Source organism: Microtus oregoni, unplaced genomic scaffold, assembly GCF_018167655.1.
Source record: "Microtus oregoni isolate MIOR12 unplaced genomic scaffold, Mior012 000044F_ref0000062, whole genome shotgun sequence".
Taxonomy (NCBI): Eukaryota; Metazoa; Chordata; class Mammalia; order Rodentia; family Cricetidae; genus Microtus; species Microtus oregoni.
Window position 1 is genome coordinate 5,846,568 of NW_024543218.1, and position 144,179 is coordinate 5,990,746.

Below are 144,179 nucleotides of genomic sequence, written 5' to 3' on the forward strand. Positions count from 1 at the left end.
CTGATGATTCTTTGTATTTCCTCCATGTTTGTTCTTATGTCCTCCTTTTCATTTCTGATTTCATTAATTTGCATATTCTCTATTTGCCTTTTGGTTAAAATGGATAAAGGTTGGTCTATTTTGTTGATTTTTCTCAAAGAACCTACTCTTTGTTTCTTTGATTCTTTGTATTGTTCTCTTTGTTTCTATTTTGTTGATTTCAGCTCTCAATTTGATTATTTACTGCCATCTAGATCTCTTAGGTGAGTTTGCTTCTTTTTTTCCAGATTTTTCAAATGTTCTGTTAATTCCTTAGTATGGCATTTTTTTCAGCTTCCTTATGGAGACATTTACTGCTATGAAGTTTCCTCTTAACATTTCTTTCATTGTCTCCCATAAATTTGGATATGTTGTGTGGTCATTTTCATTGAATTTTAGGAAGTCTCCCTTTATTTCTTCCTTGACCCATTGATGATTCAGGTTGGCATTGCTTAATTTCCATCTGTTTGTGGGTTTTCTGGAATTAGTATTGTTGTTGACTTCTAGTTTTCTTTTTTCTTTTTTTTTTTTGACTTCTAGTTGGGGTATTTCAATTTTTTAATATTTGTTGAGGTTTGCTTTGTTACCACATATGTGGTCAATTTTTGAGTAGGTTCTATCTGGTGCTGAGAAAAATATATATTCTTTTCTGTTTGAATGGAATATTCTATAGATGTCTGTTAAGTCCATTTGAGTCATAATACCTCTGTTCATTTTTTTGTCTGACGGACCTGTCCAGTGGTCAGAGGGAAATGTTAAAGTTTTCCACTATTAGTGTGTGGGGTTCAATGTATGTTTTAAGCTTTAGAAGTGTTTCATTTACATATGAGGGTGCTCTTGTATTTGGGGCATAGATGTTCAGTAATGAGATTTCTCTTGATGGATTTTTCCTGTGAGTAACGTGAAATGACCTTCTTTGTCTCTTTTGATTGATTTTAGCTTGAAGTCCATTTTCTTAGATATTAGGATAGCTACACCCACTTGTTTCATAAGTTCATTTGATTGGAATACTTCTTCCCAACCTTTTACTCTGAGACAATGTCTGTCTTTGAGGTTGAGTTGTGTTTTGTGCATGCAGAAGAAGGATGGATTCTGTATTTGTATCCAATCTGTTAACCTGTGTCTTTTTATAGGTGAGTTGAGTTCATTTACATTAAGGGATATTAATAACCAGTGATTGCTATCTCCTGTTAATTTAGTCTTCATTGTTGGTAATGTTAAATTGTGCATTTTCCCTTCTTTGGGATTTACTGCTATGAGATCATCAATTGTCTATGTTTTTGTTAGTGAAGCCAACTTCCTTCGGTTGGAGTTTTCATTCTAGTATTTTGTGTAGGGCTGAGTTTGTGGCTAGGTACTGGTTAAATCTAGTTTTGTCATGGAATATCTTGTTTTGTCCTTCTGTGGTGATTGAAAGTTTTGTTGGGTATAGTAGTCTGGGCAGGCATCCGTGGTCTCTTAATGTCTGCAAAATGCTTGACCATGACCTTCTGGCTTTCATTGTCTCCAATGAGAAGTCAGGTGTAATTCTGATAGGTCTACCTTTATATGATACTTGAACTTTTTCCTTTGCTGCTCTTAATATTCTTTCTTTATTCTGTATGTTTAGTGTTTGGATTATTATGTGGTAAAGGGACTTTTTAATGGATCCAGTCTACTTGGTGTTCTATAAGCATCTTGTATCTTCACAGGCATATCTTTCTTTAGGTTGGGAAAGTTTTCTTCTATAATTTTATTAAATATATTTTCTGTGCTGTTGAGTTGAGCTTCCTCTTCTCCTTCTTCTATTCCTATTATTCCTAGATTTGGCCTTTTCATGGTGTCCCATGCTTTCTGGATATTTTGGGTTAACATTTTGTTACATTTAATGCTTTTTTTTAAACTGATGAATTTGTTTCCTCTATTGAATCTTCAATGCTTGAGATTCTCTCTTCCATATTTTATATTCTGTTGTTAATGATTGTGTTTGTGGTTCGTGATGATTTTCTCATAATTCCTTTTTCTTGGTTTTCTTTAAGCAATTTTATGATATTTTCCAATTTTTTGTTTATCATTTACTCCATTTCTTTGAGGGAAATTCTCATTTTTTCTTATGAGTTTCAAACATCCCCTTGAAGTTATTTTTAGATCATTTTCTTCTGCTTCATCTATATTTGGTTGTTCAAATCTTATTGTTCTTTAGGTTTTCTTAGTGTTTTATTGCTATTTGTGGTGTTGCTTGTGTTCTTATCTTTTCTACTCTTTTATTTCTCTAGTAGGTGTGGTTGGGGCTGTCTGAGATTCTGTTGATTAATCTTCTAGGTGACCATTAATACAAAGCTCAAATTGTTGTTCCTCATGGTACAGTCAGTACCACAGTTCTAGTTACCCCATTGGTTACCCTGTGTTCCTGGAGATAGCTCAGCATTCCTGGGCTTTGCTCTGCTCCCTTGGAGTTTGCTGTCTCAGGCCTACTTTGGCCTAGGTTACCAGCTTTAACCCATTTCTGTAAATTCTGGTCTGCATCCCATTCTGCAGAAGTTCCTGGCTTTGAGTTGGTCCTGCAAAGGTCTTTGGCTCCAGTCTACTGCCTCAGAGATCCCAGGCTCAGGTGCGCCCAGAACCACAGAGGACTTAACTCAGGCTTACTCCCTAAGACATCCCAGATTCATGCTAGGGCCTGCAGAAGTTTCAGTTTCCTGTCTGTTCCCCTTTGATGTCCCATACCAAAGCCTGGACCAACAGAGGTCCTGGGTCAGGATTTTTCCCTCTGAGGTCCCAGACTCATGCTCAGCCCCACAGCAATCTGTTTCCTGTCTACTCATTAGAGGCCCCAGATTAATTCTTAGATTGGCAGAGGTCTTGGCTCAGGCCTATTTCCTTGGGGGTCCTAGACTCATGCCAAGACCCATGGGGTTCCTGGCTTAGGTTTACTCCCTTGAAGGTCCCAGATTTATGTCTGGACACTCAGTGCTCTCTGGCTCTGGCTCACTCACTCAGTGGTTACTCTCCTGTACCTGATCCAGTGGAGTTTGCTGTCTTCATTCTACCCCTTGGTTTCTAATAGTATACCAAGACCAGAAAACAAAATCCTATTCTTCAAATATCTGGTCTGTCTCAATTCTGGAACTTGAATACCTTTATGTAGTACACATATGAACATGAATATGTAGAGACATTCATGATATCATTGTGTTTTCCCTAAATATGGACAGAGCTAGATGAATTTCTTACAGTTTAAACGAGACTAAGACCTCTGGGAGATGTTGGCAGAGGTTGAAGTTAGGTCTGTCAAAAAGCACAAGAACCGATATTTGTCTGGTTATAGGACAACAAACACCCTGAACAGCATTAAGCTGGGATTCATTTATAACCGTACCCAACAACAACTGCATCTTTCAGTATTCCTGACTCATCTGAGAAGGCTTGCTCTACCTGTCATCATGTTATCTTATGCTCTCCACATCTATCCTGAGTGGCTGTCCAACCTCCCTCCAGGGTCTCTTTCTGAGAGCTTATGAGCAGGCAGAGCTTCAGAGACACTGAGCATATGCACTCCCCACGCTCACAAGCCTCATTGATAGGCATCATTGATTTGGGATCCCCTTCTGTATGGTAGGAATATGCTTTATTACCACTGTTTAATAAAGAATCTTCTTTGGCTTATGGTAGGGCAGCATATAGCTAGTTAGGAAAACTAAATTGAATGGAGACAGAAAGTGGGCAGAGCCATGGAGATGCCATGTAGCCACCCAAGAGTCATGATGTGATGTGAAGAAACCATGAACCTTGTAGTAAAATATAAAATAACAGAAACGGGTTAATTTAAGATGTAGAAACTATATACCAATATGCCTGAGATGTTGACAAAATAGTGTTGTAATTAATATAGTTTTGTGTGGTTATTCAGCTCTGGGTGGTCAGGAAACAAATGTGCAGTCCCCATTTACACATCATCCACACCATATGGAGCGAGGTCTGACCTCCAACAGTGGTCTACTGCTGTGGAATATTATTGTCACTGTGTAAAGTTGTGTTACATTTTTTGATGCTTTTTTAATGATGCAAACAAGTTTTACATTTTTGAATAAATTAAATTAACCTGAGGTTCAACTGGCTGCATCAGCAACCATCTGACAGGAAGCTGTAGGGAGAAACTAAGTATAGTGATAGTTTTTATTGAAGGCTGAGTAGAAGGACACACCTTTTTTCATAAATGCAATCAAAAAGAACACATTAGGATTTCACTATTCAACCTCTCCAAGCTAGCAGGAATTTACCTAAATATTTAAATCCTGACTTCCATAGGATAGAGATTTAGATATAGATTTTCTTAGTGTCTTGATAGGATCCCCTATCTCATATCTCTGTGAGTCTGTGGCCAGTACCTGAGGGAAAAGAATTCCTTCATTGCTGTATCCCATAGCACAAATTGCTGCTGGTAAATGTGGAGTTGCAATTGCTGTTTGGACAAAAGCTGCTTGAGGTGCAGTCAGTGTATTGAATGCAAAACATCAGTGTGGCCCTCCTGCTAGCTGACTCCAGGCCACGAGAGCCCCTCAAAAGCACTATGTCTGCCCTTTTGGGTCTGCCCCTGTCCACTGGGACTCTCATTGAGGAAGGCTAGAAAGAGCAAAGAAATAAAGGAGCAGGGCAAAGGATAGAAGCTGCTCCCCCTGGGTCTAGTTGGTATATTTTCCTCACTAAGAATCAAGAAACTTCAACACATGGGATAAAACATGGATTTTCTGCAGATGTGGTATGCATCATTCTAAAGATATCACAAGGAGAAATTTCAAAATGATCAAGAACTCAAGATGGGCAATGGAGTTGTTTGCCTCCAATATCCGCATTAGGAGGGAGAGGAATGAGACTCTCTATGAGTTTGAGGCCAGACTGGTCTACAAAGAAAGTTTCAGGACAGCCAGAGTGGTTAAACAGAAAAAAACCTGTTGCGGGGGGGGGGGGGGGGGGGGAATAAATGAATAACAACCTAACCACAAAATCATCAACAACTGTCTTTAATTAGGGCCAGAAGTCTATGTCTTGTATTTAACTGTTTTAGCATACCATACTCACCTCTAAATCTAAATAATACACCTTACAATTTCATTTAAAAAGGAAATACTTGAGGATGAGGAATAAAACCTGGACGGATGACACAGCAGTTAAGAGCACTTACTGTTCTGCAGAGGATTCACACCCACATAGCGGATCACAACATAGATTCAGGTGACCCGATGCTCTGTTTTGGCCTCCATGGACACTGCATACATATGGTGCACATATAGATAAGCAGTCAAATATTAATATACATAAAATAAAATAAATAGTTTTTAAATTTATATTCTTCTACTTTCAATTTGTTCTAAATCTTTAAGTTTTATGAATTACATTATTTGATTTTATTTCGTATTTTTAAGACAATGTCTTATGTAGCTCTTCCTTAGTCTGGAACTATGTAGACCAGTGTCTGCCTGTCTTTGTGGGAAGTCTTTCTATATATTGTTGCTTTTATTGGTTAATGCATTAATATAGAAAGTGTTGACACCATCAGAGGAGAAGCCTCAAACTGCTGGGATTAAAGGCATATACCACTATACCCAACTATGTGACAAATATTTATGTATCTATTGTAAGGACACTTAAATACAGTGTTTCTCACTATTTAGTATCTATCTTAGTTATACACACTTTTTTCCTCTAAGTCTTTGAATTCTGCTGAAAATAGTTTTCTGTTGTGTAGCCAAGGATTTAAATTTACTCAAGCGGTGATTCCTAAGTAGAGATCTCCCCAAGGGATTGGTAGCAATGCTGGACTGAATGTCCCCACTGTAGTTGATACACACAGAGTCCCAAGGGGAAGTTACCATTGCTCATGGATAACTTCTGAACATGCATGATTTGGGGCAGGCAGCAGTCTGCCTATGCTGCTTTTTATTCAGTCTCCGACACATTTAGTGAATCAGCTTTTCTTGATCATGTGCCTATTGTTAACTAAGAAGTTGAAGGGGTAATATATTAATATAAACATCTCAAACAGTAACTGGGATATGAATAGAGGATTTTAAGATGTCAGAACTTTTAATCCTTCTCTGCCATCACTAGGAATCTAGTTTAAGAAAAAAATGAAGGAAATGTGTATAGCATGGTGGTGCATGGTGGTGCATAACTATAATTCTCATGCTTAGGAGATAGAGGTGGAAAGATTAGAAGTTAAAGAAACTCCGCAAGCACAAAGTAAGAATGAGATCAGCCTGTAATACATGAAATACATTTAGATACACACACATGCATGCACACGTGCACACATGCATACACACACACATAGAAAAAGGAAAAATATAGTTCAGTTAATGATTAATATGTGCAAGTATTACAGCATAAAATATGTTAATCCACATTACAAAAAATAATGAAAATTTGATGTGCAATTTGAAGAGAATGTTTAAATAACTTTCTGTGGCATTCAATGGTGATTTTCAACAGACTTGAGAAAATATTTTAATAGAAATACTAGATTATAGGTAATTATTATGATAATCAATGGAAGGGGAAAAGGGCAGATCATCAAACATTGCATTCACTTCTGTCCTAGTCTTATTTTATAAATTATTTCTCCCATTTATATATGATTAAATCTGTAGAAAATTCTGGAAAATTGTGGTGAGATGCTAACAGCTGCTTCCACTCTGCACAAAGATAACTACTCTTCTCCTTTTCAAAACAGTTAGATATTTTTAAAGAAATATGACCTTACACCCCAAAATAAATCATTTTTAAGAAGTCTGAGGACACCTTGCTCCAGAGTAGATAGGCTCTGGTAGAGCAGAAGTGATGAAGCTGGTGATGCAAGTCCAGCCACGTGAGAAGACAGAGGGAGATGGTTGGAAAGAAAATCAGGAAATGTTGACAGGGATGAGGAAAATAGCTGGGAGGACATATGTGGGATAATATATATGATTAACATATACTATTTGGCATCATATAAGTGGGTGAGCAAGAGGGAAGACTGAGCTTCAGGAGATATCTTGACTGGGTAGAAATGTTATCACCATCCACTGTGGTACCGAAACAAGTGTGTCAGGGGTAGCTTGTGTTGTGGGAACTCCTTCAGCTGATAGCCTTTTAGATACCAGCCCATCTCAGGCATGGTGTCATGTACCATAAATGCAGATGAAAAGCATTTTCAGGCCTCTTGGCTGCTGGATTCATTTCTAGTTCCCAGTACTCACAGAGGACTGTGGATTACTACTCTTTCTGTGAGTTTATTCACAGATAAATAAACGTTTGTTATACTCTATTCTAGACTATTGAGAAACTCTTTGTACAACCACAAATTGGCGACCATGTGTCCAGAGTCCAAGCCATTGCTGGGTCCTGTCCAGACCCTCGATGCAGTCTTCTTCCATCACATGCAGTTGAAGTACCCCTCTGCAAATAAACTATCACTTTGATGTGCAGCTGTGTACCATTTGGCTGACCTGCCATGTGGCAAAATGAGAATTTCCTTGTACCCATGCCCTCCCTACTAAGCAGCTGACTTTCTACTGCCTGTGGCTTTTTGCTGAAAGTCCTCTGTGGCTTCTCTAGCTTCTTCCAGTCCTGTGCTGATCAAGCTGAGCTCAGACTCTCAAAACAGGGGCTGCTCCAGATTCCATTCCAAGTTTGGATCTTTTAATGCCTAGCCTGAGCTTCAGCCAGTAACCTCGTAGCTTGTACCTGCCTGCCAGTTCTGTGTTCCTTGATATTATGCCCAACTCTAAACTCTGTATGGGGATGTGCTGTTCTAAAGTAAGTAACTAAATTTGTTAGTATTTCTAAGTCTTATGCAATTCAGGTACTGATCTAGGACCTGCTTTCTTGCTGCAACTTTGACACCTTCTGGTCAATCAAGATTATTACACCTATAAGAATTTTCTGTAAGTTATAATGGAGGTAAGTTAATTTGATTAATAAATAAATAAATTTGAAAATTGTAAACCAACTTCAAAGTAATGACAGACAATATCTCTATGCATGAATTTAACATTTTTTTCTATTATGGATTAAATTCTACAAGGGCTATATGAGCTACCTTCTACATATACTTTTGTGATCATAATGGCTAATAGTTTTGATCTTCTTATTATATTCTTAAGGAAATGGTTTGGTAATGGGGCCAAGCATGTGAAACCTTTAGAAAGGATACAGACTTTAGCTAAAAGCATTTATACAATTGAAAATGAAGACTTTAATTTGACAGGAAAAATTCAATCCATGACAGTGCATTATGAAACCTTCCAAAAGGTACTGAAAGGTTGCATAGTCTTGAAAGGGCAATCAAATTCTGTTATAATGTTATGATAATCTAGCAGATAAAACATCCCTTCAGGAAGGTAATCTACATACCACCTAAATAATATTTAAGGATGATAAGATATCATTAATTGAAAAATTTAAAATCTTGGAATCACACATGCAGAACAAGAACCAGAAATTAATTGATTCAATGAAATCATTAAAATTGTTCACAGGTCAAGAGATGCAAGCTATATAAAAGACAATGTTAAAAAAGACTAAGGAACTTATCAGAACAAGGAGAGGAGATACAGGCAGAGGATTTAGCACCACCAGTAATTCTCAGAGTCAGAAATGACTCACCAACTGTTTTGACTGCTTATCCTGTTATTGCCTCTGAAAAGTCAGCAAATACTCCATACCAAATGGATACAAAGAATGCACATGGAAACACATAAATATAAAAGATTTAAAAGAAATTTAGCAAGCAGTACTATCTTATGGCATACATTCAACAATTTGTTACAGATATGGTAAACACATGGCTTCAAATTAATTCAGTTGTCATTGAAGATGAGTTTTGGATACAGTGGAAGTGCTATTGGAAAGAGGAGGCTAAAGCCTTAGAACAGCAAAGTAGAGTCAAATGCTTTGCGGCTTCCCAAGTACAAATTCTAGACTAGGGCCATTATGCTGAACAACAGAGTCAAGCTATTTACAATTAACTCACTTTGTTCGTAAGTGATACAGCAGTCTTGAAAGCTTGGGACAGATTTTAAGAACCAGGAAAAAGATTTGCATCATATACTAATATCATAGAATGCCCAAGAAAACATTTTACAAAGATTAATTAAGCTGTACAAATAGGGTACCAGATCTAAAAGCTTGATGAGCACTCTGTCTCATCAAGAATCTCTGTCTTTTGAAAATGCCAGCTCAGAATGCCAAAAAAATTACTTGGGCCATTAGTGGTTTAAGTTTTCCACAATGAACGATAATTTTTTGCAGTAATCTTTGGAGTTTCCAGGAAGAAGATGGGACACCACAACAATGATTACAACTGTTTGATATGATTTCATTAAGCTGATAGCACCACTTTAAAGATAGGGTTTGGGGTTACAAACTGCTCAAGATCATTATAACTTGGTTATCTGAGATGGTGCAACTTATTACAATGTTCTGGTGAGAACTTCAATAAGAACTTCAGTAACACCCGACTGAACATTCAAAGATTATCTGTAATTAAACCAGACAGTAAACTTAAAATGTAACCATTATCTTTAGTTGTTACAGGATCACATGGAAATGACATTGCCTCCATGACAGCTAGAATTAATTCTAGAAAACTACATCTCCTATACCAACAAAGATTGTCCTTAGGGTTAGTGACATCAATTAGGAGTTGATAATAATTTGTACAGGGTTGGGGGGTGGAAATGATGTAATATTAGGGATCTCTTTTGATAAAAAAGGGGATTTTGTGCAGTGGGATAATAGAAAGATTAGATTATTAATTGTGAACTATTACTAATAGACAATTTATATTGGTATAGACTTAAATATATTGATACAAATTCAAATTATATTTGTTGTATTAAATATACTTCTATTTCTGCCTACAATATCTGTGCAACTATGCAATGTTATTTTTCACATTGTTTGCATGCATGTTTCTACCTCTGCTTAAGATATTTTGCATATTGACAAAACATTAAGATATTCTTATTATATTGTACTATACATTTCTGCCTTTGTTCCAGAAAGACATATATTGTTTACATTTTGAGCTCATTGTCCTCATTTGCCACACATTTGTTTAAATATTGTTTACTTTTTAAATATTAAGCTTTGTGTTTCAATTTATATAGGTATTAAAAATTGCAAGTCAATAGTCATCCATGTTTGTCATACTTATAGTTAGACTAATCAGAATCTTTAGATGCATAGAGATTGTATCCTGTGTAGATAGTTAATCTTCAAACACTTCAAAGAATTGTAGAATATGGCATTTAGATAATTTAGGATTCTGGTGGTGTGATACATGATTACTACTGGCAGCACTGATCTAGTCCCAGGAAAATGTTGGGCCCCAAAGACACTGCACTTGGAGCTTGTTGTCTTCTTGGCAAAACTGGGCATTGAGCAAAAAAAAAATGCCCCTGAATTGAGCACTAACAAAATTCATGTTTTCCCAACTGAACAAGCAGGACACAAGGAAAAAGGCTTCCAAACCTTGCTAAGACAGGGTAAGATGGTTTTTCAAAAATTTCCTGCCTCTGAAAATGGTCTGTCAGTAACTCCAAGCATTAGCCAAAGTTGTTTGCTCCAAGGTTGCAAATGGGACTTTGAGTGATTGCCCAGTTAGATGACTGTCTCTGACAGTTCTTCTTTTTAATCTTTTTAATTGATTTTATTGAGCTGTACGTTTTTCTCTGCTTCCCTCCCTTCTTCTCCACTACCCTTCAAGCCTATCTCATGGTGCCTGAGCTCCCAATTTATTCAGGAGATTTTGGCTTTTTCTACTCCAAATGTAGATTAAATCTATGTATGTCTCTCTTAGGGTCTTTTTTGTTGTCTAGGTTCTCTGAGACTGAATTCTTGGCTTCTTTGCTTTGCTTTATGTTATTTGTCTTTCTGCATCTGGGTTACCTCACTCAATATGATGGTTTCTATATCCATCCATTTGTTTTTTTTTTATTTTTAAATTATTATTACAAATTTTCACCTCCTCCCTTCTTCCCATTTCCCTCCCCCTTCCCCCCATACCACCTCCCCCTCCCTCTCCAGTGCCAAGAGCAATCAGGGTTCCCTTCCCCGTGGGAAGTCCAAGGTCCTCCCCCTCTCCATCCAGGTCTAGGAAGGTGAGCATTCAAACAGACTTGGTTCACACAAAGCCAGTACATGCAGTAAGATCAAAACCCAGTGCCATTGTCCTTGGCTTCTCAGTCAGCCCTCCTTGTCAGACATGTTCAGAGAGTCCAGTTTGATCACATGCTCCATCAGTCCCTATCCAGCTGGCCTTGGTGAGTTCCCATTAGATCGGACCCACCGTCACAGTGGGTGGGAGCACCCCTCATAGTCCTGAATTCCTTACTAATATTCTCTCTCGTTCTGCTCCTCATTTGGACCTTGGAAGCTCAGTCCAGTGCTCCAATATGGGTATTTGTCTCTATCTCCATCCATTGCCAGATGAAGGTTCTATGGTGATATGCAAGATTTTAATCAGGATCTCTCGGAGATCCCAGGAGAGCCAGCATTGGGGTGAGTTTCTGGCCCTGCGGCGCCAGCCTGGGAAGGGGAGCTCAGAGGTTCCTTGGCCCCCTATCCTTCTTGAGCTCTCTGCAGGGCCTCCACTCCCTGCATACCGCCTCTAACTTCCTAGCCCACCCAGCTTCCATCCAGAACCCTCCCCACTTTGGCCCCACCATCCTCTTTTGGCACATAACATCACCCAGCCCAGACTGTGGGCACTGGGTCCGAATCCTCGGGGTACCCAAGCAGGAGGGAGTTCCTTTGTTTCTATGGCCTGCCTGCACCAAGCAGGGTAGGCGCTTTGTTTGTGAGCTGGCCAACCAGCACGGAGACCAGATCTCTAGGCACCAGGAGAGACAACGTTGGGGAGAGCCAGCGTTGGGTAGGCAAGGAGACCTGATCCGGTAAAGAAGATCCATAAGGGAGCATTTGGAAGAAGAGATGGGCAGACGCCAAGGCAAGAATTCACCCAACAAGCTGAAAAGCAACATGAAGCCACCAGAAACCAGTGACCTCACAATGGGAGGACATGAACACCTTAATCAAGAAGAAGTAGAAAAGACTGACTTCATGAAAGTGATTGACGCCCTTAAACAGCATGTAAAAAACGCCCTTATAGAAATGGATGAGAAATATAACAGAAAGTTTGAAGAATTGAATAAATCAGTGAATCATACCCTAGAAAACCAAGGAAAAACAATCAAACAGATAATGGAAACAGTGCAAGACTTGAAAACTGAAATTGAGGCAAAGAAGAAAACACAAACAGAGGGCTGGCTGGACATGGAAAATTTAAGTAAACAAAGAGAGTCTACAGAAACAAGCATAACCAACAGAATACAAGAGTTAGAAGAAAGAATCTCAGATTCTGATGATACCATAGAGAAAATAAACACACTGATCAAAGAAAACAGCAAGTCCAACAAACTCTCAACACAAAATATTCAGGAAATATGGGACACAATAAAAAGACCAAACCTAAGAATAATAGGAGTAGAAGAAGGAGAAGTGCAGCTCAATGGACCAGAAAATATATTTAATAAAATTATAGAAGAAAACTTTCCCAACCTAAAGAAAGATATAACTATGAAGGTTCAAGAAGCATACAGAACACCGAATAGGCTGGATAAAAAAAAAAAAACATCCCCTCGCCATATAATTATCAAAACACAAGGCATACAGAATAAGGAAAGAATATTAAGAGCTGCAAAGGAAAAAGGCCAAATTACTTATAAAGGTAAACCTGACTTACACCTGACTTCTCCATGGAAACCATGAAAGCCAGAAGGTCCTGGATAGATGTACTGCAGAAACTGAGAGACCATGGATGCAAGCCCAGATTACTATATCCAGCCAAGCTTTCGTTCACTATAAATGGAGAAAATGAAATTTTCCAGGATAAAAACAAATTTGAACAATACGCAGCCACAAATCCAGCCTTACAGAAAGTAATAGAAGGAAAATCACTAACCAAGGAGTCCAACAATGACCACAATAACTCAGACATCTAGAGACCCTTCACCAACACAAATCAAAGAAGGGAAACACACAAACTCTACGACTAAAAAAATGGCCGGAGTTAACAACCACTGGTCATTAATATCACTTAGTGTCAATGGACTCAACTCACCTATTAAAAGGCACAGGCTAAGAGATTGGATACAAAAACAGGATCCAACATTCTGCTGTTTACAAGAAACACACCTCAACCACAAAGACAGGCACCTACTCAGAGTAAAGGGCTGGGAAAAGGCTTATCAAGCAAATGGACCTAAGAAACAAGCAGGTGTGGCCATACTAATCTCTAACAAAGTAGACTTCAAACTTAAATCAATAAGAAGAGATGGAGAGGGGCATTTTATACTCATAACGGGGACAGTTCATCAGGATGAAGTCTCAATCCTGAATATCTATGCCCCTAATATAAAAGCACCCACGTACATAAAAGAAACATTGCTAAAACTCAAGGCAGCCATCAAACCGCACACGCTAATAGTAGGAGACTTCAACACTCCTCTCTCACCAATGAACAGGACAATCAGACAGAAACCTAACAGAGAAATAAGAGAATTAATGGAGAATCAAATGGACTTAACAGACATCTATAGAACATTCCACCCAAATAGGAAAGAATATACCTTCTTCTCTGCAGCTCATAGAACCTTCTCGAAAATTGACCACATACTCGGTAGCAAAGCTAACTTACACAGTTACAAATAATATTAGTAATCACCTGTGTCTTATCAGATCACCATGGATTAAAGTTAGAATTCAACAACAATGCCACCCCCAGAAAGCCTACAAACTCATGGAAACTGAACAGTCAACTACTGAACCATACCTGGATTAAGGAAGAAATAAAGAAAGAAATTAAAGTCTTCCTGGAATTCAATGAAAATAAAGAAACAACATACTTAAACTTATGGGACACTATGAAAGCAGTCCTAAGAGGAAAGTTCATAGCACTAAGTGCCCACTTAAAGAAAACAGAGAAAGCTCACATTGGAGACTTAACAGCCCACCTGAAAGCTCTAGAAAAAAAAGAAGCAGACTAACCTAGGAGGAGTAGAAGACTGGAAATAATCAAACTGAGGGCTGAAATCAACAAAATAGAAACACAGAAAACAATCCAAAGAATCAATGAAACAAAAAGCTGGTTCCTGGAGAAAATCAACAAGATTGACAAACCCCTATCCAAACTAATGAAACGGCAGAGAGAGAATTTGCAAATTAATAAGATCAGAAATGAAAAGAGGGACATAACCACAGACACAGAGGAAATACAGAGAATCATTAGATCTTACTACAAAAGCCTATATGCCACAAAACTGGAAAATGTAAAGGAAATGGACACTTTTTTATATAAATACCATATACCAGAGTTAAACCAGGACCAGGTGAACAATCTAAATAGACCTGTTAGTCGCGAAGAATTAGAAGAGGTTATCAAAAACCTCCCTACAAAAAAAGCCCAGGACCAGTTGGTTTCAATGCGGAATTCGACCAGAACTTCCTAGAAGACCTAATACCTATACTCCTTAATGATAGAGGAAGGTCATTGGCTAGTAAAGGAACTGCCTTGGCCCATTTTATTGGTTAGAGGATAGGTGGGAGGAGTAAACAGAACAGAATGCTGGGAGGAAGAGGAAGTGAGCAGAGTCTCGACCTCTCTGCTCTCGGGAGCAGATGCCTGAGAGAGACGCCATGTCCCGCTCCCAGGATGAAGCTCCGACCCAGGATGGACTAGGATAGAATCTCCCCGGTAAGCGCACCTTGGGGTGCTACACACAGATGATTAGAAATGGGCTAAATTAATATGTGAGAATTAGCCTAGAAGAGAATGGGCCAAGCAGTGTTTAAAAGAATACAGTGTCCGTGTAATTATTTCGGGGCATAAGCTAGCCGGGCAGGCGGCTGGGGTGTTGGGGACGCAGCCCGGCCGCCCCTATTACTACACCTTAATGTATTTCACAATATAGAAACAGAAGAGGCATTGCCAAATTCCTTTTATGAAGCTACAGTTACTCTGATACCAAAACCGCACAAAGACTCAACCAAGAAAGAAAATTATAGACCAATCTCACTCATGAACATCGATGCAAAAATCCTCAACAAAATACTGGCAAACCGAATCCAAGAACACATTAGGAAAATTATCCATTATGATCAAGTAGGCTTCATCCCAGGGATGCAGGGCTGGTTCAACATATGAAAATCTATCAATGTAATCCACCATGTAAATAAACTGAAAGAAAAAACACATATGATTATTTTATTAGATGCTGAAAAAGCATTTGACAAAATTCAACATCCCTTTATGATAAAAGTATTGGAGAGATTAGGGATACAAGGGTCATACCTAAATATAATAAAAGCTATATACAGCAAGCCGACAGCTAACATCAAATTAAATGGAGAGAAACTTGAAGCCATCCCACTAAACTAAGGAACAGGACGAGGCTGTCCACTCTCGCCATACCTCTTCAATATAGTGCTTGAAGTTCTAGCAATAGCAATAAGACAACATAAGGGGATCAAGGGGATTCGAATTGGAAAGGAAGAAGTGAAACTTTCGTTATTTGCAGATGATATGATAGTGTACATAAGTGACCCCCAAAACTCCACCAAAGAACTTTTACAGCTGATAAACATCTTTAGTAATGTGGCAGGATACATGATCAACTCCAAAAATCAGTCGCCCTCTTATACACAAAGGATATGGAAGCAGAGAGGGAAATCAGAGAAGCTTCACTTTTCACGATAGCCACAAACAGCATAAAATATCTTGGGGTAACTCTAACCAAGGAAGTGAAAGATCTATTTGACAAGAACTTTAAGGCATTGAAGAAAGAAACTGAGGAGTAAACCAGAAAATGGAAGGACCACCCTTGCTATTGGATTGGGAGGATCAACATAGTAACAAAGGCAATTCTACCAAAGGCAATTTATGGATTCAATGCAATCCCCATCAAGGTCCCATCAAAATTCTTCACAGATCTTGAGAGGACAATAATCAACTTTATATGGAAAAATAAAAAACCCAGGATAGCCAAAACAATCGTATACAATAAAGGATTGTCTGGAGGCATTACCATCCCTGACTTCAAACTCTATTACAGAGATACAGTGATGAAAACAGTGTGGTACTGGCATAAAAACAGAGAAGTCGACCAATGGAATTGTATAGAAGACCCGAATTTTAACCCACAAACCTATGAACACCTCATTTTTGATAAAGGAGCCAAAAGTATACAATGGAAGAAAGAAAGCATCTTCAACAAATGGTGCTGGCATAACTGGATGTCAACCTGTAGAAGAATGAAAATAGACCCATATCTATCACCATGCACAAAACTCAAGTCCAAATGGATTAAAGACCTCAATATCAGTCCGAACACACTGAACCTGATAGAAGAGAAAGTGGGAAGTACCCTACAGGAGATGGGCACAGGAGATTGCTTCCTATGTGTAACCACAACAGCACAGACATTAAGGGCAACATTGAATAAATGGGACCTACTAAAACTGAGAAGCTTCTGTAAAGCGAAGGACACTGTCACCAAGACAAAAAGGCAACTTACTGACTGGGAGAAGATCTTCACCAACCCCGCAACAGACAAAGGTCTGATATCCAAAATATATAGAGAACTCAGGACTTTAAAATGCTAATTAACCCAATTAAAAAATGGGGCACTGAACTGAACAGAGAATTCTCAGCCGAGGAAGTTCAAATGGCCAAAAGACACTTAAGGTCATGCTCAACCCCCTTAGCGATCAGGGAAATGCAAATCAAAACAACTTTGAGATATCATCTTACACCTGTCAGAATGGCTAAAATAAAAAACTCCAATGATAGCCTTTGCTGGAGAGGCTGTGGAGGAAGGGGTACCCTCATCCCTTGCTGGTGGGAATGCAATCTTGTGCAACCACTTTGGAAATCGGTGTGGTGGTTTCTCAGGAAATTCGGGATCAACCTACCCCTGGACCCAGCAATACCACTCTTGGGAATATACCCAAGAGATGCCCTATCATATGACAAGAGCATTTGTTCAACTATGTTCATAGCAGTATTATTTGTAATACCCAGAACCTGGAAACAACCTAGATGCCCTTCAATGGAAGAATGGATGAAGAAAGTATGGAATATATACACATTAGAGTACTACGCTGTGGTAAAAAACAGTGACTTCTCAAATTTTGCATGCAAATGGATGGAAATAGAAAACACTATCCTGAGTGAGGTAACCCAGACCCAAAAAGATGAATATGGGATGTACTCACTCATAATTGGTTTCTGGCCATAAACAAGGGTCATGGAGTCTACAATTGGTGATCCCAAAGAAGCTAAGTAAGAAGGTGTACCAAAGGAAAAACATATAGTTGTCCTCTTGGATATGGGAAGTAGACAAAATTGCCGGGGAGAAAATTGAGATCTTGGGGGTGGGGTGGGATGGGGGTAAGGGATGGGGAGAGAAAAGGGAGAAGGGGAGAATGGGGGGAACTTGGGGAAAAAGGAGGATTGGGATAAAGGAAGGTTGGATATGGGAGCACGGAAGCACAATTCTTTTTTTTTTAAATATTTTTATTTATTTATTATGTATACAATATTCTTTCTGCGTGTATGCCTGCAGGCCAGAAGAGGGCACCAGACCTCAGTACAGATGGTTGTGAGCAACCATGTGGTTGCTGGGAATTGAACTCAGGGCCTTTGGAAGAGCAGGCAATGCTCTTACCCTCTGAGCCATTTCTCCAGCCCCCCGGAAGCACAATTCTTAGTTAAGGTTGCCTTAACTAAGTTAGTTAGTTAAGGTTGCCAACGTAGTTAAGGTTGCCAACCTTAGGGTTGGCAAGAGACTTGAACCTAGGGTGGCTCCCAGATGCCCAATCCGAGGTCCCCAGTTAGTTCCTTCGGCAGCTGAGGATAGGGAACCTGAAATGACCCTATCCTATAGCAATACTGACGAATATCTTGCATATCATCATAGAACCTTCATCTGGTGATGGATGGAGACAGAGACAGAGACCCACACTGGAGCACTGGACTGAGCTCCCAAGGTCCCAATGAGGAGCAGAAGGAGGGAGAACATGAGCAAAGAAGTCGGGACCACGAGGGGAGCACCCCCCCACTGAGACAGTGGAGCTGATCTATTGGGAGCTCACCAAGGCCAGCTGGACTGTGACTGAAAAAGCATGGGATAAAACTGGACTCTCTGCGCATGGCGAACAATGAGGGCTGATGAGAACCCAAGGACAATGGCATGGGGTTTTGAACCTATATAATGTGCTGGCTTTGTGGGAGCCTAGCCAGGTTGGATGTTCACCTTCCTAGATATGGACGGAGGGGGGAGGACCTAGGACTTAACACAGGGCAGGGAACCCTGACTGCTCATTGGACTGCAGAGGGAGGGGGAGAGTTGTGGGGGGAGGGAATGAAGGGTGGGAGGAGGGGGAGAAGGGTGGGAGGAGGGGGAGGGAAATGGGAAGAGGAGGAAACTTTTTTTTTCTCCTTTTCTCAATAAAAAAAAAAGTTAAAAAAAAGATTTTCATCAGTGTGGCTATAGGATAGGGCCAGTTCCAGCGCCCTCGGCTGCTCAATGAAAAAGCTGGGGACATCTCCTTGGAAACCTGGAAACCCTTCTAGAGTCAAATTTCTTGGCAACTGTAAAATCGCTCCCTAAAGATATATACTTCCCTGCTCCCTTATCCATTCCTCCTCCATCCCAAAAGTTCCATTCCCCAAAGCTCTCCCCATCCTCCCCTTCTCACTTCTCTCTCCCCATCTCCCCTTACATCCACCTGACCCCTACCCCCAAAGCTTTCAATTTTTGCCTGGCAATCTTTTCTACTTCCAATATCCAGGAGGATAACTACATGTTTTTGTTTGGGTTCACCTTCCTATTTAGCTTCTCCAGGATCACGAATTATAGGTTCAAAGTGCTTTATATATGGCTAGAATCCACTAATGAGTGAGTACATACCATATTCATCTTTTTGGGTCTGGGTTACCTCACTCAGGATAGTGTTTTTTATTTCCATCCATTTGCATGCAAAATTCGAGAAGTCATTGTTTTTTTACTGCTGAGTAGTACTCTAATGCGTATATATTCCACACTTTCTTTAGCCATTCTTCCATTGAGGGGCATCTAGGTTGTTTCCAGGTTCTGGCTATTACAAATAATGCTGCTATGAACATAGTTGACCAGATGCTTTTGTCATATGATAGAGCATCTCTTGGGTATATTCCCAGAAGTGGTATTGCTGGAACCTGGGGTAGGTTGATCCTGAATTTCCTGAGAAACTGCAACACTGATTTCCAAAGTAGTTGCACAAGTTTGCATTCCCACCAGCAATGGATGTGTGCTTCCCTTACCCCATATCCTCTCCAGTAAAGACTATCATTGGTGTTTTTGATTTTAGCCATTCTGACAGGTCTAAGATGGTATCTCAAAGTTGTTTTGATTTGCATTTCTCTGATCGCTAAGGAGGTTCAGCACAACCTTAAGTGTCTTTTGGCCATTTGAAATTTTTCAGTTGAGTATTCTCTGTTCAATTCAGCACCCCATTTTTAATTGGGTTAATTAACATTTGAAAACCTAGCTTCTTGAGGTCTTTATATATTTTGAAGATCAGACCTTTGTCTGTTGTGGGGTTGGTGAGGATCTTCTCACTATCAGTAGGATGCCTTTTTGCCTTAATGACAGTGTTCTTTGCTTTACAGAAGCTTCTCAGTTTTAGTAGGTCCCATTTATTCAATGTTCCCCTTATTGTCTGTGCTACTGGGGTTATACGTAGGAAGTAGTCTCCTGTGCCCTTATGTTGTAGACTACTTCCCACATTCTCTTCTATCAGGTTCAGTGTGTTCATATGGATATTGAGGTCTTTAATCCATTTGGACTTGAGTTTTGTGCATGGTAATAGATATGGATCTATTTTCATTCTTCTACAGGTTGACAACCAGTTATGCCAGCACCATTTATTGAAGATGCTTTCTTTCTTCCATTGTATACTTTTAGCTCTTTGTTCAAAATCAGGTGTTCATAAGTTTGTGGGTTAATATCCGGGTCTTCTATACGATTCCATTGGTCGACTTCTCTGTTTTCATGCCAGTACCAAGCTGTTTTCATTACTGTAGCTCTGTAATAGAGTTTGAAGTCAGGGATGGTAATGCCTCCAGAAGATCCTTTATTGTTTAAGATTGTTTTGGCTATCCTGGGTCTTTTGTTTTTCCATATAAAGTTGATTATTGTTCTCTCAAGGTCTGTGAAGAATTTTGTTGGGATTTTAATGGGGATTGCATTGAATATATAGATTGCCTTTGGTAGAATTGCCATTTTTGCCATCCAAGAGTATGAGAGGTCTTTCCATTTTCTGGTGTCCTCTTCAATTTCTTCCTTCAAAGACTTAAAGTTCTTATCAAGTGCATCTTTTCACTTCCTTTGCTAGAGTTACCCATAGATACTTTATGCAGTTTGAGGCTATCATAAAAGGTGAAGTTTCTCTGAATTTCCTCTCTGCTTTTCTATCCTTTATGTATAGGAGAGCTACTGATTTTTTTTGAGTTGATCATGTAACCTGCAACTTCACTGAAGCTATTTATCACCTACAGAAGTTCTTTGTTAGAGGTTTGGGGGTCACTAATGTACACTATCATATCATCTGCAAATGGCGAAAGTTTTACTTCTTCCTTTCCAATTCGAATCCCCTTGATCTCCTTATGTTATCTTATTGCTATTGCTAGAACTTCAAGAACTATGTTGAAGTGATATGGTGAGAGTGGGCAGCCTTGTCTTGTTCCTGCTTTTAGTGGACTCACTTTGAGTTTCTCTCCATTTTATGTGATATTAGCTGTTGGCATGCTATATATTGCTTTTATTATATTTTAGGTATGATCTTTGTATCCCTAACCTCTCCAAAACCTTCATCATAAAGAGGTGTTGAATTTTGTCAAATGCTTTTTCTGCATCTAATAAAATGATCATAAGGTTTTTTTTTCTTTCAGTTTATTTATATGATAATTTATTTATTTATTAAAGATTTCTGCCTCCTCCCTGCAACCGCCTCCCATTTCCCTCCCCCTCCACCAATCAAGTCCCCCTCCCTCATCAGCCCAAAGAGCAATCAGGGTTCCCTGCCCCGTGGGAAGTCCAAGGACTTCCCACCTCAATCCAGGTCTAGTAAGGTGAGCATCCAAACTGCCTAGGCTCCCACAAAGCCAGTACGTGCAGTAAGATCAAAAGCCCATTGCCATTGTTCTTGAGTTCTCAGTAGACTTCATTGTCCACTAAGTTCAGCAAGTCCGGTTTTATCACAAGCCTTTTAACCTGGTCTTGGTTGAGCTTTGGTACATGGTACTTATCTAAAAAAATGTCCATTTCTTTTGCATTTTCCAGTTTTGTGGCATACAGGCTTTTGTAGTAAGATCTAATGATTCTCTGAATTTCCTGTATCTATGGTTATGTCCCTCTTTTCATTTCTGATATTATTTATTTGTGTGTTCTCTCTCTGTCGTTTAATTAGTTTGGATAGGGGTTTGTCAATCTTCTTGATTTTCTCCAAGAACCAACTTTTTGTTTCATTGATTCTTTGGACTGTTTTCTGTGTTTCTATTTTGTTGATTTCTGCCCTCAGTTTTATTATTTCCAGTCTTCTACTCCTCCTGGGTGCGTCTGCTTCTTTTTTTTCTAAAGCTTTCAGGTGTGCTGTTAAGTCTCCGATGTATGCTTTCTCTGTTTTCTTTAAGTGGGCACTTAGTGCTATGAACTTTCCTCTTAACACTGCTTTCATCTCGTCCCATAGGTTTGAGAATGTTGTCTCTTTATTTTCATTAAATTCAAGGAAGACTTTAATTTCTTTCTTAATTTCTTCCTTGACCCAGCTGTGGTTCAGTAGTTGACTGTTCAGTTTCCATGAGTTAGTCAGCTTTCTGGGGGTAGCATTATTGTTGCCTTCTAACTTTAGTCCGTGGTGATCTGATAAGACACAGGTAGACACTGATATTTTTTTGTATCTGTGGGGGTTTTCTTTGTTTCCGGGTATGTGGTCAATTTTTGAGAAGGTTCCATGAGCTGCAGAGAAGAAGGTATATTCTTTCCTATTCGGGTGGAGTGTTCTATAGATGTCTGTTAAGTTCATTTGCTTCATTACCTCCAACAATTCTCTTAATTCTCTATTAGGATTCTGATTGACCTGTCCACTGGTGAGAGAGGTGTGTTGAAGTCTCCTACTACTAGTGTGTGTGGTTTGACGTCTGCCTTGAGTTTTAGTAATATTTCTTTTACATAAGTGGGTGCTTTTATATTAGGGGTGTAGATATTCAGGATTGAGACTTCATCCTGATGAACTGCTCCTGTTATGAGTGTAAAGTGTCCATCTCGATCTCTTCTGATTGATTTTAGTTTGAAGTCAGTTTTGTTAGAAATTAATATGGCCACTCCTGCTTTTTTCTTAGGACCATTTGCTTGAAAAACCTTTTCCCAACCCTTTACTCTGAGTAGATGCCTGTCTTTGGGGTGAGATGTGTTTCTTGCAAACAGCAGAATGTTGGCTCCTGTTTTCTTATCCAATCTCATAGCTTGTGCCTTTTTATAGGTGAATTGAGACCATTAATATTCAGTGATATTAAACCAGAGGTTGTTTAGTCCAGTTATTCTTATTGTTTTTGGTAGTTGAGTTTGTGTGTCTCCCTTCTTTGAGTTGTGCTGGTGAAGGGTCGCTAGATGCCTGAGTTATTGTAGGCAGTACTGGAAATGTTGGATTCCTTGGGTTGTGATTTTTCTTCTATTACTTTCTGTAGGGCTGGATTTGTGGCTACATATTGTTTAAATTTGTTCTTATCCTGGAATGTCTTGTTTTCTCCATTGATAGTGAACAATAGCTTAGCTGGGTATAGTAGTTTGGGTTTGCATCCATGGTCCCTTAGTTTCTGCAGTACCTCTATCCAGGACCTTCTGGCTTTCATGGTTTCCATAGAAGTCAGGTGTAAGTCTGATTGATTTACCTTTATAAGTTACTAACCCTTTTTCCTTTGCAGCTCTTAATATTCTTTCCTTAATCTGTATATTTTGTGTTTTGATTATTATATGGCAAGGGGATTTTTTTTTGAATCCAGTCTGTTTGGTGTTCTATATGCTTCTTGAATATTCAAAGGAATATCTTTCTTTATTTTGGGAAAATTTTCTTCCATAATTTTGAGATCCTTTCTTCTATCTCTTGTACTCTATTGATTATGCTTGTTTCTGTATTCTCTGCTCGTTTACCTGGATTTTTCATATCCAGCTGGTCCTCAGTTTGTTTTCTTCCTTGCTTCCATTTCAGTTTTCAATTCTTGTACTATTTGCATTACCTGTTTGATCATTTTTTCTTGGTTTCCCAGGGTATCATTTACATATTTACTCATTTATTCAAACTTTTTGTTATACTTCTCATCCATTTCTATAAGGGCATTTTTTTACATGTTGTTTAAGGGACTCTATTGCTATCATAAAGTCAATTTTTTCCTCTTCTGTGTTAGGGTGTTCAAGTCCTTCTGTTGTAAGATCATTGGATTCTGGTCTTTTCATGTTGTTTTTCAGATTGTTGGGTGAATTTTTGCCTTGGCGCCTGTACATTTCCTCCTATCGATGCTATCTAATGGGTCTTTTAAAACAGGATCAGGTTTCCCTGCTGGCCACCCCCCCCCCCCCCCCCCCCCCCCCCGCTTACAAAATGCCCTCACTCCGTTTCTTGGCTCCCGCCATGGGCAAAGATCCCTCTCACCACTCAGAAGAGTCTTGAGGAACAGGACCAGGCTCCCTGTTCGCCAGGGACCTCGCCAACCAAAGGCCTACCACTCTGTAGGCCAGCCACCAAAACAGAGAAACTCCCGCTGCCCTCTACCCCGAGCTCCCGACCCAGCACCCAAACAGGCTAAACTGGGTGATCCTGCGGCCCTGCAGAAGCGAGGGGGAGTGAAGGAGGCCCCTGGGTGCAAGCTGTGACAGGTCAGGGAGAGAGAGTTTGCAGCAGAGGAGCAGCCCCAGCAGAGGGTACCAGCCCTCGCAGACTAACGGGGAGGGGGGTTAAGGGGGTCGGAGAATGCCCCGCTCCATTTCCTGTGTCCCGCTGCAGGCCAAGAACACTAGCCCCAGTCAGGAGGGTCCTCAGAGACAGGACCAGGCTCCCCATTCGCCCCTGGACCTCGCCAGTAAAAGGACTACCCCTCTGCAGGCTAGGCCCCAAAAAACCTACTTGATTTAATTGTAGTTGGACGATCTGCTCTCAGTGTGGGCTTCACTGTTTCATGTTTGGACTATCCCGCATCTGCAGCTTGGGCCTGCGCACCGGTCTCTCTCCGCCACTTGGGCCTGCGCTCTGGTCTCATTCCGCATCTTGGGCCTGCGCACCGGTCTCTCTCCCTGGCTGGGTTTTAAGATAAGTTGTTTCCTAATTTTCTTTCATTCTTTTTTTTTTTAATTTTTGGTTCTCCAAGACACTGTTTCTCTTTAGCTTTGGAGCCTGTCCTGGAACTAGCGCTTGTAGACCAGGTTGGCCATGAAGTCCCAGAGATCTCTCTGCCTCCCAAGTGCAGAGATTAAAGCCATGCCTCACAACCAGGCAGGTGGCTTTTTAATTTTCTATGGAATACCCATACTGATATTCAAAGTAGCTGACTCAGATTATAACCCCATCAGCAATGGAAGAGTGTCCCCTTAACTCCACATCCTCTCCAGATTAAGTTGTCATCAGTGTTTTGATCTTGCCTATTGTTACAGATGTAACAGGGGATCTCAGATTTGTTTTGATTTTCATTTCTCTAATGATTAAAGAGTTTGGAAATTTCCTTAAGTGCCTCTCAGTCATTTTAGATTCATATGTTAAACCTTTTTTATTTAGGTCTGTACTCCATTTTTTCTTGGATTATTTGTTCTTTTGATGACCAATTAAGTTTTTTCTATGTTTTGAAGATCAGTCTTCTGTCCAATGTGGGTAGGTGAATATCTTTTCCCATACTACAGGCTGGCTTTTTTGTATTGTTGATACTGTCCTTTGGTTTACAGAAACTTTTGCTTCAGGAGATCTCATTCATTATTTTTCTCAGTGTCTGTGATGCCTGGGGTTATAATTTGAAAGTGTTCCTCTTTTCCAATGTGTTCAAGTGTACTTCCAATATTCTGTTTTATGTAGTTCAGTGTGTTTGTCTTTATGTTGTAGCCTTTAATCCACTGAGACTTTAGTTTTGGTCATGATGATAGATATGGATCTACTTTTATTCTTCCCCACATAGATATTCAGCATTGCCAGCACCATTTGTTAAATGTTTAATCCATTTTATATTTTTTGGTGCTTTGTCAAAAATCAGGTGCAGTAAACAAGTGGGTTGATATCTGGGTCTTAGAATCAGTTCCATTAGTCCTCCTATCTGTTTTTGTGCAAACACCAGGCTCTCTTCAGTACTCTAGCTCTGCAGTCGTCTGAAGAAGTCAGGGAATGTGATACCTCAAGAAATTATTTTTTATATAGGATTGTTTTGACTATCTTGCATTCTTTTGGCTTTTCTATATGAAGTTGTTTTTATTTTGAGATCTGTGAAGATTTTTCTGATATTTACATGGGAATGTTATTGAGCCTGTAGATTGCTTTTGGAAAGGTTTTCACTTTTACTATGTTGCTTTCTACCTAACAAGGGCAAGGGACATCTTCCCATTCTCTGCTGTCTTCTTCAAAGATTCCTCAGGTCTAAAAGATTATGATAATATGCACAAGCTTTCTCAGATGACTACACACAAAGTCTTACTCCTATATGAAGCACAAAACATTATGACACTGAATTTATTTACAGAGTTTCACTACAGTATGATTTTTTTTCTCCTGTTTGTGAAAAATACACAAATTAACTTCAGGGTTTCTCGACAAAAGGGCTCATATTATGTATTTGAAGATGATTGTGAAAAAGAATTTACCACATTCCTTTCACTGGTATCTCTAGAGTGTGTTACATTTTAAGGCTTTTAAGAGTACAGGGGTCTGCAAAGGCCTTATCACACAGATATCATTAATATGGTTTCTCTCAATTATGTGTTCTTCTATGCATTTGAAGAGCACCATGTTGAGCAAAGGCCTTACCACACTGATTACATTCATAGGGTTTCTCTCCAGTATGTGTTCTTTTATGATTTTGAAGACTTCTCTGAGCTGCAAAGGCCTTACCACACTGATAACATTCATAGGGTTTCTCTCCAGTATGTGTTCTTTTATGCAATTGAAGATGATCATGACGTGCAAAGGCCTTACCACACTGATTACATTCATAGGGTTTCTCTCCAGTATGTCTTCTTTTATGATTTTGAAGACTGCTCTGAGCTGCAAAGGCCTTACCACACTGATAACATTCATAGGGATTCTCTCCAGTATGTGTTCTTTTATGCAATTGAAGATGATCATGACGTGCAAAGGCCTTACCACACTGATTACATTCATAAGGTTTCTCTCCAGTATGTGTTCTTTTATGCACTTGAAGATGACTGTGTTGTACAAAGGCCTTACCACACTGATTACATTCATGGGGTTTCTCTCCAGTATGTGTTCTTTTATGTATTTGAAGATGACTGTGTTGTGCAAAGGCCTTACCACACTGATTACATTCATGGGGTTTCTCTCCAGTATGTGTTCTTTTATGATTTTGAAGAGCAATGTTTTGTGCAAAGGCCTTACCACACTGATTACATTCATAAGGTTTCTCTCCAGTATGTGTTCTTTTATGCAATTGAAGATGATCATGACGTGCAAAGGCCTTACCACACTGAGTACATTCATGGGGTTTCTCTCCAGTATGTGTTCTTTTATGGTATTGAAGAGCAATGTTCTGTGCAAAGGCCTTACCACACTGATTGCATTCATAGGGTTTCTCTCCAGTATGTGTTCTTTTATGTATTTGAAGATGACTGTGTTGTGCAAAGGCCTTACCACACTGAGTACATTCATGGGGTTTCTCTCCAGTATGTGTTCTTTTATGGTATTGAAGAGAAATGTTCTGTGCAAAGGCCTTACCACACTGATTACATTCATAAGGTTTCTCTCCAGTATGTGTTCTTTTATGGTTTTGAAGAGCAATGTTCTGTGCAAAGGCCTTACCACACTGAGTACATTCATGGGGTTTCTCTCCAGTATGTGTTCTTTTATGCAATTGAAGATGATCATGACGTGCAAAGGCCTTACCACACTGATTACATTCATAAGGTTTCTCTCCAGTATGTGTTCTTTTATGCAATTGAAGATGATCATGACGTGCAAAGGCCTTACCACACTGATTACATTCATAGGGTTTTTCTCCAGTTTGTATTCTCTTATGTGTTTGAAAAACAGTACATTGAGCAATGGCTTTACCACACTGATTATATTCATAGGGTGTCTCTCTAGTATATATTCTTTTAATCTTTTGAAGAAGACTGTGATCAGCAAAAAGCTTACCATGCAGATTGCATTCATATGATTTCTCTCCAGTATGTGTTAGTTTATGACTTTGATGAGTTTCATGAACAAGAAATTCTTTGTCATCTTGACCATATTCATAGGGTTTCTCTCCAGTGTGTGTTCTTTTATGCATTTCAAGATGATTGTGATAAGAAAAGACTTCATCAAATTGCTTAATTTCACAGCATTTTTCTCCGCTATGTGTTTTTTCATTCCTTAGAAGATGAGTGTTATAAGACAAGACTTTACCACAGTGAGAATATACTGAAAACTTTTCTCCAGTTTGATTTCTTTCAATCCTGCAAGGATAATTTACACATGTAAAAGCTTTACCACATTCAATGCAGTTGAACCTCATACCTATGAATTAATTTCATATTTTTTCAAATTGTTAAAAGGAATCAAATATCAAGGTTTTATAGCTTTGTTTAAAATCATGTTTTGTTCTCTTGTTAGGGGTCATTTTACATCTAGAAAAATATTTGTGATGATAAATTCCATTGTGTCATGGTTTATCTTTTTTCATCTATAACTATACCTATATTTTTCTAGGATATTTTTTATATTTTTGAAGACAACTGCATATACTGAGTGCTTTACCAACTTTACTCCATTCATAATTTCACTATATTGTGAATCATTATACATTTGGTAAGTGAACTAAGACAGGCAGAAGTATTTGCATAGACCTAGAACTCATGTTTATTTGTTTTTGTTGTAATGTGAGTTTGTATTTTTGTATTAATTGTGATGATAGAAAATACATTAACTTTGTATTTTTGGATGAAATTAAACATGAACACTCTACATAGGAACTACAGTTTATCTTCTTAATTGTTCTTAAGGAGAGGTATGCTAAATCTTTCCATATTCCTATGCTCATACACTTGTGTCAAGAGTGACATATCTTGTGTCAAGAGTGACATATGTATATATATATGAAAAAATAATAGTGTATAAAAGATTTCCACAATGAATCCACAAAGTTCGACCTTCACAGACTTGTGGTATAGATATTAAGGTTTCTCCACAACAAATGCCCCTTAACATAATCTGATTTCACTAAACTTAGCACAGTCACAAAAAGTATATGAGTGATACAAGGCTTACCATGGGCTATTGAATTAGTAGAAAGTTTTGCAGCTATATTCATCATCACTGAAATATGTCTACATTTTCTGTCATGAATAGCAAGAAGCAAATGAAGCAGCAGTTCTACAACATAGCTCTCATGGTGCTATGAATCAAATGGAGATATCTGTTTAGGCATTGTTACCTAGACTTTTTCTTAAATGAAGGCTTTACAGATGCAATTCACATACATGAAATTGAGGTATATGGATTTGTGAGAACTTAATAACCATCAATACATTTAAAGCTGTGCTTATTTACACTCTTGCTTTTGTTTTAAAGTTCCAGAACACATTACAAACTATTAAGGGAAATTGTTATGAACTTGCCCAAGAAAATTACCTTGCATGTCTTCTAGAACATTGACAATGCTCTTCAGTGTTAAGATCTTCCCAAATGTATCCTAAAATACAGTACCAGAATAGATGTTATATTATTTAAGAATGTGCAACAATTAGCTTATTATCTTAAGTGCACCTAAGAACTTTGACTGTGTTATTCACCTCATTCTTCTTTCTCTAAAACAAATTACAGAACAAAATCATAAACCAAGGAAAAGTTGTCTCCATATTTTGAAACATGAAAGAAATTCATTTTCACCTATAGTAGTTAGGTTCCTGTAGGTCTCCAGCATCACATCTTTGTAGAGATTCATCTGAGAAGGATTCAGTAAATCCCACTCTTCCTTAGTGAAGTTGATGTGCACATCATCATAGCTCACTGCCTTCTAAAATACAACATACATGAGTACATTATAAGTATGACAGTAAAATACATACTTCTTTAAAAGTATAGTTTTATGATTCTGGTGTTCCCCATTCTTGTTCCATGACATAGACAGTCACTTTAGAAGGAAATTGAAAAGGAGAATCAATTCTGTTATTTCTGTATCCTTTGTATAGGATACCACCTTATAAGAGCAGTATCTATTCATGGGGAAAGAAAAAAAGATCAACAGTACGTTGTATGCATGAGAAAATTAAAGACTATGAAAAGGAAAAAAAAGATGGACAAACTGGGCATATTAGTGTATTTTGCCTTTACCACAACACTCAGAGAACAGAGGTAGGTATATTTGTTTCTGAGATGAATGCCAGTCAAGATTTAACAGAACTGTTATCCATTTTTTGGATACCATGTATTTTGTCAGAGGTTGAGGCATGAACATGTCTTTGACCAAAGGCCAGTTTTGACAACAAGAAAACAAGCTTTGAGTGTCTCCGGTGCTCAACATTCTCTGGAAATAGACAATGCTACCAGTAGTAATCGTGTCTCACTTCAACAGTACCCTAGGTTATTTAAATTCCATATATTACAGCTCTTTGAAGTGGCTGAAGATTACCTATCTAAGAAAAATATTTTATGTGTGTGAAAAACCTGATTATTCTAACTGTAAGTATGACAAACATAGATGACTATTGATCTATAATTCTAATTCCTATATAAAGACTAAGACTTCATATTAGAATATTGTACAATAAACAACTGTACAACAAATAAGGACAATGGGCTCAAAATGTAACCAATGAATAAATATCTTGATCAATGGAAGAAATGTACATTGCAATTTGATAAATATATTTATCAATATATAAAATGTTTTAAGCAGAGGTAGAAGCATGAATGCATACAATATTCAATATTTAACATTATATCAATATACAAAAATCTATATCAAAGCAATTGCCTATAAATTATAACTCACAAGCATTCACTCTATTACTCACTATTATTATTAATGTATGTAAACTCACACTATCTTATTCCATCCAATTTTCCCTTTTTTTTTCAAAGAAATCCCTGAGCCCATAAAATTTCCCTTCCAACCCACAACCCTATACCAATTATAACCAACCCCTAAATGATGTCTCTAACCCTAGGACAAACTTTGTTGGGAGAGGGGATGTAGTCTTTTAGAATTACTTCCAGCTGTCGTGGGACGATGTTCTTTCTATGGGATCCTGTGTAAGTAAAATGATGGTTAAGTTCCAAGATTACTGTTTGGTATAATTACAAATAGTCTCTGAGTATTTTGTAAAGTTTTTCTGAGCTTCCTCTTATAATGATGCAGCATAATAACCAGGCTAACTTAATATGAAACAGCAAAATTTAATGAAGGGATAGCTTACAACACCAGGGATCCAGCGATGGGCAAGAAATACAAAAGGGCCGGTGGGGCTCACGCCTGCCAGATTTATACATAAACATTAGCCCGAGGCAAACACGCTCCCCATTGAGCTGGGCTTCCCCTACATTATAAGTTCTGTCCAGAACATTGTAAAAAGTGGACCATTTCAGCTAACCAAGTTGGAACCATCTTGAGCAGCTGGTATGCAAAGCAGGTCTGGTAGTAACACTATCATCATCATGCCATCATATCAACCAGGTTGAGTTGTTGTTGTGGGGCCCCAACTTCTTCCTGGGAACTTCAAAAATTACTGCAGGAAAATTCATTGTTCGTTGTGGAAAATTTAAACATTACTTATATAGTCATATACAGACATATATATTCAATGACATGTACAATAGAGACAAAATAGAAATGGAGAAAAGTAAAAAGTTTTTTATATTCCTTTTTCTTTCTGTCCCATGCTCCTGACATTGAGAGAGAAACTCTCAATTTGTATTTTAACGACATGCTTGGATTTATAGAGGGACAGAGCCAGTGTCCATCTCCAAAACCAGCTCTATATATTCATAAATATACATCCACTTACAAAAGGCACCCAATGAAATGATAGGATAAAAGTGTAGATTACTGAATCTAAAAAGAATAAAGGGGCATATATGTGTATCATGTAAAAGTGTAGATCAGTAAAATTAATTTTAAAAAGTAACTACTTATTTATATATTTTACATTGATATAGACATGGATGCTCCCTTTTGATATAAACTTGACATTTATTAAAACATACTGTTTATGATTTTTATATTCTTACTCAAACTATTTTATCTAATTCAACTCACTTAAACATATAATGAAAACTTCTAGTCCTTGAAACTTATTATTATAAACCAATTAGGATATAAAGTACTGCATGTTAGTACTTTGTTATTTATTACAATTTAAGTTATACTCAAGTTAGGTATGTTTTCAACATTATATGAAATTTCATTACTGATTCAAATGTAAATACTTTAGAGAAAATGGTTGGTGACGTAAAACAAACTTTGTCTCCTTGGGGATTACTTCTGAAAATATACAAAAAGGTGATTCCATAATTATTCAGCATATAAAACTTTTATAAAAATGTGAGCCCAAAAGTTAAAAATTAGGAGAGATTATTTGTGGAATCTTAATAATTTTCAGAAATTGCCCCAAGACATTGACCATGTATATCCCACTATTGGAGTAAAAAATTGAAAACAGTAATTAGAACCAAACCATAAAAGGTAACAAGGATTTAAATAGTCAAAGAGAACTATCATCTAAAGCAGAGAAAAAAATTGGTTTAGTGGAAATAAAATTATAGGAGGCACTTATGGATTGTTTGGATGTGAATTTTGGTTACATTCAAGACTTTTTTTGATACAGGTTTCTCTGTAGCTTTGGAATGTGTCCTGGAACTAGCTCTTCTAGACCAGGCTGGCCTTGAACTCCACCTGCCTCTGTCTCCCAAGAGCTGGGATTAAAGGTTTGAGCCATCACCCCCTGGCCTTCATTCTAGACATTTTACTCTCTATGTATTCCCTATAGGAATTTTACTGCAGAGGAAAGATATTATCTTATAATCGATATTTTAAACATATAATCATACTAACAAACTAAAAAGTTATATGGAAAAAAATCTGAGTTGTTTTTAAAAAGAAAACTGAAACTTCATCTAATAGCAAGAATTTACCAAGGTTAAATTGTAGCATGTTTTACTAATGTTTAGATTGAATCATTATGGACAGGAAGTGAACATTGGCAAAGAGTTTACAGTAATTTCTTGGGAGAGATTAACAACAAATATCCCTTTAGCCATAATATTAATGATCATATAGAGAAGTAACTAATTCTAGGGAAAGATTTCATCTAGCTTCCTGTATTTAATTTTGGGTTTGAGTCTCTATCTGATATCTAGGAATACATAACAAATACTTATCCTTTAACCTCTTACAGATCTGCTGCATATGACAATTAAAATGCTTAAGTTTTTTGCAATGAAATATGAGCATGCATTACAGTGACCTGTGAAGTCTCCAGAAGAAGTGTGAGTCACACAAGGAAGATTTCAACTGCACTATGTTATTGTTTCACCATCTAAACATCAGGTTTGGACTACAAACTGCTCGGGACAGTATCAAAATGGTACACTGAGATGATTGAGACACCTGGGAACATGTTTTAATTAAGCAAACAGTTCATTTTGGAGGTTTGAGGAAGAGATGATGGGCAAAAACACAGACAGGTTGAATGACGGAATTGAATCAAAGACCCAGGTATTAATCCACACACCTATGAACACCTGATTTTTGACAAAGAAGCTAAAATTATACAATGAAAAAAGAAAGCATCTGCAACAAATGGTTATGGCATAACTGGATATCAAATCTATCACCATGCACAATACTCAAGTTCAAAGGGGATAAAGACCTTAATATAAATCTGACCTCACTGAAACTGATAGGAGAGAAAGTGAAAAGTAGCCTTCCAAGCATGGAACAGGGGACCACTTATAAACATAACACCTGTAACAGAGTCTGAGAGGAACAATTAGTAAATGGGACCTTCTGAAACTGAGAAGCTTCTTCTGCACAGCAAAGGACACAGTCAATAACACAATAAGGCAGCGTATTGAATGGGAAAAATTTCCAATCCCATATAAGATAGAGGACTGATCTCCAAAATATATAAAGAACTCAAGAAATTAAACATCAAAATTTCACATAATTCAATTAAAAATAGGGTACAGAACTAAACAGAGAATTTTCTTTTTTAAAAAAAAATATTTATTTATTTATTATGTATACAATATTCTGTCTGTGTGTATGCTGCAGGCCAGAAGAGGGCACCAGATCCCATTACAGATGGTTGTGAGCCACCATGTGGTTGCTGGGAATTGAACTCAGGACCTTTGGAAGAGCAGGCAATGCTCTTAACCTCTGAGCCATCTCTCCAGCCCAACAGAGAATTTTCTATAGAATAATCTCAAATGGTCAAAAGACACTTAAGGAAATGTTCAACATCCTTAGCCATCAGGGAAATGCAAATCAAAATGACTCTGCAATACCACTTTATACCTGTCAGAATGGCTAAGAACAAAAACACCAATGACTGCTTATGCTGGAGAGGATGTGGGAGTAAGGGGAAGACTTTTCCATTGTTGGTGGAAATGCAAATTGTACAACCACTCTGGAAAACAGTATGGCAGTTTCTCTGAAAATTAGGATTCAACCTACCTCAAGACCCAGCAATACAAATGACAATGGTGTGAACTCCCTTACACATCAATATTGGTTGTAAAGTAAAGGATATTCATGCTACAATCCACAGACACAGAGAGAGTTAGTTAACAACAAAGGATCAAGGGAGGGATACATCGATCTCCCTGAAAGGGGCACTAGAATAGGTCTTCTGAATTGAATGGCAGTAGTTGGGTATGGGAACAGGAGAAATCAGAATCAGGGTGCTTGGATGTAGGGAGAATGAGGAAAGACTACAGGAATTGGGGAACATTTGGGAGTTGGTACAATAAATACTCATTAGACTGTATGAAAATGCCCCTAGCAAGGACTTTTAGGAAAGAGGGATAAGAAGCCTGTGGAGTCTTCTCTAACCAGGCAAAGTATTCAATGTTGGGACTGGGACACCACTCAGCAACAGTTACATCTACATCTAGTCCTCCTTGCAAGATATGTTGAGTTATTTGTTCCCCACAACTTGTAGGAGTAAACAACAAATAACTCGTGAAACTTCAGGCCCATTCCATTAGAGGGAGACAATGCCCATCCTAATTGGATGACCAAGAACCTGAAGCTCACTACACTATAGGTCTATGAAGAACCAAACAAGATAGGAAAAAAGTCCATGAAATGATTTCTTATGATATTCTGTTATTCTCATAGAATGGTGCCTCAGCCAAATGTTATCAAACTGGCCTAATCCAGGAACTCAAAGCAGCAGGAGCAGACACAGGTAGTCAAACAATAGAGGAGCTAAGGAGACCCTGCTGCCAATGGGGAGGAAGTACCATAGCAACCGCCTCCCACCTTGGTTGAGGACACTAGGTTAACACAGCCCACAGCATGAACTAAGCAGAAGTTATTGGTGCTCACAGAGACTCGTGATCCTATAGGGGCCTGTGCTAAATGCTTTGCATATATGTTATCAGTTCATACTTTGGTGTTTTGTGGGACTGCTAAGACTTGGTGCTTGTATATGTGGGGTGTACTTTAACTCAATTGACAGCTTTTGAGACCACTTTTCCTCATTCTGGGTTTCTATATCCAGGCTTTACATGGATTCTGTATAGTCTTACTTTAACTTGTTGTACCATGTATGTGGGCTGGTTTTCCATGTTTAGTTGACAATGACCTAGAGACATCAGAAGTTAGAGAGCCTCAAGAAAAAAAATGCTTCCATGGGATTGAGAAAGGAGGCATTCTCTCAATGACTGATCAATGGCAGAGGGCACAGCCCATTGAGAGTTGTGTCATCCCTGGGCTGGTCCTGGGTTCTATAAGAAGAGAGGATGAGTAAGTCCTATGAAGTAAGAAAGTAAGAAGTACTCCCCCATCACATTTGCATCAATTCTTGACTCAAGGTTCCTGCCCTCCTAACTGGTGAGGCTTTATTTTCCAAGGACTTAGTTAATTAGCTCTATCCCAACTGAAGCATTAATCTAATTGATATTTAAAATAAAAACTCAGACCAGGCAGTTTTGGCACATGCCTTTAATCCCAGCATTTGGGAGGCAGAGGTAGGCAAATCTCTGTGAGTTCAAGGCCAACCTGGGCTACAAAATGAGTTCCAGGACAGGCTCCAAAGCCACAGAGAAACCCTGTCTCAGAAAAACTAAAACAAACTAAACTAAACTGAAATAAAATAAAATAAAAACTCATGAGTCAGATAGCAGGGTAAGAACTTGAAAGATCAGAAAATCAATTGATCAGCCACTGGTGACTACTACCTCTTCAATTTCTCCATGCAAGAATAGAGCCCATATCTTCTCTCAAGCCTGCTTAATAATCCTGATTCCTACCTGGTCAAAGACCTCCAAACCTCTAGGGTAATTTTCCGTCAGGTTGTTGTTAGCTCTGTCCTCACTCCAAGCAAGCTTTATTATGAGAACATGATCAAAATGTCATAATTTCCCCTTTCTTACTAAATAAAGAGTGAAGGATTTAACTAACACAGTAAAGGTATATACAAAATATACAATAACTATATACAAATATATATAGGAAACAATGACCAATCCATTTGTATTTAGTAAATTTAGAGAAAATACTTTATTATCTATCCTACTTAGGTAAGTCCAAAGTTTTGCACCTAAATCATTTTTTATCCCAACCTAAAATATACTTTTTATATCTCTTAACCTTACATATTTCATGCTAATTTCTGAGTTGTTTCAATTTGGTAACAGAGAGAACTACAATTATCTAGTATTTAACTCCATTAGAGACCTAAGAAGGATAAAATACTACCTGAGTAAACAGAAAGTATAGTGTTTATCTCCATGCAGAAATCTCAAGTCCAAATAGATCAAAACATAAAACCAACCACATTGAACTTCATTCATAGAAGTGAAAGTGGGAAGTACACTTGAACACATTGGTACAGGAGACCACTTTTTAAATATAACCCCAGCAGCATGAACACTAATAGCAATATTTAATAGATGGGACCACCTAAAACTGAGAACTTTCTGAAAAGCAGAGGAAATGTTCAATAAAACGGCAGCCTACAGGATGGAAAAAGGTCTTCTTCAACCCCACATCAAACAGAGGGCTCATATCCAAAATATATAAAGAGCTCAAGTAACTAGTCATCAGAAGAACAAATAAGCCAATAGTAAAATAATTGTACAGAATTAAACAGAGAACTCTCAACAGATGACTATAAAATGACTGAAAGACACTTAAAAAAATGCTCAACATCCTTAGCCATTAAGAAATGTAAAAACAACTCTGAGATTCCACCTTATACCTGTAAGAATAGCCAAGATCAAAAACACTGAGGACAGTTTATGCTGGAGAGGATGTGGGGTGAAGGGAAAACTTCTCCGCTGCTGGTGGGCATGCAAACTGGTACAATCACTTTAGAAATGAGAATGGTGATTTCTCAGAAATTTAGGACACAACCTGCCTCAAGACCAAGCAATACCACTTTTGGGTGTATACCTAAATGATTCTCAATTATACCCCAAGGGCATGTGTCCAGCTATATCCATAACAGCACTATTTGTATTAGCCTGGTAACAACCTAAACACTCCCTGACCAAAGAATGGATGAGGAAAATGTGCTGCATTTACACAATGGAGTACCACACAGCAGGAAAAAAATGACATCTTGAAATTGCAGGCAAATTTATGGATCAAGAACACATTACACTGAGTGAGGTAACCCATACCCAGAAAGACAAATATATAATGTCCTCACTCATAAGTGGATTTTAGACCTTACGCAAAGAAAACCAGCCTACAATTCTCAACCTCAGAGAACCTAGATAACAAAGAGGAATCTAAGCCAAATACACATGGATATAATCTACATGGAAAGTAGAAAAAGACAGGAGAGGAAGGGAGGAGCGCAGAGAAAAATATATACCTCAATAAAAACAATTTAAAAAAAAAAAACAAGAAATGACATAAACTACTGACTGCCTGGACAGTCACCCAAGATTCCACTGTACTGTTGGACTTTTAACTTTAGCCTATACACCTAGAAGATCTGACCAAGTTTCTGTGAAGCAGGAATTTTGAAGGATTGTCCTGCTTTGCCATGGCAATGCTCAGCTGTCACTTTCTTTTGTGTCCTGCCTATCTAACTTGGACAGTATACTGTCAGTAGTTAAGTCAAAGGGCAGTTTCTTGCCAGTGCCTAAGTCTTGCCAGCAAGAGAGTAATCTACATTTAGTCATTTCTATGATATCCATCATTTCTCTGAAGTAGATTGGTGTTGTCAGAAACAGATATGTCTTGCCATAAAAGCCTTATATAATCATAACATCTTAAATGCCATATTTTGAATAGAATGCCATATTTTAAATAGGAAATATTTGATGACTTATTTAAAATGCATTTTTGGCCAGGGAGTGAATGTGCATGTCTTTAATCCCAGTACTTATGTGACAAAAGCAGGTTGATCTCAGTGTGCTCAAGGCCAGTATGGTCTACAAAGTGATTTCCAGGACAACCAGAGTAATACAAAGGAACCCTATCTTGAAAAAAATGAAAATGAAATGTCTTTTTGTTTCACCTTGATAGCCAACATAAAATGACTGTAAGTATGATTATAATATGTAACTATTAACTGGTAATTTTTATTAATTTAAATAGCTTGTAATAGTAATTTTCAGGACTAGAGATTTATTTTACATCGTAAAGTGACTTGTTGGGCAGAAAACCTTACATAAGAGTAAAAATGTAAGCCGGGCGGTGGTGGCGCACGCCCTTAATCCCAGCACTTGGGAGGCAGAGGCAGGCGGATCTCTGTGAGTTCGAGACCAGCCTGGTCTACAAGAGCTAGTTCCAGGACAGGCTCCAAAACCACAGAGAAACCCTGTCTCGAAAAACCAACAAAAAAAAAAAGAGTAAAAATGTATGTACAGTATGTTTTATCAAAAATAAACTTGAATTTCCATGAATATACAAAAATATGTTAAATAAGATTAGAAACATCTACAATAAAACAAAAATAATCTCAAATATGTATTAATATACAAAAATCCATACTAATGTAAAATATTTAGTACAAACAGTTTTTTATTTAAATTCAAATTAGTAATCTATCATTTATCCTATAATTTCTATATCTTCCAATTTTCTTTTCAGAACGAGAACTAAATTATTATCTCCTTTGTTTAGATTTTTTACCATTACCCATAGTAACTTTTTACCACCTCCACCTCAATGATGACATAAATCATGACATAATGAATGACCAAACTGCTTACCCCAACTCTTGGGAATATGGGAACCATGCTTTTAAAATTATTTTTTGTTGTCTGTGAGCAATGGCATCTATAAGGGTCCCTGAAATAAACCTAGGATAATTTCAATTCATAGGAGAATTGCCTGTATTATCTCTTGTCCAGTCTTTGTGTAACGGGAAAGTGGAAGAATTATCTAAAGTTCTGGCTAGTGTAGTGTATGAGGACCATCTTAGATAGTAATCTTGGAATTGTCCTGAATAATTTATAGCCCAAAGCTGACCTTTGGAGGAGGGTAGTCAGTTTAGTGGCATTACCACACTCTAGGAGGAATCAATGTTGTGGAGTCCTAAGCCCGTCTTTAAGATTTTAATGGTCACTGCTAAGAATGATAGTAGTTTACTGCAGAAAACCTTTTAAGTGCCATATGTAGGAAAGTTCAAAGCAGTTAAAGGAGCATAGATTTTTATTTATATACAGAATTCAAAAACTTAATTTTCAGTTACTTGATATAGATTTAGACCCAAAATCATGAACAGGAATTAAGAAGAAGCCTTTTATTTAAATTAGATTTTAGATGTAGTGCAAACTGATCTTATTCATAATCCCTGTAGTCAGATAGTAGGGCTGAAAGCTGAAAGATCAGAAAAGCACAGCATCCAGCCACTAGTTCTTAGCTCTATAAAATTCCCAGTCCAATGTGGGAGCCCACATGTGACTCAGTTTCCATCTGGAGTCATTTCGAACTTAAAGATTCTATTTGAGTCTGAGCATGCCTGCTGTTCTTCTTCTAGTAACCTTGAGGGCTGTGAATAACATCTGTGTTAACCAACAGAAAAAGCATTTTGCCAAGCCCAAAGAGTCCATTTTTTCTATTAATATTTGGGCTAGTGTAGGCCAGCCAGGGGCACTCCTTGTTAGTGATTAGAAGCTGCTTAGCTGAATCAGATAATGTACAGGTTTGAGCTGCCTCCTAGCACAGTGCAGGAAGGTGGAGAGCTGACTGTGTTGCTTTTTGACCTGCCTTTTGACTGTGTTTAGTACATATGCTGGCTGAGAAATAAACTCAGGCTGCTTTCTATTGACCTTTCATCCTCTCAGTCTAACCTATGATTCTGTCTTCATTTCTCTTAATCTAACTTTTCCTTAGCCTCAGCATTCCCTCCAAGGGAAGCCCTAGATAAATGTTGTAAGACTCACCAAATGGGGTATCCCGTCTCTATAAGTCCTCAGAGTGAATGCTGTTTCTACAAAACACTCAATCCTCGGCTCCTCTCTCGTGCCACCTTATATTCCTCTCTCTGCCCAGGCATGCCACTTCCTATCTGCAACTCCTTAGTGATAGGATTAAAGATATGAGACACCAGCATTGACTCTACAACAAACTAGTGTGACTACTGGGATTAAAGGTGTGTGTCAGTATTGCCTGGGGTGTAAGGCGGGCCATGGCATCTGTTTTACTTTCTGATCTTCAGGCAAGCTTTATTGTTAAAATATAAATAAAAAAAATAAAATAAAATAATTAGAAGCAAGCATCTGAGATCAAGAAGAGAAAAGTAAAACTGTTTATCATCAAAGAGTATAAAAAATATTCTGAGTACAAACTGGAGAAGGTCCATCATTTTCAAAAACAATGAATGATATAATTAAATTATGGTTCACAAAATCAACAATCTAGATGACACCATTGACAAAACAAGGCACAAACATAAACACAAATCTACACTAACACAAACACACACACACTCACACATATATATGTGTGTGTATATATATGTGTGTATATATATATATTATTGATTCTTAAAGAACAACAAGGTTCTAATCAAAATCACTGAATCACTGGCCATCACACATCCTGTACACTCTTGTTCTTTCCTTTATCAATAATAGAAAATGGGTTCGGTGCCGGGCGGTGGTGGCGCACACCTTTAATCCCAGCATTTGGGAGGCAGAGGCAGGCAGATCTCTGTGAGTTTGAGGCCAGCCTGGTCTACGGGGGCTAGTTCCAAGACAGGAACCAAAAAGCTATGGAGAAACCCTGTCTTGAAAAAAATCAAAAAAAAAAAAAGAAAGAAAAAGAAAAAGAAAAGAAAATGGGTTTGGTGAGAAAGGCTGTTTCACCAAAATTTACAATGTTCACTTGAAGTCTTGTGATGTTTTTACTTTAAAGAAAATAGATTTGATTACTGAAAGCATCTCATTCTCTTTTGATAAAGAAAATGATGTGTTAGGATCACTTACCATGTTGTTTCCTACAATTGGTGATGGAATCCTAGTCTGCATCACAGTAAGGAAATGAAATCTTTTTAAATGGAATTTCAAGAGAATAGATTTTTAAAGAATCAGTGTACATGTAAATCAATTTGATTTACTCCAACTGCTTGGAGTTCCAAGCACATCTGAAAATAAGGTTACTGCTATTTTTTGTGTATGTTTGTGTATTTTTTGTGTATGATATTCTCTATATAATTGCTAGAAGTGATCAAAGTTTCAGGGAGTCAGGGAGATAGAGGAAGAGAATGAGAAGTTAAAGGAGCTACAAAATGAGGTAGAGAAGCAGATGACTAAGAGTACAACCCCAGGCAATGCTGGCTCAGTGATCACGTCTCTTGAGGAGAAGATGGAGGCCGATGCCAGTTCCATCTATGTTGGCAATGGTGCAACAGCAGAAGAGCTGGAAGCTGGAAGCTCACTTTCATGGATGTGGTTTCATTCAACTGTGTTACTACAGTCTGTGACAAATTCAGTGGCCTTGGCAAAGGGTTTGCATATATAGAATTCTTAGACAAAGAGTCAGTGAGGACTTCCCTGGCTTTAGATGATTCTCTGTTTAGAGGGAGACAGATCAAGGTGATTCCCATCAGCACAACAGAGGGGTTACCAGTGTGCCCAATACCGTACCTAAACTACCAATTACAACAGCTCCCAGTCTGGATTCTACAGTGGTTTAAACAGCTGGCCCTTGGATCAAAAAAAAAAAATTAAAAAAAAAAGAAAAACAGAAGGTGGAAATTTATTTTTTAAAAAAGATATACTGGGCTGGAGAGATGGCTCAGTGGTTAAGAGCATTGCCTGCTCTTCCAAAAGTCCTGAGTTCAATCCCTGCCTGCTCTTCCAAAAGTCCTGAGTTCAATCCCCGGAAACCACATGGTGACTCACAACCATCTGTAAAGAAGTCTGGTGCCCTCTTCTGGCCTGCAGACATACACACAGATAGAATATTGTATACATAATAAATAAATAAATATAAATAAAAAAGATATACTGTGGAAGGGGGAGAATCCCATAACTAACAGAGGAGGAACCTGTTCTGGGCAGTAGGGCAGGCCCAGGGAATGGGGTAGTGGTGACATATTCCCTCTGGAGATTCGATATGGACACTTCTCAAATGTGCAACCTGCTCCCTATTTTCCTGCTCCACTTCACTCTCTATGTGCCTGCTCACGGGTAGGTGGGCACGGATGGTAGGAGGCCTTTTTTTACCTAGATCTCTGGAGGGCACCAATCTGTTCAGCTTGTTTCCTTCCCTCATCTTCTCTCTGCCTTTTGCAGTCCCTGCCTGCTCCTGATTTACCAGGTCTAGGTACACGGTACCCTTCTTTCCTCGGGGCTCCTTCCTCTAAAGTTTGTCTGGTGCATTTTTTTTTGGTGCCTTTTTGTTTATTTTTCTGTCTTGAGTGTCTTTCTTTGCAGATTTTTGTAGCGGAAAGAACTCACTCACAGTGGATTCAGTGTAAATTCCACTTACCCCTGGGGAAATACATTACTTTTGTTTTGGGAAGCTTTGCACTGTTTTTGTTGTTGTTGTTATTGTTGTTGTTTATCAGGTGTTCTTGTTTTGTTTTATTTTTTGTTTACATTTTTCCCTTTTATTTAGAGGGAATGGGAAGAATTGGGAATAAGGAGGTGGGAGCTGAATTTTGTTTATTTTTTAAACTCATTTACAAGAGATGTGTTTTTTAAAATAATGTGTCATGAGGAAGGTTGTTTATGAAAAAAAGAAAAATGATTTAAAATTTATTTTCTCCTACATGGGTTAATATGGCTCAAGATGTGACTTATGCTCCATCTACCTGCCCAACACAATGCACATCTGAGAAATCTCTGCAGATCAGAAACTCCTTTGTCCCCTGGAACTAAGCTTCACTGGATCACACCATTGCAGCTAGTGGCAGCATCACATTAAAAACCTTCTAATCATGCATTGGTAGAAGATCAATATCATCATTTCCTACCAGTTCCTAAACTAGTTGTAATCTTTATAACACAAATCTGAAATTGGAATGCAATACTGAGAACTTCTGACCTTCAGTTTTCTAATCTCTCTTCCCACTGCACACCAAGGGCAGTGTCCATGTGTGTACTCTGGACAATCACCATCATATCCTGAATTTCCAGAGACTCCCCTGCCCCAATAAATTCATATACAGGGAGGCTCAGAGGACAAGGGCCACTGCCAACATGAACCACATGGACCAACATAACTATAGTCTTGCTCATGATCAGTCCAAGTCACAGCAGAAATGACAGTTCAACAGGCCTGAACACCCAACACTCACCACGGTATAGCTTGTGATCTTCCTTACTACTCCTACTGCAGAGGCAGAATAGAATCATGGAAAGAACCCACAAACTGTCTGCTACTAGTACTCTCCATTGCTAACCCTTCCCAGAATTCCTCACAGGCTAGGGCCACCTAGCTGAGCCTCACAATATTAGCAGCTCCTCTATAGGAGGATCAGAGATCAAATGACTCAGACAGCACAGTCCTTCCAGTTCTGCCCTCCCAGCTGAGCATACAGTGCCCTAGTTTAGAAAGTTTGTATTTAACACATAATTCGACTCTCCTACACCACATCCTGTTTCTCATCCAAAGCACAGGGTCCTCTGTGTGCACATTGCATTGCACACTCACTTTCCAGTGCAGCCGTCCCATTGCCTCAGAGATGGAAAATCCTGAAGAGAAACACAGCTCACATTCATAAAGGAATCACTGTAACTGTGGTTACTTTGTAAGTGTTGTTAAAGAAAAACAAACCATGAATTAGAAAACAATCAGGATCATGTTAGGGTTTGGAGGGAGCAAAGACAATGTGAATATGATGTAGTTTTAATCTCAAAAATTATTTTGAAAAGTTGAAATAGGCTAAAAGCCATGTCCTCCAGAGACTAGGGATTTGTATTAGAGCACAATAAATACTTGTCATGTATTTTCCCTAAAGATGAAGATCTTAATCCAGAAAAGTAACAGTCCTGTTAAGCAGGGACACAATATTTTACCCAGATCATCTATTTTGGATGAACTATTGTAATATCACAATTAGGTTTCAAGATAAGGTCAGTCCCACACCCAGATTGCCATTGTCTGTGGACTGCAAACAATGGTCAATCACGATAATAATACAGCATCGCAACTGATCAATAAGGGCTACCTGATTCCATGTAAGTAATCTCAGTTGAAGGAGGAAAGCTCTCACCCTCAGGCCAACCTCTCACTTCCTGCACTGTGTCTACACCAGCTTCAAAGTTGGTCAATTGAGTTCAATTCTTATACCAATCCCTCTTCATTTCTAAGTCACCAATAAAAGCCAGAATGATTAGCAGACACTCATTAACTGCTCTATTTTTCTTTCTCACTGACTAGTGAAGGACAAACCTGGAAGGAGTTGCAGGACTGTCTTCCCAGAACTGGCAACAGAGGCAGGATTAGGTGTTCAAAATAATTCTCAATTACATAGCATGAGGCAAGCCTAAAGGATAGGAGACCTTGTTCTACATAGAAGTCAACATAACTTGAAAGAAACAAAATGAAACTCTCAATGACTTAGAAACATTGGAGAACAGAAACAAATAGAGATAAGAGCAGCAATACACTTAAAGAAAGTATTTGAAATTGATACCAAAAAGTGATTTTTAAAGTGATGATAATAATGCACTTTTAGCTGGGCAGTGGTGGTACACGCTTTTAATCCCAGCACTCAGAATCAGAAGCAGGTGGATCTTTGTGAGTTTGAGGTCAGCCTGGTCTACAAGAGCTAGTTCTAAGACAGGCTCTAAAGCTACAGAGAAACCCTCTCTCAATACACCAAAAAATGCACTTTTGAGATTAAATAAAATTTTCTATATTGACTTTAAAAAAGAGTATGCTAAAAGAGACTTACATACGAGGTCTCCTGAGTAAATTGGGTACATGGGGACCATGGGAGAGGGTTGAAGAGGGGAGTGGAGAGGCAGGAAGTGAAGCATAGAAAATTGTAGAGCTCAGTAAATTTCAATTTAAAAAAAAAGAACGATCATATCTGCAGAGGATAGTTGCCTAATTGCAAATTCAATGTTCCTTGACTCGAGATAACCTTCCTAATCTGGACACCCACACAATCTGGTCTGTGTTCATTCACATGACATTAATTTACACATGCTGGGCAATTACAAACCTCTCCAGCTACCACAGTCAGGCCCTTTTTTATAGTGGTGGCTCCAACAGCTGATTGCCTATGCTGTGCCCCCTGCAGTGCACACAATAATCTATTCTTCCTATTGAGGTCTGATGAGAGAAGAAATGCTCCATATGCAAATCCTTTTCCTATGACTGTGTTGGCAGTCAACTACATGGCTCAAATGCATTATTTTATTTTATTTTAATGTATTGGTTTTGTTTGAGACAGGGTATCGCTGTAGCTTTGGTGCATGTCCAGGAACTAGTTCTTGTAGACTCTACGTGCACCACTAGTGCCAGGCAAATACATAATTTTAAAACTGTGAATTGGTACAGTCATTTAAGAACTTTGAAGGTGTAATATAGAAGACTCTCAAGGTTGCCCAGGAAAGCAACAGACAGGGACCAAGGCCACCTGAGTCAACAAAACAGAAGTTGTTTCCGAAACAATATTTCTATAGGGATGGAAATGCAGCTCTTCTAGAATTAATATGACTTTCTACTGAGAAATCACAAAACACATTTAGAAGATTAATAAAGAAAAGTCTCTTTAATGATGTTATGCATTGATCTCTGTCCAATGCTCAAGGGGAGCTAGGTTAGACAGATTTTGCATTTAATATATGCTGTTATCCATAAGTATCCCTTAGGATAATGATCCAGATTTTATTTTGAACAATTGAAATAGAAACAGGCAACTTGTCAGTCTAAATATTTAGGCAAAAATATTCTCAGAATAGTCTCTTAAGTATGCCAATAACATGTTACAGCGGGTCATTCTTCACTGACAGGGTTCTAAGGTGAAGATCGTGAGGGAGGAGAAAGACTGGACTGGAAAAGTAAAAGATAAAAAAGATAGGGTGGGGAGATGTTGCAGAAGATATATCCTATACCTAGTAAGATTCTGAAGAAAAATAGCATCTTAGTTGGGCAGTGGTGGGGCACGCCTTTAATCCCTGCAGTCGGGGATTTTTTGAGATAGGGGTTTCTCAGTAGCTTTGGAGCCTGTCCTGGAACTCCTGTAGATAAGACTGGCCTTGAACTCAAAGAAATTCACCCTCATAGGCCTCCAGAGTGCTGGAATTAAAGGCGTGCACCACAACTGCCTGGCAGTGACTTTTTATTTTTTATTTTTTTTTTGGTTTTTTTTTTTTTTTTAGCATTTCAGTTGTTTTTTTGTTTGTTTGTTTGTTTGTTTTTTTGGTTTTTCGAGACAGGGTTTCTCTGTGGCTTTGGAGCCTGTCCTGGAACTAGCTCTGTAGACCAGGCTGGTCCTGAACTCACAGAGATCCGCCTACCTCTGCCTCCCGAGTGAGTGCTGGCTTCTTTGAAATGGTTTGGAGTCAAATATCTGGACAATCCTGGTGAACAATGTATACCTGGGCATTCTAATCTCTACCAGCCCTAATTAGCATATACTTAAAGTTTGGTGTTTTAGATGCTGTTCTCCCTCTGCTAAATTCTACTTTGTGAGACTTAATCATTTTTTAAGCATTGTTCAACCTATTGTATCACCAATTCTACTCTTCTACATTTTGGTACAGTAGTCGAAAGCTACACAACACGTGAGATGCCTTTGATAACTTTTACAAATTTAAATATAGATTCAGATTATATTTAAAGCTTAAATGCAAAGTGCTCGATATTGAGAAGATATTGGAGAATCTAGGCTTCTCTGAGTTTGGCAACTTGTCCATGAATGCATCAACCCTGTTGAAGTTGACTAGGAAAGTGTTTTTACACAAAACTTCCTGCTCCCAATACTCTAAGGAGATGAAGCCACAGAGCAAAGTTATTCAGAGGCCTGCCCCTAGGTTCCGGAGTTAGCAGGGACCATGAGGGACTTCACAATACAGGGAATATGGCGACAGGTTCCCACTCAGACCCATGGAGGTAACAACATAGTGTTTTCCGCACCTCGCCCTCTGCTCCTCCCCACCAGGAGACAGCGTTCCCTCACTCACCATGTTGTGCTTCTCCATTTTGCCAAAGTCCTCAGCTCATCATCTCCCTGCAACAGCAACTGCACCCGAGAACAGGAATCCACAGGCACCAGCTCTGCTTCAAAGCCAAGACTGAAGATGGCTGCCCGGAAGAGACCTGCACTGCTTCTGACTGGCAGGTCACCTGGAGTGCATGATTGGCTAGTGAGTCCTGAGTGACAAGAGCACCTCCCATCGGTATATAGTTTGCTTAAAGAGACAGAATACTGGTTCCTGTGCAATCCATTCACCCCAACAGAGAACTTCTCCAGATATGAGAATATATACATTTCAATAGCACTTTCCCATGGCTACTAAAGCAATCAATGTCATCTTTTTGCACTCCTAGGAACTTTCCCTTTTTCTTCCAGCACACTACGTGGCTGGTATGATACACTGTGCTAGGTGGTGGCGTAATTTCCTCTTTGACAGAGGTAAGGATGCCTAGAATACTAACAATTAAAGAGAGTTTTAAAGTTACAAAATGAAATATTTGTTCTATGGCTTCATTCTGAGGTCAGATGAACTGAAGGTACTTTTTACATGGTTTTCACAGGGATTTTACACAACAGGAAAGAGAAAAGCAGGAACTGTAAGACTTTAAGACAATCCTGAAGCCATTTTTGACAATTCTGAATCCTCTCAGCCTCTGTGCCATAGTGCTTCCCCTCCTCCCCTGGGAACCAAGGACCTAACAGCTACACTCGCACATACTCAGTTCCTGAACAATTACCCATATACGTATGTTTTGGTTCGGTCCCCTGGGAAATAGGGTCAAAATGACCTCTTACCTCATCTGATCTGGCAACAGCTCTCCAGTCAATTATTGGTAATAGCCCTTTCAAATAAGCCAATCAGAATAGTCAAAGAACAATCCCCCTTGCTTCTGTGGCCCCTTTAAAAGTAGACTGTACCCGCTATTCGGGGTCCCTTGGTTTCCCGAATGCTGGGGGACCCTGTCATGACAGAATTAATAAAATCCTCATGCTTTTGTATCAGCTGTGGTGTGTGAGATGGTCTCTGGGGGTGACTCCTTCTCGGTGTTTGGACGCTAGTGTCCAACATTTGGTTCCCTGACTGGGAATCGAGTCGCTCCCAGACACACTCTAGACCCAGTTGGAGGTATAAAGAAATGAGCTCATTTTTATGTTTGTTTGTTTGTGTATTGTGTTTCTGTTTCTGTGTAATTGTGAATGAGTAAATTTGAAGAAATATTGTACCTGCGCAGGGCTAGTATTTGAAGTGGACCAGGCAGTGGGACAGACATGTCCAGGAATACTCCCTGGCTCAGCCGTGGAGGATGCTTCACTGGCAATTTGTGAAACTAGGAGCGACCAGGTCATCTTAGTTTCTAGGGAGTGTGGCCCTTATCGCCCACTCCCTTCCAGGTTCGTATCAGTTTGTTGCCGCATCTTCTGATTTTGAGTCTATGTCTGTCTTTTTGTTCTTGTGTATTTTCAGTTCTACATCAGAATGGTGGTGAGAGCACCAACTTCTGGTTTTGAGTTTATGTCTGTCTCTTTGTATTTTTGTTTTTGTATGTCGGTTTGTCTTTGTTAAAATCCACCTGCAGGAATTCAGAACCTGGCACTAGCCCCCTGGCCATCATCAGTTTCCCTGATTCCGAAAGCAGCCCCACTGCAGGAGGAGGTGGTGGCTGCCCCTCCCCAAGCCTTCTGTCTTCTCTCTTTCCTGTACAGGAGCAAAAGAAACCCAGAATCCAGGCACCTCTGGTTCTTCCTGATATTCAGCCGAGCATGTCAGACTTCTCCCTCCTCCTCCCCCAGAGGAAGCACTTCGTTCCTGAGGAGCCCCGTTGGTCGGACCCTAGCCCTGAAAACTTCAGTACTCAGCATCTATGCTGGGACAGGGGAAGGATGAGAGTGACCTCCCAAGCTTTCCCCTTCGCTCAGTAGCAGGCCAATTACAATACTGCCTTTTTCTGCTTCTAATCTTTACTTACAACCCTTCATTTTCTACGGACCCTCAGGCCATGACTGGGCTTATAGAATTTGTTATTCATCAGCCCACTTGGGATGATTGCCAGCAGCTCTTACAGGTGCTCCTAACCACAGAGAAAAAAAAAAGAATGTCCCAGGAGCTGACAGCAGGCCAACCCAATCACCGGACAAGATAGAGAATGGGATTTCAATACTCCATCTGGTAGGGAGCAGCTCCGTCTTTATTGCCAGAGTCCAATTTGCGGGTCTAAAAAGAAAAAGGGGGGGTTGCAAAGCACCCCACTAATTTGCTAATTTGGCTAAGGTAAGAGCAATAGTACAAAGGTCTGATAGTACTCCTGCAGGATTTTTAGAAAGACTATTGGAGGGGTACAGGATGTACACCCATTTTGATCCCATGGCAGCAGATCGCCAAGCCAATGTAATGATGTCTTTTATAGTCCAGTCAGCATCAGACAGCAAGTTGCAGAGAATGGAGAGACTGCAGAGATGCTCCCTCCAGGACTTAGTAAAGGAAAAAATTAGACCGATAGGGAGGCAACAGAAGACGACAGCTGCAGAGACTGTGCACCTCAGACAGAGCAGCCCCTGAGTGGCCGAATGCAGACTTCAGTGAGAAGTGGCCCTACAGGACTTTGGGCTCAAGACACTTCCCAAAGCAGCTGCTGAGCAGAAGCGGGTCGGAGAATGGCACCGAGCACAGCCGGCTACTGAAGCGATGCTCTGCCCACCTGAGAGGCCTACGCAGCAGCCACAGTGACAGTACTGAAATTCCCTTCCTTGTTTACACTGTACACCCAGGTGTCTGATTCTGGGGTGTACGGGGGAAAAAGGGGGAGGAGTTCCCCCTCGCTATGTCTAAAGCATTTGACTGTGTACACAAGGACTGCTGATTATTCCTGAGTATCCCACACTTTTATTACAAAAAGACCTGTTGGAGACTTTGACTTCCCCTACTGTTCTCCAGGGCTGTAAAGAATAGCAGGCTGCTCTCTGCCTTTGCCGTGCCCACCTCGCTGAGGAAGGCTTTGCAGCCACTGCCAGCTGAATCCTCCTCCCAGCTGCCTGGGTCACAGCCCAACCCTGGGAACTCAACTTATAGCCACCTGCCCCCACAGGCAGCAACTGACTGAAGGAAGGGAGGAGGGGCTGGGAGATGCCGGAGCCCAATTCCAAACAGCCTTCCCGAGCTGCTTGCAAGTTTCACAGAGAACAACTGCTCCCAGCTCCCAGACCGCATCTGTGGGAAGCTTGGGGTACAGCAATGCCCAAGCAGAGCTGGTTTTGTTGACACATGCTGGTAGGATTTGCTGAAGAAGACAGGGCAGCCATGGTGAATGACCTGAGCAGCCTACTTAAAGGGACATCGGCCGGATGGCAGAGAAGCTTTTTCTTACCAGGACTAAGAAGATCAAAGAAGAAATCTCAAGGTTTGGCCTGCTCAAGGTAATCGAGGTTGATGGTAAAACTGCCTTGTTACTCAGAAAAGTCAGGGCATATGTAAGACTGGGAAAAATTACATTGTACATACAGACCCCAGAGTTCAGGACAGGTAAAAAGGATATAGACCCTTACCAAATTAGCCTTTGGAATCTGGCACTAGAAACTGGGTACAGCTCCTTCCCCTAGCCCTGTTCTGTGTGCAAAACACCCCGTCTCAGCTTGGACTAACCCCCTATGAGATCCAATATCGGGGATCCCCCTCTTAGTTTCCTAAGGCCCCTCATGACCCATTTGCTCACAAACCCCATCTGCAGGCGCGGTTAAAGGCCCTCCAGATCTCCGAGCCCAGACATAGAGAACCCTGGCCACCCTAACACCTGGAAATCTTACATTCATTCCAGAATTGACGCCTGGGGTATATCCGGAGGGACATGAGGAAAGCTGCAGAACCCCACAGCCAGAACAGCAGCTGCCCGCTCATACCTGCAATCCACACCTCCTCAAGCCCTTGCTTTGATACCTCTGCCCTCACCCCTGATTTCTGTCAACTAGTGGCAGGGCTAGCCTCCTGGGATATCCGAGATACATATCCCCCACAGCTGCCCCTGGAGGCTGGCAAAAGATTTTCCCCTGGAGGAAATATTTGGGCACGGGGGTTCAGACATCTCCCCCACTTGTCTCCCAGGGGCGAGCAGCGGGACTGTCTCCATGGGTGTCGGGAAGGACTTGGGGCATAAGATGGTATTTAAAACCAAGTACTATCTGATCAGAGCCTGCTGCTGCAGGCTAGATTAGACCCTCCCTAAAGGGGCCCTAGCTATCCCTGCTGCTGCCCGCTGGACTAAGCTACTCTCCCTGCTTCTCTGCTGGCACCTCCCAACACCAGCCCAGGCACCCGGAAATCTCACACCCATTCCAGGTTGGCAATTCTGTATATGTTCAGAGACACCGGCCCCAGAACCTTACACCTCGCTGGAAGGGACCCTACACCTACTGCCCTCAAAGTGGACGGTATTGCAGCCTGGATGCATGCATCTCACATCAAGCCTGCACCTTCACAGGATGACCCAGGACCATCCAAATGAATGCTTCAACGTACCCAAAATCCTCTCAAGGAGGCCTGACTCTGCCAGGCTTGCTGATCTTTGCCCTGACGTTTACTCTGGACCCTAACTAACTTTGAGACTGGGCAAGCCTTAAGGCTAGCCACTGGAGTTATCCCCTGAATACCTGGTTCCCTCAGCTAACTTTTGACCTAGGTTTAACAAATTACTCTTGGGAGGATACTGAGCAAACCCCCAGAAACTTTTATCCTGTATACAAATATTCTGAATGATATATTTGTCTGGGGGGAAAGCAAACTCTGCAGTATGGGGGGGGAGCTTAAAGTATTTTATTGTGCTGCCTGAAAATGTAAAACCAATGTCAATGTCTCCAGGTTGAGGGTTAACAAAAAGGACTTAGTAAAAACAAAAAAAAAAAAAAAGAGCTAACCAGTTAACAGGCAATACTTGGGGTTATAGTTGTATGATCCAGGTAGAAAAGACATAGGGATTCTGTTCACCCTGTGAGTTGTTGTAACACCTCCAACCATAGTACTAGGGCCCAACTTGGTATTGCCTGACCAGGGCCAGCTAGCTCCTGCTGAGGTAGCCCCCCCCTTTCCAGGGCCCTGGGCTCCACTCCTAGTCCTAAAAACCCTTCTACAACTCCTGCTTCACTGCTGGCAAGCTCTAATACAGGCCAGTGACTGTTTAATCTGATAGTGGGAGCCTTTTCTTTGCTAAATAGTACTGACCCCAGCTTGACACAATCTTGTTGGCTATGCTTGTCAGCAGGACCTCCCTATTATAAAAAAAAAAACACTGGTTTGTTAATTTCTGTGTACAGATCCAATTGGTCCTCCAAATTTACTAATATCTCAAGATTGAGATATTTGACCAAATAAGAGGAGGGAATGTAAGACTTTAAGACAATCCTGAAGCCATTTTTGACAATTCTGAATCCTCTCAGCCTCTGTGCCACAGTGCTTCCCCTCCTCCCCTGGGAACCAAGGACCTAACAGCTACACTCGCACATACTCAGTTCCTGAACAATTACCCATATACGTATGTTTTGGTTCGGTCCCCTGGGAAATAGGGTCAAAATGACCTCTTACCTCATCTGATCTGGCAACAGCTCTCCAGTCAATTATTGGTAATAGCCCTTTCAAATAAGCCAATCAGAATAGTCAAAGAACAATCCCCCCTTGCTTCTGTGGCCCCTTTAAAAGTAGACTGTACCCGCTATTCGGGGTCCCTTGGTTTCCCGAATGCTGGGGGACCCTGTCATGACAGAATTAATAAAATCCTCATGCTTTTGTATCAGCTGTGGTGTGTGAGATGGTCTCTGGGGGTGACTCCTTCTCAGTGTTTTGACGCTAGAGTCCAACAGAACCAGATATCAATCAAGATGATTGCTCTTTCCCCCATAGGAAAGCTGGATAATGGCTCCATTACTTTAAGGGTTTTGTTCCTTAAATTTGAAGCAAACTCCAAGCAAATGAATAATAATAAAAAGAGTAGTGTTCATAGAAATTTGAATATGTAGAGAATAATGGAGCTAGAAAAAATGTCTTCATGAGCACTATTGTTAGCCAGTACATCTCCCTCCATAGTCAGGTGAATAAAATATACAACGGCAGTATTCAAGATTCTCTACATGAACAGTAGAATGAATCTCACCATGTATGTAAAAAGTGGGCTTATTAGAATGTCTCACAAGCTGTTGTCCAGGTAACTTACCAGCTGGACTGTGACTGAAAAAGCATGGGATAAAACTGGACTCTCTGAACATGGCGAACTATGAGGGCTGATGAGACGCAAAGGACAATGGCACGGGGGTTTGATCCTACGTAATGTGATAGCTTTGTGGGAGCCCAGCCAGTTTGGATGTTCACCTTCCTAGATATGGACGGAGGTGGGAGGTCCTAGGTCTTACCACAGGGCAGAAAACCCTGACTGCTCTTTGGACTGGAGAGGGAGGGGGAAAGGAGTGGGGGGAGGGGGAGAAGGGTGGGAGGAGGGGGCGTAGGGGGGGAGGAGGGGGAGGGAAATGGGAGGCTGGGAGGAGGTGGAAACTTGTTTTTTTTTTTCTCCTTTTCTCAATAAAAAAAAAAAAAAAAGAATACCTGCCTACCAATGGCAATTGAAGAATCCAATAGCTTGCTTCTCAGCCTTTTGTCTAAGGTCAGGTGAAGATTCTAGTAGTTGTTCTGCCCACAATTCTCTGTGACTCAGCTGGTTTTAAGTATTCATCAAAATTACAATGAAGTAGGCTCTAATACTAGTAAAGGAATGAGCTTGGTAGCCAGAGCTAGAGCACAGAGGCAAAAAAGATACTTTTCTTCTTCAAAATACTTTATATGTGACTGCTGCTACCAGAATGTAAGATGCTGAGTAAGTTGGGCCATAGTCTTTGTTGGATTCAGGTTTTTTTTGTTGTTGTTGTTGTTTTTGTTTTTGTTTTTTGTGATTTCAAGACAGGATTTTTCTGTGTGGTTGCAGAACTCATTCTGTAGGCCAGACTGGTCTCAAATGCAGAAAATCCCAATACCTCTGCTCAAGAGTGATGGTTTTAAGACTGTGCACACACATGGGTGGGAGAGATGGCTCACTGGTTAATTGTGAACAAACACCAAGCAGCTTAAGGTGAGTTCCATCATCTCAAATTATACAGATTAATGGAGGATTTTCCCAGTTCAAAAACCTTTAAGTAAAATCTCCCTCAGGTATAATCAATTCTTTGTGTATCAGGTAATCCCAAAGGTAGTCAGTTTTAACTACCAAAAATAGCCAGACATTTCAGCAGCCAAGATAGAAGAAATGATAAAAAAAAATTCTTGCCTGCAGGAGGCACAAAGAGTGTGGGAGTTGTTTTCAAAACAGTATTGTTCCTCAACAAATGAAGCATGGAGATTTTACGTAGGGAGTCTGAACATTCTCATGTATCATCTCCCTTTCCTTAAGTATGCTCAGTTAACAAGTCCACTTCTAACCATAATCCCAATGTAAAAGCAGAGACCTTTAGGGACATTCTTACGTCAAAATCATGTAGGAACAAATGTAAATTAGATAAATGACGGAAAGAAATGTCTCTGGCATGTTCATACTGTACCATAAGGTCTTGCTTGAAATTCAAGTAGATGACACTGTGAAAAGTCGACTATCAATCTTGATGCTTATTCTCAAAGATAACTTTACCAACACCATAATTTTCACAAACACAAAAAAATAGAGAACACATCAAGGAAAAGTCACCTAACAGCCCTGTATACAGTGCTTCTGGAGGAACAGTTATAATGATCTCTATTAATCTCAGAGAAAGCTGCTTTTGCTCTGAGAAGGCTGACTAGGTGGGAGGCCACAGCTACTACACAGTCTACAAACAAAAAAAATTACACAACCCAGGAAAACAAGAAACCTGAGTAACATCCAAAAAAGGAACACCGGAGAATTGGAACAATATTACCTCTTAAATTCATTCCAAATATCTGCCACTGCTGCCCATAAAAACATTTGCACAAATAAATATACTCAAATATGTGAGTACATACCATAAAACTGAACATTTGACAGTGGGTCAATGAAATTACTTGGCACAAGTGAGAAATGTTAAGTCTGGAACATAGCCTACAGGCTCTGACATTGCAGCACCCAGTGAATGAGGAGTTACATTAGCCTGGATTACAAATTCCAGCATTCCAGGTACAACCCCCCCAGGGAGGGGTCAGGACCTCTCCAACAGTGTATTTAGGTATGATCCTAGAAGAAAAACACTTAGTTCCCAGTTTGCATGGACTCCTCCCTCTCACCCCCCACCCCCATCCTGTGTCCCAACTGGGATCGGTCATCAGAGGGCTCTGTACTTAATAAAATGATGGGCATTTTGATTTGGTTTCATTTTACCTAATTGGACTTCTATGGGCTAGGAGTTTTTCTTTTTTTTTTTTTCTTTTCTTTTTCTTTTTTTTTTTTTTTTTTTTTTTTTTTGGTTTTTCGAGACAGGGTTTCTCTGTGGCTTTGGAGCCTGTCCTGGAACTAGCTCTGTAGACCAGGCTGGTCTTGAACTCACAGAGATCCGCCTGCCTCTGCCTCCCGAGTGCTGGGATTAAAGGCGTGCGCCACCATCGCCCAGCTAGGATTTTTTCTTAACAAGAAGGAAACACAGAGCACACAACAAATACTCCTAGGAGTTTATTAGAGGGGATGTGCACAGGCCTGGGAAGTCAGTGTGCAGAGAGGGAGGAAGATGGCTCATCCAGCTTTTACAAGCTGTCTGGTGTATGCACACAGGGGTTGACAAGGCTACATCATATGCAGATGATGGGGCTCATGCAAGCAGGGAAGGGCTTAGCTGAGTAATATGTGGATCATGCAGGAGGGAGCCTTTAACATCCCTGGGTGCCTGAGGGCTTGTCTGTCCCTACATGACTCCTAGAACCTAAAAGTATCAACTATATGTGGCTTAAATCATTACCAGGTGATGTGAAATGCCCATCACGAGCTGAGTATTTCTGGATCTATCAATTTATAAAGTAGGACATTTACAGCTGCAACCTGTTATCAAATGGAAGTGGTATGTTAGCGATCAGGACCAAGTAGGTCCTGAAGACACAAGGAAGCTACATGAAGAAATGGTCAACTTCCAACGGTTTCTACTCCTGTTACAATGCCTTCTGCTGTCAATAATACACCTATAGTCTATTCCCTATTACTGGTTGAATGAGGAAGAGATGAGTAGGCCCTGGCTGATGGTTCTATACATCATGCACGAACCACCCAGAATTAGGCAGCTGCAGGATTACAATCCCTGGCTGGGACAACCCTGAAAGATACTTGTGAAAGGAAATGTTCACAGTGGGCAGAAAATCAAACAATACACATTTCAATGTGGTTTATTTGGAAGGAGAAATGGTCTAATCTACAACTAGCAATGAACTGATTGATGGACTTTATCCATTGGTTTGACTGGATGCTGAGGGATTAGTAAAGAGCATGATTAGAAAATTGGTGAGAGAAGACATCTGAGGAAGGAGAATGTGAATAATCTCTGTGAAGGGGAAAGGGGGATAAAGATCCTTGTATTCCTTGTAAATGCTGATCAAAATGTTCATTCAGCTGAGGAGGAGTTCAAAACTTAGAGACAGAATGACTCTTCCATGTACAATCAGCCTCTTTTCCCAGTTATTCATGTTAGTGTCCAATGGGCCCATGACCAAAGCGGCGACATTGACAAAGTGGGAGATAGTCATGGGTTCAAGAACACGGACTTGAACTCATCAAGGACTTAGTTACAGTTTTGCTGAGTTGCCATATTATGCATTAGCACAGTCCAAAACTTAGCCCCATATATGACACCATTACTAGAGTGACCAGCCACCAACCAACTGGCAGGTTGACTACACTGGAAAACTTCCTCTGTGAAAAGGACATTTGGGCTTCAAGTGGTCTTAAACCAACAGACTAGAGAAAGAATAACAACTTTAGGCAGGGTGGTATATGCAGTTTAGCTTGGGGAAATTGGATTGTCTTATCACAATAGAGATAAGCAGGATATGTCCAGAATGCAAGAGATATTTTAGGGCATCTCCTTGTCATACCAGGGCTTGCCATTAAGACAAATGAGAAACAAAAACAGTATAATACAATAAGTATGACAAACATCACATACCCATCAGGAATGAAGGCATGGGTCATTTCTCTAGGAAAAGACCCAAGACCTTGTGAAGTGCTTGCAGAGGTCGAGAGAAACACAGAATGGGCAGCAGAATATGGCAGCTCTAAATACCATCTAATGTCATGTGACTATTGCAGCAATGAGAACTTTAACTGAAATGAGTGTTTCTGTTGTATTTTGTTGATAATGCATTTGTGAACTTATTTCTTTTTTCTTTTTTTTTTTTTTTTTTGCTTTTTCGAGACAGGGTTTCTCTGTGGTTTTGGAGCCTGTCCTGGAACTAGCTCTTGTAGACCAGGCTGGTCTCGAACTCACAGAAATCCGCCTGCCTCTGCCTCCCGAGTGCTGGGATTAAAGGCGTGCGCCACAACCGCCCGGCTTCTTTTTTCTTTTTTTCTTCTTCTTTTGGTTTTTTGAGACAGGGTTTCTCTGTAGCTTCGGAGCCTGTCCTGGAACTAGCTCTTGTAGACCAGGCTGACCTCAAACTCACAAAGATTCGCCTGTCTCTGCCTCCGGAGTGCTGGGATTAAAGGCGTGCGCCACCACCGCCCGTCCTTGTAAAGATATTTCTATGTCCTTTAAATTTCCTTATCATATGTTGCAATATCAATTAAGAGAATATTTGTGGTTATCATAAGTTTGAGATACTAGAATAAATCCTCCAAGGGACATTGCCACTATTCTAAATATATAATCATTTGTATTTGACATAATTATGTTAAGTTTAGTCATAATTACAACCCGGTTATTGATTTTCATTTGGAAATTAATAAGGTGGTATGATTGTATGTCATGTTGACAATGGATTGATTATGATAGTTGTTCTTGCTTTTCAACTTTATTATATAAGAAATGAACTACAATTCAAAACTGGAGGGCAAACCGGGCAGTGATGGCGCACGCCTTTAATCCCAGCAATCGGGAGGCAGAGGCAGGTGGATCTCTGTGAGTTCGAGGCCAGCCTGGTCTACAAGAGCTATTTCCAGGATAGGCTCCAAAACCACAGAGAAACCCTGTCTCGAAAAAAAAAAAAAAACCTGAAGGGCACGGTTGTGATCTGTACCTTAAGGGAGGAGGACAACAGGCCAATGATCCAAATAGTAAGGATGAATGACACTCAACTTTGATCTAGACCTTGAAGGTAGAAGGCACACCTTCAATTTGTGTCACACCTTCTTCTGGACGGACAATGGAAGAATAAAAATGGGGTATTATTTTTCTCTACCAGGGAGCCTGGAGTGCCAGCCTCAGTACCCCCAGAGTGCTTAGAATTGGATGTGTACAACAGGCAAGAATCTGAGTGTAAAAATTAAACTTAAGTACATTACCTCTGCATCTTATTTTTCATGCAAGGGGAAAGAATTGAAGTGAAGAAGGGAAAAGAAAAGAAAAGAAAAGAAAAGAAGAAGGAGAAGGTGAAGGTGAAGAAGGGGAAGGGGAAGAGACTAAGAGGAAGGAAAAAGAGAAGAAAGGAGAGTAAGGGGAAGAAGTAGAAGTAGTGAAGAGAAGAAGAATAAGAGTAAGGGCTGGTCTCCATGAGGGTTCTAGTCTTTACAGACATAGTAGGAATATTCCACAAGCAAGAACAATGATAATAGGCATATCAGAATGACAAAAACAGGCAGGTAGAACCAGACAAAGCAGTACTCCTGAACAGGTGACCTGACCCAGGAAAGAAAGAGCCAGCAGTCAAGGGGAAGTACCTGACATTCCAAACCATTAGATAAAGTTAATAAACTTGCCTAAATCCTGGATTCACCCATTCTAATCTCTTTGTGATAACCAGTTTTGGGAATGCCCAGATTTGTTTTTTAGCAAAGGTGGGGCATGCTGTCTTACTGCTCAATGCCTGCCTTCTATAGAAATTTCTATGTGGTCTGTTAGAGGGTAAATTTGTGGGACTGACAAATGTCAATTTGACTGTTAGAAAAAGGAATGAATGTTATCACTCTAAAGCCCACTGGTGTGGGGAAGCAAGGTCACACCATTGCCCTGCAGAAGTCACACTGCTGAGGTGTTTTGGGAAGAATCATGGCTTCACAAAGTTAACACAGACAGATATGCCAATGACTTTTCCAAAAGAGAAGTGTTTCCGCAGCTCAGCAAAATAGCTTGTTCCATGTTTGGGTGGATGTATACACCTCCTGTGGATCTGCCTAGTGCTCTGTCACATGTGCATTTCCTGTATAGTAGTGGAGTCTTCAACATCTCTGCATTCCCTCACCTTGTCAGCACAGGTATTCCTTCATTGTCATTAAAGTCTACTTCTTTGCGATTCCAGCATATACAAAAAACAGCTGAGACACCCAGTCTTGTGGGTCTGAGGTAGATTCTTGAACCTTCCTTTCACTGACAGCCATTTTTGGACTGCACTCTGAAAGTTATTCCCCCAAAAATCCCCATATGATCACAGATAGATGATAGATAGATGATAGATAGATACATAGATAGATAGATAGATAGATGATAGATAATAGATAGATAGAGACAGATGATAGAGAGATGATAGAGAGATACATAGATAGAATGATGATAGATAGATACATAGATAGATAGATAGATAGATAGATGATGGATGGATGGATAAATACATAGATACATAGATAGATAGATGAATGGAAAGAGATTTGGTCCATAAATTCTATGACTCTAGAGAACCCTAACTAATATACTGTGATTTATAGTCAATTAAATTTTTAAACTTTCAGTTTCTAATTTTTCTATTTATACTCTGTTGGACTAGAAGTCCAATCATCAGGGAGTAGTTGCTCCAGACACCACTCACAAAGCCTCAATTGATATTAAAGCAAGAGGATTTTTATTATGTCATGATAGGGCCCTTCAAGTTCGGGATATGAAGGACATCTGATAGCTGTTACAGTCCATCTTTTAAAGCAAAAAGCCACAGACACAAGGGGGGAACCTGTAGGTTGTTTTCCACCTTATTGGATTGGCTTATTCAAAGGGTTACTAGCAGTGATTGGTCTATTCCAGGGCAGGAGAATAGTTGCGTGGTCGGGTGATAAGGGAGAGCATCTCTGTGGTCTTCCTGACCTTGTTCTAGTGACTAAATCAACACATCAGGAACTGAGTCAACATCTGTGGGTTGTCTTTGCCTCAATTCCCAGAATGGAGTTACGTTTGAAGATTATTCACAAGGATATAGGAAGATAAGCAGTCCAGCGTGTGTGTGTGTGTGTGTGTGTGTGTGTGTGTGCGACTGTCCCGTTTCCAAGAGTGAGTGTAAGGTTTTAGAAAAATGTCTTAGGGTTGAGGGGGCTTACAAGTGCATTTAGAGTCTTTCATTCCCTTCTGTTGTTTTGTCAAATCCCAATCTTGGGATTTTCTGAGGTCTCTCTTGAGAGCCTGATATTGGTGGGTCAGTACTAAAACTTGGGTAATATTGAGTTGTTCACGAATGAACGTCAGGAGTTGGTATTTTCTACAGTCCTGGGACTGGAAAGAATCTACTTGGGGTTTTTAGGGAGGGAGCTGGGAAATGGCAGGGCCTGAGGGCTTGGTGTGGTGCTTAGGGCCCCTGCAGGAGGGGGCTAGTTCAGCTCCCCCCATCTTGTCAAGTTTGCTTACATCCCATCCCCCACAGTCAAATATATCAGTCATAGTGTCTGCATGTAGGGAAGAGTCCTGGGGAGAGTTCGCTTGGTATTTTTTTAAGAGTTCTTAGTTTAGATTTGGGTGTGCTGAAGCTTTTATCTGGAGGGTCCTGAGTCATCCTGTGGAGGTGTCAGCTTTATGTGAGATGTGTGGATCCAGGTTGCAACATCTTCTACTTTGAGAGTGGTGGTTGTCATAAGGAGCATGGTGTAGGGTCCCTTCCAGAAAGGTTTAAGACTCTGGGACTGATGTCTCCAGACGTATATGGAATCACCAACAAATGTGAAATCTCTGGGTGTCTGGGCTGGTAGGCAGCAGCAAGAGGCTTCCACACCTGGGTTTGGATGATCAGGATGGCCTTTAGGTGGGCAGATAACATTCTGGGAAGAACAGCATCAAGATTATATTCCTCATTTGCCTTAGTGAGCAGTGGCAGCCCTCACATAGGATCTCATAAGTAGTGAGTTTAAATCACCCAGGGGTGCTTTGAACCCAGAACAGGACAGAGGGAGGGAGGTCTATCCAGTCATTTTGCCGGTCTCTAGGGCCAATTTTTGTTAATTTGTAAAAATTTTCTTTTAGAATTTTATTTATCTTATCTATCTGACCTGAGCTTTGGGGTTGGTAAGCACAATTTTCAATTGATCCCCAATGTCTTGGCCATGCCCTGACTTACCTGGGCAATAAAGGCAGGTCTATTATTGGACATGATGACCTTGGGCATTCCAAACCTTGGGAAGATTTCTTTTATGATCTTTTTAGCCATTACATTGGCGATCCCAGTAATGGTCAATGTATGATGGCTATCTTCTTTGGCAACTGTGTGGCCTCGAGGAGGCTCAAAAAAATTTCCGCAGATGTCAACAGTCCTCTTTGTCTGTATATTGCTCCATGTATGTGGGTAGTGGCAAAAGCATACCTGCCGTCAGCGTAGACATTCCCTCTACCATCTGTAGAGCTTGTATCAAAGCCACAAGTTCTGCTTTCTGGTCGGGCCAATGTCCCTTCAGGGAGATTACTGGCCCAGATCATTTGCTTCCTGTCCACCATTGCTGCCCCCCACCTTCCGCTTACCTTCAGTCTTGTATACCTGCTTGGCTCAGACCCCCAGCCTTGTGCCCCAGGCAAGCTTCGCCATCATTTCCGGCTCTGCCTGGCACAGCTCAGTCTGCCATTCTGCCAGTCACATGTCCTTTCTGCAGATGCTGGTAGGATCCATAGTCCATCGGTGTGAGCAGGGCACAGGAGCAGCAGCCCAGTGCAGGAGGGCACCTGTGGTAGCATTGGGAGTGCTCTATCACAGTCTGACATGTGTGAGGGGAGCGAGACTGCAGGGTGAGCATCCAGGGCTCATGCAGGCTTTAGGGCAAGCATGGCACCAAGGCAGTTGCTGGGAGGCAAGGAGTTCTCTGGTGGTGTGGCAGGGGGAGGTGGTCATCCTCGTGAGGAGGGTGTGGTGGAGGTTGAGGCAGACAAGCAGCCTGCATCTCCTACAGATCTGAAAACAGCAGGGAAAGCAAAGTCCCTCGTTTGGTCAACAAAAGGCTTTGATAATACATTTAGGGGTGATCAGGGAGGAATGAGTCATTTATTTGTTCTTGTCCCAATTTTATAGTTCGTAGGTGTCCATTTTGTTCAACAGTTGTTTTAGCACAGAGTGGTCAGTCCCTGTGTCCCTTAGAAAATCTATAGAGGAATCTAATGTCCTTTTTCTTGCCATAAGCACATTGGCCTTTTTCCAGGGAGTGCCTCTGTCCATCTTCATTTGTCTTTGATCTTCTGTTGTTCAGGCTTCCTATCTGTCTGAGTCCTGTCTTTTTTTTCCTAGTCAAATTTCTTTCTTGTTTATGATCCCTCTGTTTTTTTTTTACTTTTGTCTGCCTCCCGCCTTTCTCTTTCTTTCGCTTCCGGCCCCTCTCTCTTTCGCTTCATTTTCTCTGTCTCTCATTTAACATTTTCTCTTTCTCCCCAAATTCTGCAAGCTATCATCTTGCAACCTATCTACTTGCTGTAACTTTCTCCTTATATCTGATGCTGACTTTCCTATGAAGGTCATGGCTACCACTGCCTGCTGACCTTTAGTGGCTGGGTAAAATGCCTGTAAACCTCCAGTGAACATTTAAGAAACACAGATTTTAACTTGCCCCTGAAGAACCTGTTTTACCTTGGCCAAATTAGTGGGGTGCCTTGCCCCTGAGATTTGCCATGAGCCCGGCATTTTGACTGTCAGTTTCTCCCTTTAAGAATTAATTAGACATAGAAGAATGAAAATAGATCCATATTTATCTCTATGCACAAAACTGAAACCCAAACAAATCAAAGACCTTAACATAAAACCAACGATACTGAACCTCATAGAAGAAAAAAGTTTTAAATACATTTTCAAACACAGCCTCAGTGGCATAGACATTGAGAGAAACAACCAATAAATGAGATCTCCAGAATTAAGAAGCTTTTTGTGTAGCAAAGGATATAATCAACAGAACATAATATCAACCTGTAGAATGGGAAGGTATCTTTATCAATTATTTTTAAAACATATAAGGAACTTAAAAACTTAGTCCTAATAAGAACAAATAATTCAATAAAATTATGTTACAGACCTAAACTGTAAATTCTCAATAGATGATCTTAAAATGACTGAAAGATATTTAAAATTTGCTTAAATATAACATCCTTATTCATTGGGGAAATGCAAATCAAACAATTCTGAGATTTTATCTTATCCCTGTAAAAATGACCAAGATTAAAAATATTGTTTGACAATTTATGCTTAAAAGAATGTGGAATAAAAATCCTCCATTTTTGGTAAAAATGCAAACTGATACAGCTACTTTGAACATTAGTATGACGAATTTTCAGAATTAGGTAACATATTACCTCAAAACTCAGCAATTTTGGGCCTATTTTACATAGCAGAATTATTTTCTCATAGGCAGAATCTGAAAACAACCCAAAATGTACCTTTTTTATATCAATAATAAATGAGAATTGTCGCCATGTGGGGCAACTCAGGGTCCGCACCTCATCAGAAGTATTGCGAGCAGTCAAATGTTAAATTCAGATCTGAACATGGGCACATGGGTGGCTTAGAAGCTCAGCTGGGCCCTGAGCTTGGGTTACATGGCCCTGGCCTGGGGCCAGGGCTTTTACAGCAATAGTTCTTTTTTTTTTTTTAATGTTTATTTATTTATTTATTTATTATGTATACAATATTCTGTTTTGCATGTATGCCTGCAGGCCAGAAGAGGGCACCAGACCTCATTACAGATGGTTGTGAGCCACCATGTGGTTGCTGGGAATTGAACTCAGGACCTTTGGAAGAGTAGGCAGTGCTCTTAACCTCTGAGCCATCTCTCCAGCCCCCCAGCAATAGTTCTTGAAGACAGTGTAGTCCTGTATCCATCTAATCAGAGCTGGGAATTTACTTTTTTTCTGTACACACTGTTTAGTAAGAAATATAGAAACCAACAATCTGTAGTTTTTTATAAGCACATTTTTTAAAGTGACTTAGATTAACTTTCCCCAATTTTTAAACCAGAAGCTTTACCCTGGACACAGCACGTGATGACCAGAACAGAGCATCCCTAGAAGAGAAATGCCACAGGGCTGGGAGGACCTTCTGATGTTGGCTTGCCATACTACCTGTTGCTCCTGAGTCCACATTCATGGTTTACCAAAAGCCACAGGGATACTTATTTGCAATCTCTCTATCTGCTGCCCAAGTGAAAAGGTCCAGGCTCTTTACAGGACTTTTGCTTTCTAATAGGGTATCTAACCCCAGAGAAACAGCCCCCAGGCTTACTGGGTCCTGCGCGGAGGAATTAGCACCAGCTTGGACCCTGCTGGCATGTGTGCCTCCTGCAGGGAAAAGAGACGGGGGAGGGGCAGACCGGCCTTGGTGCCTGCACTGTGCTCTGTAATGAAATGGTTTGACCCAGAGTAGGGGGTTTCTCTGGACAAGCTCTGCATGTGACAATATAGGGAACCTGGTCCGGGTGGCCATAAGGGTCAGGTTGGAAGACTTTTTCTTTTATCTGCAAAATAGTATCTAGATTGAATGTCCCACCCTGTGGCCAGCCCACATCAAAAGTGAGTCATTCCTGCTGGGCAGTGGTGGCGCATGCCTTTAATCCCAGCACTCGGGAGGCAGAGGCAGGGGGATCTCTATGAGTTCAAGGCCAGCCTGGTCTACAAGAGCTAGTTCCAGGACAGGAACCAAAAGCTACAGAGAAACCCTGTCTTGAAAAATCCCCCCCCCAAAAGTGGGCCATTCCAGGAAGCAGACCACTTGCCAGTATTTCTTTCGGGTTTCGACAGCTTGGTCTAGAGCTTTTCTCTAAAGTCAGAGTTAGGGTCAGAGAGGTGGTTACTTACTGCCCCATGGTAACAGATTTAGACTTGAGTACAAACAGATATACAAAAACAAAGACACAACATAAAAACAAAGACACAAAAAGCCAAACCAAAATCAAAATCAGAAACTGCGCAGCACTACAGATTCAGAGAAGGTGAGTGACAAAAAGTCCTGCCTCTTGGGAACTAGAGGAGTGACCTGGTCACTCTTAGCCCCTTCAGATACTGGAGTGTCCTCCAGATTTACAGATTACTGGAGTGTCCTCCAGTACAGATACTGGCCCTACGTAGGTACAATTTCAGAAGCTCTGCAGCACTACAGACTCAAAATAACAACAAACACAGACTACAATAATCACAAAAACAAAGCAGACAGACAAAGACAATAAGAGTGCTCGATGTTACCTCCAACTGGGCCTGGAATGAGTCCAGAAGCAACTCAATTCCTGGCCAATGCACCAAAATGTTGGACTAGAAGTCCAATCATCAGGGAGTAGTTGCTTCAGACACCACTCACAAAGCCTCAATTGATATAAAAGCAAGAGGATTTTTATGCTGTCATGACAGGGCCCTTCAAGTTCGGGATATGAAGGACATCTGATAGCTGTTACGGTCCATCTTTTAAAGCAAAAAGCCACAGACACAAGGGGCGGGGGGAACTGTAGGCTGTTTTCCAACTTATTGGTTTGGCTTATTCAAAGGGTTACTAGCAATGATTGGTCTATTCCAGGGCAGGAGAATAGCTGCCTCATCAGGTGATAAGGAAGAACATCTCTGTGGTCTTCCTGACCTTGTTCTAGTGGCTAAATCAACATGTCAGGAACTGAGTCAACATCTGTGGGTTGTCTTTGCCTCAATTCCCAGAATGGAGTTACGTTTGAAGATTATTCACAAGGACATAGGAAGATAAGCAGTTCAGCAAGTGTGTGTGGGGGTGATGTACCATTTCCAAGAGTGAGTGTAAGGTTTTAGGAAAATGTCTTAGGGTTGAGGGGGCTTAGAAATGCATTTAGTCTTTCAACTCTAAGTAAACATCAGAAACATTTTAACAAAAAGTTTAGTATCACATTATAAACATTTTAAGACAACGACCCTTTATACTAAAATAAGGTAAAAAAAAACAAATGTCAAACAGTGAAGCAAAGGATTGAGTGCTATTTCTGAGAAAAAAAAATATAAAACAGTATGTGTAATGGAAAAATTAAAAATGCTACAGGATCCCCAGCAGCAATAGGGAGCAGAAATGCTGTAGGTCCCCAAATGGTGGGAGCAGGTCATGTGGCAGCAGGGAGCAGGGCCTGGGTAGAGCCAGTCCCAGTCAGAGATGGCTGCCAGTCCCTGAGCAGTGGCTGGTCCCAGGCAGGGAGACACATGACGGGCCGGCAGGAGACAGAGACATGGATAGAAATGACATGCAGAGTGAGGGTGAATATTTATTTGGGGGGTTATGGAGGGGGAAGGCAGAAGGATGGGGAGAGAGAGAGAGAGAGAGAGAGAGAAGAGGAGAGAGAGACAGAGAAGGGGGAAGCAGAGAAGTGGGGAGAGAGGCAGAATCGAAGCTGCCTCTCCGGGAAAGAGAGTGAGCTCAGGCCAGAAGCTAAAGATCAGCCTGCCTCAGCAGATGGGGGAGGGAGTGGGCATGGCTTGTCTCTTAAAGAGACACAACAATCATTACAGTATGAGTCATTAGATCCATGGAAAGATTTGGTTATTTGTTTTAATCAAGTTGATACTTACTAGTTGGTGGAAAATTATTTATCTATTAGTTTATTTTTGCATTCATGTGTCTACTAAAATTGAAAAATTATGTAAATTGATGCTTAAAAGGAAAATCAAAGCTTGTACCACCAAAGCATGGGAAAGTAAACTCTGTCTCCTGTTCTCAAGCCACATTTAGAATTGTACCTGAATGATGGCACTGGAGAGATGGTACTGTGGTTAAGAGCACTGCCTGATCTTCTAGAGGAACTTGGCTCAATTCTCAGCACCCACATGGAAGCTCACAACTGTCTATAGCTCAAGTTCTAGAGGACATAACACTGTCACACAGACATCCATGAATGCAAAGCATGATGCACATAATATAAAATAAATACATTTAACATATAGAATGAAATTCACCATTACTTTCTAAATGGAGGTCTCATCTAGTGTCATCCATACATAATGGATTTTCAGAGGTATGTGTGCATGCTTCAGTAGCTAAACTTGAAGGTATAAAATTGGAATAAAACACTCTAAAAGTAAGTGTTAATAATGATGTAGACTCTAAAAACAATATACCCAAGAAACTTTTGTGGGATTTTTGAAAATAAATAATTTAATGAAATTTATATTACATATCACTGTAGTACAATATCTAATTGTTCTTAATTATAAAAAGACAGAGTCAGATAGTGGAATAAATTCTGAAAGATCAGAGAAGTAAAGGAGTCAAAGACTATAAAGATCTTTTATGTCTACTGAATCCTTAGACCAAAGGAGGCAAGATCGTGTTTCCATGAATACTCTGATCGAATGCGTGGGCTCCTGTCCCCTTTCACAATATATTCCTCACTCTACCAAGTCAATTTGAGCAGTATAGGTGCTAACTCTTCTTTGAAGTTCTGGTAGAATTCTGCTCTGAACTCATCCAGACCTGGGGTTTTGTTGGGGAAAGGGGAGCTGGGAAGGAGTCTCTAATTTTCTTTTTTTAGATAGGGTTTCTCTGTAGCTTTGGAGCCTGTCCTGGAACTAGCTCTTGTAGACCAGGTTGGCCTCAAACTCACAAAGATGTGCCTGTCTCTGCCTCCTGAGTGCTGGGATTAAAGGCATGTTCCAGTACCGCCCAGCTGGAGACTCTGATTTTCAAGTCACAGTAAGACATATGTATGTATATTTTCATAGGCAAAGCCCAGTTACTATAAATTTTTCAGAAATCACAAATCTTGCATAGAGTATGTATGAATTAATTCATGTAATGGAATATGATTTTAAGATGTGTTACATGAATTTATGCTGTGGAACATTTGTTTAATGATGCAAAGATGTATTGCATTAATTTTTTTCATTTGTTTAACTCTATAAAGCTGTGTTAATGTGCCTGCCTAAAACACCTGATTAATCAAATATAGAGCTTAATAGCCAACAGCTAGGCAAGAGAGAGAAATATGTGGGGCTGGTGGGCAGAGAGAATAAAGAGGAAGAGATATCTAAAAATGCAGAGGAGTGAGAAATGAAGAAGAGTAAGAGTCCATGAGCAAGCTACCCAGACACCTGGTCAGCTAAAGAGTCAGAAGGAAAGAGATATGTAAATAAGCAAAAGAAAAAATCTCAGAGGAAAATGTGTTAAGGAGAAACGGGACAATTTCTTGGTGGTAGTATATTTTATCATGTGGGCTCTGTTTGCTAGAGGCAGAGAAAGGTTTACTTTAAGAGAGGCAGAGACCTTGTAGTTATTTTAGGAAGATCTACCATGAAATATTTAAATTGTGTTTATAAGCAGTCAGCTGCAGGCTTCTTGGTGTCTTCATGGACCTAGAAACTCCAGAGTTGTGATAATAAACCTGTCTCTGTTCAGTGCCTCCTCGGTGAAGCTAGACTCTCAGGAATCTATGGAATGCAGTGCAGCCAGTCAACAAAGATGCAGCTTTAATCCTAGCCATGCTGCTAAACAGATTAAAAACTCATTTGCAGACCTCAGAAGAACTCTAAAGCACAGGCTGAGAGGACACACAGAACAACAAGAGGTGGGTAAGCACCCACCCCACTAGGCACCCACTCTCCAGGCCCTTGGCTCCATACAAAACTTTAGGCCCTCCCCCACCTGCATCAGCTTCTCTAGTCAGCCAGCTGGTAAGATTCCTACAGGTAGTGTGCTCCAAATCCACCACCCTCTCTATTGCACCCTGTAAGCTACAAGTCCCACTCCACCCCCGAAACCTTCATATCTCCTGTGACCTAAGAGGAACTTGCAAGCACAGGTTGCTACTGCACACAGCAGACAAAGAGGTGAGTGAACACCCACCCAGCATGATACCCCAGTCTCTAAGCCCTCAGTACAGTAAGGTTTTGGTTATCCAGCTAGTCAGCAGACAAGCTTCCAGCAGTTTGGCTGCTCCAAAACTCTCAGAGTAGGAGGCTTAAAGCTAGAAGTCCTACTCTGGCCCCAAAACCTCTATCCTGCATGGCTTCAGAGGAACTCTGAAACAGAGACTGTTACTGCACAGAGAATACCAAGAGAGAAGACCAAGACATTGGACCAGGACATTGGACCAAGACAGAAGGCCAAGAGAGTCCTCAGTCACTCCCTAAAACACAAACAGTGTCAGTACAGAGCACGTAAAAACAGCTCCCAAAGACACAGACAGTAACTGCAATGATTGTACCAAGAGGCAGACTCTGTTAGCAACAATTTGAGGAAGAGATGGGTAGGTACCAATGGAAGAGCTTATTCAACAACCTAAAAAGCAACATAGTAACACCAGAACCCAATAGAAATACTACAGGAAGACTTGACCAGCCTAAACCAGAGGAGGCTGAAAGAAGTAAGTTTAAACATAACTTTAAGAGGATGATGGACAGATTTAAAGAGGAAATAAAAAATTTACTTAAAGAAATGGAGGAAAAGGCAAAGAAAAAAATTGGAAGAAATCAACAAATATCTTAAAGAAAACCAAGAAAAAAATAATCAAACATGTGAAGCAAAGAGTTGAAACACTTAAGACTTGAAAACTGAAATAAAGGCAATAAAGAAAACACCAATAAGGGGAATTCTATAAATGGAAAATCTATTTAAACAAATGGGAACAACAGATGCACACGTAACTAACAAAATAGAAGAGGTGGAAAGAAGAATATCAGTAGTTGAAGGTACTAAAGAAGAAATAGATTCATTGGTCAAAGAGAATTTTCAATTCAACAAATTTTTAATGCAAAACATCCAGGAAATCTGGGACATCATGAAAATTCAAACCTAAGAATAACAGGGATCGAAGAAGGAAAAGAACTCCAGCTCAAAGGCACAGAATACATATTCAGCAAAATCGTTGAAGAAAACTTTCCCAACCTAGAGAAGTATATCATTATGAAGGTAGAAGAAGCTTATAGAACACCAAATAGATGGGAACAAAAACAAGTCCCCTCACCATATAATAATCAAAATGCAGAGCATACAGAACAAAGAGAGAATACTAAGACCTGCAAAAGAAAAAAAGCAAGTAATATTAAAGCAAACCTATCAGAGTTACACCTGAATTCTTAAGTGAAACCATGAAAGCCAGAAGGTCATGGACAAATGTGCTGTAGAGAGTAAGAGACCATGGATGGAACACAGACAATTAGCCCCAGCAAATCTTTAAATCACCATCGATGGAGAAAACATAATATTCCATGACAAACCCAGATTTAAGCAATAATTATTCAAAAATTTTAGCATAAAAAAAGAAAGAAGTAGAAGAAAAACTGCAACTCAAGAAAGCTAATTGTACCCCCCAAAAAAGCAACAGATAACTCCCTATCAGCAAACCCCAAAGAAAGGAAACACAAGCACTACCACCAAAATAACAGGAATTATCAATCACTGGTTATTAATATCTCCAAATATTATTGGACTCAATTCAATTATAAAAAGACACACACAGGCTAAGAGAATGGATATGAAAGCAGAATATATCCTTCTGCTGTATATAAGAAACACACCTCAACCTCAAGGACAGGCATTGCCTCAGAGTAAAGGGTTGGGAAAAGATTTTCAATAAAATGAACCTAAGAAACAAGCAGGTATAACTATCCTAATATCTAACAAAATAGAGCCTTCAAACTAAAATCAATCAGAAAAGATGGGGAAGTACACTTTATAGTCGTCACAGGAAAAAATCCATCAAGACTCAATCTCAATCCTGAACATCTGTCCCTGAAATACAAGAGAACACACATATGTAAGAGAAACTGTGCTAAAGCTTAAATCGCAGTCAAATCCTACACACAGACTGTAGGAGACTTCAACATCTCACTCTTCCCAGTGAAAAGGTCAACCACACAGAAACTTAACAGAGAAATAAGACAACTAACAGATGTCAGAACTCAAATGGACTTAACAGACATCTAGAGAACATTCCTCCCAAACACAAAAGAATATAAATTCTTCTCAGCACCTCATGGACCTTCTCTAAAATTGACCCCATACATGGTGATAAAGCAAACCTCAACAGACACAAACAATTGTAATAACGACCTGTGTCTTATCAGATCACCATGTTTTAAAGTTAGAATTCAAAAACACTAATCACAGAAAGTCTACAAACCCTTTGAAAGTGAATTGTGCTCAGTTGAATCAACAGTGGGTCAAAGAAGAAAGAAGGAAAGTGTTACGAGCTGGGGGACTTCAGCTCCAGGTTCTTTTCAAGTAATATCTATGAGGACTCTGCGCCCTTCTCCCCAGAGAGTGATGAGTAACCAGACCAAGAAAGAGAATTGTTTTTTTTTTTTTGTTTGTTTGTTTGTTTTTCGAGACAGGGTTTCTCTGTGGTTTTTGGAGCCTGTCCTGGAACTAGCTCTGTAGACCAGGCTGGTCTCGAAAAGAGAATTGTTTTTATGATGATTCTTTACTAGCAACTTCAATATCCAATGCATCAATGGGGTTTACAATCTCAATAGGCATGGGGGATTGATAATGGGCAACACACAGGCACTTCAATATCACAGTTATTAATCCTATTAAACCTAATACATAAAACCAATTCATAACTTTAATCTAACTTATCACTTATCTATAAAATACTTCTTAACCTTAATACAACTTATCCATTATTTATCTATAATTTTAATACAACTTATCCATTACTTATCTACAAAACACTCCCTAACCTTAACTTATCCATTAATTATCTATAAAACGCTTCTTAACTTTAACTTATCCATTAATATTTCCTAATCTTATCAATTATCCATAAAATATCTCTTAACATTTCACACACTAAACATATGTATTAACACATCTATGCTCTTCTCTTAACCTCTCATACACACATGAAATAGCATCATATGACCTGGTATTCCCTGGCTTAAAAAGGGCTTTTTGAATTTCTTCAGGCTGGGCTCTTGTCTGCACTGGGGGCTGGGTAGCGAAGATCGACTCTTGACCCCGTAGTCTGCACTCCGGAGATAAGGTTCCAATGTTCCAGGCTGGTATCTGGTAGGGTCTTGGACTTGGCTTTTCGGGTGACTGAGTCTCGGGAGACAAGGCTTTAGTTCTCTATTCTCGAAGACGAGGCTTTGATCTCGGGATGGCAAAGCATCCTGAAAGGCATAGTATCTAGTCTGTTCTCGGGAGACAGACCTTCAATGTCCACTCTCAGGGAATGAGGATTTGCATTCGGGATGCAAGGCGCTAAATATCTGTTTTCGGGAGACGAAGCTCTGTACTCGGGAGACAGAACATTAAATGTTCAGGCAAGGCGTTTAATATTGCTGCTTTTCGGGAGGCAGGCTAGGAGAATCTCTTTCCACGGAGGCCTGGTGCCAGTGCCATTGTGAGAAGTGAGATAACCATCCTGCTTCAGCCACCTCTTTTAAGTCAGTTCAAAACTGCCCCTCGTTTGATCCTTCTGATAACCAGGTGTCCTAGGTTATCAGTATCAACTGGCCACAGAAGGGTGGGGGTCCCTCTTTTGTGGCAAGATTATTTCATTACACCAAGTTACATTCATTCTTATTCTATAAATTTCCTGCTCTGTCTACACTACAGATTCCCCTTTATTTATTCATTCAGAGGCAGTTTCGAGCTCATTCCAGTGACCAGCAGTGCAAGGCTCGCCCACTCACCCTGCCGGCCTCCGTGGCTCCCAGCCGCGCTCCCCGCCCCCAATGGCAGCCTGGCGCCTAACGCAGGCTCGCCCAATCCAGCCCACCAGGCTGATGGGGGCTTGAGGGCCACAATGAACCACCTACCTTTGTAGTCACTTCTAGGCCAGTCGCATCAGAAAGAGAACCTCAGGAGCAAGTATGTGTTGCTTACTACAGTTGTGTGGACCTGACACTGTATGAGGGGAAGAGAGAAGGACTACTACTGGGGTGTGTATCTACACATAAGATAAAATGCCCTAAAATTAGGTCAGAGAGGTGGCCTCAGAGCCCCGCAAGCATACTAAAAAGCTTTAAATTGTATGTCACAGATGCGTGAATGAATACTTCAATGAATTTTTCTAAATGGAGTCTTTCATGTCTCAAAAACATTCTTAATTTATCAATGAGTGTGTGTATAGATATATATATATTAATATAATGTATTATGCATGCATGTATTTTATAAACTTCCCAAGGGTACTAAGCATCAGAAATGCAAAGCTAAATGAAACATAATCTTATCCCACTAAGAGCACAGCAAATCCAGCCATTACAGGAAATAATAGGAAGGATCCTCAAAAACAAAAAACCCGGAAATAGAACTGCTATTTGTTCTAGCAATCCCCAGCCTGGACAAACACAAAGGAAGGAGAAGCAGTGTGCTGAAGAAGACCTACACTCTCTTTTCAACACAGTGCTCACAACAGACAGACGACAGGATCATCCGAGGAATCCACTGACCAGGAAATAAAAAAAAAAAAAAAAACAAAGTATGGGTGCATATGCCGTGGCACATTATTTTGCCTTATAAAGAATAAAATTCTGTCATTTGTGGACATGCAGATTAGACCTGAAGACATTCTGGCCAATCAAGCACTGAAATATAATTGCCAGGTATACATCATTTATATGTAGAAGCCAAAGTTAATCAGTCTCAAAGAAGTATAAAATTATAGTCATCAGAAACCGCTAAGGGTACGGGAGAGAGGATGGACAACAGGCGAGGCACAGGTGCTTACTTGCATGAGAACAATACTTTCTGTTCTCTGACACAATAGAATAAGTATGATCTACAGCAACAAATTCACATTTGCAAAATAGCCCCTAGAGGGCTGCCAAGATGGCTCAGCAGGTAAAAGAACTTGTTGCCCAAAATGACGACCTGAATTCTATCCTTCCTGGAATCTACAGGGTAGAAGGAACAAACCCACTCCTGAAGTTGACTTCTCACTGTCACACATGCAGTAGAACACACGTGTGTACATGCACACTCACAGAGAGAGACAAAGGCAGAGGAAGAGGAGGAGGGAGAACTGTCTGAGGTGATACAAGTTATCCTGACATCGTCTTCCCATCACACACATACTGAAAGACTAGCCCATTTATATGTAAGCTTAATATGCATCACTTTGAAATAAGTGTGGTTAAAAAGACAAAAGATAAATTATAGTTACTGATATCAGAAGAGAAAACTGAGAAGACACTTGGGGCCCTGCTTCAACTAGCTTAGCCTTAAACAGAAAAGCTTCTCCTTGTAGTGAGAAGGTAACTGTAAAGCCCAAGATTGCACGGGATGCTGAGAATAGAGGGCCTGGAAATGACCTTTATCATACCCTTAAGGAACAGGAAACACAGGAGGAGGAAATAACATAAAAGCCTAGGAACTGAGGATGGGAAGAGGAGCTGCAAAAGAATAGCCAAAAACGAGACAGCTATGCCAACTCACAGCACAGTGTACACCAGCATGCACACCGTGATCCACGGGGATCAGGCCCCGAGGAGTCAGCCATGGAGGTAGAAGGGACACACAGTTGGGAACATATTCTGGGGGTGGGGGAGGCATGGTATCCAGTTATATAGCCACTGGTGAGCCCACCAAGAGCTGATGGCTCGTTACAAACTCGGGACACTCGGATGGCCCAGATTAAACTCTGTGAGACACTAAACAAAACCAAGACTAGTAAATAAGCAGAGAAGGTTTGTATAGGGGACGGGGAATGAACATGGTGGGAGGGAGCTGGGCAGGCAGAATAGAAACTGAAAGAATAGAATTCACTAATAAAAAGTCATTTTCTTAACAAAAGGAAGTCAACTTTATATTTTAATTAAAACCTGGGTCCTGGGAGAGCTTCAAAGAAAGAACAGATTGATTTCAGACTTAGTAAAAAGAAATTCAAAGTGATTGGGAGAAGAGAGAAAAAGACATTGAGCAGAGACAGAAGTGAGCGTTTTTAATGGGATGAGTGATATAGTCACCAAGTAGTGTAAAGATGGCAATAACACCGAAATTAATTTGTAGGTCAATGTCACTCCAGTGAAAATTCCTAATATTTTCCAAAGACCTTGTCAAACATTTGCTAAATCAAAGAAGCGAAAAGAAAAAAGAAAGAAAAGTAAACCCAGCTAAGAATAGCGATGAAAAAGTATTCCTCCTCTTACCCCTCACTTCATTCTTTCCCAAAGGCTCGGTTACTAAGGTAGTGTGCTATTTGTAAGGAGACAGACCAGCATAGCAGGTAAACAGATAAAAGGGCCATGAGCTACCTATGAAGCCATGATTATCTGAACAAGTGTTACAAATAAGTAGACAAATAATAAATGCACTAATAGATGATACTGCCACAAGGAGAGTCACACCCTCGGGCCAAGATAATTACAATTTTTCCTGATCGCATTATCTCCCATCACACAAGAATGCCGGTGATCTCCACCCTTGCCCAACTCAATGCAGTTCCAATTAACTGCCACAGTGACCCTTGTTCAACTCTATGGTGCATAATGGCTCTCACTTACAAAATCCCTTCAACAGCTCCTTCCACTACCTCATGGGAGTCGCAACAAAATGAGATAAATTACTCTGTGAAGATGCTCACAGGGCCCTGCACACAATGACAACAGATACGACCGTTTCTGTCCCCTCTTGCTCATCAATCCCACATTCCCTTCTTTACTGAACGACTTTGTCCTCCTGGCACTACTTCAGCGGAGGAGGTGGGTGTCTTCATGGGGCAGAGAGACCTGCATCAGCCACCTGTCAGGAGCAGGACAACTGCGCCTGGAGCTGCAGCCAACAGGGGTGGGTTCACACGCTCCACAGCTCTACACCAAGAGTTCAGGAGAAGCGACCAACACTTCACTAACACTGAACACATCAACCATGCATGCACTGACATACATTTTCCCTCAAAAGTGTTATCAGTCTCCACCTAAATCTACCTGGTTTCCCTCAGGTAGATATAGGATTTCAGGAACCCTGGAGGAAGGGACCAAGGTAAGAACAACAGATAAAGGGAAATAAATCCCATTCAAAATCTTGTGCATTGATAAATACTATCATTGCTGGTGATAGTAAAGCAGGCTCTTATTAAAGAGCAAGCACTGTATGTATATTAGTTTACCTCTCATGACAAACAACTGACTCAGCAACATGCATGATACTTGGTTTTGTACAGAGAAAAATAATATAAAAGAACACTTGAAATACTCTGAGTCATAATAATTATTAAAACAAAACTATCTGTAGAAACCAGGGTAATGCATATTAAGAGATAACATCCCACACCAGTATTAGAAAGCAGAGAAAAGAGAGACCAGAGCTGGGATGGAAGCGACAGGAATCGGTGTGGAGTGCCATACCCAGCTACTTAGAGAAGTACTGGAAATAACTGATAAAGCTGAATCTGGCTGGCATTCTACACATCCAGGATGCATCAGCTACTACAGATAGAGACAACCTCCAGCGTGTGTCCAGAAGTGGTAGGGTTCACTGCGGAACTTATCTGCAGGGAGGGAAGTGTCATAAGACCCCAAACTCCCATCAATAGAAAAACATGTTATTATTGATTTAAAATAAATATCACATAGCATTTAATATCAATGGGTCAATTGATATACATGCTTTTCCTCACAAATCCATATAATACAGCTGAGCAAAGAGAGTAAGGGGCAGAATGTCACTCAGTGGTCGCCATGTTTGCCAAGTCTGCTCGTAGGCACAAATGTTCTGGCTGGAATGAATGAGATTGAGGGAATGGATCTAGGACCTTCTGTGAATGCCAAAAATCTTTGGAGGCTCACCTTCTGTATAGATAGTCATCCATAACATTCAAGCTTGTAGTCATGTTTGGTAGGTTTTCTAGATGTACAAAAATGCATTTCAGATAGTTAGTTATTCTTCAAGCCTTTCAAAGACCTTCAGAATATGGCATTTAAAATGTTTAAGAACTTGGGACTTACCATGACAAGAGACACAACTGTTCCTGGCAGCACCAATTACTTCAAGAGGATGATGGGCACCAAAGAGGCTCAGAGACAACCAAGTATTTGCTTCTGGTATCATAGGTGTAACAGAAGAAGGAGCATCAATTAGTGGGTTTTCCTGTTGATTCTGAATTCTCACTGACAGCCCCAGAAAGAAGAGCAGGAACAAGGGAATTCTCTGTACCTGGGACTTTCACATACAACATTTAAATACTTAGTATATGGGCTCTCCTGTAAATAATGAGAAAAGCAATCTATAGACTCAGTGCAGTCCCCATCAAAATCCCAACACAATTTTCACAGGTCTTGAAAGATAATAATCAACTTCATATGGAAAAACAAAAAACCTAGGATAGCCAAAACAATACTATGCAATAAAGGAACTTCCAGAGGCATTACCATCCCTTACATCAAGCTCTATTACAGAGCTACAGTAATAAAAACAGCTTGTTATTGACATAAAAGCAGAGAAGTTGACAAATAGAATCAAATCAAAGAACCAGATATTAATCCACACACCTATGAAAACCTGAGTTTTGACAAATAAGCTAAAATTATACAATGGAAAGAAGAAAACATCTTCAACAGATGGTGTTGGCAAAACTGAATGTTGATATGTAGAAGAAAGAAAATAGATTCATATCAAATGAAATGCACAAACTCAAGTCCAAATGGATTAAAGACCTCCACATAAATCCAACCACAATGAACCTGATAGAAGAGAAAATGGGAAGTAGTCTTCAATGCATGGGTACAGGAGACCTAAATATAACCCCAATGAGAGCAACAATGAATAAATAGCACCTCCTAAAACTGAGAAGCTTCTGTAAAGCAAAGGACACTGTCATTAAGACAAAAAGGCAGCCTAATGAGTGAGGAAACCCCACATCAGACAAAGGACTGATCACCAAAATATATAAAGAACTCAAGAAATTAGACATTAAAATTTTAAATAACCCAATTAAAATGGGTACAGATCTAAACAGAGAATTCTCAACAGAAGAATCTCAAATAGCCAAAAGATATTTAAGGAAATGTTCCACATCCTTAGCTATCGGGGAAATGCAAATCAAAACAATGCTGAGATCCCATCTTACACCTGTCAGAATGGCTAAGATCAGAAACACCAATGATAGCTCATGCTGGAGAGGATGTGGAGTAAGGGGAACTCTCCTACATTGCTGGTGGGAATGCAAACTTGTGCAAACACTTTGGAAATCAGTATGGCAGTTTCTCAGAAAATTAGAATCAACCTACCTCAGGATCCCGCAATTACCACTCTTGGGTGTATACCCAAAAAATGCTCCATCATACTACAAAAGCATTTCTTCAGCTATGTTCATAGCAGCATTATTTGTAATAGCCAGAACCTGGAAACAAATTAGATTCCCCTCAACAGAAGAATGGATAAAGAAAATGTGGCACATTTACACATTACTCAGCACTAAAAAACAATGACATCTTGAATTTTGCAATGTAAATGGATGGAAATAGAAAACACTATCCTGAGTGAGGTAACCCAGACCCCAAAAGATGAATATGGTATGCACTCACTCATAAGTGGTACTAGCTATAAACAAAGGACACTGAGCCTATAGTTCATGATCCTAGAGAAGCTAAGTAATAAGGTGAACCCAAAGAAAAACATATATAGACCCATGTTGAAATTGGAAACAGAAAAGATTGCCTGACAAAAATTGGGAGCAGGGGGTGGGGGAGAGGGGAAGGTGGAAGGGGATGAGGTAGGGAAAAGGAGGGTTGAGGAGAACTTGAGGGAATGGGATAATCGACATGGAGGAAGGACAGAGATGAGAGCAAGGAGAGAGAGAGAGAGAGAGAGAGAGAGAGAGAGAGAGAGAGAGAGGGAGGGAGGGAGGGAGGGAGGAAGGAAGGATGGAAGGGAGAGAGAGAGAGGGAGAACACATACACGTGTTACATGATTAATAAAATCCCAAGACAGATATTGATGTTCAACCTTGAAGGTCAGAAAGGTAACACAGTCAACCACTAGAAAGATCTTTTACATCTACAAAATATTCAGACCAAAAGGGAAAGAACCTGACAACACAAATCCTCAGACTCCACACTTCACTGGGTTTCTGTCTCTTCCCCTTTATCCTCTTCTCTCCACCCAGCCATATTGCTACTCTCTCCACTTCTCCAGTGCTGGTATTAAATGTGTGTGACTCCCAAACACTGGGATTAAAGGTGTGAAACACCACCACCTAGATCTGTTTCTGGATCGATTTTGTGTAGCCCAGGGTGACTTTGAAGAGATCCTTATGACTCTGTCTCTGAGTCCTGAGGTTAAAGGTGTGTGCCTCCACTCCCTAGTCTGTATAGCTGACTACTATGACTACTTTGCCCTCTGATCTTCAGGCAAGCTTTATTTATTAAAACACACACACACACACACACACACACACGAAGTTCCTGTTTGTCCTGTGTTAAATCCTCAAATCTCAAGTTTCCTTTTGTAATTAAGAATACGTTCCAAGCCGGGCGGTGGTGGCGCACGCCTTTAATCCCAGCACTTTAATCCCAGGCAGAGGCAGGCGGATCTCTGTGAGTTCAAGACCAGCCTGGTCTACAAGAGCTAGTTCCAGGACAGGAACCAAAAGCTACGGAGAAACCCTGTCTCGAAAAATCCAAAAAAAAAAAAAAAAAAAAAAGAATACGTTCCTGTTTTTTGGATCTGATGCAAACTGCAAAATATGCTTTCAACCTAGACTAAACTTAGGGTGAGACAGCGAGCTTGCCAGTCCCAGGTGCACCCCCAAATACAGCTTGCTTTAATTTGACAATTGTGGATTTAGTCTTTTATCCTTGAGATTCTCAGGTTTAACAACATTCTGAACTTTCCAAAATGCAGGCCCATTTTACTCCAACCACCATTTCTACGTGCTCACTAGGGGAGGGATTGTATTCCGAGCTGCAGAGATGAGCAGGGTTTGGTTCTGGGCTGAGACTCTGGTTTCAGATACCATGGGTCTAGTTAGTGATTACATTTTACCTGTAAGATAGGAGACTAATTATTTAACTCTTCATGTTTACCTTCTCTGAAAAACAGGGTAATAAACTGCCCTTTTGGGAAAATAGGTTTCGACATAGTGGGGTATACCCCACTGCCCCAACCATGCAGGGACCTATACGAAAACTTACTTTGTTGAGACTCATGCTTTTGTTAGAGATATCAGTGTGGAGATAGGACAGAACATAGATGAAATGGGACAAAAAGTAGAAGAGTCTGAAGTTCTGGGGACCATTTAGAAGAAAGAATCTGTGAGCCAGTCAGTGTAACAGAGTGAGTTGAGGAGGTTGCTGATGTGTACATGTAAACTGTGTAACATTCTCTATTTTCTTTGGTGCTTTTATATGCAGAGTATTTTAGTGGGAGCACAGTTATTCTGGGTTCTGTGTGCACCAGCAGAGCCAGAGGACTAGAGAACAACTGATTCTTGGACTCCACATGGATGAGTAGCCAGATACCATGTCTGCAAGGAATTGCTGTTGCGCTGGAAGAATGACATGTATGTACTAAAGCCATTTCAACCCAGATAGAATGAGTTTAGAATTACAATGGTTGAACAGAACACAAAGATTTATAGAAATGGGAATGACGATTCCTATGTATACAGAGATGTGAAAGTAGATTTGGGAAGGTTTCAGAGATCGGGTGCCCTCTTCTGACCCGAGGGCACTTGTACAGAGACACAGACCTCTCTTTCATTCATTCATTCATTCTTTATTTATTTAATTTATTTATTTAAGATTTCTGTCTCTTCTCTGCCACCGCCTCCCATTTCCCTCCCCCTCCCGCAATCAAGTCCCCCTCCCTCGTCAGCCCAAAGAGCAATCAGGGTTCCCTGCCCTGTGGGAAGTCCAAGGACCACCCACCTCCATCCAGGTCTAGTAAGGTGAGCATCCAAACTGCCTAGGCTCCCACAAAGCCAGTACCTGCAGTAGGATCAAAAACCCATTGCCATTGTTCTTGAGTTCTCAATAGTCCTCATTGTCCGCTATGTTCAGCAAGTCCAGTTTTATCCCAGGCTTTTTCAGACCCAGGCCAGCTGGCCTTGGTGAGTTCCCGATAGAACATCCCCATTGTCTCAGTGTGTGGGTGCACCCCTCGCGGTCCTAAGTTCCTTGCTCGTGCTCTCTTTCCTTCTGCTCCTGATTTGGACCTTGAGATTTCAATACGGCACTCCAATGTGGGTCTCTGTCTCCTTTCATCTCCTGATGAAGGTTAATATTCAGGAGGATGCCTATATGTTTTTTTGGGTTCTCCTTATTTAGCTTCTCTAGGATCACTAATTATAGGCTCAATGTCCTTTGTTTATGGCTAGAAACCAAATATGAGTGAGTACATCCCATGTTCCTCCTTTTGGGTCTGGCTTACCTCACTCAGGATAGTGTTTTTTATTTCCATCCATTTGCATGCAAAATTCAAGAAGTCATTGTTTTTTACTGCTGAGTAGTACTCTAATATGTATATATTCCATACTTTCTTCATCCATTCTTCCATTGAAGGGCATCTAAGTTGTTTCCAGGTTCTGACTATTACAAACAATGCTGCTATGAACATAGTTGAGCATATACTTTTGTTGTATGATAGGGCATCTCTTGGGTATATTCCCAAGAGTGGTCTTGCTGGGTCCAGGGGTAAGTTGATCCCTAATTTCCTGAGAAACCGCCACACTGCTTTCCAAGTGGTTGCACAAGTTTCCACTCCCACCAGCAATGGATGAGGGTACCCCTTTCTCCACAACCTCTCCAGCAAAGGCTATCATTGGTGTTTTTTATTTTAGCCATTCTGACAGGTGTAAGATGGTATCTTAAAGTTGTCTTGATTTGCATTTCCCTGATCGCTAAGGAAGTTGAGCATGACCTTAAGTGTCTTTTGGCCTTACTAAATACTGTTAAGATTACATTCTTAAAGTCAGACACCAAGGTCCATTCCTTTATTTGGATGCCTCCTCCTTCTGAGACTGACCATCAAGGTCCAGCTATCAAAGTATTGAAGTCCATCAAACAAAAGCCACCTTTGACTCACCTAATTAACATGCCCAATTAAAACTAAACACCTCATCCTAACACAGGGTTTCCCTTTTTACCTTTATAAAGTGACATTTACCTATGTCTCTCTATCCAGAGGCAGCCCTTTGTCCCTTCTCCCTCTCCCTCTCTCCTTCCTCTTCTCCCTAGTCCTCTATCTCCTGTCTTTGTCTCTGGGTCCCCGTCATTTGACCCTCTACGGCAAATCTCCTTTGTGTTGAGAACTTGGTCTTGGGGGGTCTTGAGCTGACTTTGAGGTCCCGGACAGCTTTCATATGCACAATTATTGACCATTTCTAGAGGAGAGCCAAGTTCCCTTGATGGTTATACTGGCCACCAGTGAGTAGCACTCCTTTTTGGCCTTGGTATCAGCTCCTGGCCCCGGGTTTCTGCCCTGTCTGAGTTCCTGTCCTGAATTCCTTTGATGATGAACTATGATGCAGAAGCATAAGACGAATAAACCCTTTCATTCCCACGTTGCTTTGGTTATGGTGTCTCATCACAACATTCGCAATCCTAGCTAACACAACAACCTTGAGTGAAAGACTTGTGTAATTGAGGAGGAAGTAGAAAGGGCATTGGTTTACTGAATCCCGTAGTCTGTAGATGTTGGTATTTTAACTCAGAATGGTCTTAGAGGAATGGAGACCTAATTCCTTTCTGACTGTAATTGGGTTTGTTGAGACTTCAACATGAGTGTTATATTAAGGGATTGTGGACTTCCCAGTGAAAAGTTAGTCAGGAAGGTATATAAGGCAAAATAGGTATTATTAATTATTGCTGTTATATAATCATTTGTGGTATTCAGTTATAAGAGGGCAGAGGCAATTCTGAAGATAATATAAACTTGGTGATTGAACTTCACATTTAATATAATCTGGAGTTTTCAAATCTTATTTTTGGGAAGGAATTGTATCATTCTGACACAAAGCTGAGATGAGAACTCCAGGACAGTGTCTTGGAAAAACTCTACCTTATGGCTCCTAGTTCTGCTCTCCATTTCTTTTTCTTTTTACAAAACAGAAAGCCAATTAGTATTTTATCCACAGCAATACTCAAACATGAACATTCATATATAATATTCTATGCACATATCAGTTTTTTAACATTAGTTAAATGAAGGTTACACACACACCATACATCATTAACAAAAGAAATCAAAATGTTAAATTAAACCTTTAAAAAAGTCTTAGTAATTTAAAAATGTTTGTGTTGGGTACCACTTGTACAGCACAATTAATTAAAACAATTCAGTTTGGTGGGCATGAAATAGCAGCAGTAGAAAATAAGTTCATGAGGGTTTTAAACAGCACAATAGGCAGTTCTGCCTTGAGGAAGAAGCAATATTCAAAACTATGTTAGAAATTCATATTTAAGAATATTTAATTCAAGTCATAGAACTTTTCTCAGTAGAGACCTCAATGCAATGCATAATTAGCTATCTTAGATGGCCTGTTTTGAAAGGACAAAATCCCTTTTAAATTACAACTTTCCTGATTTGGGCACAGGCAAGTCTTAAGAACATGATTGAAAAGTGGGAAGAGGAGCAGAGGAAAGGAAGAATCCCAGGCATGAGGAGAGGTAATGGCAATCACTAGACTCAGTCACTGAAGAACACAGCTCCAGATGCACAGGGCTTGCTGCACCTCTCTTAGGGCAGCACAGACCTAATTTCCGTGGAGGTAGTCTCATCATTCAAACATTTAGTTGGGTACCTGGGAGCCCTGAGAAGCCTTCTACACTATTGGAAGATTGGTTCTTAGGAACTTTGAAACAACCTTTCATAACAATTTTGGAAGTTTTGGCATGGTTCTAGAGTATTATTACACTCAAGCAGAACGGTACTGTCACTTCATTGGTAAGTCTGTTTCTGTATTCTGGTGTTTCCGGCATGACTCTGCATATCCTTGGCATGGGGCTTAAATAATCTGTGGTGTTTTCTATTGATAAGTTTTTATTCGCTGCTACAAATTTTGTTTTTGCATTACTCAAGGTTTTCAGCATCGGGGTGGCCTCAACATAAAACAAAGACATTCGATTTGCCAATTCGTTATTTACTTCAGTTTCTCCTTCTGCCGGGACATTACTAATCATTTTCTTACTTGCTTTTCACCTTTCGCCCTCTACCTTTGGTCTTCCTATTCCCCAAACCCTCCAATATCTCAGCTACGCTTTTTCACAATGGCATCCCTTTCATAGCGACTTAAGCCTGCTCTGGTGTTCACAGAAGACAATGCGGAGACAGGCAGAGCAAAGAACATTCAGGTGGCTTCACTTACCAGGTAAACCGATTATTGGTAATTTAAATTCCCAAAGAGAAACCTTTAGTCTTACAAGTACCAAACCAAACAGAAAAATGCAAAAGAAATGAATGATCTATAAAACAATCTAAGAGGAAGAGTGAGATAAAAAACCTTACCTGTTCCTTGGTACAAAAGGGATGCAAGCCCCAGCAAGGTGAAGCCTTGGCCCGCCCTGCTTTATAAACCAGCTAGAGGCCCTTGCTAGCATCCAGAACTGTCTCTTGCCATCCTCTGTGGGCAGCAAGGGTCAGATTCGTGAGGATTTAGGCCTGCGCTGCCTAGCACAGATTTGATGTCCTATGCGCCCGGGTGGAAGCCGGAAGTTAGACTTTACTTGCACCTTTCCATCACTATCAACAGAGTAATATGTATGTCATAGACAGTCAAATGATAATCCATAAAGTCCTTCCAAGGGCTTAGGCACTGTCCTACCCACACTTCCACCTAAAAGGACAAGACAATTTATCACTAAGCACACCACTGACTTACAACTACCAGGCAAACTGTAATAAGATTTTTTTTTTTTTTTGCTTTTTCGAGACAGGGTTTCTCTGTGGTTTTGGAGCCTGTCCTGGAACTAGCTCTTGTAGACCAGGCTGGTCTCAAACTCACAGAGATCCGCCTGCCTCTGCCTCCCAAGTGCTGGGATTAAAGGCGTGAGCCACCACCACCCAGCTTTGTAATAAGATTATTATCTTGTACTTTTTCCAGTTCTCGTCCATGGCCTTTAATCCCCTACCCCCTGTTGAGGTCTGGAAACTGAGAAGTGACTTATTAACAAAGACCAGAACTCTATAGAATCTCCTTTGGATGCACTTTTACCAAGGTTTGTCAGTCAGTGTTCTGGCAGAGTTGGTTCTCTGAGGGAGGGGTTCCCAAAAATCCCAGCTCCAAGAAGGTAATATTAAAGACTTGAGGAAATGTTCTACAGCTAGATTGTGGTAGTGACTTTGTAATCTGTAAGTGTTAAAAAATCTGATAAATTTCAGAACGGATTGTAATTATTTCCTGTAGGGGAAAAAGAGAGAAAGAACAGGAAAATTATCTGCATTAAAAAATTTAAGTCTAGAAGAGCTAGTTTCAGGACAGCTGGGGCTGTTATACAGAGAAACCCTGCCTTCAAAAACCAGAATAAATAAACAAATAAAAAATAAAAAAATAAGACAATTAGCTCGGAGTTGTGGCTTATGCCTTTAATCCCTACACTCAGGAGACACAAGCAGGCAGATTTCTGTGAGTTCGAGGCCAGGCTGGTCTACAGAGAGAGAGTTCTAGGATCATCAGGGCTATATATAGAAACACCGTAATAAAACAAACAAACGAAATAACCAAAAACAACCAAACAAAAAATGGTAGTCAGGTGAACATGATGGCTCATTCCTATAATTCCACCAGGTGAAAGGTAGAGACAGGAGGATGAGGAGTTGAAGGCCAGCAACAGCTTCCTAAGACCTAGCCGCTCCCACCCCCTCAAGACAAATCCCAGCACTTGGGGAGGGCAGAGGATGACAGTTCAAGGGCAGCCTTGTCTATCATAATTAGTTCCAAGCTAACCAAGCTCTTATAATGAGATTCTGACTCTAAATAAATAAGATAAAGTAAGCACACACATTAAATTTACATTAAAACTGTTTTTGCATTTATATTCCTTTATTTTGTTATGTGTGGCCTATGCTATGGCACGTGTAGTCTCAGAAGCTGTGAGAACAGATTCTCTCCTACCACATGGGTTCCTGAGGATCAAACGCAGCTCTCCAAGCCTGGAAGCAGGGACTGTGGCTGCTGAGCCGTTCACACTCCACGCAGCATCACACTATTCTGTTGCAGAACTTCTCAATTAACTCCATGCCCACTGACACTATCACATTATACTCCAAGCCCAGCAACCTCTTCTTTCTCTTCTTTCTGCCTTTACCAATTTGCCCATTCCACAAAGACGTCCACAACTTCCAAACATCACCAGCATCGAAAACATCTTGACTGCAGGCAAACACAACTGAAGAATCTGGACACTAGGCCTGTCTTAGTATTCTATCGCTGTGAAGAGACACCATGACCATGACAACTCTTATAAAAGAAAGGGTGTATTGGGGCTTGCTTACAGTTTCAGAGGTTTAGTCAATTGTCAGCATGGTGAGAAGCATAGCAGTATCCAGGCAGACATTCCAGAACTACAGGCAGCAGGATAAGAGGCACTGGCTTCCAAAACCTCAAAGCTCATCCCCAGTGACACACTTCCTCCAACAAGGCCATAGTCTTAATCCTTTCAAATCACACCACTCCTAAGCATTCAAACACAGGGGCTTACCTGAGCATGGGGGCATTCTTATTCAAACCACTACAAGGCCCAAATTCTTCCCACTGGCTAGAAGGAGGTGACGGGACCCTTGAAAAGAAAAGCATACTGTCCAGGCTGCTGGTGTCTGCCCAGCCAGTAATTTATTCCTCCTGCACACACGAACATACATACACATACATTAGTGAGACATTAACTTTAGAACCTGGCCTAGGGAGGCTGGTCTCTGTAACACTCAAACAGTACCCAGAGAGAGGAAGATGCCAGTCACTACATGAGGAGTTTTCTTAACCTCTGTCCCAACAAAGCAGGAAGGGAAGGGTGAACGGTACAGAGACACCACACCACACACAAGTTTGCAAGTGCTTCGGCGTTGCAAAGGAAAATGTTCATCATGGGTAACTCCTACACCTCATCCTGGAGGAACCTCCTTCTATCCTAAACCCTAACACTGCCACCACTGGTCAATGACACACGTAAAGAAAGTTCCAAGCATCCAATAATGCCCAGTAAATGCTAGGCACCAAGAGTATGATTTGGCCTTTGTGACATTTTGCTGTGGCTTCTCCACCATTACCCAGCACAGCTTCTCACAAATCAGTTACTTACCAACTCCCACGATGTGGACTTATCTTCCACATCAAAGATGGATCTTTGAGGAATAACACCCAGAAAACCTGAGGCAATAATATCTCCTCACCTGAATCCATATCTTTGTAGTCTGTGCCAAAATTTCTCCACTGGAAAACATAAACTGGGCCCAGGTCCCCTTTCCTGTCGTGCAGAGAATCCCAGGCTGTCCAGAAAATCTTGGGACCCATTGGCATCCCAGATTCTCACTCTTTTGGAGGACAGTTCCTTAGCATTTGTGGATCCCTGAAAGACTGAGAATAGAATAGGGACACAGGAGGATTCTGCATCACTCATCCCCTACCCATGGCACACTATCCACGTGCAGCCTAGCTTTAAGCAGGCTGGTCCTGGCCAGACTTCTGAGGGAGTATAGAATGGTCTTACCCCTATTAGAAATTTCCTCACGGCATTTCTTCTATTCCCTTCAACTTTCAAAAGTCTTTGTGTATGTATACACACATGTAAGCAAGCCATGGTGCATGCACACAGGAGCTGGTTCTCACCTTCTACCTTATTTGAGTTGAGTGTCTCTCTTGTTCCTGTTGCTATAATACCTACCCCAAGCTAGCAAGTTGTGAGCTTCCAGTCGATTTCCGTCTCCATGTCCCATAGAAGTACCAGGATTAGATGGCACTACCACACAGGGCTTTTTTGTTTTCTCAAGACAGGGTTTCTCTGGGTAACATCCCTGGCTGTCCTCGAACTTGCTTTGTAGACCAGGCTGGCCTTGAACTCATTAAGCTCTGCCTGCCTCTGCCTCCCAAGTGCTGGGATTAAAGGTGTGGGCACCACCGATTGGCCCAAACAGAGCTTTTTAGGAGGACTCCAGGGATCCAAGCTCAAGCTGTCAGATTTGTGTAGCCAAGTGCTTTACACCCACTGAGCCATCTCCCCAGCCTTCCCTTCAGTTCTTTAAATACCTCCAAGTTCCTAAAACATTTCTATTTCATCTGCAGCTTTGAATTCCTTCATAAAACACGTTCCATGTTGAAGTGTGACACTCCAAGTGGACTTGTTCAACACTGCATGTGTGGTCTGTTCACGTGTCATATCTGGTTATCTGGAAAATGTGTATGCATGGGTACCCAAGCCCACGGAAGCCAGAAGGGATCCTGGCTGTTCTACTCTATTACTTCCTATCCTTTCCCTTCAGACAGGGTCTCTGAGTAAAGCTCAGTTTGGGCGAAATTCGTGGCCAGCAATCACTAACGTCCTCCTGTGTCTCCCTTCCCATTATAGCACTGGTGTTACAGACACACGCAATCACACCCAGCATTTTTAAGCTTCATTTCTATGTTATGTGCATGGGTGTTTTTCCTGCATGTGTCTGTACACCATGTGCACACAGTAACCAAGGACAGTAGAAGAGGGAGTCAGAGAGCTTGAACTGGACTTACAGATTGTTAGCCACTAACTGTGTTAAATGGGTGCTAGGAACTAAATCCTAACCCCCATCCCGAACATGAGCAACAAATGCTCTTCACCACTGAGTCATCTCTCCATTCCACACCCCGCATGTTTTATGTGACAACTGGGCTGGGCTGAACTCAGGCCCTCTTTGCCTACTGAGTCAGCATCCCAAGTACTCTAAAGAAGGGGCTGAACTTGTAGTATAGCCCAGAACTCATCTTGTCTCCGGGAGTACTCTAAGCCAGCACTGGACAGAACCTCACTTTTTCTGGACCAGGATACAGAGCAGGAACTTGGGGCTCCTGCCATTTGTCACCACACCACTCCAAGCATAACCCAGGTACCTACTTGACCCTGGTATCTACCAATTCAGCCATCAATAACGCTGAGCACCTACCATGTGGCTGGCTGTATTTTAGTCCTGAGATACAACAGGAAAGAGGAGAAGCAGATTTTCTACCTTGGGGAAGTCACAGGACATCGCACTTATTTATCTCCCACCCAGAAGAGGGAAAGGTGAAGGCTGATGTCTAGGTCAGCTGACGATGTTTCCCTATGAAGAGAAACAAAGAGGTGACAGGAAGGTCAAGGGTGTCCAGTGGGACTGGAAGGAGGAGAGACCCATCCTCCATATGGAAGGAAAGGCACTCGGTGATGGGAATGGCAAGTGCCAGAGGCCTGGGCAGGATTCTCCCAGTGTGCTCAGCTCAGTGACGAAAGCAGGATGGGAAGGACACAGAAAAGCATCTAGAGCCAGCACTAGAAAATGAGCCAGGGAAGTGGGAACGGCTGGTAGCTACAGCTTTGACTACTACTACCTCTTTTATTTTTCTTGGTTTTTCGAGACAGGGTTTCTCTGTGTAGCTTTGGAGCCTGTCCTGGAACTCGCTCTGTAAACCAGGCTGAACTCGAACTTACATAGATCCACCTGCCTCTCTGAGTGCTGGGAATAAAGGCATGTGCCACCACTGCCTAGCTCACAGTTTGACTTCTAAGGCTTGTACTGAAAAGACAGGCAGCTTCCAATAGCAGCAGCACCCTTACCTTGATAAACCACAGCAACCAGTGTGAGCAGAGGAAATTCACCTGAAAAATAGGTTGTAACACAGTTAAAATGTGGTAAAATACAGCAAGCCGTCATTCAGCTTTCTCTGTGGAGGGAAACGACCTGGGGGTGGACACACACACACACACAGACACACACACACCTGGAGTGGCTTCAGGAAAACTGGGAACTCCCACCCAGCTTCGGGCTAAGTCAGTGAAACCACAGGTCTGCATTGACACGGGGGTACCCATATGGCAAAGGGGAGTCCTCACCCACTACTGAGCCACTATCACTGTCACTGGTGTTTAACAACAACACCCAAATTGTGGCCTAGACACAACCTAAAGGCTCTCATACCCAAGTCCACCACGCACCAGGCAGAGCGATATCACTCTGGTAAAAACTGAAAAAGTTTTCAGACATTTGGGGAGCAAACTAGCATCTGAAAACAGAAATGTTTATGCCTCCGAACCCGAAGGCAAAACAGAAGAGAAACAAAGGGGCAGGGCAGGAGCTCAATCAACAGACAAGGTAAAGAGGAAAGGCTCAGAGTATATGTTTGTCAGAGAGCAATACTTTCCTCTTTACAGTCTACATGGTCTCCGTGGGAAAACTGAATGAAGATTAGAGTCTAAGCAGAGGAAAGGGACTAAAACTGGGCATCAGAGTTCACTGTTCTAGGAGGCCCTGCGCACTGGGTTAATCCGTGCAGTAGCTGCTAAAGTTCCCACCTCCAGAACATGCTTGAGATAAGTAAACCCTCACTCAAAGTCTTGTGCTTGATGCTTGGTGCCAGGAACCCCAAAAGAGCACTTCTTCCCCGGGGCCACTCTGTAGGCTTACACATCCTCTGAGTTGCTCTATAAAAGCCAAAGCTGTTTTGGGAAACCCCAGTTTCCTCCTCAGGCTTGGTTTGTTTTTTTCTGTGCCTCTTTAACACCGCCTAAGCTATTTTCGCGCCAATTTTTAAAACCCTGCAAAGGGGAGTAGGAGATAAGGGGAAGGAAGAGGAGGAGCACAGTAGGGACCGCAGGCCAAGGTTTGGGCAGATTTCTTCTACTCTGACCCTCGGAGACGCACGACCAGTTGGAACCTAATGGGGGTTAAGAACACGAGTCCTTAAGGACCAGGTTTACCTGCAATAGCTATCACCTTGATGCTCTAGGACGGAACACAGAGCTTTGGACTCTTTGAGCAGGGGTCAGACTAACCGTGGCCGCCAGCCCCTCACCTCCGCGCCCAGCCTGCCACTAGTCCTCCCGCAGTCCCTCCCGGTAGTGGGGACTAGCCGCGGTCACCTCTCAGGTTGTATGGCGCCTGCATGCCCAACACCGACAAGGTGCCTATGCTCGCGTGGTCCTCCTTCTTGAAACAGCAGCGCATAATGTGCTCCACCTGCCCCAGATACTGCAGCTCCCCGTGCTCCAGTGAAGCGGTGCCTGGGCGCCCTGCCGCTGAACAGTGGGCTGCAGCTTCAGTTCGGAGCCTGCGACAGTTAGAGGCAGTGTAGTAAGCACAGAAGACGGGACCTTCTGTGTGCTCTTTTGGTGCCTCCCACCCCTTCCTGCTGGGAAGCTTCTGACTGCCCATGGGGCTGAATTCCTGGCGCTAGCAGAGCAAACACAAGCTAGAGTTCGCAATTCTTTTGATTTATCCTGTCTTTGCATTAAGAGCTTATAGGTTCAGGGCGTGGTGATGCAGGCAAGTAATCACAGCTCATGGGAGGTCGAGGCCAGAGGGTCTGGAATTTAAGACAATCCTTTGTTTCACATCAAGTACAAGGCCATCCTGGGTATGAGAAGATGCACATTGTTAAAAATAATGATGGCCTTTCAAGCATTCTTTATAGTGTGTACATTTACTGTGCGTGGTGTGAGTGTGTGTGTGTCTGTCCGCCCGCGCATACGCGCACATGCCCCATAGGTTTCTGCTCACACATTGGAAGTGTGGGAAAACTCAGGCTATCAAGCTTGGTGACAAGACCTTTACAGACGAAGCCATCTCTACCACTCTGCTCAACTTTTCAAATTTTAATGCCTCATTTCTCAGTTTTAAGGGAAGGCTTCTAAGGTAAATATTGGTGAGTAGAACCATTTGATGAGTACAAAGTGTACTGATACACGCGTTGTACATGCAACAAGAGATCTGTGTCTACCACTCTGAGTACATTGTAGGTACCCAACACACTTTTTAAATTTTGCTTCTGTCTGGGAATATGAAGAATAGGATTGGGGCTCTACTGAAATGTACTAAACACTACCAACTTTTTCTTCCGCTGAGAATTGAACCCAGACTTCCCACATGTTCACACCACCACTGAGCGATCAGCCCAGCCCAAGCCTGTATTTGTTTTTCCCTGCATCCCATGTTTGTCATTTTTGCATATGGTATGCATTGGGTAAGAATCCCCCAAAGGCCTGTGTGTTAAAAGACTCGCTGACCAGCCTGTGGTGTTATTGGTAGGAGGTGTAACCTTTAGCAAGTGGGGTCTAGTGAGCAGAAGTAGTCATTTTTGAAGGCAACATTAGGATCCTGACTGCTTCCTGTTTTTCTTTGCTTCTTCCCAGCTATGAGGCAAGCAGGGTCTAACTTCACTCCAGAGAGACATGATAACATGGTGTGTATAACAGAGTAAGGGGCTGTTCCCCCAAGACAAGAAGGCGACTAAAACAAGCAACCATGCTCTGAAGCCTTCAGCCAAAATAAAGCATCCTAAGTTGACGGTCGCAGTGGAAGGAAACTGACAGCGCCATTCTCCTGTCTCCGTGCTAAAACTCAGCTTCAAAAGCTCCAGTTCAAAATGTCTGTTGTTCGAGACCAGCCTGGTCTACAGAGCTAGTTCCAGGGTAGGCTCCAAAGCCACAGAGAAAAAGCAAAAAAAAAAAACAAAAAAAAACAAAAAAAAAATGTCTGTTGTTGGACTGGACAGCAGGCTCGGCAGTTGAGAGCACTGGCTGCTCTTCCAGGGGGCCCAGGTTCAGTTTCCAGCACCCACAGAGCAGCTCCCAACTGTCTAATTCCTCTTCCGGCCTCTGTGGGCACCAGACACCCACATAGCAACTCACAACTGTCTAATTCCTCTTCCAGCCTCTGTGGGCACCAGACACCCACATAGCCACTCACAACTGTCTAATTCCTCTTCTGGCCTCTGTGGGCACCAGACACCCACATAGCAACTCACACCTGTCTAATTCCTCTTCCGACCTCTGTGGGCACCAGACACCCACATAGCCACTCACAACTGTCTAATTCCTCTTCTGGCCTCTGTGGGCACCAGACACCCACATAGTACAAAGACATACATGCAAGCAAAACACTATATGTATAAAATTAAATAATTTTAATATAAGTAAAAATTTTATGATGGAAATTGTACTATAAGAGATTACATAATCATCTTTTATTTGCAGCCCTGTTTATTTAGTTATCTAAGATACTGTTGAATGTTTCTATGTGGTCTTGTTTTATAAAACAATTCAAATTTCAAAAGAAACTTACAGAAATGGTTGGCCATTTTGGCTTAACTACAAGTATCATGGGAAACATTTCGCAAGCTTAGTAGTGGGAAATTGGCATTCTTGCTGTGTAATTGTGAGCGGAAATGCACTGAGCTACAGGATAACAGAAAACTGAAAATCTATTTAGTTCAGCACAATGTTAGTCTGGCTTTTCCTAGATCAACATTCACCGCACTGCTTCTCCACAATTCTTACTAGTGCAGTGCAGTTCTTCCAAATCATTAGTGTTTCCTTTGGGAAGTCAGATCCCCCTTATGAAGGAGAGAAAAGGGAAATATATTTTCTTTACCTATCACAAGGTCATGACTAATGCTCTATAACCAAGAGGTTAATAGAAGGTTAATATAAGTTTATTAATATGTTTATATAGCACAGGAGACTTCAGACCAAAGGCTAAGAATATCTTCAGGTAGCACCCAATGCCTATAGGGAAGACTTCCCTACTTTACTGTAATTTTTTGGTTTTGGGGGGTGGAGGGCAGTTGTGTAGACAATGACTGAGGATAAGAGTCTGCTCTCACGGCAGTAGGGAAGGGGGTGGGACTTGACAACACCTGTCTTTTCAGGTTTGTGTTGACTCTTAGCACAGTAGGGCTTTCTGTGATAGCCTACTTCCAGGAAATGTAGGTCAAAGAATTCTCGTTAAGGCCTGCTTTATGTGAACGGTAGGACACGAGGAGAGCAATCTCCTTACTTCCTTCAGCTAAAAATACACAACAGGTAAAGGTGGCATATGTGCAATACTGTGTAGATGGAAGTGTCTGTATCACCTGGTCCCACAGCCATTCAGTCCCAAATAAACACACAGAGGGAAAATTCCCTGCCTGCACTTTAAAAGGCACTTTCACTACGGAGGACTCTGGATCATAGCTCGCCAACCCTTTACTAACTTATAAGATGTCTAACTTGATCATGGGAGGAGTACCTCAGTGTTTATCTGCCTGCTTGGTTATGTGTAAACTCCTGGAGAGCAAGAGCCAGATCACACTCAGGGTTAGTTCACCTGTCTTCAGGGTGCTAGAGGTTAAACACAGGGCTGTGCAGTTGCTAGGCGAGTGCTCTGCCCTTGAGCCCTGTTCATTTCTGTTAACTACTTATATTAGTGTGTGTGTATGTGTGTGTGTGTGTGTGTGTATGTGTATGCACGCGCCACAGTGTAGGTGGACATGGTGGACAGAAGCGAGAAAAGGAGTTTTTAAAAAATTTATTTTTATTTCATTGCCTGCATGTATGTCTGTGTGAAGGTGAAAGACCCCCTGGAAATGGAGTTACAGACATTTATGAGATGCCATGTGGGTGCTGGGAATTGAACAGAGGTCCTCTGGAAGGGCAGCCAGTGCTCTTAACCACTGAGTCATCTCTCAAGTCCCAGCATTATTCAGTTTTATAATCATTGCATATTACAATTGCACATAAAATTCTTTTAATTAACCTGCATTTATTGTATACAATGATCAATTTCTGTTCTCTCCAAAATATTGGTTTCCAAGTTGATAATATAAGCAATCATGTTCATCTCTCTGTTTGTAAATAATTTAGTGTGGGGGGCATGAAAACCTTTTAAGTGTGGCAACTCAAGAGATTATAAAAAAAAAAGTTCCGAGTTCCTAACCTAAATGTAATTTTAAGTCACATGAAGCCAAATCTGAATTATTTTCTAAAAGAAGAGAAAAGAACTTGTTTGAGGATGGAAAGAGGGAACAGCTCTTTTGTCTTAGCTCTATTCTAGACATGACTAGACAGGATACTGTTGACACATCCAGATGCATGGATGATGAGAGAAGAAATAGAAAGAAGCTGCTACTCAGTCTGGAGCATCACCCGTAAGACCACAGGTGGTGAGACAGGACCACTAACCAGAAAGAGCAAGGAGCAGGCACTGCTGCCAGCACTGTGGAGCCACCATGCTGCCCCAGACAGCCTGCATCTGACTTCTGACTCCTGAGGAAACATCCTAGAACTTGTTGTTTGTTTTGTGAAGTTAGGGATATAATTCAACCCTGGCTATACAATAAATTTAAGGACAGTCTGGAAAATGACTCGGAAACCAAGTAAAACAAAATAAAAAGGGAGGTTATGTACACGAGTGTATATACATGTGTGCACACACAAACCATCTATCCTAACCACGTGAGTAAAAGGGAGGTTATGTACACGAGTGTATATACATGTGTGCACACACAAACCATCTATCCTAACCACGTGAGTAAAAGGGAGGTTATGTATGAGTGTATATACATATGTGCACACACAAACCATCTATCCTAACCACGTGAGTAAAAGGGAGGTTATGTATACGAGTGTATATACATGTGTGCACACACAAACCATCTATCCTAACCACGTGAGTAAAAGGGAGGTTATGTATATGAGTGTATATACATGTGTGCACACACAAACCATCTATCCTAACCACGTGAGTAAAAGGGAGGTTATGTATACGAGTGTATATACATGTGTGCACACACAAACCATCTATCCTAACCACATGAGTAAAAGCACATGGAAGCATTCACACTCCAGTAGCAAAGAGGATTCTTTGTTATAAATACCTATCGTCTTTACAAACCAAAAAGCAAAAGCAAGCTCCTTGTAGAGACAGCTGGTAGATCATTTTAAGAAGGTAAATAAGATACCTAAGCATTTTTAGGATAATGCAGAGAAAGTCCTCCGGCAATACTAAGCTGACTCTCAAAATCTTTTTTTTTTTTTTGACAATATGTGCCAAATAAAACTCAGTATTTGAAACACTTAAAAATTTAACCTAGTGGGAGGAGGGGGAGGGAAATGGGAGGCTGGGAGGAGGGGGAAACTTGTTTTTTTTTTTCTCCTTTTCTCAATAAAAAAAAAGTTAAAAAATTTAAAAAAAAAGCCTAAACAAACAAACAAAAAAAAAAAAAACAGATTGGAGTGTCGTTTTAAGGCCTTTTCTCTTCCTACGCACCAGCATTTAAGTGGGGTGCTTATTTGCACAGGGTTTTTGATTTCCTTTCTTGCTCATGTTTTAATGAACACACATGAAATGAGCAGCCATGGTGCTTTTGTTTCCCAAAGCAATCATTTCCTCTGAGTGTTAGAATGGAAAACGTGACACAAAGACCATCTTTCTTACAATAAAAACCCCTGGGATGGTGAAGAAACTGCACCTAAGCTAGAGTCACGTGACCATTAAGTACGAGCTTAGATGTTCCTTAGAGAATAGCTCAGTGTTCTGCATGGATCTCTATTTCTGAAGTAGGTATCAGAGCAGCCCCGATATGGTTGGAGCTTCAAAGTAATCTAAGTAGGATTCAGAATTTAATTAAACTCTCATGTATGTATGATAGTGGATCTTAATAAAATATTAAATAAAAAAATTTAACCCAGATGAATGATATATGCAGCCTCAAGGGAAAAATAAACTATTAAAAGCACTGAGGAAAGTTTTCACTTCCACCAATGGAGAATAATTCATACTTCTTCCATCAGCTGTATCTACTCATATACGAAAATACCTTTGATCTTTTACCTAAGGGTAGGCTGTATAAATATACGCACTTCATTCACAAGTGAACACACTCAGGAAAGGAGAAGGAAGACAATCATCTCTCTCAGAAGTCAGGAGTCCCACAGTGTATTTCCTGAAGACAGTTGGAGCTACATCTTCTGAGCCTGCTTAATACTAAGGCCTGGGAAGTGGAAAGTTACAGAATGGACTGCTAAAAGGACGTTGGGAGGGAGGGTGACTAAACATACTCACTGTTCCTAAAGAAATAATAGTTTCCAAAAACAATGCTACCATCCTACCTTAGAGTAGCTTACGGAATAATAACAGAACCTGCAACGTACAGAGTACCATTATTTTGAGATTATCATTTGCTTTCTACAATGCCTTGAAAAGCAGTAAATACATGAAGATACATGACAGCAATTGTTCAGTCCCTGACAGTATAAAAATTATATTTTAACCTAATTTCTGGAACGTTCTGCAGAAGTAGCCTAAAAAACAAACTAAAATGTAATGGGGAAAAGTCTAGTGAAATAGTAATCAAAACACTAAGAAATTAACAGTATCCAAAGTATACTAACTAAAAATTCAAATGTCTCCACATCTGTTCTTCAGATTTACAAGTAAAGCTTTCCTGGAATGGGTCGTTGCAATACAAGATTTTTCAAGGTGCCTTTCCATATGAAAGGAGCTTGTGGGAATAAAACCTTTTCAGGAGCTGCTTCGTCACAGCTCCAGCTCCAATTTCCTCCAACTCCAACATCAAGGTAAGAACAGTTCCCATAAACAAGGACAGGAATGAGGGTACAGAGGAGCATCCATTCTTTTTTGTTTGGGGGGGGGGGGGTAAAACCAACCAACATAAAGGTCGTCCAACGATGTCATCTGCACCTATCCCCCTCATCCATGACAATCCTGCAAAGCACTTTTAACCTCTTCACTCCGCTCCTTGGTCCTTCAGGTCCTCGGAGTCGGAGGAATCCGAGGTTTCTCACATCTCAACCCTGCGGAGGCAGTGAGCTCCGGGTTCTACAGGAGATGAAAGAGGACACGAATCTTTAGAGGGCAGAGGGACGAGGCGCTGCGGAAACCCGGAGGCTTGCAAACTCGTGAGCAAGAGAAACCCCGCGGGATGGAGAGGCTGCTGTACCTGTTCCGGGATGGGGACAGAAGGGACAACGGGCACACTCGCTCTAAGAGACGCGGAAGGGTGTGAACTTGGCCAGAGCCAAGCCGTGACTCCGACTTACAGTTCCTTCTCCCGGCGGGGACTGGCTGGATCCTGCAGGCTACAGGTCTCCGCCGCCGCAGCCGCCTCCCTCTCGCGCCGCCGAGCCGCGGAGACCTCGGGTCCACTGCGCGCCCCGTCCACCGGAGCCGGAGGATGTGCGCTGGAGGCCGCGGGAAGCGCTGCGCGAGCCCGACGCCGGGCGAGCGCCCCATCCTCCCCGGCTGCGCCCCGCTCTCAGGACCAGAGGAGGGGCCGTGGCGCCGGCCGCCGCCGCTCGGTCAAGTCCAGCGCCTGTTCGTGCGCGCCGGGCCGCGGCCCCCGACCTCCCCTCGCCAGCCTCGGGCTCCGCCGCCGCCCACACCGCGAGTGCACGGTGGCCGCTGTCCGCTCCAGACGGCCGCGAGTGGCGCGGACCCGCACGACCGCGGCCCCCGCATGAGCGACCCGGAGGGTTTGCCGCGGCACACCTGAAGCAGGATGGGGCGTAACCCCGGAAGTCATTTCCCGGCGCCGGTGCCCATAGCGGGGAGGTGCGGGCTGCGGTCCCAAGTCCGTGGAGGGTGAAGCGTGACGGGGGCCGAGGGGGGCCGAGGAAGGGGAAGGACGGTGGAGAGCAGGAGCCCAGACCCGAACTCCCGGGGCGGCGGCTTCTGCTGACCACCGAGGGGCTTACTGCAGCCCCTGGTCCTCTTAGAAAGGCAGAGGAATAAGACTGTGGCGGCTCCTCAAAGCGTCTTCTTGTCATGAGTTGATTGAAACAATAATTAGTTTACTTTAAATTCTGTGTAGAAAATGAACAGCTACTTCATTTCTTCTGTAGGTGATTTCTAGAAAGCATTGTTTTCTGTAATCGCCATGTATTTTGTACAGTGTCTCTACAGTCCAATGCCTTTTAAAGAAGTTTGCGGTCTTTAAGGCATCCATAAAACTTACCGTTTATACTTTATTATGTTTTAGTCGTTTATCGAAGATGAAAATAATTACTAAACAGGAATTTTTGAGAAAAGCCTCCTTTTCACTTTCTGTAAGCAGCTCTTCTGCATGTAGTGGCTTTTCAGGATGATCTTATTAAAATGTTTGAACTGAAAAAATCCCATGGACTGTAGAATGGGAATGAATCTTTACTCAAATCTTGAAGTAAAATGAAATGTTTTCATCCTAATGTTTCAGTGTAAATTCATCGAAATACCTTAGTTTCTTTGATAAAAAATCGATGAAAACTTCTGTAATTAAAAATTTTTTAATTGAAAAAATATTTGTGAAGAATACTTGTTAAGTTCTTATACTAAATTTTATTGAAATGCTATAACTAACCGGTATTTTAAAAAAAATAATTTTGATAAGAATTTAAAATATAAGGCATTTTTTAACTTTAGGAAAGTGAGCTAGGGTATTGAAGGGACATCAGTTGCCTCTGAGAAGAGAGTAAATGTGTATCCTCTCAAGTAGCATTTCAATCCTTTCTGGAAAACGCTTTTTTCTCTCCTGAGAGTTGAAGTAGTAAGGGACTCGTTAAATATGAAAAAAAGCATTCTAATGCCTAATGGGCCTTTTAAAAAATCAAAGTTCATGTCAATGTGACTAGAAAAGAAACTCTGGTTGGTTTCTTTTAGAAATTTACTGGCAAATCGCTAAGGGGAACATTTAAAAGTCAAAAGGATAAAGACACTCGATCCAAGAGAAGTTTTTTAGTGTAGCTGTGAAAAGGTAATAGCACTTGTCAAAGGGAACCTTCAGCAGTCAGCTGTGTAGCTGCAATTCACTTACTTTTTCCAGAATTGACCCGTGGAGGCTTAAAAATAATTTGGGGGGTGGGGTGGGGAGGGTTACATACATCGACACAGTAAATATATTTAGAAGAAAAGCTATTGATCACCTAGGGAAATTGACAACAGAAATGGAAAAGATTTTTTTTTTTTTGTCTAGTGACTAAATGGTTCAGATCTATGATGGGCATCTCCAAAGATAGTTATAAACCCTAGGTTAGGTCATGCAAATGTCTAAATCAATGTTTTCTCACTTAAAGTTATAGAGTGTCAGTAGGTATGAAGTAGCCAGCTACTTCCAGCTTCCAAACTTGACATTATTTGTACACTTTATGGAAAATAAGAGTACATTATTCTGAACCACTGTTTTGGGTTATTGCTTATTTTATAAGATAACTTTTTAAGCCCCAAAGACAGATTCTTGATGATGAAGATAAGATTCTCTGGCTTGCCTTTTAGGTATTATATACTATAAGTTATAAAAATCAACATCTTACAATTGTTTTGCAAAGTGAATATTTAAAAAACGAAAGCTGTTGAACTGGGTGTAATGCTATTTTTTTTTTACCTTGCCACTAGTTAAGTCATTTACTCTTTCAAGGACATTTTTGTTTGTTTTATAAAGCAATGGGAAATTCAGAAAACATAGAATATGCATATGTTGCAGTTATCCGTCCAAAGAATACTGCCAGTCTCAACTCTCAGGAATATAGAGTTATATCCTATGAAGTGAGGAAATTTAATAATATTTGATTCCTACTGTTAAATGTCATTCTGTAATACCATTTGCATATAAAGCTTTACGAGCATATGCTGCAATTATTTTTTGTTTTGTTTTGTTTTTTCAAGACAGGGTTTCTCTGTAGGTTTGGAGCCTGTCCTGGAACTAGCTCTTCTAGACCAGGTTGGCCTCGAACTCACAGAGATCCGCCTGCCTCTGCCTCCCGAGTGCTGGGATTAAAGGCGTGCGCCACCACTGCCCGGCTCAAACCTCATTTTTCTAGTCTGATACAATTACCTCTACCTAACTCATACTTTGTTGTGAAAAGTGTATTAAATAGCTGAATAAGAAAAGTTTAAATGTCATACAAAACTCACATTTGTGTAGTTACCCTTGCTGCTGTGGAGCTGTTTTCTCTCACACACTCTGTCCCGTCTTTTCCTGAAAGGGTGTTTTTCTGAATGGAGTCCGGTGTTGTAGGATGAGTATCTTTCTCTAAGTGTTAAGGATTATACATTCTCTCAGATTTACCAATACTTATGCTCAGTTGGAGGCCTTGCCTCCTTCCTCGGTACTATTAATGCATTTTTTAGTTGCTACTAAACAGTTTAATCCCTTCTCTTAGGAGCATAAAGCACATTAAAGAACACACTAACACCGACCTAAGGGAGTCCCAAGCTGATAGAGAACAAAGCACATAAAAGAAGATGAAACTACAAAATGAGACAACTTCTGAAGAGAAACAGAAATAAAACGCTGGAATGTATTAGGAAGATACAGTGTATCTTAGCTCAGAATAGTTATAGTGTGTTAAACTCTGAGCAAAATGGGGGGGAAAGGAAAAAAGATATCAAAAGTAGTAAAAACCACAGTGGGAGGTGATATGACCAAGACAGGATAGAATACAAGTTCCAGTTCAGAGTATGAGGAAACCATGGGGCTTGTGAAGGAAGGAAAGCAAATGCTGAAGGCAAATCACAGCACATTTATTATGCTATTTTCCCCACATGTACTACAGTGAAAACCAAATTTCCCTTCCCTTCTTCCCTACTACCCTCTTCTTTCCAAACAGCAGGTCCTTTTCTGCCTTTGTTCAGATCAGCCTTCAGTATGTCTTTGGTCTTGACCCAGTGTACCTGGCCCGGGCTTGGTACTCTCCTGAGATCTTGTATTGCTTACTCCTTTTCCCCACATCTAAAATACTTTACTTTCTTCACCTTTTAAGTTCTGTTCTATTTAAAATCCCATTCAATTTCTTTTTATTTTTTCAAAATACTATTTAAAATTTCCTTGAACTAGATTTGTATATTATCTCTTTTCCAATAATTTTTAAAGAGTTTACTATTTTGATCATTACAAATTTGAAGTACCAGAGAGCACTGGTTGCTGTCAGAGGAGCCGGGTTCCATTCACGGTGCCCACATGACTTACAACCATCTGTAATTACAGTTCCAGGAGGTCCAGAGGCATTGCATGCAAATGAGTCACAGACATATATGCAGGCAAAGCACCCATACACATAAAACGGATTTTTAAACATACTTACCAGTCCTAAGCTTACTGATTTGCTATGTTAACTATCTACTTAAAACTTACAGCATTCTATAATTTACTCAGTGTAAGCTTTTTTATGACTTAATTTCAGATTCTCGGGTGTTTTTTATGCTGTTATTTGGTTTGGTTGTTCCCCATGGTGCTAGCAACTGAACCCTGGGGTTCTTGATGCATATACTTCCAAGTGAGCTACACCTTCTGACCCAGTTTTGAACTAAAGATCATGTCTTCTGATTTCTAACTTTTGTAATTTTTTTTTCAGGTCTCTGCCTCCCAGACCCTTTGGTTTTTCAAGACAAGGTTTCTCAGTGTATCTTTGGAGCCCATCCTGGAAATTTCTCTGTAAACCAGGCTGGCCTCGAACTAGAGAGATCTTCCTGCCTCTGCCTCCTGAGTGCTGAGATTAAAGGCATGCACCACCACAGCTGGGATAACTTTTGTACTTTTTAATGGTATAATTATGCCATCTTTTTCTCTTGTTTTGAGAACATATTTCTCTTGTTGGTCAGAAATGGAAATAGTTAAATTGAACCAAAGTAATACATGAAACATTTCAAGCATTCCAGACACTTAGGTCAGTATCTTAACACATTGTTTGTCCTCTAAATTTCCTTCAGGTATCCTGTAAAATTTGAATTTTTAAGCATTTCAGATGGGTTATTTTTATGTATTTTATTTTTTATAGGTATGGGAAAATTGAGGCCACTCGCATATTACTAGAGAAAGGAAAGTGCAATCCAAACCTTTTAAATGGCCAGCTCAGCTCACCTCTTCACTTTGCTGCTGGAGGGGGACATGCAGAAATAGTGCAGATCCTCCTAACCCACCAAAACATTGACAGAGTAAGTTATTTGCTGTTTTTATATTTTAATTTTCAGCAAGTAGTGATACAACAATGTTTAATTGTATACTTCACAGGTCAACTAACATCAACAAATTTTACTATATAGAGTTTAATGTATATGTTAACTGTGCTTTAATCATAAAGTTTTGAATTGTTGTTATGATAAAACACACTTCACCCAAAAGGTATTCTTTTAACAACTTAGATGCAAAGTTCATAGCATTCAGTACATTTGTATTGTTATATATAGTCATTGCATACATACATCTCCAGAAACTATGTAAAATTCATTTTCCATCTTATTACCCCCCCCCAACATCTTAAAGAAAATGACTTACCCATCTTCTACAATGTGTGCTAACAATCATTTGGTAAAAGGAAAGTAAAACTGTGGAAACAGTTATTAAATCTATGACTTAAATTTTAAAAAACATAATCCTACTAATTAGTGCTTTGAGTTTTTTTTTTTGGCTTTTCCAATTTTTGTTTTAGTATGTATTAAGTATGGTTAATATTTACTTAATCCTTAACCAGAGTATTTTTATAATACTTTAATCAAATAAATTCCTTCAGAACAGCATGTATTTGTAATATCTTTTGGTCTGTTGCTTCCTCCATCCTAGCACATAACAGACCAACAAGGCAGATCCCTGTTAAATATTTGTGAAGTAAACAAACTAAGTAACTGGAAAGAAGCTACAAGATTGTTGAAAGATGTTGTTAACAAACCAGTACGAATTGTCTGAACAGCTGGAGGCAAATGTGTAAACTGATCATTTTCTCTTGCTTGTTTCACTCTTGGGGGCTGGCCACCCAGCTCCCAAAGAAACACACGTGGTCTTCTTTCTTATCAACACCCTGCCTTAGCTTAGCTTCTTTCTAGTAGCTCTTCTTAAATCATCCCGTCTATCTTTTGCCTTGGGCTTTTACCTTTCTCTATTTCTGTTTAACTTTTCTTTCAGTCTTACTCCATGGTTTGCTGTGTAGCTGGGTTACTAGCCCCTGATGTCTTCCTCTCCTGGGTCTCTTGTGCTCCTTCTTTTCCCTCCAGATTTCTCCTTCTCCTCTTTATTCTCTTAGTCTGCCAGACCCTCCTATCCTTTCTCCTGCCTCGCTATTGGCCATTCAGCTCTTTATGAGGCCATCAAGTTTTTTAGACAGGCCAAGAATCACAACTTCACAGAGTTAACAAATGCAACATAAAAGAATGCAACACATCTTTGCATCCCATTATGTATGATTATATTTACTATGTTTAATATAAGTAGTTCTGTTCGCTTATGTGTATTTTCCTCCAGCAACGTTTGTTTGTAAACAGCAGAATTATACACCATTCATTAATAATCTTCAGCAAGTTGGTGTATGAGGAAATCATTTTCCTTTCCACAAAAGTGAACTAGGTGCTTTCCTAGTTTTGTGTAAGTGTGTGTGCATGCATAGGTACATTGTGTGGTTGATTGTGCTCATGTGGAGACCAGAGGGTAATGTTAGGAATCTTTCTTCACCACTTCTCCCTCTTGTTTTTTGAGACAGGGTCTCTCTAAAACTAAAGCCAACCATTTTGTCTAGCTTCCAGGACCCTCCTCTCTTCCCTCCTCTATCCCACCAACTCTGGGGTTAGAGACACAAGCAGCCATTCCCAGGTACGGGCCGGGGGCGGGGGGGGGGGGGCGCTGGAGGACGGAGTCCCTACTGGGCACCAGGCTGCCATGGGGGGCGGGGAGCGCGGCTTGTAGCACCCGTGCACCCGTAGCCGGCAGGGTGGGCGGGCCAGCTTGCCCTGCTGTCGGCCGGAATTAGCCTCGGCCCGCCCGGCCCGCCAACCCGGGGAAAGCAGCCTGAGCCCTGCAACAGCCTCCGCGTTCTCGCGCCGCCCCCTCCGCCCCCGCCCTCGCCTTGGAGACTCCGGATAAATCGGGGAGGCGAGCGCACGTGCGCTGGCAAGCAGACTGGCGGAGCTCCTTTTCCACGGTCGCCCTTGATGGTAGCGCAGGCGAGGCAGCCTAGGCACGGAGCGGCCACCACGCGCTAGAGAGTCCGCCCGCCCTCCCGTGCCCTTGCCCGCCCGTGCCCTGCCCGCCTTAACCCCGTGCGCCCTCTCGCAGACTTCAGCACCCTGGCTTGGTCCTCTGGCTGCCGAGTGCAGCTCGGCCGCAACCTCCAGGCCCGACCGCGAAGACGACAGTTGTCTGCCTGCTGGCCTTGACTCTGACACTTTTCCAGTCTTGCCTGAACGGCCCCTCGAGCCAGGAGCCCTTCCCTTTGGCCCTCAGGTAAGTCGGCAGCGGTTCCGAGCGGGGACTGGAGGCCGGGGTCCCTACTGGACACAAGGGGGGCGGGGAGCGGGGCTGGGAGCCGCCGAGGCAGGCAGGGTTGGCGGGCGAGCCTTGCACTGCTGGCCGCTGGAATTAGCTCGGAACCGGCGTGCAAGCCTCGGCCCGCCCCGCCCACCTTCCCGGGGAAAGCGGCCTGAGCCCGGCTCTGGGCGACCCCCGTCCCCGGACTGCCCCCTCCGCCTCCGCCCTTGCCTTGGAGACCGGGGATAAATCGGGGAGGCGGGGGTGGGGCGTGGTAGGCAGAGCGCCCGGGTACCGGCAGCAGTCTGGCCGAGCTCGGTTTCCACGGTCGCCCTTGATGGTGGCGCAGGCGAGGCAGCCTAGGCACGGAGCGGACACCACGCGCTAGAGAGTCCGCCTGTGCCATGCCCGCCTCTCCCTGTGCGCCCTCCGGCAGACGTAGGCGCCCTGGTTGGGTCCCCCGGCTGCAACTAGCAGCTCCGCCGCCGCCTCCAGGACGCATCGCGAAGTTGGCTGCTGGCCTTGATTCTGACACTTTTCCAGTCTTGCCCGACCAGCCCCTCCAGCCAGGAGCCCTTCCCTTAGGCTGTCAGGTAAATCGGCAGCGGGTCCGGGCAGGGGCTGGAGGCCGGGGTCCCTACTCGGCGCCAGGCTGCCGTGGGGATGCGGAGAGCGTGGCTGGTAGCCCGCCGAGGCCGGCAGGGTGGGAGGGCGAGCCTTGTGCTGCTGGCCCCTGGAATGAGAGCTCGGAACCGGCGTGCGAGCCTCAGTCCGCGGAGCCCACCTCAGCCGGGTCTCCGAGCATGCTCCACACCAAAACTATAGCCAGACTTGGGGAAAAACTTTGCAGGCATACGCAGCTCCCACCAAGCCAGGCCAGATGATTTCCGATAGGTATTTCACAGAGTTAATTTCTGGCTGGCCCGGGTAGCTCGCGCTTCTCCTGTACTTGGCCCCTAGGATGCTAATTACTGTGCTGTCCAAACTCATTTAGCGCCCAAATTACTAGGAGCACCTGACAGCCTCCCTGATTTCCAGCCAGTTCACTCCCAGCAGCTGAGCGTGCTGTCCACCCCAGAGCTCACAGGTACCAGAGCCACCAAAGCCAACCTATCCAACCCTTTGTTTGAAACATCCAAGAGCCGACAAACACGGCGTTCCTGTTCTTAGAATGAATAGAACCCCTATTCTTTGAGGGAGGAACTATTTCCATAGTCTCCTGCAATTTTATCTTATTTTTAACATTTCTAAAATAACTTTTAAAAAATCCGTTGCTGTTCTGGAAATAGAATGTTGAAAGGTAGCTATAGTCACAGGACAGAAGGGAAGGCAATGCAATTGTTCTCAGCTCTCTCAGGCTGCAAGAAGCAGTCAGAGTCAGTGGCACATAGAAATGTATACATATTTTTTAAAAGCACTGGATAGCTTATCTGGCATTCTGGGAAGGCATTTGTTTTGATTCTTGGAGGTACTTTAAACCTTCTCACAATAGGTAGTCTTAAATGGGTGAGTCACTTAAATGCATTTTACATAACAAAAACAAAGCCCAAGGTAGCCTTCCCAGCTTTTAGCTGCAGGAATCACTTGCTGTCCTTTGTTGGCAGAAAACTGGATCCTGGAGTTTGGGGGAGATACACTAGAAGTGCACCCTTACTAGCTGGAACCCAACAGCTATTATTTAAGATTTGACCTACAACATTTATCACCTTAGGCGTCGGTGCAAACATCTGGAGATGCATATTCCAGCCCTGAGAAAGGGGGTGTCTAATATTTCTGTCATTGATTTACAGTAACGTTCTCTTTAGGTAATCTTCCATAAAAATGATTGCACGTTGTTTTTGTTATGAAGCAGAAGGGTGAATGCCATCTGTAGAGCTTCATTTAATTGGCAGAATGTTCCAACTGTTTAATTTTAAGCACGAAAAGTCTAAGAATTTCCAAAACACTACAAACCATTCAGTCTTATTAAGAAATCACACTTTTGCTTATTTATATTTTTAGTACTTCTGAAGCCTGGCCTATTACATAAGAACTCAGGTGATGCTCGTGCATTTTGTGTCAAAGAAGTTGCAGCTCTTAGGAAGTCATATTCTTAACGTGCTCGGATCACACCTTTTTAGTGCTGTTTTAAATTGATTTGCCAATATTGCTATCGTTTAGGAAGGTGCTTCCTCATATTAAGGAAAAGAAAATGCAAAAAAAAAAAACCCCACTCATTCTTGAGCATCTCATAGTAAAATATTGCTGTAAAAATTCTTGTTGGAACATCTGTAATAAATGCTTTCCCCGATTTAAGTAACTTCATTTCCTGCTCAGATATGTGCTAAAGGTTTGGGAATGTGAATGGCTCTTCTAGTTCCCTCATGTAGTTCTCCTTGAAGTAGCCTTCTTGGGCATGGCTAGTGCCATATTTAATTTTGGAGGACTGCACACTGCCTTTCCTCCGCACCAGCTGTGCACAAGCACCCACTTTCTTTAATCCTCAGTGCTTGTTCTGCTCGCTGTTTTGATTGGAGACACGGGTTTTGTGATGAGCAGGACACTTGTTTTATGGTGGGAGCGTTTCCAAACCGTGTCTGTCTCTGTCGCCTAGGCTAGCTTGAAACTTACTCTGTAGCCTAGGCTAGACTATTCACAGGAGTCCTTCTGCCTCAGTTTACCCCAGCTGGATTGTATGTCTAAGTCCCCATGCTCAGCTCTTACTGTGGATTTCATCTGCATTTCTTTCTAATAGTGGTGTTGCCCTTCTCATGAGCTTAGCCACCTGTCTTTGCTGAAGAGCATTTACCTTTGCCCAGCTTTTAACCAGTGTCCTCTTTCTTGTCCCTTTTGCCTCTCTTTAGGACTGTGCTCCTGGGTACCACAGAGGGAAGCTCCCAGAAAGCAGTGCCTGGGGACCGCGCCCTCTGCTGGCTCCTTGTGTGCCCTGCAGTTGCAACAACCACAGTGATGTCTGTGACCCGGAAACTGGGCAGTGTCTGGTATGTTTGCTTGTGTGGGAACTGACCTCAGTTCAGCGTGACCTGAAAGACAGCCAGGAACCAGGCAGACCCTCCAGCTGGTCCTTGCCACATTGCTACCGCCATCGCAGTCTCAAAGACATTGAAACCTCCTCCTCCTCCTGTCACTGGGAAACTGGCAGGGTTTGTTTCTGTGTCTCCCTCAGCCATGGATGCCTCCCTCACTCTAGTCCTCAGTAGCTGGTCCTTGTTTCTCCGCTACTCTCTGGGGTGGCTCGTTGCCATACTAGTCAGCCATACAGGCAGGCAGCGATAGCCCACACCTTTAATCCCAGCAGCCATACTAGTTAGCCATAGAGGCTGGGGGAGGGTGGTGCTAGCCTTGAATCCCAGCACTAGAGAGGAATATAAGATGGGAGGAGACAGGTCTTTAGTCCCGGGTCAAGATAAGAGCCCCAGGATGGCTGCTTTAGTTTTCTGATCTCCAGGTTGAGCCCCAGTATCTGTCTCCGGGTTTTTATCATTCGTGCTACAGCATGGGCTCTGCATTTCATTTGCAAAAGGGATGACGGCTTCTGGGCAGAGCTGGTGCATGGGTTCCTGGTTGGCGCAGACTGCCCTGCCTATACCATACTGTCCCCGTTTCGGTAGGTGCTCTACAGGCTATCACGGCAACCCTCGTGCAGCAGGTGGCAGCTGCCAGAAGTGTGACTGTCACCCCCAGGGCTCTGTCCACAGTGACTGTGACCGCACATCTGGGCAATGTGTTTGCAAGCCAGGAGCCACGGGACTCTGCTGTGAGGAATGCCGGCCAAGACACACCTTGACGGACAGCGACTGTGTGTGTAGGTGAGTCTCCTGTATCTTACGTTAGGTCTTCCTTCCTGACCTGGCTGTGACACCCACGGGCTCAGTGGGATACCACAAATCTCACTGTACTTTACACTTTATTGCAACTCCTTGATGTACATTGCTGTTGAATCCACTTAATTAAACCTTTAATTGTGCACAGATAAGCCAACACAACTTGGATTGTGTAGGGTCGTGCGCGATGGTCCAGGCTGACTCCAAACATCACTGTTCTGCTTCATCTGTTTATTGACTGGATTACAGAAACATGTACTACACCCAGCTAATAACTTTTATTTCATAATTTAGCTGTATTAATACTTCCTTTTAGTGAAACTAAGGATCAATCAATGGGGAGAGAGGTTGTCATCTATATTGCCCAAATTTGGGGTCTCTTTAGTTTTCTCCAGTTTCTATGGATGTCCCTGTTGAGTGCAGGGGAAAGTCATTTGGGTGTCTTCTTCGTGGGAGATGGGAGAGGGTTAGAGGGGATGCATATCAGGGAATTGGGAAAGGTTTTTACTTTCTTTCTGTGACTGTTATAAGCAAGCACTCCCCCAGGTGTGTTCTTCCCTGCTCTCTGCTGGAGGAGGAAGTACTGGCACACTCTGAGACCGTGGGGGTGGACTTTGGAGGGGATACTGAGACAGCTGTAGCCAGGCCCAATTCTAGATGAGCCGTGGCACTGTAAAGGTTCAAGTGGTGGGAAGGCATGATGCCTCGGACACTCTGAGGCTCGGCTTCTCCTTTCCCTGTGACTTTCGTTGAGTTTCCGTTACTATAGGAGAATTGTAGCTCCCCTGTTCCTGGAGTGAGAATGAGTTGTGTGGTACATGGAGCCCCAATGTGTGTTCTCTTTATAACACCCTGACTCGGTCGTACAGTGTTCAAAGGCTATTTGCGTTAGCTTTCATTTTCTCCCCGTTATCTCTTCAAGCCTGTGATGATGAGTGTGTGGGCGCCTCGCTGATTGACCTGGATACTATTGGCGACGCTCTTCTGTCTCTGAACCTCACTGGCGTCTCTTCTGCTCCTTATGGGATCTTGTCAAGTCTGGAAAACAACAAAATATTTCCAGGTAGGTACTAAGGGTGTGGAGATGGTGAACAGAAACACCTGTCTCTGAGAGAGGAGTATGGGGGTGGTCATTTGTCTGCCCTGCTTTTCGATCCCCCATGGGTGTCAAGTGACAGTGTCTTCATCGCAGACATCACTCTGGGGAGCTCTGATGGAGCTGCTTCATGGACACCTCCTTGGGCTTTCTGCCCAGGGATTTTGTCTCATCAACTGGAAGTCAGCAGCAGCCCTCCTTCCTCTTTGACAGACCTTTGGGTATTTGAAAAAGCTATTTAGATACAAAAACTAGGAATAAATCTGTCTCATATCCTCATTAGTGCCCGTTTATGCCAAACATGAGTATTTTCTGTTACGTGTTGCTATTTTAACTGGAGTTCAAGGATACAGACATAGTCCTCCTCTAAAGACGGTTAAAGTATCAAAGGGTCAACCTTTTGTGTTTTATCAAAAGATCGGACCAAAAGGAGAGTAAAGTTAAGAAATTGAATCATAGACAGTACCTTCTCTGGAATGTTAATTTAATTGGAAAATATTGCTAAATTATACTTTTTACCTTCACATTACAATTTACAATAATCTATCCACCATGACATACAGTAAGACAATGGATGGTCATTACTAAATAGTATTTTACAGAAAGAAGCTCTTCTTGTGCATGCTCACCCCCCAACACACTTACACTCAAACATACTCTCACACACTCACATTCACACATATTCATATACACACACATTCACACACATTCATACATACACTCACTTTCAGACACACTGATGCTCATACTCACACACTCACATTCTTGCACATTCAGTCATTCACACTCACACTTTCAAACTCATCCACTCACATTGACACACTTATACTCACACACACTCACACGCACTCACATTCACACACACACACACACACACACTGGTGCTGAGAGGAGCTTATGGACTCCAGGAAATATTTTTATATTACTTTTTATCAAATAGCAAAATGTGCTTTTGAAAGATGGGTGATTCTGCATTCATTAAGAAAATTCTACAAAAAGAAAGGAAAGAAAAAGATATTCTAATATCTGCTCCAGCCATCATCTACACAGTCAATACATGCTGTGCCCTGCCAGTTAGGTCCCAGGGATAGTACTGTACTTTGAATTTATCAGGTGAAGTGCATAGTTTGTTCAGACTGGAACTAACCTTGAGTGGTTTACTCTAATGTAGTCCATTCATCCATCCCCTTAACAATGCTTTGTGTTCATACCCAATACTCTCCGGAGGGCAGGAATGTGAACTGAATTGTTTCTATTTTTTACCAACAGAGTGAAATTAGACAAGGTATATACACTCTTCCTAAATAGTAATGTAGCTATTTCATAGCGCTGTGAAAGGTTTGCATAGCTAAACAAGAGGTTAGGATGTTGGGATGGATTAAGCACTTAGTTACAAATAATCTTAAAAATCTTTTCCTTATTGAATACATTTTGATTTTCAAAGTAAGTACTTTTTTGTGTATTGACAATTATAGTTAATATTTATAACTTTGACACTGATGAAACCAAGCTGTATTTGGTCTATGATGCCGTCTGTTCGGAGTCTACTTACTAGCAAGGAATAACGTTGCTGTCATTGACAGTTGGTGATGAATGAGTGAGCCCTTTTGCTTTTAAGTAACTATTAAAAGCAATCACAATGTCTTTCCGTAAACCAAAAAGCAGTTAGCCCATAATTCTCTGAAGAATGAAATATTTTAATGTGATACAGTAAACAATATAATATTGCTTCTTTTTTTTCCCCTTAGAGGTATTTATTAAAAGAAAATACTAAGATTCCGGCAGAAATCCAGCTTGAAGGTGTTGCAGAACAAACAAAAAACCTACAAAAGGAGGTAAGTTCTTTGCAAAAACAAACAAACAAAAAAAAAACATAGCTCCCCTTCAGCCTCCCAGGGCAGCCCCCCAGAAGCCTTTTGGTTCCCACCAACCTCCCTGGGCAGACCCTGGGAGCCTTCAGGTCTTCTCCAGCCTCCCAAGGCTGTTGGCTGCTTGTTCTTCCTGGCTACCCGGCTAGCTTAGACTCAAAATAATCACACAGAAACTGTATTATCTAAATCACTGTTTGGCCCATTATCTCTAACTTCTTATTGGCTAACTTACATCTTAATTTAACCCATTTCTATTAATCTGTGCATCACCAAGAGGTCATGGCCTACCAGCAAAGTTTCAGCACGTCTATTTCCTGAAGCTCCATGGCCTCTTTCTGACTCCGTCCTTCTTCCTCTCAGCATTCAGCCTAGCTTTCCCTACCTACCTAAGTTCTGCCTTGCTATAAGTCCAAAGCAGTTTGATTTCTTTATTCATTAATGGTAATCACAGCACACAGAGGGGACTCCCACATCACAGGACAGCTCTTGGGAGCCTTTGGGTTCCATCTGGTGGGTTCAGGAGGCCCCAGATGTAGATCATCAAACGGTTCTAACCCCGCGATCCTCTGTAGTGAAAAAGGTTCAGAGTTACCGTACATGGTAAGGAAGAAACACGCTTAGCTGCGTGGTTCGCTTAGCTGCTTGTCTTCTCTCCTTAACCTAAGGAGAAATAAAAGATTGTTAAGGTTTTCTCCTTTTCCTAAATCCAGTCATCGTGGGATTTGTGAGGTGGAGTGGCTTTGGTACTTAGTGGTCCTTGACTTGCACATTTCATGCCCGTTGAATCTGATGGTTTTAGGTTCTAGATAGAATTAGCTTGGTTTTCATGTCAGTAGGGACTTACTTATTTTGTTTACCTCATGGAAGGGTGTGAACCACCAAAACATCTTCTGATTTCTAGCGGGTGAGAGGAGCCTGTTATCAAATATATTTTATTATAGATTTCTCGATATGTTCAGACATAACACAGCCATGCATGCATGCAGAAGAAAGTACTGTCTTGACGCCAGGAAATTTGAAACCAAAGATGATATGAGAAGAACTTGCATGTTTAATTGAAGACTTTGGGTCTCTCAGCAATCAGACACTGTCTAGAAAATAATCTGATTAAAATAATTTTTTTCTCAGTGTGAAAGAAGCTCTTTATTGTTAAGAAGAAAATGCCTGCAGGCCCAATCCTGTTATTTTTTAGTCCTTGATATTACAATCACAATCTTCTTATGAAATTACTGAAAAGAAATGACAGCTGAGGGCAGTTATGTCAGCATCAGGGCTGAGAGTTTTGTAGTCACAGCCTCACTCCCACTCCTAAGGAGGTGCTGGTGTAACCCCCATGTTACTGATCAGGCTGGAGGTGGACAGCTCTACTGGCTGCGAGATTCAGGCCTTAGGCAATCTTCCTGACAACTTGTTCTTGTCTCATAGGAACTAAAACCTCCCAGGCAGTGAGGTTCCACTTCCGGTAGTCAGTAAAACCCTGCACTGCACACTGACATTCTGGTCTCCAGGCAGTGAGGTTCCCCTTTCCGTAGTCAGTGAAATCCTGCACTGCACACTGACATTCTGGTCTCCAGGCAGTGAGGTTCCCCTTCCCGTAGTCAGTGAAATCCTGCACTGCACACTGACATTCTGGTCTCCAGGCAGTGAGGTTCCCCTTCCCGTAGTCAGTGAAATCCTGAACTGCACACTGACATTCTGGTCTCCAGGCAGTGAGGTTCCACTTCCCGTAGTCAGTGTGAGATCCTGCACTGTACACTGACATTCTGGTCTCCAGGCAGTGAGGTTCCACTTCCCGTAGTCAGTGAAATCCTGTACTGCACACTGACATTCTGGTCTCCAGGCAGTGAGGTTCCACTTCCGGTAGTCAGTGTGAGATCCTGCACTGTACACTGACTGTCTGCTCTCCCATCTCAGAAAAGTACATGTTGTTAACTGTGCCAACATCGTGGCACATGCCTTGCTCATGTGTGTGCTGCTGTGAGCAGCCTACCACACCTCCAGCTGTGTACAAGTCCAGGACACTTGTATGAAGTATATACTGCTGCAGTAACAGTGACAGATGGTGCTGCTGCCAACCGAGGTGTTTACAGGATGGTATTTCCCCTGGCAGCAGTGTATCCCTGCTCTGCCACCAGGCTCATACATTTATTCATTGAGTTCCTGGATTTTATCATATTCTCTGCAGCTTGCTGTAATCATACATGATTGTATTCTTCATGGCCCAAGGAGCAAAGCAGTGGGCTGCACATTAATGTGTGTGTTATACTTGCACACATAGAAGTACCATTTGGCTTAGGTGTAAGTACGCAATGCCTTTTAGTGTAAGGAAGCACACAGTGTATATGGATGACAACAGTATATCTCCTAAGGAGTTCTTTCTCGTCACTCGGTGACACGTGACCGTACTTGGGTGCTAACGTCTTAAGAAGGCTTTCGCAATTGGACAGAAGTTTTGCTAGTCATCTAGACTGCTTGTAAAAATAAACCATCCTTTCTCACAGTGAGCATGTCTTAGGTGATTTCAGTATCCAGTCTGTCAAATTTGAGCCTAGAAATATTTACCGTGGTGTGCACGATCGTGTCATTTTTATGATCTGGATATATTTTGTCCCTTTAAAGAGGCAACAGCTTGTGTTCAGAAGCTCATATAATATTAAACCACACTACCCTAGTCCTTCCTGTTCTGTCAGCTCTCTAGAGTCTTAGCAAGCCGTTAGCAGGTGAAAAAAACAATGACAAGAACTGTCAATGGGACTCGAGCCCTGGTCACGTTCATTGAGCAACAGCACACCAACATCAAAGGTAGTGTGGACAGGCTCTCCTTTGGGGACTTTGTGCTTTGTTGGTAGAGAGAGTCACGATCGCCTTATGAAGCACATGAACAGGGTTGGGCTGGGCTTCCTGATGCCAAGGGACTGGACCATCCCATAGCACGGGGACCCTGAAATGCCTGGGATCCCTACTGTCTACCTTATAGAAGCTTACCTAGTGACATATCTTATCTGTAGACATCATGGAAAAGGTGGCAGCGTTGAATGAGACCGCACGTGGGGACGTCCAGCTACCCATTTCTGCTCTTCAGAGCATGCACCAGAACATTTCTTCTCTGTTGGAACTTACAAAGAAAGGGAATTTCACAGAGTGGCACCAAAATACTACCCTTGAACTCAAGTAAGTCCCAAGCACTGTTTAGACTACCAGGCATTTGGTTGCTGGAGAGGGGAAATAGTAGGGAGAATGATGTTTGAGAATTAATATTGTAAGGGAGGAAAGAGGCCCAGCTGTCCAGGAAATGAAGAGATGGGTGCCTGCCCCTCAATATACAGAAAGCAGATCAGGGAAACCAGTATAGTCCATCTGTGCGTACTGTGTCAGAGGCTCTGTTTTCCTGTGACTTTTGGGTGAATTTCACCTCCTGTAAACCAGAGAGCGTAGTGAACTGTTATGTAGATCACACACAGGATGATCTGTAAAGGAGAATAATGGATGACACCTAGCCAATCAACTCCGGGATAGATGGACACTGTCAGCATCACAGAGCTCAGTCCTACAAGCCCTCATAGAACCGCACAGTGTGCAGCCCCAGAGAACGGTTGTTCGTAGACTCGGGAGCTTGCACTTTCCTTCCTGGCCCCTTTTTAGCTTTTTCTACATGGTTGGTAGCAGGCACTGTCTTTCCATCAGGTAGGTTGAAGATCATTTTAATCAGTTAGATGAGACTCGCTCATGTTCTATTCTTTCTAGTAGCATTGGAAGTGTTTGTGAATTTTGTTATTGTAATTATCATGTGACAGATACCTTGGGCAAGCCTTTTCTGTTATTTTCCATATTTCTATGTGTTTTCATATAGATATTTATACTACAAGTTCTCACCCTCAGCCTCCCCTTTCTTGTCCCATTTCCCTTCCTCCTTTTTCTTCTCCTTCCTGACCTATTCTTCCTCCCCCTCCTTCTCCTCTTTTTCTTCTTTGAGGCAGGGTCCCACTGTGTATCCCTGCTGGCCTAGAACTTAAAATTGTCTTGTCTCAACCTCCTGCAAACTGTGTTTACAGTATGTCGATGCAGACTCTGCCCTGCCTGTCTGGGTGGCAGGGCAGTATATTACCAGAGTAGACAGCAGGACCAGATCATTTAGTCCCAGGATCTGCACGTGGAGGCTCCCTAGTGCTCAGTTCCAGATCAGTTCCACAAGGATGCTAATGTAAGCACTGTACACTTTTCCCCAGCAACACACATTAGGTTCATCATTCCTTTTGCCCTTGAACATATCTTTGGCCTTTTGTTTTGCTTGGGTGGAACTTAAAAGGAAAGGCTTGGTTGATAGGCCTTGGGATGAGATCTCATGATACAGTCACTCGAATGTTGGTTCAGAGAGTCCGGACAGGCCCTGAGAAAACCGAACTGAATGCTGTGAAGGCAGCAAGATGCCAGAGCAGGTAACAAGACCACAGAGTGCCCAGCTACGCCAGCGAGAGTGGCAGCTCTGTCTCCTGCTGCTGCCCCATGTAGGACAGAATCCTTGCCTATGAAGGAGCTTAGTAAAATGTAGATTCCTGGGCTGGTCGTCCTAGAGATCCAAAGCCACCTGTGGGAGTCCCCTTCCTCACGCCACCCTTTGGTCACTCAACAGACAGATATGAACCCCACGTGAAAATGTGATAGCAGGATTTGGGGATACCCAGAGAGACAGTAGAGCCTTTGTGCCCACCAGAGGTTCTAGACCACTTAGGAAGAGTTCACTTTTTGAGAACGCATTTGAAACAAAGCAGGGAAGGCAGGGCCAGCCCCTCTCCCTCCCCACTGGCTGCTTCCTCTTAGGACTGCCAGTTCTATAATTGCATCGTCCCTTCTGTTTAACTGTCAATCAGATTCTATACTTCCCTCTTCCATCTATAAGTGAAGTTAAGGCCCAGGGAGCCTTTATTTTAAACATTGGGGAATTGAAAATGTATTTTCTACCCTTCACTTTCTAGTTTCTGAAATAATTGTTGGGGCCCATGCGGGTCCAACACAGATTCCCTAACTGGACTGGAATGGAGTCGAGGAATAAACGGACGCAGCTTACACGGTCATCATGGAAGGGCAAGATCTCTCTCCAAAGATCTCTCCTTTATTATCCAAACACCTTATATATCACCACATAAATTGAGCGGGAAAACACATTAGGCTGTCCTAGGCAACCAGGTGAATCGGCTTTTAGACAAGTCCGCATCTACCTGTATGCTAGCAGTCACATAGGCCATGAATTAGCATCTCTATAAGGCTTCCTCCAAATTACCAAGAAATAAGCACCAAACATCCTGACCAGCTTCAGCCAACACCTCTTCTCAGGAGATCTACATTTATAACAAAAGAAACTAGGAGCAGCACATCCTGGCTATTGTTAAACAGAGACAGCTTGTCTGCAGAGTTCGTGATCACCTCAGACCAGGCTTATGGCTCTTGTGCCATACAGAAATATGGAGCCTACAGATAATCCCTCTTCCAATGTCATGGGTTGTTGCAGGAATAACTTGTCATCATATTACTAATCATAGTTATTATAAAACTCATGCTCCATGCTTCAGTCTGGGTAATCAGCTTTGGTGCACATGCCAGTCATTCACTCAGTGCCAGACCACTGCCATCTTCAGGGACCTACTGCAGCTCCCAGGATTCCATGTTACTGCAGTTCCCAGGATTCTCAGCATTTATGACTGAGAGTCTTTAAGGCTGTGCATTCAGATGAGGAAAAAGACAAGGAACCGCAGGGAAGTGTGGGAAGGAGTGCATGAGAGGTCGTCTAGCCCTGTCGATGCTGAGGCATGCATGGGCAGCCTGTATATGGCGGTTCTGTTGAACTTGTCCATGTTGATGAGGATGACTGGCCAGGTCTCATCCTCAAGAGGGCACCAGATGTCATTACAGATGATTGTGAGCCACCATATGGTTGCTGGGAATTGAACTCAGGACCTTTGGATGGTAGCTCAGATGGCTCCGCAGTTAAGAGCACTGTCTGTTCTTCCAGAGGTCCTGTGTAGTAGTAGGGGCATTTGTAGTGATAAGAGCGGCAGGGCTGCGTCCCCGGCACCCGGCCGCCCACATGGCTAGCTTATGCCCGAAATAACAACACACAAACTGTATTCATTTAAACACTGCTTGGCCCATTTCTATCTAGCCTCTTCTAGGCTAATTCTCACATATTAATTTAGCCCATTTCTAATCATCTGTGTAGCGCCAGTCTTACCGGGAAGATTCTAGCCTATATCCATCCTGGGTCGGAGCTGAATCGCGTCTGTCTGCCCAGGAGAGGAGCTGATGGCGTCTCTCTGAGGCGTCTGTCCCCGAGAGGAGAGCTGTCGAGTCTGAACTCACTTCCTCTTCCTCCCAGCGTTCTGTTCTGTTTACTCCTCCCACCTATCTTCTAACCAATGAGGGCCAAGCAGTTTCTTTTTATTTAACCAATGACCTTCCTCCATCAGTCCTGAGTTCGATTTCCAGCTTCCACATGGTGGCTCACAAACATCTATAGTGGGGTCCGATGCCCTCTTCTGGCATGCAGGCATCCATGGAAGTATAGTAAGGGCCAGACCTTAATGTGCTCTGAACTCTGCATATTTGACATGGCACTTATACATCCCTTCCTTCATCACACACACATGCGCACGAAACATAAAGAAAAAAATTGCTTCGAGTCTTCAGCAATCAGGATCCATGCTAAGCTTGGTCATTTACACTTATAATCATAACAATGAGGGAGGCTAAGGCAGGAGAATTTTTTTTGAGTTAAAGACCAGCCTAAGCAGTATAGTCAAGACCTATTTAAATAAATAAACAAACAAACAAACAAAAACAAGACAAGAAGTAAGTCACTCTATATTCCTAGAAGGAACTATGATCATTTGAAAAATCTCTTACTAGGGTTTCAAGACCCAAGTGTTAGTTCCTAAGTGGGGCATTTCTGTTTATCAGGGCTGCTAAAGAGTTATTGTCATGAATTCAGAAGAGGTTCCAGAAGCCCCAGGAAAAGCTGAAGGCATTGAAGGAGGCAGCCAGTGGCCTCCTTTCAAACCACAGCAAAGAACTGCAGGCAGCAGAGGAGCTACTGACGGAAACTGAGACCAAGACCCAGGAGAGCAACAGCCTGGGCCTGCTGCTCCTCGTCAAGGCCAACCTGAAAGAGTTCAGTGTGAGTCATACCTCCCTTGTTTTGACTCAATCTTCACCCACCCTCTTGTCTCTCCCACCTTCTGTTTGAACCTGTGCGCCCCGTTTCCCACCCTTTCTGTGCTTATATGTGTCCCTTCTGCCCCTCTTCCTTAAGGTGCCCTGCCCTGTGCAATGTCTCCTCTCTAGTTTTCTGCTTTCTAGAGGTTCTCCACATTAAACACGTGGAACTGAGGAGTGGAGGGAAGCTAGGACATACACGTGGGAGAGAATATGCAGCGTTTGTCTTTTTGTCCCTGGGTTATTACCTCAGTACAAAATTTCAAGTTTCATTGACTTTCATACCAATCTCTTGATGTCAGTTTTGTGTCTAGCAGGATAAAATTCCATTTGGTGTGTATGCTCTGTTTTCTTTACCCGTTCATCTGTTGATTATCAAATGGGACTGAGAACCCTGGGTGTTAACATGGAAAAAATGAAAATCAATCCCTACACCTTAGGCTCTACAAAACTCAATTCCAAATGGTAGGGTTCCCCCTTCTTTATGTTCAGATATACTCTTTATTCTGCTTTTGAATCTTCTCAGTAGCACATTGTTGATTCCCCCACATGACAAATCTGTGAACTTTTATTTGCCAAAGGTGGTTCACTTACGTTTATTGTAATCTTTGATATAGTTGGGCTTAAATTTATCCTTATTTGATGATTTACTTAGTGTATTTTTTTGAGAATCCCATGTCTAATTCCCCTTTCCTTACCTCTTTCTTTCTTGCATTTCCCCTTCATTCCTCTATTTAAGATGTATACATCTTGTGTAGATGTAGCAAATACTTCTTAAGATGTAAGAAAAATACTGAAATTTGTGACTTTGGAGTTATTTAGTGTCTACTCTCTGTTCTAATTGATTCAAGAATTCTCAACATGATTTTCTCTTTATTTTGCCTTCTTGTACTACTTGCACTGGTCCAGCCAAGCCTTATGTTGAAGTACCATGGAAGTTAATGCCTTGATTTTTTTGCTTCAGGTGATAAAATTTGCAATGTCTTCATATCTCTCATTGTACATACTAACTACTGCAATACTAGGGATACAAATTGTTGCCTTTGTTTTTATTTTAAAGCAGATTCTCTACATAACTCTGCCCTGGAACTTACAGTGTAGACTAGACTGGCCTCAAGCTTACAGAGATCCCCCCATGTCTGTCTCTGTGGGCTAACCACACCCAGCCAAATCACTTTATTAACTTTATAAAATATTCCTATCCATTTTGCAGCCATTGTTATCTCTGATTAACTTTTCTGTGTAGATGCAGTCACTCCTTGAAGTGTCTGGTGAGAATTTTGTTCAAACCCGAGTTTATTGCTGTTTCAACTATATCTTTTCTCTCATTCAATACTCACTAAATGTTTGTTATGCTGGTTAAATATTGATCATAAAGTAACTTCAAAGTCATCCTTATCTTTTCACTGGTACCGCTGTTCAAGAGTTTTAGTTCCTCTCCCCATTAAACTCCATGCTTCTCTTTCATGGTTTCATCTTTCATGAATTGTGACTTTAGGATTTGTACTCATGTTTTTATTTGAGAAACCTGCCAGCTTATTCTATTTTGTTCACTTGCTTCTATTGATTGCATCAAAAAAGCCATGATGTAATTATATATTCATCAAAATAAAACTGTTAAGAAAAAAAGCCATGGTTATACCCTTAGGTTTAATTGCATTTTTCTGATGACTAGGGATGCTGAATGCAGTTAGAAATATTTGTTGGCCTTTTGTAATTGTACATTGTCATTTCTGTAGATGTTGGCCGAGTCTTTGCTTAGCCCTTCTAACTCAGTGACCTCATTCTCTTCTGTCCTTTCTGTTTTTATAAAATTAAGTCTCCCCTTACCTTTCTCATGTATATGTAAAGGTTTCTACTATTTTAATCTAATAGTTTTCTCATGGGTTTAGGGTCATTTCTCTGAAATTTTACTCCCAATTGCATTATGCCATTCAAGATTCCTCAAAATGTCTGGTTAGATAATTCTTTTTTTCAAGATCATGAACTGCTAAAAGTTTTGAGGAATGTATCTTTAGTCACTGTGTTGTGTTTGGTGTGGGCAGGGGACAAGAGAACATATTTAGTATTTTCATTTTTAATTAATTGCTACAAATGGAATGCAAGTCATGGACTTCTTTGTGACCTGTCATTCATCTGTATCATTGTACTTTCTGTATTTGACCTCCCTGCTCTTCTCCCCTGCAACCTCAGTGAATAACTTTCTCCCTGTAAGTAGTTTCTCCTCTGCTTTCACATCTGTGTAACCAAGTCTAGATTCTGCATATGAGGGGAAATATGAGGCATTGTGTTTTCTTCTTTCTCTTTTTGCCCTCCCCCATTTATTCCCTTTCCTTCCTCATCATAGTCTCTCTTATTTCATGTCTGTATATGTCCTACATATGGGCTCACACATACACACACACACACATAAGTATGTGTCCATATATGACAGAAAATATGGTTCATGTATTTCTGAGTCTGACTTGTGTTGCTTATGTTATCATTTTTATTTTTATATCATATCATGTTAATGATAATCTCTATTTCTGCTATATTTCACCTTTATGGTTGAATAAAACTCCACTGTGTGTATGGACCATATTCTCATCAAATTAATCTGCTGCTCCTCTTGTGTATTGTGAGTGCCTCTCTTCCATGGCAAAACCACCATGATGGAGGAAGGTCATTGGTTAATTAATAAAGAAACGCTTGGCCTGATAGGTTAGAACATAGGTGGGTGGAGTAAACAGAACAGAATGCTGGGAGGAAGAGGAAGTGAGCTCAGACGCCATGCCTCTGCTCTCTGAGCAGATGCAATGACGCTCCAGCCCAAGACGGACGTAGGCTAGAACCTCCCTGGTAAGTCACCACCTCATGGTGCTACACACATTAATAGAAATGGGCCAAGCAGTGTTTATATGAATACAGTTTGTGTGTTGTTATTTCGGGGCATAAGCTAGCCAGGCGGCCGGGAGCTGGGTGGCAGGAAAGCAGGCCTGCAGCTCCTACAACACCACCAGGTTACACTCTCACCAGCGTAAAAGTGCATGAAACTTCTCTAGCATTTTTGTCATGTCGTTTTCCTGGTGACAGCCGGTCTTATGGGGTGAGATGGCATCACAGTGTTGTTTAATTTGCATTTTCTTGATGGCTAAGGGTGTTGAACAGTTTCCACATACTGGCTGTCTGAAGTTCTACCTTTGAGAACAGTTCTATTTATTCACCTATTTACTGATTAGATGGGTTTTCATGTTTAATTCTTTGGGACCTTCTTTATTGCCTGGGTTAATCCTCTACCACATATCCAGTTGCAAAGCTTTTCTCCCATCCTGTCGGCCATCTCGCCACTCTGATGCTCGTTCCCTTTGTGCTGCAGACGCTCCTCGATTTCATTGGTCAGTCTTTAACAATTTTATGACCTGTGAGAATGCAAGGTTAGAATGATCAGTTATCTGTAAATAGTTTACGTTATCTATGTGATTTACTGATGAAATACGTTGGAGGAGTACTTTCGGACTAAGTGTTACACAGTCATGATGCTGTAGAGGAACATAGTATTCCCAGCATCAGCAGCTGTATAATACATGTAGTAACTACAGTCTCATTACAACTAGAAAGTCATAGTTAAGATGACCATTCTAATAGAACTTTGTGGGTAGTCAAATGTGATTTTTGTACAACTTCATGTATCACAAAATTTTCTTCTCTTGGTTCCTTCTCAACTAGTGAAATAAAGTAACAGTTATTCTACGTTAATGGGATGTATAAAGACACAGGGCAGGGCCGGGCGATGGTGGCACATGCCTTTAATCCCAGCACTCGGGAGACAGAGGCAGGCGGTTCTCTGTGAGTTCGAGACCAGCCTGGTCTACAGAGCTAGTTCCAGGACAGGCTCCAAAGCCACAGAGAAACCCTGTCTCGAAAAACCAAAAAAAAAAAAAAAAAAAAACAAAAAAACGAAAACACAGGGCAGAGTATGTTTGACTTGCATATACTATTTTATTAATTATAGTTTAGAATATTGTGCCATAATATGGAAAGTGTTCATAACACATTGACTGAGAACACAGGTCATAAAGCATGTACATTGAACGTGACGACATCTTTGTTAACAAACAATATCCAGCAAGATAGCCTTGGGTGATGCTATATCAAAATATTTACAGGTCTAACTTGGTTAGATTATGGGCAAATATAATTCTCCGTGTGTTTGTATATTCTGAATTTGTATAATTATTGTTTATTGCTTTGTTTTAAAAAGATTCTGATATCAGAAAATGTAACTTACTCATTGTCAACAAATTGGTACTGAAACAATCTTTTGTTTTGCCGCTGTTTTGTGTTTAGCCAACAACTTAAGTTTGGAAAAGCTGATTCCTATGAAAAACTGGAGAAACTAGGAGAAGGACCTTATGCAACAGTCTAAAAAGGGAAAAGCAAGTAAGTTAAATATTTTAAAGAACAAGTCAAGGGAGAGAGAGAGAGAGAGGGCAGCTGTGAGGTCTAGGAGTCGGAATGGCAGCGGGGTCGCGCCTGGGTCCCATGAGCCAGGCCTTGGGCCAGAGGAGTCGCGACTTGGGCTGCACCGCGCCTTGGGAACTTGTGCCCTGGGAACTTGTCCCTCAGGCCTCTCCCGCAGCGACCCGCAGCGACCCGTGCCTCCTCCATCCGGGCACCACCTCCCTTACAAAGGAGGGCTAGGGCGAATGAGGTGGGCAGCCCCACAAGAGGGCGGGGGGGGGGGGGGGCAGGGCGGGGCTGAATGGCGGCCGCCCTGGGCTCCACCTAGCGCGCACCCGCGCTCCGGGCTCCGCCGCCCAGGCCAGTCGCCCAGGGCCCTCGAGGAGGAGCAGGCCGAGGTCTTCCCCGGTGCGGCGTGCCCTCGCTGCTTTTGTCTGCCCTGCGCGCTGGACCAGTTTCACGAAGTTGCCTGGGCCCTGCACAGCCCAGATGTGGGACCTCAATGAGCCACAGCCAAGCGGGAAGATTGGCAGGATGAAGAACTTGTCAGAGAGTTTCAGCAGCATTGGTGAGTGCTTTCTCTTCCCACCCCACCCCAGTGTGCTGCCAGCTGTCCCCAGGCTTACTCCCTAGGCTCAGCGGCGCCACCTTGTTCCTTGCTCCTAACACCTGCCAGGCAGCTGCCACCTCTGAACGAGCTGCGGACCAGGGATGGAGGGGGACATCGCTCGGAGAGCCGCCCCCTCTTCCCCAGGATCTGGGCTTCATTTGTGGACTGTCCCAAGCCTTGAATTTGGGTTCCTTCTCTCAGCCACTAGTATCTTTTGCACCAGCAGTGGACCGCGAGGGGACACCCAGTCCTCACCGCCATAGGGGTTCTGCGGCCACCCAGGTTACTTGTTATTTTTAAAGCGCTTTGGTATTAGGTGTTTAACTAGTAATTTAGCTTTGAGAATCACTGAAACGTTGACGTGTACCTGAAGCTATTTAACGTAGCCAAACCTAAAGGAAGTGGGACAGATACCTTGAGACCTTTTGTTCCCTACTTCGGGTCCTATAAATGGAGGTTTGGGTGTTCAGTTCTTAGGACGCTGAACCTTCCAGCTGCTGTAGGGAAATGTGAGCTATGAAGCTGTGGGGACTCTATGAATCAGTCTCCTGAACTGCTGCAGCAGTACTGTTCAGAGTATTGTCTTTGAGAAAGAGCAACCGACTTCACAAAGAACAAACAACAACAAGATCAGGGAATGTTTAGGATACTTAAAAAGATAGATCCGTGTTCTAGGGAACAGCAAGAAGACAACAGTGTCATGTGGAATGGGTTTGTTAATCTTGAGGTTTACTGGCAGGAAGTGCGCCTCTTAACCTGGAGGTGTAGCTGCCTCCTAAACCGTCATAACTTTCTTTGACACAGGTAACTGTGCCAAGCAAGGGATTCCCACAGAGCCTCAGACAAACCTATCAGAGCGTCCAAGCGTACCTTCTGGCCTTTGGTTCGCTGTGATCATGTCCATGAAAGTGTTAATTAATCATAAACAAGCTAATTCCTTAAAACACTGATGTGCCAGTGACTGTCAGCTGTCTGTTCATGCATGTGAAGTGTCTTCAAGTGAAAGTAAACATTTGGTCAAGCTTATTATTGTTTATATTAATTATTATTACCATTATTTTTGTCCAGTTTGTCAATATTATTTCTGAGAGCACTACGTTATGTGTAGAAGCCAGATTAATCCAGCCTTTCCATATTGTGTTTGAATGCACACAAACTCACTCTTCTGGATTAGGCATTCCAGTGTGGAGTCTTCCATTGAAATCAAGTTTGAAGCCCAGAGGACTGGAGAGTGAGGTGTGGAGTCCTGTGCATTATTCACAAGGATGTTTCTGTGCTGGGCCCAAATCACCGCCCATGCGGGTTCTGGAGTCCATTAGGGCCTGTTCTGAAGCGCATCAACTAGATATTTACTAATGCTAATGATTCCGTTGGAGCCCCTCCAGTTTTGTGTTAAAAAATCCATTGCAGTTGAGTCTCAGTAAGAAACCAAGGGCATTAATAGAGAAATACTGTATGTTTAAATAATTTTAGGGTTTGATGGCCAATCACTAAAATTTGGGGTAACTGCAATATTGGCAAATGGGTATTATAGTTAATTGGGCTTCCTAGATTATTGAGATTTAGTGATGGGAAAGCTCCTTTTGAATCAAACTCTTCTCACAAATGCCTTCTATGATTATGTGGCGATTACATACAGGCTTCAGGAAATAGTACAGCTCGGTAAAGGAAACACGTCATGTCATGTGACTCACATGAGAGATCATACTGTGGTGTATTGTGGAAGAAATTATCGGCATTTTTAGTGATTTTAATGTTGGGTGTGCACCAGAGCCAGGGTGTTTATTAGAAACAGCACTGCCGAACGCGTATCGTTCTCCTCTACTTTTCTTCACACTCAGAGGCAGTGAACTCATTCTGATGACTGAAAGAGATTTTGAGGAGCTGAAGGCAATGGAATGAGAGTTTGTGCAGGGAGTGTGATCTGTGCATCAGATGGGGTTCCTGGTGTTGCCAGTCTGAGCTCAGTGACCTTGGATAGGTCCCTTAACTTTTCTGAGTCTCAGTTTTCAATTTGTTTGTTGGCATTTAGTGAAATAACGATTCGATGTCTTGTGTGACGCTCAGTGTGGACTCAATAAATGTCTGCACCGTGTTGTCGTCGTCAGGCCCAGACCATACTGGCGTGACTCTGTAGAAAGCAAGGAAAAGAGAAGCGCTGACAGATTTGTCCTATAGCAGCCGGAAATCGGGGTAGAATTGGACCGAGCTGGGCCTGGCCATCTCTTGTCCCGCTCGACTTGGACAACCAGTAATCCACTTAAAGGCCTGCATTCTCACACATCATAGATGATGCTAACTGGTTACCATCTTCCCCAAACATAACTGATCTGAGATTACTATATTATAAAAGGTCAGATCAAACACATTGGGTTTCAAGCCACAGGGCTCTAAGTATGCCACCTGCTAGGCAATGACTCCAGTGTAGCTGGAGTTCCCGTATAAGATGAGTGTGATTGAATTCTACGGTCCGTTTCACAGTGAGTGTTCACAGCTTCCTGCTCAGTGACGTCAGTGTGGTCTCTATTTAGGAATTGCTATTCTTGTCTAATACGATTCCTTCCTGTTTCCAACTTAGGTCTTTTAGGCTAGTTGAACAAACAGGAGCTTCATTGTTAGATAGCTGAACTCTGCTACAGCCTGTCTTTCCCCTGCTTCTTTTTCTTTTTCGAGATAGGGTTTCTCTCTAGCTTTGGAGGCTGTCCTGGAACTAGCCCTTGTAACCAGGCTGGCCTTGAACTCCCAGAGAGCCACCTGCAGCTGCCTCTGGAGGTTGGGATTAAAGGCCTGCTCCACCACCACCATGATGGAGGAAGGTCATTGGTTAAAAAATAAAGAAACTGCCTTGGCCCATTTTATTGGTTAGAACATAGGTGGGTAGAGTAAACAGAACAGAATGCTGGGAGGAAGAGGAAGTGAGCTCAGAGACACCGTGCTCCCCTCTCCCAGGGCAGACGTGATAGCTCTGCTCTCTGAGGCAGACGGCGATGCAGCCAGCCACCAGGTCAGACATGCTGAATCTTTCCTGGTAAGCGCACCTCGTGGTGCTATATAGATTATTAGAAATGGGTTAAGAGGCTGAAACTAATGGGCCAGGCAGTGTTTAAATGAATACAATTTGTGTGTTGTTATTTCGGGGCATAAGCTAGCCAGGCAGCCAGGGTGCCGGGGACTCAGGCCCGCCGCTCCTAATACTACACCACCAGGCTATTTTTTTTCTAATGTAAGCACTTATAAATTTCCCTTTTAGGACTATGATTAGTACACCCCAGAGGTTATTTTGCTTTTGTGCTTTCATTAATTTACAGAAATACTTGGATGTTCTCCTTACGTTATCTTGTGAACCACTCTTTATTTAGTAGTGTGTTATTTCTTCTGCCAAAATTGCCTAATTTCTAAACCTTCATTGTTCCTTATTTCATCACGGTCATCTAATAAAATCATGAAGTCATTTGCATTTTTATTTGTGAAAAAAATAGGTTGTAAGCAGACCAAGGACCGAGTACTCTGTTTACCAAAGGCAAGGGTATTGACCTACAGTGATATCCCTGTCCCCCAGAGGCAGGACTGTGGGACACACAGGAGTCCTGACTTCTGGAAGTTCCAGGGGGCAGTTTCAGCTTTTGCAGTTGATCTTATTAAAAAGGGACCTCTCCCTCCCTTTGGAGCATTCGCTTTCTCTGTAAATTCGAACCTACCAAGCAATTCCAGAAAGACTGTCCTAAAGTGACCAGGTCACTGAGGACAGCTAGCATGGGCTCGCACCCTCCCCAACCCTTCTGTACCAGGGGACCACAAGGAACCCACAGCAGCAGGTGGGCTGGGTCTGCATGGCACCCAGCAAGGCGGGCCCTCCCTCCAAGTGCCTCTATGGTGGAGTGAGGCAGTGGAATCCAGGGGGTGAGAGGCTGCAGGGGCCAGAGCAGGACCAGCTGAGAGGGCACAGGGTAGGTCCTGGAGGGAGAGAGGGAGGAAGGGAGGGAGGAAGGGAGGGAGGGAGGAAGGAAGAGAAGGAGGAAGGGAGGGCAGAGGCCTAGGGAGTCCCAGTGGCAGTGGGGTTGTGCTGGGCTCCTGACTGCCAGGATACCTTTCCATCTGAGCTGTAACAGACTTAGCCCACTGGGGGTTGTGATAACACTGGGCAGTATGCCCTGGGAGGTAGAGGAAGCTGGCTTGTCAGTCAGTGAAAACAAGACTGTCAGCAGCACTCACTCCTTTGAGGTCTCCATTCCATTTCCTACCTCCTGGTCCCTGCCCTGGTTGTGTTCCTCCCTTGACTTCCCTTCAATGATGGTCAATTATAGTGAGTGTTTTTTTGTGTTTTTAAAAATAAAGCTTGCCCGGAGATCAGAGCTCAGAGCCACCAGAGGCCAGGCAGTGATGGCTCGCACCTTTAATCTCATTATTGGGAGTCCCATGCCCTTAAATCCATTACTTGGGTGTCTCCTGCCTTTAAATCCAGCACTAGGGAGGTGGAGATGGGAAGGGATGTGGCTGGGCAGAGAGAGAAATAGAAGGGAGGAGACAAGAGCTCACAGCAGTCTGAGGCTTGGTGGAGACAGATGCATTCTGTAAAGCAGGACAGGATCCCCTTCCTTTCTGAGCATAAGAACTCTAGGGCAAGCCCCTTACTTCCCTGATCCTCAACATTAATCCCTATATCTGACTCTGAGTTTTGATTATTAAGAGCAACTGGAATTTGTGTTACAGTAAATGATAGGATGTGTGAGTCAAATAACCCTTCTCCACCCCAAGTTACTTTTCTTGGTGATATTTGTGACATTAATGCAAAGTAACCTAGGACAGACATGTACTTGACCATTGGTCCTGCTCAGAGGCAGGGGATACTTTGGTGGCAGAGAATGAAGGTGAAAGGGAGGCTGAGAGACAGGCCCCATTTGAGAATGGCAGTTGGTGGGCAGAACTGTGGGGGATGGGCAAGCCCTAACTTCCACAAGCTGGGGTTGGTTCAACTCACTTTATGTGGCGCACTTCTGCAGAGGTGGTCCTCATATAGGGGGCTCTATCTCCTCATGACATTTCTAGTTTCTACACACATCTCAAAAGCATGAAGATAATTTCCTTTGCTAGTCTGGGGGTTTCTTGAAGAATTTGCCAGTGGAGCACACTGAATGCATTTGGGGAGAGGCAGGGAGGGGAGCAGAAAAAAATGTAGAGCTCAATAACAAAAAAGTTCAAAGTTGTTTTTGTAGAGGATCTTTACCTCCCTTATTAGTTATATTTCTAGATCATAAGCTTTACTAAAGCTATTGTGCATGGGATGTTGAAATGCTGTCAGAACTGGGGGGACAAGTAGGATGGGCACAAAGGCTGTCCACACTCAGAAGAAAAATACATTGTCTGACTCTTCAAAACTAGCTTGGCCGTTCTCATGGTGAATCCACTGGCTAAAAATCATCTGGATAGACTCCCGAAAGGCAGAAAATTATCAAGTGTCTTGAAAGCACTTTCCCTTCCCTGATGCGTCCTGGTCTTCAGCCCCTTAGTGATTGCTCAGGGACTAGAGGAAAATGCCTCGAAGCTAGAAGGCATCAGGTAACAGAGAGTGGGCTCCTGGTGAGGACCCTTCCTGCTCTGCAGGGGCTGTTTCTCTCTTGGTCCTCCTAGGACAGGGACTTCTTTCTAGCTGCACTTAAGTGCCTGCTAAAAACCTTGCCCTCGGGCTGGAGAGATATCTCAGAGGTTAAGAGCCCTGGCTGCTCTTCCAGAGGTCCTGAGTTCAATTTCCAGCAACCACATGGTGGCTCACAACCATCTGTAATGAGATCTAGTGCCCTCTTCTGGCATGCAGGCAAACATGCAGGCAGAACACTATACATAATAAATAAATTAAAAAAAAAAAAACCAACCTTGTCCTCAAAATCTGTCTCTCCCTCCTGAAGGCCCGTCTGGAAACTATTACACAGGTTGAGGGCCTGGCCATTTAATCCGGGAAGATGGCAGTACACATCTCTTTTGAGCTGCATGTAGCAACAGAGCTGTTAAAGGCATGCCTTCATTCTGCAGCCCTCCTTCTGGGGTGCCTTTAAAGGTGGAAGCAGATTGCAAATCAAGGTGCTGCTCAGGTGACAAGGGCATTGTTTCTGAGACTTGCTGCATCTCATGCAAAGGGCAGGCGCAGCTGAACACGGGGGAGCTGGGCTCTACCAGGGGAGAACTGGGAGGAATTCTTTCTTGGGAAAATAGAAGTAAATAAAAACAAGGCGATGCTTTTATGCAGCAGAGGTACCCATTGCTCAAAATTCAGAGAGGATCCTGCCAAAACTCCACCCGTCATTCTTATTACATCCTCTTCTTAGAATATGGGAGCAGTAAAGGCTCAGTTCTAGCATCCATATCTACTGTTAGAATTGAGTCCAATGTCAGTGGCCTTGAAATTGTAGTCTGTATCCAAGCGAGTGGTTTCAGCTTTGATCTGAGGCAGTATCTGATCGCTGTAATGATCTGTTGAGATTGGTTCGTGCCTCTTCTTCCTGCAACCATCAGGATCCTCTCTAACACGTTCAGTTACTAAGTGAAAATCGATGCCACCGTGATGTGGAGAAGGCAGGCTTGGTTCAGATGCTGTGAGCTTTGGAGAATGGGCATTTCTGATGAAGATGTAGCACAGATCCTTCTCCGTGCTTTCTGTTCATGCGTCCGACAACTTTTCTGGCCACCCGGTTGCCTCTTAGGTGATGATAACGCAGACTGAAAAAGCCAAGTGCAATTTGTCCAGTCATGCATAGCACTTTAAATTGATTTTTCAAGCTGTTCATTCAGGGGATGCAGGCCATGAAGCTAGATTCAATGTTGTCCTGTGCAGACAGGTCCTGGTGAAGTCTCACCCCGATATCATGGGGGAGCTGGGGTCAACCTGATGAGTCTCCATTGGACATCAAAAGAGAATGAAACTTAAGGTGACACTTCCCACCCCTGTGACATTTCCTCAGGCACTCTAAGCAAGTATGACGCTTCAGTGGCCATTTCAGTGAGAATCTCATGTCATTTCTGCTTTAGGAAGGACGTTTGTGAGGGGAGGTGCAGTAATAGACGTACCGAGCTTGGATGCTCAGGAACCACAGCAATGACCAGCATGGCACGATATCTAGCTCCTCGGGGAGTTCCTGAAATGAGCTGTTCTAAGCTGGAACTGGCATCATGGGCTCCAGCTGCCCTTGACTCTCCAAAGCTGACCTTGCTCAAGGGGCATAGCTATAAGTGGGGCTCTTCTGGAGCCTGCAGAGAAGCATGGAGGCACTTGTGGTCTTCTGCCCTGGTGGGACATTAGGCGTGTGCTGTTGTGAATGCTGGGTGTGGAAAAGACCAGAGGTGGGGTCACTCAGTGGCTCTTCGTGTTAAGTGACGACCTGACATAGGAAGGAGGTACCGAGATAGTGGATGTGCAGGGCCAGGGTCTGCCGGCTCGACTGAAGTGGTGGGGTCAACCTCCCAGCCCCTCGTGTACCAATTCTTTGAGTGTTAGTTCTGCCCCCATAATTATCATATTTGCAATTCAGCAAGGAGTTGAAGATCTTGTTGACAAGATCCATGGGAAGGAGCTTGTCTACAATTACAGGGTCTGGGGGTTTGGGCTCACTAGGGATGTTTCGTTTCCTTCAGGGTTCTTGACCCATGGATGTTGCTGAATATCTCTAATAGAGGGTCTCCTGTTTGGGGCAACTGTTAAAATTTGGCTAATGAGAAATTTAGGTTGCCCAGGGATGTGAACTGGGATGTTACATGTGCCATTGTTTGTGTCCTTTTCAGTCTCTTTCAGGGTCCTTCCTCTGAAGGGGTAGTTTCCCGTGGTGATAAAATAGAGCACTATACCCAGACTCTAGATAACTGCCTTCCTCCCATCATCCCCTTTCCTCAGAACCAGTTCTGGAGCATTGTAGATCTCAGTCCCACAGCGCCCCTGCAGCACAGTGCCAGCTCCACACCGGGTAGCAAGGCCAAAGTCTCTGCATCGAGCAGGATGCTGTCTGGCTTCAGGTCTCGATGGACAGTACCATGGTCATGGCAGCCCTTTACGGCTGACACTAGCTGCCCGGACACTTCCTGCGCCTTTTCCTCAGGCAGCCTGCTTTCTTCCGATATCTGCTTCCTCAGATTTCCTCCTGGCGCATGCTCCATCACTGTGAAAGTGTAATTTTCTGTATTTAAAATCTGGGAGAGGCGAATGATGTGTGGGTGTTTAATCATTTTAAGTACCGCCACTTCAGTCATGACTAAATGGTGTTCGTTGTCATTGCCACCAGCATGTAAACTTGGCGATGGCAGGCCAGTGTCACAGTGCCAAGTCCACCCTGGCACATGGTGCACACGCAACACATTTAATTGCCTATCTATGTTTCTATTCCTGGGGATAGCAGGCCATGAGGCTTGTCATTACTGGCCGTCTGTCCAGAAATGGTTGTGCCAAAGCTTGAAACCAACAATTAGAATGAAGATACCAATGAGTCTCACGGGTCACCAAAATTAGCTCCCTGGTCTGTTGGGACAGAAATGTAGCCCAGCCTACAGCCTTTTCTATACAGGGTACTCGTTCTTCAGTCTCAGTGACTGTTTTTGAGGTAAAAGCTTGCAATGTTCCAATCACAGCAGGAGTGATTGTCTCCATGTTGGGCCACAGGTACCTTTCCCTTTCTTATGAAAATGCAACTAGCGTCCCCCAGCTACTGCTTCAGTGGATCAAAGAGACAGATTTACTCATTTAGAACTTCTAACGAGCACAGTGGCAGCGGCCTTTGTAGCTGGGTCTTAAGAACCCCAAAATATGTCTGGCCGTTTAAGGATGGGGTGCAGTTAGAACAGGTGTCCTGCAAGGAGACAGAGTCATTAGCAGATTCTGTCAAGGCCATGTTTACAGCCTTCCATTCTTGTGGCCAGGGGAATAAAGGCGGAAAGACAATAGGGCATGGGGAGCTCTTGGTCGCACTGGCCACACTCTATCCCGACCCTCTTAGATTTAGACCTTGTCCAAGGGCTTGCTTCTGCTGTGGACAGAAGGACGACTTTAAGTGTGAAAGCTCAGAAAGTAAGAGGCTGCCCCCTGGGATCTTTTGAGCATGGGGTTTCCATCCCCTCTAGGCAGCAGTGATTGTTGGGAGGAGGGACTAGGCTGCTTTTCTGCCTGTTCACCTCATGGCTTCTTGGGCAACCACTGTGGCGAATAAGCTCCGTATTGATTGGAGATCTCACCCCAGAGTATGGTGTAGGAGGTCCTTCTGCATTCGTGTGGCTGAAGATGGAAGCAGAGAACACTGTGTCCTCCAAGCTAAGGATGATCACGAGGTCTTTGCTGGTGAGAGACACAACACAGCTGTCCTGTCTGGTGCAGGCTCTTGGCATCAGGGAAGTCTAGCTGATCAATGCAGTATTTCAGTGGGTTGTTTGCCTGCACACAACATCTCCTATGGAGAAGGGAGCTGGGACCCACAAGTTAAAGAGTGCGCAAACTTTTTAATGGAGGGGAAGGGAGCTTGGCTGAAAATGTTTCAAAGTTTAAAGAATAGATCCCACCAGAGGCATGTGAAAGGTTTCCATTCAGGAATCCCTTACTGGGCTCCTCCTCCTGCTGCCTCTTCCAGTGGGGCCACTCTGGTGTTAGTCAAAGGCAATGCCTGCCTATTCGGCACCCTCGCACAGCAGCAGAGTCTCCGCAGGCAATCCCTGGTTGCCCTCATCAGTGACCTGAAACACCCGATGTTGTTAGACGAAGATGGTCCAGGTGGCAGGGGCACGTCGTTTCTGCAGCCGACACATGGGGCAGACGCAGCCGTAGTCAGTGGGGCATGGCTAGAAGTGGGGATCTTCTGGGAACACCATAGAGACATGGGGGCCATCTGGTCATCATCTGCCCTCATAGGCCAAAGGTGGGCTCACTGGCGTATTGTTCCAGGTTCGACCAGTTGTTGAAGGAGGTACCGGAAATGGTGGAGGGGCAGGGTCTGCCCATGTGGCTGAGGTGGTGGAGTGAAGCCTGTGGTCTGCCAGTTCTTTTAATATTAAATACATCCCCATTATTTTGTCGTGCTTCCTGTTCCTCAGGGACTCAAAGATGATGTTTCTTGCAAAGCCATGACTAATTAGGTTGTCCATTATTTTTGGATTTAAGTAGGGCTCCCTCTGGATGTTTATTTTAGAACCCTTGACCCATGGATTTTGGATGATGGCTTCGATGAAGGGTCTCCTCTCTGGGGCAACTGTTAGAATTTGATGAATTAGTTGTCCTACATGTGCAGGAATGTCATCTGGGATGTCATAGTTGCCAATGACAGTTGTTTTCCTCAACTTCTTTCGGGGTGCTTCCTCTGAAAGGGTGATACCCAGTGGTAACCAAATACAGAACCACTCCAAGGCTCCACACGTCTGCCTTCCTTCCATCATATTCTTCTCTTAGTGCCAGTTCTGGCCAATATAGATTTTGGTTCAAACGTCCTTTTACCACAGTGCCAGCTGCACATCTGGTAGCAAGGCCACAGTCCCCAAGCTTTATTTTGTTCTTCACATCTAGAAGGATGTTTATTGTGGGAACTGCAGCCCTGAGTTGATATCCCTGCCCCCATTTGAGGTGCTTATCTGCAAGGAAAACATAATAAATTCCCTCTGCTCCTGGAGCGGGGAAGGAAGGAATTTTAAGTGCTTGGTGACCAGTCCTTGATCCCTGCTAGGGTCAAGTTACAGTCCCTTCGCAGCCCCCTCCTCATTTGGTGCCATGTTATAAAACCAGCCCAGCAGACAATAAAGAGAAGCTTTTCCACCTCAAGCTCATGCTCTGTGGATTCATTCAACCTGGACACCCTCCGCCGAGACTCTTGGTTCCAGCCCACGCTGGCGCGGCATCTGGAGGTCCCAACCGAGATTGGAAAGTGAGGTAAGTGGACTGGGTCGTCCCATAGGCCAGCCGGGACAAACTGGGGAGATATAAATAATAATAATTAAGAAATGGAAAATATCCCGGGTAAATCGGAGTTAAAGTTTCAGTTAAAGAGATTATTGAAAGAGCAGGGAACAGCTGTAAAAACTAAGACTTTTTTCTTAAGATTTTCTTAAGACTATAGAGACGTGGAGTCCCTGGTTTGTCACCAGTGAAGCCCTCAATATTTCTGAATGGGAACAGGTCCGCGGGGATCTTCAGAAAACGTTGAGAGAGAAGGGGCCTGAGGTCCTGCCAATGGCCACGTTCTCCCTTTGGAGACTGATCAGGGATGCTTTGCTTACAGAGAAAGTCCAGGTTAAGCAGGCTTTGGAAGCAACAAAAGAGGTGTATCTTGTTCTTAATTCTGCGGGTTAGACGGTAGAGACGTTACGCGAGGAAGAAGACACAGACACGCGGCGGTCCCACGTGGGTGCACTTTAATGGGGGAGGGGTAACAGACAGGTAGGGGGCATGCAGACACGGTAGGAAAGGCGGGGAAGAAAAGGGAGGGAGAGGGGGGGGCTCGTGGCGGCCCCTGCTTTTTAACAGGGAATGCAAAAGCTTCTGGGAAATGTGTTCCGTGCTTGCGTGCGCTGGAGTCCAGAGGAATGCTGGGAGTTGTAGTGTTGCAAGAGAGCAACATTTCACCCTTTTGGTTTGATTAAAAAAAAATTGGGGGACCTTAAAGGGTAGGGAATGGGGGCGTAGTCCGGTCTCTCATGGCTGCTTCCTGCTGGCTTTGGGCGTTGAGGGGTCCAGGAAATGTCCGATTATTCTGGCGATGTCCCACTGGTGTCTGAGGTCCCTGGTGTAGCTGGTCACTGGTGTCTGAGGTCGCTGGTGTCTGGGATGGCTGATTGTACCGCTGGCATTTGAAGTCCTGGCTATCGTCTGAGGTGGCTGATTGAAAAAATCTGTCTGGCTTTTCCTGAGTAGCTGGGTCATCATTAAGATGCTGGAAGGCAAAAGTTGCATTAGTAAAAGGAAAAATTAAAAAGGGGGGATCTAAGGGAATTTTTGGGGGGGAACTGGAATTTTGGGGGGGAACTGGGGTGAGGGTTTTTTTTTGGGGGGGGGAACTGGGGTGGGGAGGGAGAGTGAGGGAGTCTTAGGATGTCCGGGGTTAAGAATGATAAAAAATTAAATGAAACTTATTCCGTTATTCCGTTTGTGTTTGATTCGTTTAGATGGGTTGGGCTGGCATCCTGGAGCTTAAAGAAAGTGTCTTAAAAGAAATAGATTTTAACCATACATTCCTTAACATTTCAGGGGCCACTGCTGCAGTCAGCGGCTGGCCTGTTATGTTCAAGAGCTTTGTTGAGAATCTGCTTACCACTTGACTCCGTATTTGATGGGGTACCTGTAACGACAGCTAGATGGTTATTTATGAATTTAAAGAAGGGAGGGTGTGTTAACACAGCCACGGATGGGGACCCCTGTTTTCCTTAGACTGTAGTAGAGGGGACTGAATCCGGCGTCCTTTGGAACTTAAGAGGACAAGCTCCCGTCTGAGTTACCATATATGAAGGATTATCTTGAGCTGTGGAGATAAACGGTTTAAGATGTGACAGGTGAATAACAACGGGAGAGTGGTGGTTAGTGACAGCGGGAGCCTAGGGGGCTTTGGAAGATCGAGGGGGAGGTGTAGGACAGGGAGGAGACACTTTAAGCCGCCTGTGTGGCCTGTGGCGGAGAGGAGACAGGGAAAAATCCGAAGACACGGGCGACCTGTTGCGGGAGAAGTGGGGTGAGGCTGGTTCGGAGAGGGAATGGTAGGTGACCCAGAAGAATATTTATGCGGGACTCCTGGAGACCTAGGAAAGAAACGTTTAGAGGCGACATGGGGGAAAGGTGTAGGCGAGTAAACCTTGGAAGAAAGAGGAATGGGTGAGCCGTCGCTGTGGCTCAACTGGGCGGAGCGAGAGCGAGTGGCCCCTCGAGGCGCGGTGGGGGGGGTGTGGAGGCTGGGGGGTGGGGGTTGAGGTTTGTCCGCGGGATCCATGGCGGCGGGAGCAGAGGGTCCCTGGAGGGATGGCATTGATAGTTTTATGGAGGGAATCAGGGCATGAGGTTTGAGAGCTTTTAGAAGCTGCCCGAGCGGGGAGGATGGGGGAAACGGCTTAGAATGCTTAGAGCCCATAGGTGAAGCGCAGCCTGCCCGCAAAAAGGTACCAGAGTACCGCGAACACGGCAGGCCAAGAGCACAGGCGTCCCAGTGTTCTTGGGGCGTGCTAAAACTTAATTGGCCCGAGCCCAGCTACCGGACGGGGGAGAAAAGCCCCGGCTGGGAGGAGACAATTAAGCTTTTCAGGGCTGACGTACGGCCCCAAAGGCACCGCACCAGAGCGGGCCAGAAAGAGGATAGGAAAGGTTAGAAAAAGGAGAAAGAAGCCGGGAGCACCAAACTCCCAGGCGCGGGGACTGAGGCAGGTTTCAGCCAAGGGCAAAAAGCCCGCGGGGGGGGGGGGGGGGGGGAGGGGGAGGGAGGTTGGCGACCTAGTCCAGGACGCGCCAAAGAAAGCCGGCCGGACAGTCTCTGAGCGCCCCAGGGGGAAGGAAGCCAACTTAGGTTAACTCACTGATTAGGATGAGGCGGTGGTAAATGGCCATGGTAAACAGGTGGAAGTGAGTGCAGGCGGTCGGTTCAGACCTTGTGCCGGTGAAACCCAGAGGCAAGAGCCTCAGGCACCGGGACAGCACCACTGTTGTTCTTAATTCTGCGGGTTAGACGGTAGAGACGTTACGCGAGGAAGAAGACACAGACACGCGGCGGTCCCACGTGGGTGCACTTCAATGGGGGAGGGGTAACAGACAGGTAGGGGGCATGCAGACACGGTAGGAAAGGCGGGAAAGAAAAGGGAGAGAGAGCGAGAGAGAGAGAGAGAGAGTGAGTCAGGCTCGTCGCGGCCCCCGCTTTTTAACAGGGAATGCAAAAGCTTCTGGGAAATGTGTTCCGTGCTTGCGTGTGCTGGAGTCCAGAGAAATGCTGGGAGTTGTAGTGTTGCAAGAGAACAACATATCTGAGATTCAAGACAGTGAGACTAAGGCTTCCCTTTGTTCTGATATTGCCTCTGACACGGAGGCCGAACCGCTCTCTCAGCCTGCTAAGGGGAGGCCCGGTAAGGTAGAGGAGAGAAAGGTTAAAAGAAAGCGAAAACCTCCAGACTGGGGAGGGAAGTGACTCCCGGGAAGCAGGTTCCTCTGAGAGCTTAGGTGCTCTCATCCCAAGCAAAATTCTTTGGCGCAAACACGCCTCTACCCTTCTTTGTCTGACTTTGAAGAGAGCTTGGGGTAATCAACAGGTTCAGAAGAAGAAGTTTTGGAGGGAGAAATCGCAGCACTGCAGCGAGAATTACGCAGGGCCAGTTTAAAAGAAAAGACAAAGGGGACCTCTGGGGAGCAGGACAAGCCCCCTCCCTATCCTCTTTCTGACCAGTTAGGGAACTCTCCGGCCCCTCCCACTTGGTTGGGCTCTGAGGAGGCTCTGCTAGGAGGAGGCTCCCCACGGAGGCTTAAGTGCTACCCAGTGATTGCCCCTGTTGTAAAAATTCCTGACCCTAACAATCCAGGACAGGGCTGCCAGTCCTTCAATTTGTTAAATGTATGTTGCAGCTTGTTTGGATCCACTTCGGCTTAAGATTTCCTTCTTCCATAGTGTCCTTTATATGAATGATATACTTCTGGCGGCACCAACAAAAGAGGAAAGTTTATTAAGGTTTGCAGAGTTACAGACCCTTCTGGAGGGACATGGGTTCATTTTGGCCCCAGAGAAGGGGCAGATGCAGCCCCCCTATTCCTATCTGGGCTTTCAAATCCTCCATTGGGCTTCAGCCTCAGAGGCTGCAGCTGGATTGCTCCCATTTACAGACCCTCCATGACTGGCAGAGATTATTGGGAGATGTTCAGTGGATCCGTTCCTCCCTTTCCATTCCTATGGGAGCTCTTAAGCCCCTGTATGACATGCTGCCTGGGGACCCTTCCCCTGCCTCCCCCAGGATCATGACTCCAGTGGCAAAAGAAGCCCTATATGCCTTGCTTAATGCTCTTGAGCGAGCACATCTTCGCCACCTTGATTGTGCCCACCCTTTTTATTTCATGGTCTTTGTTGTTCTTATTTCTGGCTTTCTTGTCTGTGGGGTTAGAGAGTAAAGACGTCACGCAGGGAAAGGAGACACAGACACGCAGCGGTCCCACGTGGGTGCACTTTAATGGGGGAGGGGTAACGACAGGTAAGGTACAAGGTGTGCAGAAACGAAAGGGGAGGCGGGAAGAAGGGAGGGGGCTCGTGGCGACCCCCCGCCTTTTAACGAGGAATGCAAGGGCTTCTGGGAAAGGTGTCCTGCGCTTGCATGTGCTGGTGTCTATAGTCCAAGGGAATGTTGGGAGCTGTAGTTTCGCAAAAGGAACAACATTTCACCCTTTTGGTTTTATTAAAAAAAATGGGGGGGGGCCTTAAAGGGTAGGGAATGGGGGCATAGCCCGGTCTCTCATGACTGTTTCCTGCTGGCTTTGGGCGTCGAGGGATCCAGATCGTATTCTGGCGATGTTTTGTTTTGTTGTATCCTGTCCGCTGGTGTCTGAGGTGGCTGATTGAAGAAATCGCATCTGTCTGGCTTTTCTGAGTAGCTGGGTCATCGTTAAGATGCTGGAAGACAAAAGTCGCATTAGTAGAGAGAAAAAAAGGGGAGAGGAGGGGAGACCTGGGGTGGGGGAGTCTTAGGAGGTCTGGGGTTAAGGATGATAAAAAATTAAATTATACTTATTCCGTTAATGATCCGCTTGTGTTTGATTTGTTTAGGTGGGTCGGGCTGGCGTCCTGGAGCTTAAAGAAAGTGTCTTAAAGGAAATAGATTTTAACCATATATTCCTTAACATTTCAGGGGCCACTGCTGCAGTCAGCGGCTGACCTGTTATGTCAAGGAGCTTTGTTGAGAATCTGCTTACCGCCTGAGCCCTTGACTCCGTATTTGATGATGGTATCTGTAACGACAGCTGGATGGTTATTTATGAATTTAAAGAAGGGAGGGTGTGGGACCACTGTTTTCCTTAGACTGGAGTAGAGGGGCTTGAACCTGGTGTCTTTAAGCTTGGCAGCTTATCTCCTTGGCTGGCCGGGCGGGTGTAGTTATCATGTGGCAGTGATTCCGCATGGTACACCTTGAAAGCCACCTCCAGGATCTGTGCCTGTGGGGTTAGGGGACCCTTCTCCAAACGTCTGAGCTTTGCCTTGATGTCTGAGTAGCATTGATTGACGAAATGGGTCATCAGGAGCTTTCTGCCCTCCGTGGATTCTGGATCCATGTTTGTGAACTGTAACATAGCTTTAGTAAGACGGTCAAGAAATGCAGAGGGATTTTCCTTAGTGTCTTGGAAAATTTCTGCGAGTTTAGAATAGTTTACTGGTTTGAGAGCAGCTTTACGAAGCCCACCATGAGGTAAGTTAGGAACCGGGGGAGTTGTAATCCCAGTGGGGTTCCTGGTACAGCACCGCCTCTGCCCCCCGAGGATGGGAGGCCAGGGTTTGGTGAACTTCATCAGCATGCAGCCTCGCCTGTTCCCAGACCCGCCGGCGCTCCTCGGGAAGTAAGTTATTACAGAGAATCATATAAATATCATGGTAAGTTAGGTTATAAGATTAGGTTAAATATTGAAATTATTTTATAAAATTAGTGGGGTCAGCTATGTACGACCCGAGTAACTTAGAAATATGTGAAAGTTCCGATAAGGCGAAAGGAATATGGACTTTCATCAGGCCCTCCGTGCCAGCCACCTCCCGCAGGGGCAGAATGGCGGCCGGCTTGACTTGATCAGGGCCAGACTCCGCTGCTGCAGCGCACGAGCGCGTGAGGGGAAGGGTGAAGGTGGGTGCAAAGTGGCGGGGTTAGAGCCTGAGGGGGCTTTGGAAGATCGAAGGGGTGGGGTAAGGCGGGGAGGTGACCCAGAGGAATCCAAAGACGCTTCCAACTGTCCGCGTGACCTGTGGTGAGAGGAAATTTTCAGCTGTTTTCACAACCTGTTGCAGGAGAAGTGGGGTGTGCCTGGGTCGGAGAGACTAGGAGATCTGGAACGGGGGGAACGGGACTTTCTCAGGGATTTAGGGGAGCGGGTAGGTAACCCAGAAGAATATGCGGGACTCCTGGAGACCTAGGAATGAAACGTTTAGAGGCGTCATGAGAGAAAGGTGTAGGCGAGTCCTTTCTGTGCCTAGAAGAAACTTTTGAAGAAAGAGGGATAGGTGAGGTGTCACTCGATCGGGCAGGGCGGGAAGGGGTGGTCCCTCGAGGTCAGGGGGGTGGAGGCTCGTCCGCTGGATTCATGGCGGGAGCAGATGGTTCCTGGAGGGATGGCATTGCTAAGAATATGTGGGCAGGTGAGCAGTGGGAAGGGTCAGTCTTTAGGGCCATATAAAAGAATGCCATAATGTACATCATTTCTTACCATTTAGCTGACCGGTGATAAAAATTAGCCAATTCCCGTAGAATGTCGGGGTCAAATGAACCCTGAGAAGGCCACCGGAAGAACCCTGTAAATTGTACTTTGGCCAAGTCTTAGAACACAGGCGGATTGACGTAGATAGTTTTACAGAGAGAATCAGGGTGTGAGGTTTCAGAGCTTCCAGAAGCTGACCGAGAGGAGAGGATGGGGGAATTGTCTTAGAAGGCTTAGCGCCCATGGCTAGAACCTTGAGACTGTCCACAGAAGGTACTGGGGTACGAACACGGCAGCCCTGAGAACAGGCATCCTTGTACCCAGGGGGCGTGCTATTGCTCAATCAACCCGAACCCAGCTACCCACGGGGAAAGCCCCGGCTGGGAGGAGACAATTAAGCTTTTGGGGGGCTGACCGTACAGCCCGGAGGCAGCCGCCTTGTGGCAGGCCCGTAGAGAAGACAGAAAAAGATTAGAAAAAGAGAGGGAGAAGCTGGAAGCACCGAACTTCCAGGCGCAGACAGAAGCAGGTTTTAGCCGAGGGCGGAAGGCCGGGGGGGGGGGGGGGGAGTCGGCAACCTTACCTAGGACGCCCCAAAGAGAGCTGGCCGGACAGTCTCTGAGCGCCCCGGAGGAAGGAAGCCAACTTAGGTTAATTCACGAATCAGCCCGTTAGTGGTATCTGGCCGTGTGAAACAGGTGGGGGCAGTTAGGTTGTCGGTTCAAACCTTGTTCCGGTGAGGCCCGAGCTCCGGGAGGCGCCAGGGAGCCCAGAGGCCGGGGCCCCAGGTACCAGGATGGAAAGGTTACCAAGTCAACGGTGGCACCAATTGTTGTTCTTATTTCTGGCTTTCTTGTCTGCGGGGTTAGAGAGTAAAGACGTCACGCAGGGAAAGGAGACACAGACACGCGGCGGTCCCACGTGGGTGCACTTTAATGGGGGAGGGGTAACGACGGGTAAGGTACAAGGTGTGCAGAAACGAAAGGGGAGGCAGGAAGAAGGGAGGGGGCTCGTGGCGACCCCCGCCTTTTCACGAGGAATGCAAGGGCTTCTGGGAAAGGTGTCCTGCGCTTGCCTGCGCTGGTGTCCGTAGTCCAGGGGAATGTTGGGAGCTGTAGTTTCGCAAAAGGAACAACAGTCTTTTCTTCACAATTTTCTCCTACTGGAGGCTTTTGGCAAGGGGGACCCATTTATTGGCTGCATTTACCTGCTTCCCCTAAGAAGGTGGTGACTCCATATTATGAAATGGTGCTACAGCTCCTATGGAAGGCATATGATTTTAGTTTACAAATTTTTGGCAGAATCCCAAATAAATTTCTAATCTCTTATCAAAAAGAGGAAATAACAAGGTTACAGAGGGTTCAAGATGGATGGACCTTGTTTATCGCCACCACTGGAGCCATTTTTGATAACCATTATCCTGATTCCCGTTTAATTTCCTTTTTTAAGAATCATCCTGTTATTTTTCCAAGAATTATTAAAACTTCCCCCCTTAAGGGAGTGCGCTCAGTGTTCACTGATGGTTTTTCCAAGGGCTATGCAATGGTAGTCTCTGATTCAATTAAAGAAAAGCAGCCCCTAGGTCCAATTTCTGCCCAAGCTGCAGAACTCACGGCCTGCCTTATGGCCTTTTCTCTTTTCAAGGATCAACCCTTCAACTTGTATACTGATAGTATATATGTGGCAAGGATTGTTGGGCCATTGGAAACCTCACCATACATATTACCTACCTCTCAGGTTTTCCACCTTTTGGTTCAGCTACAAAGTCTTATATGCCAAAGAGTGTTTCCTGTCTTTGTTGGCCACATTCGGGCCCATACTGATCTGCCAGGGCCCTTGGCAGAGGGAAATAAGCTTGCTGATTCCCTCACCCGCCCAATGGCATTGTTCCTTTCTGAGGAACAACGAGCTCGTCATCTTCATGAAAAGTATCATTTAAATGCCTCTTCTCTAAAGTTTCACTCTGGCTGTTCTTTAGCCACGGCTACTCAAATCACATCCCAATGTCCAGCTTGTGCTCCATTTCATAATGCCCTCAACGAAAGTGTTAATCCTCGAGGCCTCCATCCTAACCACCTTTGGCAGATGGATGTTACCCATTTGTCCCAAGCTGGCAGACTTAAATTTTTATATGTCTCTGTAGATACTTATTCCAAGGTAATTTATGCCTCCCTACATTCAGGAGAAAAGATTAAGGATGTTATTGCCCATTGCCTACAGGCTTTTGCCTATATGGGCATCCCAGACTTTCTCAAAACAGACAATGGACCAGCTTATACCAGCCAATGGTTTGCAAAATTTTGCCAAGAACAACAAATTACA